This window comes from Trachurus trachurus (genome assembly GCF_905171665.1).
Source record: "Trachurus trachurus genome assembly, chromosome: 12".
NCBI lineage: Eukaryota > Metazoa > Chordata > Actinopteri > Carangiformes > Carangidae > Trachurus > Trachurus trachurus.
Window position 1 is genome coordinate 14037125 of NC_139908.1, and position 144179 is coordinate 14181303.

General features: G+C 42.3%; 1 protein-coding gene across 4 annotated transcripts; it reads left to right on the forward strand.

Annotated features, from left to right (window-relative positions):
* Positions 1 to 1855: 1855 nt before the first annotated feature.
* Positions 1856 to 80035, forward strand: LOC310994755 (mediator of RNA polymerase II transcription subunit 13-like). 4 transcript variants are annotated; one of them, XM_083983557.1, is made up of 31 exons: positions 1856 to 3569; positions 18869 to 19106; positions 49258 to 49342; positions 52858 to 52941; positions 62839 to 62984; positions 63585 to 63791; positions 64686 to 64850; positions 65279 to 65435; positions 65538 to 65642; positions 66114 to 66764; positions 67171 to 67384; positions 68024 to 68102; positions 68211 to 68332; positions 68592 to 68688; positions 68871 to 69088; positions 70275 to 70453; positions 70756 to 71684; positions 71977 to 72156; positions 72292 to 72521; positions 72647 to 72845; positions 73169 to 73457; positions 73554 to 73806; positions 73910 to 74098; positions 74206 to 74429; positions 74568 to 74710; positions 75199 to 75357; positions 75527 to 75691; positions 76021 to 76178; positions 77238 to 77402; positions 77612 to 77721; positions 78167 to 80035. In XM_083983557.1, the coding sequence occupies exons 1-31, from the start codon at positions 3498 to 3500 to the stop codon at positions 78297 to 78299; spliced, it is 6345 nt and encodes a 2114-aa protein (XP_083839683.1). In that variant the 5' UTR covers positions 1856 to 3497; the 3' UTR covers positions 78300 to 80035. The 4 variants fall into 4 exon arrangements, with proteins under 4 accessions (XP_083839683.1, XP_083839684.1, XP_083839685.1 ...); XM_083983558.1 differs by having other exon boundaries at positions 68874 to 69088; XM_083983559.1 differs by having other exon boundaries at positions 68610 to 68688.
* The last annotated feature ends 64144 nt before the right edge of the window (positions 80036 to 144179 follow it).

Consider the following 144179-nt stretch of genomic DNA (forward strand, 5'->3'; position numbering starts at 1 on the left):
ACCTACAACGCAAATATTACAAATCTGGTGTGCATTACATGTCTGGAAGGTCAGGGGGATGTAACACAAATTTTTACTGGATGATTCAAATTGCAATTGAAATCAATTAAAGTTGTAATAAATTTGCAACAACAGAGTTCACCGAGGTCATACCTCATTATTTTTTATCTGAGAATTTGGGTGGTTTCGCAAACCTTGTGGGAAGTTTATATTCTGCAGTTAATACCTCACACGTAGTTCATTTTAAAAGCTGATTCCAGCACATTTAAATTTCATTACCTATAGGCCAACAATATAATTCAGTATTTCTCCGGCAGAATTTTAAAATGACTGTAATGGTGTATTTTACAGCCTGTAATTTCCTAATAATGTCCTGGAAAAATAACTGAGTCATCTGGTAATAATTACAGGGAAAGTCTGAACAAGGATCTGGGACAGGTGAATTAGACTTGTTAAGTTTTTGATGAGTTTCATTGGAGGAACTGCTCACCTCAAAACCTGCGTTGCTTTATTGTTTTTGGCCACTTGGGGGCAAAAATCTGAGCTAACACCACAACACTAACAGAAAGTCACCTTTAATTAACATTCAGTTAGAATGTAAATCCATCATTCACCATCTTGTTTTGCTCTCCACTGACTCCTGAAGTAAATGTTTGCCTCTTAAGCTGCTAAGTGCAACAACATGTTCAACAGACAGCGTCTGTCTGTTATGCACCCTGCAGTTTGGTGCTGTATCGGTGTAGTGAACATTTCTCAGAGGTTTATCAGAACTCAGGGCTGATCAGAACTCTGGGTGTGAACCTAAACAATAAAGCTGTGGACCACACAAACAAAATAAATAGGTGGAAAATGTGCCATAGAGCTGTAAAGTGGATTTTTCACCACAAATAAGGCCTTTAATTTGAAGCATATTTTAACTTTTTTTTTTATTATCAAAATATTTATTTGTGTACCTTTAAATACAACTTTCACAAAACTGGAAATACAACTTGTATCTAAAAAAAAAAAATCTATATAAAAAGACATCCAAGACCTTTGGTTGGTTAGGGGTTGACCTTAGTATCTCTAAATTCCTGACTTTCGATAACTGCTGGTATTTTTTAAATTAAGTTCAAACTGAATCACTAAATATATAAACTATCTTACAATAAAGACCACCAACAGTTTTGATGTGCTATATTTGAGTGTAAGACTAACCCACATAACCCTCTCTTATGAAACAGTATGAGCCCAGTAAGTCATTCTGACCTCTAGTCTGTCACATCCTCTGTTGTGAGAACACAGTTACATTATGTAACCAATGCATCACAGAATGACACCCCGCAGTGATAAAACACACACACACACACACACACACACACACACACACACACACACACACACACACACACACACACACACACACACACACACACACACACACACACACACACACACACACACACACACACACATCATATAATCTTTCTTCAAGCACTCAAACAGGCAGATGACCACAGACTGAGAGAGAGAGAGGGAGCACTCAGGTCGCATTTCACTACAACAACAAAAAAAGAGCGCAACAACAATAAAGAAATCCCTACGAGTGCCAAGCGCGCGCGACTGGCACGTCGTCTCTCCAGCGTCGCATCTCCTCTCATATCAAAGACACTAAACAGTACTGTAATCCCAGACTTTGATCACGTGAGGGCAAACTTGGCCAAATGGGAAGGCGAGTCTCGGTAGTACGCTTCCGACCGCCATTACATTACAATACGCGGTGGGCTGGACGATCGTGCGCGAAAGGAGGAGGCAAAAAAAAAAAAAAAAAAAAAAAAAAAAAATCGCTACAGCGGTGCTTCGCGTAAAGCAAACAGACACAAGAGGGTGAGAATGACACAGGCAGGCTACGGCGCACCGCACTTCCACTTATTTACCAATATAATTCCGCCGCTGCGAGGGAGATAAACAATGAGGAAGGAGTCGCCGGCTGAGGACAACGCGCACACATTGACGGATTTAATTCAATAATCAAAGCATTTCTCGAGGAAGAGGAGAAGGAGGAGGAGAGGTGGTGGAAGAAGAAGAGAAGGAGGAGGAGGAGGACATGCTTTTAAATGTCGAGCTGGTTTATGAAGAAAGATTCTGCGGCATGCAACACAGTCTTTATGTCAAACATCGGCGCCAGACGAGGACTGTCACTTCTGCTTGAATTGTGCATTTGAGAAAAATCACATGAGATCTCTCTCTCTCTCGCTCTCTCCCTCGCTGTGTGTGTGTGTGTATGTGTGTGTGTGTGTTTTTGTGCAAGATTGAGGCTGTTGTGGCCGCGAGAGGACGTTTCGTAATGGTATAAAACTGAAAGGAAGGAAGGATTTTTTCAAACCTCCGTCTACAGAAGCCTGCTTGTCGTTTTTCCTTGCTGGTGGAGTGTAAGAATAGTTTTTCTTGTCTGAACGCTTTGACTCATGATTCGGGCTTTTTTTTTTCTTCTGTACTGGGGAACCCGCTCGACTTCGTCCGCCCTGCCACGGAGCAGGGAGCCACTGGAGGGGGTTTTCTTTTCTTTTCTTTTCTTTCCTTTCTTTTTCTTTCTTTCTATTTTTTAAAGAAAGAGATCCCTCTCGTCTGCGGTCCGTTTAATTCAAGAGCAACAGAGGGATTAAACATTCCTGCTCGCAGCGCCTGTTTGTGTGAGGCGGTACACGGGGCTACATTGTGAGAGAGGAACGGTTGTGGTAAGAAAGAAGGGCTATAAATAGCTCATGCAATTCTCGAAAACTATCACAAGTGGTGCATCAGCTTGTGGAGCAGACGGAATCAGATATCCTGCGCGTAATGTCTCGGCTCTAACTTAATTGTTTTGCAGGCAACGGACGCCTATTAGAGATCACCCCCCTTCCCCTTCCTCCCCCACAAAAAAAAAAACATAAATAAGAAGAAGTTTGGACTCTGATTCCTTATTTCTCCTTCTGGGGGCCGCCCCCTGTGCGCGGAACAGAGGAGTCATTTTCTCATGGATTATGTTCATTTAGTGATGAAACTACCAGCGGAAGGACTGATATGGAAACGGGCTGATCTTCCCCTCCTGTGTGTGGATTGAAATGGATACAGTGCAATTCTCCGCCTTTGACAATGATCACATTTGGAGCCGCCTGACCTGGATTGTAACAATGTTTTGATCGGCCGCACACACACGCTTTTGGATTTACAACATCACAACATTATAGATCTGCGAACCGGTCCGGGGGGCGGGGGGGCTTCATGGATGCATTCTGCACTTCTTTTTGAATACGCCCATTCCTCTGCCCACCACCACCCCCCTTTTCCCACCCCCCCACCCCCCTTCTCCCCGACATATCTATTATCTGGGGCTCTTGTGAGGTTAGAAGCCTGATTGTTTTGGCAGACTCGTAAAAAAAAAAAGGGAAACCGATTTGTCAGCTCCCTGCTCGGTGTTGGATACCGATGTAGGATTTCGACATGCCCAGCACTGACGACCCCAACGGCGGACGATTATGACTACAACAGCGAATTGGGTGGCTAACGGGGCAAGCCTTGAGGACTGCCACTCCAACATCTTCTCTCTGGTACAGTATCTATAATAAATCACGCTCCAATCACAGTCACGCCAGCCAGTTGTGATCGACAAGTCATAAGACCGTGGGAGGCACGCTTAAATGTGTCTGCTGTACAAAGGTGAACCAATTGCTGGTGTTGTTATTAGGCAATCATTAACACGGGTTAGTGATCTGGAGAAGAAGAAAAAAAAGCACCACATTTCCACCACTAAGCCTGTAATAATAAAATATCTCAACCCAGAGGCTTGATTCCACTAGAATAACAACACTTTATTATCTGATTTCAACCCAAAACATCTCCCATAATGATTGAAATACAAGGATCAAATGCTCCCAAAGCAAAGTGGCCCATTATTTTGGCATGTGTTTGCAGTTTTGGCACTGGTTTAGCTGATAAACAATAGGTAAACATTATTTTTTTCCCCCATTCTGGCCATTATCCCCCTCCCTTTTAAAATAATAATTTCACTGGAAATCTAGCTGGAACTCTGTTGCATTGCCAAGCAACTAACTTGGAGAGAAGGCGTACTGCTGCCTCTGTCAAATATTTCTGCAGCCAGAGAATAGAGAAAGAGATTTTCTGATCTCCAGCAAACAGTAGTGTGATGTGTTGAGCTAATTACTCATGAGGTTCTGAATTACAAGAGTGGAGGGGAGATAGATGTTTGTGTGAGTGTGTGAGCCGAGGAACATTTTCCTTTTCGGCAATAAAAAATTGATAATATGATTGTTTCACACAGAGAAAAAGCAGGTTAATAAGATTCTGACAGACGGCAACATGTATCAAGAACACAGCGGAAACAGCACTTTCACACTCAGTTTATCTGAAAAAGGTGTTTTTTGACTCCACGGGCAGTGTCGTTTTTTTTTTTTTTTTTGCAGAAGTCACTGCTTTTTGAGGGTGGAAAAGATTGAGCAGAGTGTTTTCACAGTTCTCATCCTGCAATCAGTGAGTTAACTGTCCTACTACAACAGGCAGCCAAGTGGAAAGGCATGCAGTACACTGAAGTCAGGCATAGGCTGCTGAGAACCACAACAACGGAGGAATCCTGAGGGCTGTTTTTAGTTTTTTAAGGTGATCATGCAGGTTGTCCATCAGCAGCAGCAGGAGCAGCAGCAGCAACAGCCAGATAGTTTTACACTACACACTGAAGCTAAATAAACAAGTGTCACATGGTGAGGATTCATGAGCTTGCAGAAATCTTTAAAAATTCCCAATAAAACAACTCACAGTTCTCAGGAATCTCAGTGATTTTGTGACTGCAAAGGGAGTGAGGAAATTAAAATAGTATAGGCCTATCTAGAGCCACTCAAAAGTGACACCAATATAAGCAGCGCTCCACTATTAGACGTCTGAAATTCTCTCAGTGTGTCACCTCGCAGCTGAAAACTGAGATTACGTCTCAGTCGAGGTTATTCCCTCGTGGAGTGAAAAAGAGAGAGAGAGAGAGAGAGAGAGGGGGAAAGGAAAGCTTTCACTTACTGGCCGTGGCGTTGTTGGCCGCCGTGCTGGCCCTGTGAACATCCCTTTTCAAAGGGAGGGAGAAAGAGACCATCCATCAGTTGGCTTGTTGAGAATATTTATGACTGGCTGGTGCCACAGCGGTTACTCACTGGCAGGGCTCCGGCACAGAAATCCAAGACAGAGCGAAACGCTAATGACACGCCGAGTGTCCTGGTTAGAGGGTACGACTGAGACAAAGAGACAAGATGAGACGGATGCGGAGATGCAGATTGCATCCTGATGCCGAGAATGAGACAGATGTGTGCCGCGAGCTTAACAAGCGGAGGCTGAAGCACTTTTATTGTGAAGGAATCAAAAGGAATTTAAAAATATGATGTAATTTCCTGCATTTAACCACTTTTTTACTTTGTTTAGAGCTTAAACAGTTCATTATTTGATTTAGAGAACATGATTTAACAGATTTGATGTTATATCAATAACTGTAGCTAGATTTCTGACAGCATTCACCCGCTGTAATTGTTAATGAATTACCTTACAGTTGTAGCAATAAGAAGATGCCAGCTTTGTTTAATAGTGTAATGTTTATACCAGAGTAAACATTGTCATTATTTTATTGACTAAAAAATATGACAGTGATAATACTCATTACTCTAACCTGGTGATTTAGAGTCTCAGCGGTGAAAGGAGCAGCCCCTAAGGTGGGATATTTCTTGGCCTTGTCCTTCAGGTCATATCGGCTCTGTGCTTACATAAAGGTCTTGTGGGTAAACTAGTGAGCGCTCTGGTCTGACAGCCTGTTAAACAGCATTCCAACATGCACTAACCTCGTTGCTTGCACTGATTTACTGGCTGTTATTGCAACCTGCATCAATAGAAAGTACCTTAGAAGGCATAAGTGCTCATACTGTGGCGCTTTATGGGGGCGCAGCAGATTACTGCCATGCCTTCTGTGAGGCCCGGTGTCAGATACTTGAGATCGTCGCGATCACACAGCCCACAAAACAACTGTCTCGTGTGCTGGTGATCATCCATCTGTGACAGAAAGCAAACGAGACCCCTTGTAAGTGGGAGACGAGACCCGAGCGGGTGAGTTTAAGTTGAAGTAGCGATGGAGGAGGAGGAGGAGGAGGAGGAGGAGGAGAAGGGCGGAGGACTGGAGGAGAAACAGAGGAATGTTTTCAGCTGAAGGGGTGAGTTAGAGTTAGAGAGAGAGAGAGAGTGGCTGAAGGACTGCAGCGGAATCTGTTTTCATTTTAGGAAAGTATTATGACTGATGTGCATTTCCTGACTGCTAGCCTCAGCCTGTTTGAGAGAGCAAGAGCGAAAGAGTGAGACAGAGCAAGAGAGAAAATTAAAGAGAGAGGAACGCAATCAAGAGTAAGGAAGAGAAAGAGAAAGAGAAAGAAAGAGAGCGAGAGAACAGTCATCTTTCTGTGGACTGGGCAGGTTCTTATAACAATGAGTCCCAGCCTGATTATGAAATGCAAGGAGGAGACAGTTAAGAGCCTCACGACACAGGAAGCCTCTGAGCATGTGTGTGTGTGTGTGTCCTGTGCACATTGTAAACCATCCAGACTCAAGAGACAAACTTCAAACACCCGTCATATTATGCACACGAATACACACACACAGACAAACACACACAGGTGCATTCACAAACACAAGCATCGACGTGGAGACAGGAAAAAAAACCAATAACACCAAAAAAAGAAAACACCCACATACCCACACAAGCATATGTATCACAAATACAACACACATGCACACACTAAATCTGCCACCCACACTCACTCATGTGCACGTGCACACACACACACACAGGCACCACATGCTTTATCGCCTTCATAAGGGCTGCAAATACAACCTATATCCTGAGGATGCAGAGCAGTACAAACACAGGTAGATTGCAGAGGCCTTAATTAAAGGACTTCTCCCGTCCCCTCCACAGTGGCGCGTGGCGTGCAACAATGGTAATTAAGTGTCCTCAAGTGAAGGTCTAATGTGATCAACTAAGAGGTGCTCATTAGCCAAACTGTATTCCAATAGAGATCTTGCATGTATAATAATGATGCCACTGTCTGGCACGGAAATAAAGTGCTAAGAGATGTGGCTGAGGGAATACCATTAACGGCAGTGTCTTGATTTATGGCAGGTGAGTGGCCGAGGCTTGTAAGAAGAAGCAGGTAATCAGGAATGGTGCCTTTTTAATATAGGCTGTTTGCATTTCCTCATTATTAATGGTAGTGGATATTGCAAGGGTGCTTAGGGATGAAAAAGAGGCAGTGGTTGGATGAAGTGTGTCGTGAGCTGCTGAGCTGAAGAATTGGTGGAGTCGGAGTTTAATAGGGCTGTGTATCGCTTGATTTTTTTTTCTTCAGTGTTCAGTGTTCATATGATACCCGAGTGTCAATAGTGATAACAAAAACACCACTATTATTCTTACCTGACTTTGAGCAATAAACATTTCCCACACAAAGCCAGGTCTTACCTGACGATCTCAAATCTTAAATTTTGCTCTGAGCCTGACTAGCAACCTGAAGCTAAGCTAATACTAGCTGATAAATATATATTATTGTGTATTGATGAGTCGATAAACAACAAAAAACATGTGATTAGATGTATGAGTTACCATCAGGGTTTTCAAGATAGATGCATCTGATGCTGATATTGATCTGTTTATGTTGTTTCTTAGATAGGGTTGTGTTGAGAATTGTGGTGATGTTGGTATCATGAATTGGTTGATGTCGGTCCTATATACAACCACTAATATAGGCCTACACTTGTAGCCTTCAGTCTCATCTATGTATCGTATGGTATTGTATCGTTATTGATTGTTTTTATTGGCAACAATTATTGTAAAAAGACTGGTGATGAAAAATGTATAATTAAAAAAAGGGTAGGCTAAATCATTTTGTTTCTTTTCAAAATGGTACTGAATTGAGAATTTATCTTAGAGTATTTTCATGTGTTGATTTATAAACACAGTGTTGACATAATAAATGATAGCGCCTGTGTTCACTGTAATTTAGTAGTTCACAATCTATATAGCACAGAGGGATATCAGGTTTTAGCTGAACACACAGTTCTTGTTTGATGGATCGATTTATCGTTGGTTTTTGTATTTTTGTAGTGTTTGTTGACAAAAAAAAAACATAGATCATGCCCAGACACATCCTTAAAGTCAGAAACAATAATGAAAGAATGAGTGAGGAAGCCTACATGGATGCGTGGATGTTTGATGTCAGCAGCTTGTAGCTATACCTTCACAGCCTCTTAACTCAGTGCAAAGCAATGAAAGTGCAGTTTATATAGAGAGATGTAAGGATGACATTGAAGCCACAGCAGTGTCCTCTCACACAAGGAGAGGATCAGTCCAGGTTTCCAAGGCAGCAGCCCCAGTCTTCTGCTGCGTGCCCTATGCAGCAGCTCCATCTGGTTCCTTCTCACTAAACAGTCCACCCCCTACGCCCAACCTGTGCTTTTGGCTCCGCTTGCCCGGCAATTTTGACAGCTCGCACCGGCTTCACCTTGAGTCTGTGTGCGGCGCCTCCCACTAATCTGCCCCTGTCACTGCCGTGGGAATCCCTTGTCACCGCGGTGTGTAGGACTCGACCAGGCAGCGGCCCACCTGTGTGAACATGGCACTCTGTATGTAAGTGACACACACAGGTTTGTCAGATACTTCTCTCTCTGCCATAACACAATGACTTGTGAATAAGCACGGGTTAGCCGCTGACAGAAATAGGGCGGTGAATGGGCCGGGAACAGGAAGACGGGGGGCTCTCTCCTCGCTCATGCTTCTGTTATTTTACGACACATCTCTTTTCTGGTAAATTCTCCCGAGTGTAGTCATGTATCTTATCTGAACAGTAGGCTTGTCAGGGCCCTGCCACAGAGGTGAAGAACAGTTCAAAGACGGACAGGGAGGGAGGAGTGACTGAGGGGAGGGAGGGAGGGAAGGAGGGAACCACCGCTGGTCCTGGAGCTGGAAATGGGATGGGATGGGCAGGAGTATTTTGGAGCACGGTGGCTTGAGTGTGAAATATGTAAGCCCTGCAGTGCCAGCTGTGTTCTATTCTTAGCGCCCGCTGGTGTTCCTGCATGTGTGCAGGGCGACAGAAGGCTGAGTGGGACCGGAGGATTGGCAGGAATGGGTAGTAGCTGGTACCATCAAGTGCTGGATACTTAGCTATCAGCTGGCATATGGACCAATAGACAGATAAATAGATAGACTCATTGTGCAGAATGGACTCGTTATTGAGCAGTGTGACACATTGTTTTCCTGTAAGCATGCAGCATTTTAATGTTTTCATCTAGTTATCTACTTCACACAAATAGTTGAGTAATGAGTCTGAGATTCATCTCAACAGGATACATGCTTATTATTAATTTGCTTTTATTAGTTACTGAGTCCTAAAAGTCTTTTTTAAGATCATTATTCAATCATGTTTCAATAGAAATACACTTTGGTTAGAAATTTGTGAGACTCTGAAATGAAAGGAGAATAGTAGAGAGAAAGAAACAAGTTTCATTCAACGAGGCAGACACTTTTGCAGTGTGGAGACTTAATATAGCTGTTAGATGAATGTAGAAAGTACAGTATTTTCCTCTGAAATGTGGCTAAATAGAAGTTAAAATGCTCAAGCAGAGTTGGTGCTCAGTTCACCACTCGAGTGAATGTGCTGAATTGAGTTGTTTTGTTGTTATTCTTGTTATCTCCAACACACTCCACCTGGCTCAGACACGTTTTTCCCTACAGATTAACACCACTTTCCTACAAACTATTAGATTTTGGATGTGTGTTACAACAGATCCTGCGGTTCAGACTAAAGATTCTGAGGCCTTGTTGTCTGATTGGAAGATAAAGCCCTGAAACAGATAAATGTAATGCTGCGGGTCCCCGTGCCATCACACGGGAGTCCCTGGCTTAGTCTCGCAGGTGGAGGAGGAGGAGGAGGAGGAGGAAGCGGAGGAGGGGGGTTCTGTTTGCGGTCTTTTCACCTGATTGCAGACGCATTGACAAAGAGAATTTCTTTAAAGGGAGATATTGCCCAGCTTGTAACTGGGCAAATATTTTCTGCAAGCCAGACAGCTTTGCCAATATCATGGTTGGCTGGGATTCAATTGCAGTTAGAGCACACTTAGGTTAAAGGGTGCCTTTTAGAGCTGCAAAACAAGGGGAGAGAGGGAAAACATTAATGTTGTCTGCTGTGCTGTTGCAAATTCTAATTATCATGTGTTCATGTTCCATTGAGAGATTATCTGTGACCAATCAGACGGATACTTGATGAGAACAAACACATTATGCGCAGACTGTTGATTCACAGCCGGTTGTGGTGCATTGATTCTCCCTGCGCTGCCAAACGGCGCTCTCTCTCATCTTGAATTAGGCAGACACTCATGATTTTTCAGATGCTAATGAAAATTTGTACAGCTCAATTTCAGTCCTGGCTTGCTTCACGGAATAAATGGCCTCTGCTGTATAACAGCGAGATACAAAAGGTTTGATAGAGTGTTTACCAGACATGACTGAGTGAGCGAGTGTTTAGGCAGGGTGGTGTTAAGAAAGATATGAACATGCCATGGTGCCATTGTGTCTGTTGAAAAGAGAGTGAAAGGACAGGAGAGGAGGACTTGGACTTGAGAGGGATTACATAAGACTATGCGTATACTGTGCACGCGCGCACGCAAATGTGTGTTTGTAAAACGTGTTAGCAGAGGCGCAGAAGACTTGTAGTGTTAAAGCTCTGATTGGCTGCCACTCCCACTTAGTAGGCAAATAACAGATTAGAGACAGCAGCCAGGTGAGTTACAGGTTGAAACCTGTCCAGGTGTGACACACAATCACTAATTGTCCGGCCCTGCCTGCATCTTGTATTCACGCGCGGATATGCACAAATTCACATGCACAAACACAAAGGCATCGCTGCTTTCCAGTTTTTCTCCTTTTTTTTTATTCTTGTTTATTTTATTTTTTTTCGCTGCGTGACGAAACAAGGAAAAGACATGCTGACTTATGCAGGCCTGTCATTTTATCTGAAATAGCATCCCTGTGGGAACAAAAAAAAAAAATCAATGCAGGAAATTACAAGCCAAATGAGATATTTTTCATACCGCTTATGCTCCATTTGCCCAATTTCAGGAACAATCAGACTATTAACTACTTGTAGGCATTTCACAAGCCTCCATGCAGTGCTAATTGTACAATTACTGTGCTGAATAATTTAAAAATAAAATTCAAATCATTCTCTCAGTAAAGAAACTCACTGGGTAATCCTATACTAGACTGTTAATGTCTTGCTTCTGGTAATCCCCAGACTTCTGCGATGCATGTATGACATGCTCGATAATATCTTAAGCCAAATTTGAGCTCATGAGTTCCAGCTGCGAGGGGACACACAGAGACATAGAGTTACACTCCTTTGTGATTTTTAGAGTAAAGTAAGGGACACGGAGGTGCTTGAAATGTTATATTTCCACTGTAACCCTGGAGACAGAAATCTCAAAAATTGAATACCTCGCTGAATTCCTACAGATGTTGTATGTTGCCTAGCAACTGTTTTTACTTCTCTCTCTCTGTCTGTTTTCTGTGTTTTCCTTCTTTGTGAGTCTCAGTTTTTCTGTCTTTGTCTGTGTCTTTCTCATTTTTCCCACCCTGTGGCCTGTCACAGTTTAATTAAGCTACACTAGAGACAGCAGTAAAGCACAGACTGGTTTATTTATTTGCATGTTAATAATTTAGGCTGAGCTTTAGCCTGTCCCATAACATTTTAAAAGCAGCCTGATGCTGCAGCTTTGTGTTGTCGTCTTTGCCACAAGCCAGGCGATCTTGTCAGCCCTTTTAGATGCGGCAGTGTGACTCCATACACTATGTCTCAATGTCCTTACTGGTCTTCCACTGCTGTCGCCTCCTGCCTCCTGCTTCCTGCCTCCTGCCTCTCTTTGTGTCAGGTGAGAAGTCATGGCTTGATGGAGGCTTTCCGCGGTGTGATTGGCAGGTCTATCCGTCACTCAGCCCTGGGGACTCTCACTGCTCTAATTAGGTCGCTTGGCTCGCTCACCTCCCAGGGCCGGATGCTACAGCACAACACAGATCAAATGACGGTCCCCTTGTTTTGTAGGGACTTGTAAAGGTGGCGGCAGAAGGCAGAGGAAAAGCATCTGTTTAGTGTCTGCAGCCCCAGAGGCCTTCTCTCTACACCTGTTTGGTGCTTTTGTGTCGCGCTTGCTTCCTCACAAGTGCAGTAATGTGCATCGCTCTTCATTTGTGGTGTAAAATGCCAGAGGGGAGCGCGACTCCTTGTGGGTTAATTTGATTTCAGTGGGTTAATTGATGAAGGGGGAGTCGTTGCCTGTTCTGATTTCTGCCACTGGCTCTTCTAACTGGTGACTTCTTACTGCTGACTTAGTAGCACAGCCACTTAATCTACGTTGTCTTTGTCCATATTTATTTCCTCACGCTCCCAAGATTTTTTGTCAAGCTGCTTCGACGCTGCAGCTCTGATGCATTCGAGAAAAATCTCATTAAAGTTAATTTTTCAGTCCTGGTTCATTTGATGATACTGTGGTTACTGCGGTAACATCAAGTGTGGTTTTTACAGTGCAACAAACACTTGCTGAGCAGGTATTTGTCAGAAATACAACATAAGAGTATGTCTGTTAACAGCGCAGCCAAACAAACTAATGCTGTTTAAATAACCAACTCAGTCAGTATTTCGTTTTTTTTTTTTTTTTTTTTACCATAATGCCATGAACAGTAGCATGCACCATGATTTCATGTGGCGTGCAGCGCGAGTGGTTTTCCTCACAAAAGCAGAGTGCGGTAAAAGGTGTTAATTGGTTTAAAACCCATCCGCTGCCAAAAAAACAACAACTCAAAATGACTGTTTTCTTGCTTTGTAGAGGCATTTCTGCGGAACGATCAGCTCTAACCATGGTGACAAATGCATTTAATTTTCTGTGACTGCTTCATGATCAAAGCCACCCTGTGCTTTGCCAGTTGAATGCTTTTAATGTGAACTGGCTCTGATACGTCAGTGAGAGAGTGAGCTGTAAACAGTCAGGCTGATATCAATGAGATGGTATTACAAAAATGCTTGATTACATTCTGCACATGTATTGTTTCCAGTGCGTACATATGCAGCTCGAGTTAAGTGCAGGAATGGGGGAATGAAAATGACTATACATATAATGTCAATATATTTAATGTCAATTGGTGAAAACTGATGATGACAAATAGAATAAATATATACCGTATACGGTTTGATTTCATTAGAATATAAGGGATTATAGCTCACATGAAGAGCGTTTCTGCTGATACTTCAAATAAGTCGTACTTCACAGTGTCTGTTGGAAATAATTAAATTTACCCCCGTTCTTTGACATTGAATCAAAGAGAGATAGATAGTGTTGCAAGTGTCTGATAAAGACGAGCCTTATCTAAAGACTCACAGGCATCACAAGCTTTCTGAACACACCCCAAATATTGGCAGCTTGTCAAGTGTCTAAACAGATTTGACGTTGATGAGAAAGCCATGCCACTCTAACAGAATAAGTGTCTCACTCGTGCCAGAGTAGGTAAAACTGCTGATACAAGCTGTCTCTCAATTGCCTAAAGTGCCTCCTTTGTCAGACGATCAGACTGCCGAGGCTCTTATGTTGTTGTGAGATTCCTAAAGAAGTGGCATCTCTCTTAGATGACGCTCCTCATACGCTCTCTGTCAGCTTTGATAGAGCACCAGCCACCTATCCACTTAGGTGCCAGCTCAAATGTGAACATCAGCTGCAATTCTGATGGAAAGGCATCCTTAGTAAAGCTCAAACATCTTAACATATAACCAGACTGAATATATGTATTTTCCTATGTACATTTTTTAAATAGCTGCACATTTTTCATGAAAGTGAGAGGAAATGCTTTGCGAGTTTTGTTTGAATGTGATGTTAATACACACATTTCTCTGTTCCTGGCAGTAGTAAAAAAAAGAAAAAGAAAAAAAGTTTGTTCTGACTTTCTGAAAAAAAGCATGTAGAAGTGTGTGTGTGCGTGTATGACACTGTGAACACACAAACACACATTCAGCTGCATGTTGGGAAGTTCAAGAGGTCTGTTCAAAAAATGGTCCCACAAGTTTTTGAGAAAGAACAGGAGGAGCAAAATATTTTCAGTTTGCAGATGCATTCCTACGACGTGCATGTCAAGTGTGTTTTTCCTCTCGGTTCTGCTATTTAAGTGACTGCGGCTTCCTATGCATTGTAAAGCCCTGGAGCTTTTAACAATATACATCATATGCTGTTCATGCATCTGTCTGTGAGACCTGCAGCATGATAAACCTTTTTAAAATCCAGGAAATGGGATCCTCTTTTCTGTGTTAGTCACATGGTTCAGACTTTATCCAGCACTTTCAGTTTTGAGCACTGTATGCTAAAGATTAAAGTTCTGACTTCCATATTTCCTTTTGATTACAAGCACATGTCTGGTGCGCCGGGGTTGACCTTTGGTTGGGATACAGATTGTGTTTTCAAAGCCTGCGCTCACTTCACCTTATAGTCAGGAAATGATTTTAACTCCCTGCTTTTCAAGTTAAGGTCTCTCTTTAAAAATCAATTTTTAAAAAATAGCGAAGCATGTTAAAAATAAATAAATAATAATAACGAATCAATCCCAGTGGAAGAAACACAGATTTTCACGCCAGCTGAGAGGAGGTATTTTAATGTAATACTAGAAATAGAGCGCAATCTCCCACCTCCACTGTGCCGACACAGTACTATTCTGGAAACATATGGTTAGCTGTTATCTTTGCTCTGTTTACTAGACAAAAAGACATAAAGAGAGGAATAAAAAAAAAAGTAAGGGAGAGCGTGAGATAGTCCTGGGTGTATTCAATAGGCATCCGTGACAGTGAGAGAGTGCTGAGAGATGAGAGGGAGAGTGGAGACAAGAAAGATAATAGAGGTGAGAGTAAGGTCAAAGCTTTAGTCCGTCTTAGCAACGAAAGGAAAAACTCTTGTTTTTGGTCCTGTGCTCCATCAGAAATTGAACCGGCCAACCTGGAGAACAAGGGGCTCGGCTGAGTGCAGGTTTTATTGACAGTGAAACAAAATCCGCCATCTTTTCCCTGACCCCCCTCGCCTTTTTAGCCCCTGTGGTAGTTTTTAAAAGAGACGGAGATAGCTACCTGGAATAACTGTTGCTTTGCTCTAAGGTTGTCGAAGAATTTGCTGCTTCAGAAACATCGCTGCTCTGCTCTTTACCTGTTATCTTGACAGATAGACATACTGTAAGCCCAACCAAATGCACCATCATCAGCAACTATATCTACTGCCTAAAATCGATCGTTTACAGCCAGTGCGTGATATAATTTATCCTCTGGTTGTTTGATAGCTCAACACAAATCTATTCTATCTCTGTAATGCAAGTTTAAAGCCAAATATATTAAGACTATAGCCACGATGCAATTAAGTTTTTATGGTGGGTGTAAGGTTTGGATGGTGGGAAGCTCTTATGATTTTATTCACAGCACTGATTTGTCACCAACGTTGCATCTGCTCGACGTGCTTGACAGCTTTTCTCTGCTTCCTCTTCCCTGTTACAAGCGATAACTTATTCATACAAAGATGAGAGCTGCCTGTTTGTTAGCACCGGTATTACTCCGACCTCTGTGGGCTGATAGTGAAGGTGAAGTGCGTTGAGAAATTGAAGCAATCCAGAGCACAATCAGTAAGAGTGCAGCCCTAATATACAAGCAGACACTAAAGCACACATACATGGATGCATGTGCACATACAGAGCAGAAACAATCGCTAAAATACACAGCGAGCGAGACAGGCAGATCTAAGTCTGTCATCGCTGAAAAATAACTGGACATCAGCCTGAAAATATGTCGGCCTCCTGATGCATGTCAGTGTTTTAGAGCACGTCTGCTCTGCACATCATCACAACTGCCATGTGTGATGTGTGTGTGCAGGCATGTGTTTGGAACTGCCTGCGAGCATGTGACTGTGGCCCTGTTCCTCTTCCTGCAACTGTGCCACAGCTAATCCTCCACAGGAGTTCAGCAGGGTGTTTGGCTTGTGCTTTTCACATGGTCCAAAAAAAAAAAAAAATGCTGCACCTGTGTTTGGGCTCAGGGGGAAGACACAGTGCAGCCTTTGGCCATTAAGTGAAAGAGTTCATTAGGAAATACAACTCGTTATCAGTCATGTGAGTGTCCCCATTTTGCCTGCAGAATGATGTGGCATAACATTCATCTGCTCAAGGTTTAATTCCCCTGTTCTCACCTTGAATATTATTTTATTTCTACATAGATTTTCAGTTTTTCAATGAATATATATTTGTATATTTGTAAAGATTGTTTAGCCACTCTAACAGCATGGATCTATAGATATAATTATCAATCAATCAGTCATACAATCCACAGCCTTTATAGTTCCCATAGGATACACACCGTCTTTAGCAAGTACTTACTGTAAATATGTGATTAAATACCTGCATAACTAATGAGATAAATATTTGCATGCTAACCTTCTTAAATATTAATATGAACATGCGAAACAATAGCATGTTGACATTAGCATTTAGCCTCAGTGCAGCCTCACAAAACTACAGATACAGCTTCAAACTTGTGAAGTGGTTAATTTATTTATCCATTTACTTTGTGCAAAAAATCATATTGCACAAGCTATTTTTAAAATATCCTAAAACATGTCTGTGTGGGGAATCTTGTGTTTGTCGAATAAGACAAACAACTGGTGTGCTTCTATTGTGAATACACTTCCTGACATTTCACTTCTCCTCATCTCCTCCTCTCCGCTCCTGATTCAGTAGCAGCAGACAGCTGTGTCAAACAGTGAAGGAACTTTTGACATTGACTGGGAGTGACGAGGCAGTGCAAGCAGATGTCTTCCTCTTTGCTTTGGGAGAAACAGCATCCTTGACCTTGTCATGGCTAATTTTAGGGCTTGGCTTATCACAGCGCCAATGTTTATATCTCCCATTACACACACTGTCATTACAGGAGGGACATGCTTGTAATTATGGGTGCGTTCTGAAGTCGTGGATGTTCCTGGGGGTCACGTTCATACCTCAGTGCATGCGTTCACTGGCAAGATGCTGCAGCGTATGTGCTGATCATGTCTTTTGTAGTGCACAAGCGGGATCCCTGAGATGCATGAATTTGGCTTGATTTCGGCTCCCGACACGGACACATGCCTGCTGCACTTCCACACACCTGCTGAAAACACACACAAGCACCATCAGCTCCTCTCTCCACCATCATCAAAGCTGTGGAGCCTCCTTTTCTTTGTCCACTCAAAGACACTGCAGGCTTTAATTTGCTGCGAGCAGCTCCTCTCTTACCTGTCTCTCTCTGTGTTATAATGGATCAGTATTTTTTTCCTCCCCTCTCAGCTGGTCTTGGATGGCTTGGTGCCTGGGCCGATGTGCCAAACATGATCCTCACAGCTGGGTGAACACAGGAGAGAAGGGTAGCAGAGACTGGCTGAGAGAATCTCCGTCCTGTTAAGCGGCGTCTTTGTGAACGCCTCTCATTCATTCATGCACCAAACAAACGTTGAATTTTTGTATTCGTCTGGCTCAGCACTAACTGTAAATGCATCATGGCACGGAGCCTCCACGCGCAAGTGTGTGATAGGCAACATAAACACGTATCATCCCATTAGATTAAATGGAGAAGATGTCAGTTGCTGGGCTGGGCTCCAACCACTGACCCCGACACTATTTCCTCTTCTCATGTCTCTCTCGCTCTTATAGCTTCCTCTATATTTCAATGCTGTCTCTCCCGTAGTAGTTCATTCCCCGTATTTCACTCAAGGCCATCCTTTATGTCTCGCTGTCATTCTCCACTTCTTCTCTCTGCAGTAGCTACACACACACATGCAGGCACACACACACTCTTTATCGTATCTTTACAGCCGTAGTGAGTGGAGGTATAAGTTAAATACAGTTGTAACGACACAACGGGGAGGCATTAAATGTACTCAAACGTTAACACGGGAATCAAAGCAGCGTAAACAGGAAGCTGCTGAAAATATAACAAAATTGGACACCGTCTGTCTAGTTATTGATCGAATCAGCATTCGTCTGATGGTCTTTTATGGGAAACACAATACCTACTGTATGTATATACACTGCAGTGCAGTTTTTCGTGGTTAACACTGCACTATGCATCAGTTTTATGCTAAACAGTTGCTCAATGTCACCTTTAAATAGATGTAGATATTTATTTAACTCCATGTCTTTCATATATGAAGATATAGGGCATGCAATTAAACAAGTGATGTTCTCAAATACAACTACAAATGCCTCATAAGCTCCTTGAGTAACAATTATTAAGAAATATACAATGATAAATGATTTCATGGTTGTATCTGGTGATTATTTTCATTTACAAATTAATCTGCTGATTATTTTCTTGACTAAAGGATTATTTGTTTGGTCTATAAATGTCCCAGATAATGATTTCAGAGATCAAAACCCAAACAAAAACCAAAGATGCTAAATTTACATTGATGATGAAGAGAGAAAAAACAAACAAACAAAAAAAAACGCTGCAAATCCTCAAATTAGGGAAGTGAGAACTGAAAAGATATTCAGTGTTTTTATCTTGAAAAATGAATGCAGATTAATGAATTGGCTTGAATCAGTGAATCAGCTAAGTGTTTAAAGCATTTACGTTAGATTTAGTCATGTTTGAACTGAAGACAGAGGGAATTGACTTTATTAGTCAGTGCACAAAGCTGTGTTACTAATTTTGAGCTTGTTTAATGGGCTGCTTACTGCCGCAATCTTCTCATCATCACTCTCTCTCTCTCTCTCCTCTCCTAGGCGGAGTTGACGGGCATTAAATGGCGCTGCTACAGCTTCCGCGGCGGTGGGGAGTACGGTCCGGTGATCTCGGCCCCGGCCCAGGACGACCCGGTCCTGCGCAGCTTCATGCGCTGCGTGCAGGCCAACCTGCTGTGCGTGTGGCGGCGCAAGATCAAGCCCGACGCCAAGGAGCTGTGGATCTTCTGGTGGGGCGAAGAGCCCAACCTCTCCGACGTCATCCATCATGAGCTGGAAGGTGAGAGGGGGAGAAAGACAACAAAAAGACATGAAGGATGAGTGTGGCTTCGCTGTTCTATCAATCTCAATTATTTTTCCACTTCACCTTAGCCTGTGTTTATGCTCTGAAAGTTCAGGTTAGAAGAAGCTCCCACAGACTCCATCGTTTTTATTTTTATAGCTGCTGCACTGGATTATACAGAGGAGTAACAACAGTTACAACTCTCATTGTTTCAGCAGATTTTATGTTATGAAATGTGTTGCAACTATACAGCATGACTTGGAGTTGTACAAGTTGCAGATAAATGTGAATTGTGTAGTAAAGCAGCGCCCTGTGTGTGTTGTACATGAGGTGTATTGTCTATCCTAGTGCAGAGTTCAGTATTATGTAAATTCAAGCTGCAGATTGAAGCCGTGTGCTGTTTGTCGAAGACGTTGTAGGGTACATTGATCTGTTTGGTGTGGAGCAGCCTCATATGTGAGCCTCATATAGAACATATCTGGAGTGTGTTTGCCCACGTATTTATATGCTGCTTCAGGACTATCACTGTGATGAAGCGCACGGCAATAGGGTAGATTTTTCTCGCCAGTATTTACTCTCCGTGCGCGTGTGTGTGAAAATTACACTGAGATATCTCACTTTAGAGAGTGCTTCTGTCAGCACTATTGTCCCTATTTATAGAAACATTTGCATTATCTCGCTGCGCACGTGTGTAGAAGTCTAACATATCGACTAAGCCTCGGGAAGACGGCGAGAGGAGGAAACAGTAGAGGGATTATATCAGGTTTGGTTTAGCAGAACAACAGTCAGGAGGAAGAAAAAAAGCAGGGGAATTGGATGGAGAGGTTGAAGCGATAGAGGGAAATTCAGTCTTCAGTTACCTGTTAAAGCTGACTTGATGTGAAAAGGCCTTTCAGGCACTGCGGTAGATATTTGACAGATGTTCTTCCTGCTGTTGGAAGGGGGGGGAGTCCTTTACTCAGACTGCTCAAGCATTTGTAATGGAGAAAAATACACTGTACACTTCAATTGAGTTATGTTTGCATCATAAACGTCGGCTGAGGTAACTCTTCTTTTTTCACTGCATCTCCTCAGCATTTTTCTACTTTATATATTTTCACATCCCTCCGTGTGTTCAGGTGATAATTTACATGAATATATGAGACTGTCCTCTTTTAAAAAAGAGTCCATAGGTTGTTTGTGCAGCGGGGTTATTATGACCTACAGTTATGTCGTGTTGTTGAGTGGCCACAGTTTCATTATGACAGGAGCAGAGGCAGAAGTGTGGTCACGTAGTATTAAGAGAGATGAAACCAGCAGTTTTAATTTGCTTTTTATCCTCGGGCCTTCACCGGTTTCGAGTTAACTATGTTGTTATTACAGTAACCATGACAACGCAGATCATCTAAATGTTGAGGAAGTTGCCTATTTATTTTAGCTCATGATCACGATCTCTTCCAAAACCCGACCATGTTGTTTTTAGTGTGGTTCGCCACTCTCTATGTGTTTATTATGGCAACCATGACAACTGCGGTACAGCTTGTGTCAGAGGACTGAAAAAAATAATATAAAAAACACCTTTACAATTACTCATATTGGAGGACTTGGTGGGTTTATATACTGTCTTTACATGATTCATGTGACAAGGTCGTTTTGATGTGGTTCAATAGTGTAGAGCTCACGGTCAGTGTGGCGGTGGCATTCAGCCATAGAACAACATGTAACAGTGTGACATATTAACATTACCTCACCATTAGCCAGCAAGTGGCTAATCATGAGCTAAACTATCAATTACGACTCCATTCGTGTAGTACAATGAGCTCTAATTAAGTTAATAATAATCTTAGCCTATTTAATTACATTTTATAGCCAGAGTATTGATTAGGCAGCATTGCTTGTGGTGTGAAAGACCATTCATCCACAGTGAGCGCTAACGAGATATTTGTCTTCAAGACTCGATTTTAGAAATGCAGAGTGGGAAATTGTCTTTGTCAAGTCAGCGTCTTTGAGTAATAAAGTTCAACAGAAACCAGTAAAACCATCACGATTCAATGCCGCAGCTGTTGATTATTGTCATTATCAAAGTTATTATCTTCACAATTAAGTCATCAATTGTCAGACGGATGGTCCGAAGCCCAAAAATATTCAGTTCCCATCACATGAAGAGCAGTGTGCTCTTGTGTCGCAGAAGCTGCCAGCATAATTGACATTTTTGCTCAAACAAATAAGTGATACCTCAGGCGTTGACTAATCATTTACAACTGTCTGGCTCACTCACAGTAAAAGATAAAGAGCATTATTTAAAAATCAAACAGCTACTTGTTGTACGTCTTTTTCCCATCAGTATTATTACTACTTTGACATTATAGCTACTCGTTAGGCTCTGTAGGAGAAATAGTAGTCTGCACCTCCTCAGCACACACACACACACACACACTCGCCTGCTGCATATGATTATGATAATAAGACTTCTTTACTTCTACAAGATCTCACATGTCTCCCTGTCGACTGCTATTCAGCACCGAAAATAGCACTTGATAATTGATAATTAAAGTGAAGCTGGATTTTCTCCAAATTAGAATCAGTTGTAACACGGGGAATATCGGTGTTTCGCTAAGTGTTAAAGGAGCTGCTCACCTGAGTTTCTGTTCACTGTGGGGATGTTTCATGTGTTAGACTTCTCTCCTCTGTAGTTCTCCCCCTCATGTTGCCTTGACCTTCTCTTTCGTCTCTCACCTGTGTCAGGCTGTTCCTCAGGAGATTTGTCCCTCCTTTCCTCTCGATTTGTCCGATCCTTGTTGGGCTTGTTCTTTGACTGACCTGGTCATTACTAAAAGAAAAAAAAAGGAAAAAGGAAAAAAAGAAAATCTATTGGTGTACTGGATTGTTTTCTGAACACATCAGGATCCACTTTAACCTGAGATACAATATAAAATCAAATACTGTGGCTAAATCTACCTAAGTGGTTTCATGTGGAATAAATAAACTTTGAATTTGGCTCTTATGGTTCTGAACTACCGGTATTTGTGAAAATAAATAAAGAGAAGAGGTAAATTCATTTCACATCAACTTTGGCTAAAAATTGTTCAAATTTTTAAACATTTACATAGAAAAATCCCCTAAATACGGAAGAACAGTAGACTGATGCTGTTTTTCCGGCAAAGTGACAGTCTTGTGGTAAAAGACAGTAGCCTATATGACGAGCAGTTGCTTTTCATTGTTGTCAGTTCATCACATCAGGAGGTTTGTGGGTTTGATATACTAAGAAGCCAGTACTTGCCAGCGCCATGTAACAAAAGAAAAACCAACATGTTTTTATTCTGACAATGGAGACACTCATCCGTACAGAAATGCTGATTTACACACATTTGACAGAACAGCTAAAGCTGTCAGCTTGTCAGGCATATTTAGTGTGAATAATCAGCAGGTTAATTATGTTTCGAGTCATATTGAAAATATTACAGCAGTGCGTGTGGATTGGCGTGTGTTAAATTATCTGCCTAGGTGGCTCCGAGTGTCGTCTGCCAGCTGAGCAGTGAATGGATGAGTATTCTGAACCTACGTTTGCTACGTACGTAATAGTTACGAAGAGGAAGTTGCTTAACATCCCTTACACAACAATAGGTTAAGGCGTCAGCATACAATTTTACAGTAAAATGCTTTAATCACAGTTTCTGATCATTGTAAACAAAGTACATCGTGAGGTTGAACTACTGTAGAACCAGGATGGCAATTTGCACCACACAAATACACAGGCTCAGGAAACAACCTCATTAAACAGTTATTTATGTTTTTTTTTAAAGTGAAATAATGTAGAAAAATTGAGCTTAATTATATTTAGACTCCATTTATTATTTTCCAGGATACCTGCTGGTAGCTATTAGAAAGATATAAACAATAAAAAGTGTTGTGACCTGTGAAACTGTGGGGAGTCTTGTGTTTACCCACAGAGCCTGAACGCCAACAGGTGGGAAAAGTTCATCTAGGACCTGAGTAAAGATTATTGTAAAGAAATGATATATTAGAATAACATTATAATGATTTAATGACATAACTGTTTGTCATTTGCCCAGCGTGTGACTTTGACAGACTTGACATATTGTAATAGTTAATCCAGGTCAAAAACCAAACTCAGCTCAGTTCATATAGTGACAGTCTTTTCCCCTTTATTGCTGCTGCTCTGTAAAAGCGACAGGTTATGGTTTTATGGGAGGTTATGTGCCAAGCAGACGTCTAATTTGACTTCTAGGAAATGAAAGTATTTCCCAGAATGTTAAGCTGCCCATTTAAATCATTCAGAAGTTATCCAACATTTCCCTTTTCTCACTTATGTAGAACTCCTAAATTGCCACTGCGGTATTTTCCCAAGAACGGTGATAAAGGGCGCTGACAGATGTTTTTTTTTGTTCCCTCAGCGTTACACAAAAAAAAGCTGCTAAGAAATTACCCAGAACTGCACAGGTCCCTGACTGTGCCAGTCAAACAAAGTGCTGGGCAACCACCTTTTAACAACTTCCTCATTGGAGTTTCATTAAAATTTAAAGATATGATTTAAATGAGCTGCTCTCAGGTTACACATGACGACTAACTGTATGCACAGCGTGGCAGCACTGCAACGCTGCAGTGACCATCAGTGGTGCTAGAGAATGAAAACATCAGATGCACTAACATATTTGGTTGGTTATTATTATTCATGCAAACAGATTAACATGTTTACACAGTCAGACAAGAGGGGAAGATAAGTGTTTGACCAAACTGCATTTGGCCGGCTGCTGGCCACTAATATGAGCTCATCCTGTTATAGAGACAAACGCCTCTCCTGCTCCCACTGTCCCGCTAACTGCTCACTTTTCAGTGCCACTAAGCGGACCATTTGATCTAAGGTGATGGGGGGAGCTTTGGCCGACTTTTCTAAGGGCATTTGTTTTTGTATAATGATCACACGCTTTTGCAAGTAAAGAACACACAGACACACACAAAAAGAAAAAAAATGCATGCGGTGGCGATTCTGATGAAGCTGTGAATCCTACAGGGTGACTGCAGTGTTGAATGTGAACGTCTTGATATTGTTTGAAGGTGATGAATCTTTGCACCACAGGTTTAGTCTAAATAAATCATGCCTTTGAGATAGTGCCAGCAGTGTGAGCAGCTATGATCTAGTGTTACCTCTCTGCTGCTGCTCTCTCATTGTACTGCAGCTCTCTCTGATATTGTCTTTGGTTCAGTGACAAGTGTTTAAACATCATGTACAACACATGGTAGTGAGCTTTCTTAAAATTAAATGGCATTGGTCTGTAATATATACAGCATATTAAACCAGATTCAGGGCTGAGGAAACAGGATTAATGTGTTGAATGGGCTGAATCATCAGCATGTTGCCAGCACTGCCAGAGAGAAAGTGACATATTTTGGACATGACTCATAAATACGAACACACACACCCACACATGCACACACGCGCACATGCACTTATGCAGGCTGTCATGTAGAGACATGTAAACACACATGTACATAATGAACACACGTGCATACACATGCTGTGACTCACATATACACAGACATACAAAGACTGTATAGTCATCCACTGCAGTGTCATCACAATGCACACACACGCAGCATCAATTATTTGAGTATCTAAACAGCACAATGAGCTAATTATAAAAGCACCATTATTACAATATTAGCACTCATTGAAGAAGATACAAACCACTGAGTACAGTTGATGGGTGTGTGTGTGTGTTGTGTGTGTACACATTCTGTAATTCATATAAGTATGGATAGACCAGTACATATAAGTACTCAGTGTCACTGGACCTACTACTAAAATACAGTAGTTTACAGTTTATCTACTTAAGTCCAACTGTGATTCTGTCACATTGGTTTTTAATAGTATTGTACAGTTGTACAATATAGTAATATTATTATTATTTTGTTTTTTACTATTTTACTTATTTACTTTCTGTTTCCAAGCTGAGTTTTGAGCAGTTGTTACAAAGCCAATATCCCTGCAGTGATGATTGCCTTTCAGAATATAATGTAATTAGTTACAGTACTGGCTATACTGGACCCACAGCATTTTACACGACGTGCTATTCATTCATTGCTTTGACGCTGTGACAACTGTGGTATAAAGAACAATTTATTGCCTTGTTGAAGTAGGTGTGTAGGTCTTTTCACGGCAGATAGTTCTGACTTGTCATAGCAGGAAAAGCACAGGTGTCAGCAGTAACGTTAATGACTGCTTTGTTCCAATGAAACAACCCAGCGAGTCTTTTATGTCACTGCTCTGGCTCTGCAGCTATTATTAAAGTTATTATATCTGCACATGTGTGTTTGTGTGTGTGTGTGTGTGTGTGTGTGTGTGTGTGAGGATGATGCAGCAGGAACCTGTGAAAGGCTGATGCAGAGGGCACTGCTGGTCAAACTTAAGGTGTTTCTGTTCTGGGAGACGAATGACTAAAAAATGTGTCTGAGTCGTGTCCGCTGTAAACAAGGCTTTAGTCACAGCCGGCTGCGTACAGACACACAGTCAGCAACCACATCATAGCAACCAGAGAGGCTGGCACATGAGGCCAAATGATAATAGTCCACTGAGCCTTCAAAGTAAAAATATATTTTATCCAGGTTGAAAATAAAAACAGTGGAGCGTAGGCAGAGAGAAGGTTTGGCTCTGTTTACAATTCGTCCTAAACCTATTACGCCAAATGGAAATTTGATGGCACAGTGTTAACATTACTGCCAACAGATCACATTGGACAGTGCAGAGTGTCTGAAATGAGGAGTGGAGCCTCATTCTCGGAAAGTACCCAAAACACCTCAGTGTGCATTTGCTTTTGTACATGGCTTCATCACATGAAGGTGATGCGGTTTACAGTCAGTTTTAAAATCAGTTTTGGCCCCTTTAGACAAACATAAGCAGTGTATGTTGAAATATATGGACAATTCACTGTTGGATAAAGCTGTAGGACAAAACAATAATTTTCTATAATGCCTCCTGTCTTTGTTCTGTTTTTACTTAGGTGTTGATTTCTAAATTATTGATGAGAACCTAATTGACTGCAAGAGAGGTCCTCCATTTTTACTGTATACTTTCTCCAGTGGGATTCCCCAGGGTTTACTACCTGGGCTTCCCCTCTTCTCGTCTAGACTTTATATTGGACCTGTCTTCACACAACTACAGTTTCTTTTTTCTTCTGCCCTGAGACTAGCAACCCTCTGCCTTTTACACTCTGCTCTCTGACAGCTGGGAATATGACACATGGGCTCTGATAAAGTTTCATCCTCAGCCGAGTGGTTTTCATCTGTTCTTGCCTCCCTGACATCTCCAGTCGAATGCTTGTCCACCACCTTAAGCTCAACCTTGACAAGGCAGTGCTGCTGTGTTTCTTTGGGCAAGCCCAGTGAAAGACCTCCCCAGCCCCCCCCCCCCATCAATACTGACAACACTGCAGTGACTTTGATAACAAACTGCTGTGGGAACCCCACCTCACAGCAGTAATCTGAACCCACCGCATCTCCCAAATCAGACCATAGCTGCACACAGTACCACCAGCTTCTGAAGCTGCCACCAGAATAGTTCTAAGTGTCCCCAAATTTCTGCTGCAAAATTGCTCCTACACTGTGCACACGGCGGTACACACACAGACACACACAGACTATAAAAACAAAAGTCCTACTTTCATGTCATGACCTAGACTCCTGTCCATGCTCTTTTTCTTCTGGTACAATTGTCCAATTATTTACCCCTTTCCCTGCACTGGCCTTGCAGTCTCCTTTCTTCCCTGTGGAGGAATGACTTTCCCACCTGAGGTAGATGAGCCATTATTTCTCCTCCATAACAACTTCAAAAAACATACATCTGAGTCATACCTCTGTCTCTATCTATCTCCTTTTTTTCTTCTTCTTCTTTTTTTTTTTTTAATAGATAAACCTCTTAACTTTCCTCTCCCTTCATCCCAGCCTTTATTCCAGGATTTCAGGAGATTCATAAATTATCAAAACCTATTCAGCCTCAAAGAAAATGAGATATGCAGGTGTAATGGTTAGTTGCCCAGTAGAGTTAAAATGTTTCTTTCTCTCAGTGTGTTATTCTTTTCAAGGAGTTTGGTTATTGAAGCACCTTTTTTAATTTAATGTGCTCTTTTTGTATTGTTTCCTGTCCCAATAGTTGAAAAAATGTGTTAGAATCTCAAATGTGGGCTTCATTAAATTTGCAGATGCCCTTTGTCAAATATGAGGACTGAGTAATAAGTGTTACAGTACATGCACCGTGTGGTCACTCAACCTTGCAGCCTTTACCGTGGGTTGGTGATTTATGAATCTGAAGTTATTCATCATAAATTACCCCCCAAACAAAACCATGATCTGGATCACCAAAATGGAAATGTCAGTTTGTTTTGTCAGCCCACAAACACGCTCAATTTACGATGACACAAGAGGACCATAATAGGGCAGATTCTTTTTTTTGGATTCGCTGATGAGCGTGTGGGTGTAGCGCTATCTAGTCAGAGGGAGTTTGTACAGCAGAAAACTGAGGGCTGATGACTTTGATAACACCATAGGCGGTGCTCCTGTGCGCCACCAAAACAGCATGTGGTCAAGGTGAAAGCAGGAGCAGGAGGAAGAGTTAGAGGGCCTTCCACTTAACGACATGTAGCAGCATTTATCTATGCTGGAAGATCAGAATAATTTCATGCAAGGGTGCTGAAATATTCATCGTGTGCAGCCCAATCAGATTCGTGCCAGATAAATATTCTTTTCAAAACATTTAAGATATTTGCATTCCCCTTATATTACAGTAAGACCTCCATTTGAAATAAATACACAAAGTACATACGTCCTTTGCACCAAGAGAGAGCCTTCCACCACCCTCAGTTTTCTTCTCCTTTCTTGAAACTGTAGTAAAACTGAGAGGAATACAAAGTAGGGGAAATCCAGCAGAAAAAAAAACTGACTGGAATCAATCCTAGCTGGGGGTGAATGTTGTTCCAGAGATGGGAGTCTTAACCACACTGTCTCTGAGAAATTATGTGCATATTTAATTCAAAACAATGATCTTAAAGACTGCAAACTAAATAGCACGGTAGATACAAGGCAGTGGAGAGATGGGTAAACACCGCATTGTGAATGCATGGCTTTACATTCCCAGAGAAAAAATTCACCTGCAAAGCTTTTTTTTTTTTTTTAGTCATTATCTTACTTTGAAATGATTTTCCATCATCCAGTGTATTTGTGCTGCCATCACAGTTACCAGTGGATGTAAGAGCAAAGCGAGATAGGAGTGAATTAAAAACCTGGGTTGTGCATATCCATTATCAGCTCAATGGTTGGCTGCTGCAACAAAGATATGTGACCAACAAGTGGATTAGAGCAGCAATGCTTATGAGAAAATAATCAGAGATAATGGAATTAACAGAACAGAGAGAGAGAGAGATTGCGGGAGAGAGAGAGAGCGAATTGGACATGACTTCAGGCGCTGGGTTTAAACAAGGCAAAAAAAACAACAACAACAAAAAACAGCAACAACAACAAAAAAAACAATCTCTGCCAAATGTGTGGGGAGAGTCTCGGTTTGTCTGTCTTCTGTGCATGTTGGAAAGCTGCAGCTGGGTGCAGTGCCCTTCAGAAACAGAGCTGGTTGCCATATTTTGTGGAACTGGAGGGGCTGTGGAGTGTGTACGCATTCACGCCATGACAGGTTTGTGTGTGTGTGTGTGTGTGTGTGGCTCTGCTGCGACTGTTATCATTTCTTGTGTGTGTCCGTAATTGGCCAAGAATGTGTGTGAGTGTGTGTGAGTGTGTGTGAGAGAGAGAGGGACAGAGAGAGAGAGTGAGAGCGTTGGCAGAGGTCGCAAGGTAATTGTCCTGTGAAAAAATGGTTGCCAAATGTGTGTGTGTGTGTGCGCGTAACAGAGCGTAGGAGGGAGGGCTAACCTCTGCCTCCATCTGTCCACGTCTGGCTGTGAACTCATAATCTGGCCTGTGGAGACAAACCCTCTTCACCACTTGCCACCTGCTTCAGAAATACAGGTTAGATTGAGGTTATCGCCGTTATGGATCTGCTGGCGAGAGGATGCACAGATATTAATATGCTCTACTGTTTATTTTAGGAACATATCTCTGTGACTCTTAACTATTCAAAACAGGATCAAAACCCGGTCTTATTTCACATTTGCATTTTTACACTCGGAGCATGTTGGTGGTGTCATCGAGGGTACTTTCCCCACTGTGTGCAAGTGCAGTGTGAATTCCTGACATGAGGAGTGTTTCATGTACCTCATTGAGAAAGTGCGATGCCTGCATCAGATAAGTGCTTGTGCTTGATTTGTTCAAATTATGTGCTGCTTCCACGTTTCAAAGAGGCTGGACTGTGACTGCCACTGAGCCTGCACGCAGAGGACGGCAGCAGCTAAAAATGTTTCTGCTTGTTACTCCACTGTGTCACAAAAGAACAAAGCAAACTGAGTAAAATGTTATCAGCTTGTTTCTTAGTCACAATGACAAATAAACAAGTCGGGCCTTTATGAAGGGTGTTTATTTGATTATCAAAAAACATCATTATTATAGGCTACAGCTAGTATGTTTTAATGCTTTTCCATTCTGTATGCTAAGCAAAGCTAATCTGCTGCTAGCTTAACCGCATAAGTAAGAAACAATGAGGGATATCAATCTTTATCATTTCACCCTAAACAGCAAAGCAAATAACTGTATAGCCCAAATAGTCAAATTATTATTTGTATAATGTCTTTTTTTCTTAAACTGTCATTTTTCTAGTGCAGACTTTTTAGTGTAGGTGTGCAGCTTATAGCAGCCGGCCCATACAATGACAGATATTTACACCTATCCACCTAATAGCGTTATCATCCCTGGTGCAGTGCAGCCACACTTCTCTACTTATGGCCCTCCATGAATCAGTGACGGATTAAGTGTTTTTGCTGAAGTGCATCTCAGCAGCAGTTGTTAAGTGAATGGACACCGGTGTCCATTTCACCTCTGTGATTATCGCAGCCTGGATTCTAACTGGTGATCCTAAAGTGGCTGGCTCTTCATGATTTACTGTGAGCCCGTAACCACCTGATCATTTTGATGATGAGAGCGAGCAGCTATACTAAATATACTTGTGCTGTGAAATCCATCCTTTGAGGTTTTATTCTTCCCATCTCCGCGACAATATGAAAATGATTTAAGATCTGAGGGTGTGTTTTATAATCTGTCTTCCCCCTCCCCTTTACTTCTCTTTCTCTTATTTTTTTTCACCCCATTCTTCGTCTGTCTCTCCCCCACCTACCCAAGCCATTGTTACCAGCATCATCATAATGATACCGTACAGTGGCAAATTAACAAGTGAAGAGGAGAACTTGTCACAGGCTATGTTACAGGAGCTTACAGCATTGCTCCCCCGTGCTCAGCTCCGTGCCAATACGATCTCTGCATGCACAGCAAAAGTGTTGAGGGGTGTGCAAACACGTCGAACCGATCCTCCCAGGATGCATGTCGAATGCTGCCGCCGCCGCCGCGAACAGGTGCCAGCGCGCAGACAGGAAAAGTGTGTTTCTGACCTGATAATGTGGGTGAAAGCGGCGATTCTCTTTCCACACGGGTTTCATTAGGAAGCCTCTTAAGGTTATGAGTTGTAGTCATAAATTGGAGAATAGAAACTGGATGAAAGGCATTAAAGATTAACAAGACAAGGGCCACACGGGTCAATTAGGGTAAAAAATAAAGCAGGCAGGAAGTGAGTAAAAGAGACTCCATGAAAGAGAAAGTGGCCTATCTCTGTGAATGTAAAGAGACATTTTTCATAAGAGAAAAATTAATCATTACCAACACAACCTGAGAGTATTATTTTCATATAGTGTTAAGATCATATTCTTCATTACTGGCCTTCTCTACAGATTCCTTAATATCATTGTGTCGTGTTTTGCATCAAGATGTGTCCCTTTTCTTTTGAGAGGGGAATTAGAAGTGTAAAGACAAAGCCTACAGTGAGGTGAGGTGAGCAACGATGACATTTAATTCTAACTAAAATGTTAGATGAGCTTTTTTTTTCTTTATTAATCTGGTTTTACTGTAATAAGGAAAAAAAAAGTGTAGCCCTGATCTAAAATGACTCTCGAGCCCCTTTTCTGTGTCAACAAGTTTTACTTGGCACTCATTCTTTCCTCTGACGCTCGCCTCTTCCAGCCCTCTCTCTCCAACCCCCCCACCTCCCCCCTCCTCCTGCTACTCCTCCTCTTTTCAGGCTTTGTTGTGCTTTATTTATTTCTTTTCTTCTTTCCTCCCTTGTTTTTGGGGTGGCTCTCTGTGATGTTCGGGTGGCGAATGCCTGCGAGCACGCTCAGTTCCTTGGCAAATAAAAGGTGGGGAAGGAGGGGGGGAAGATGGGGGTGGGGGTGGGGTGTGCAGTTGCCAATCAAGGCCTACTCCTTCTCTTTATTCCTCCAGGGTTTGTCTTAGGAACAGCTCTCCGAAGCAAAACTCAAACAGAGGGAATGAATAATTAGCCTCCCAATTTTTGCTTGAATCGGGGAACTAGGTCGCCGGCTGACACACGTCTCAATAGGGAACAACCTCGCTGAAAGGGGGGGACCTATGGAGGTTATAAGAGCCCCCTGAAGGAATGCTGCTTCACCTACTGAGAGGGACAACACAGAGTCAGAGGGAGAGAGAGAGAGAGAGAGAGAGAAGAGAGAGGGAGAGAGAGAGTGAAGACACAAGCATTTGACTTTTTTTCCTGTCTGGCTTTGGCTGGTGAAAAAGTGAGTCACATGTGGAAAGCGGCGATTCCATGATAGCAAAAAAAAAAAAAAAGAAAACATGAAGGGGAGGAGGGGCGGGAAGAGTGGGAAGAAGAAGAGGGAGGGGAAGGACAAGGGAGAGATACATGTAGTGAGAGAGGGAGAAGGGGAGGGGTGTGTGTGTGTCTGTGTGTGTGTGTGTGTGTGTGTGTGATGGGAATTCATGCCTCAGAAAGAAGAAAAGAAGTGGTTTGTTTGGAGAGAGAGACGAACATCTGCGATTTCTCTTTGGGCACTTGGATGTGCAGTTGGTGCGGTGTTCTGCACATGTTTCTTTTATTTTCTTATTTGCCTTCCTGCCAGAAAAAACAACACTTATTTAGAAAAACTGGTCACTTCACACCTCCTGTTCACATCTTTCTCATCTCATTCCTCTCAGCCTGTTCTCGGGGCTATACGTCTGTTTGACGGGGGATGGACAAACGTAGAGGGAGCCGTTACATATTCACTTTCAAATTCACAGTGCAAGAGATGAAAGAAACAAAAATCTTCAGAGTTTGGTGAGGGGGGGAAACCTTTTTCCTCTGACTTTGCCTAGACAGACTGAGGCAGAAACCCATGGAGGGAGAGGGGGAGGAAAAGTGAGCGAGGAAACGAGGAATGGAGGAAGCAGACTGAGAAGTGAGGAAAAAATTGCCTCAGTCATGTTTACTTGTCTGTAAATTTGTGGGGAAGGACGGAGAATCTCTGATTACCTTCCCTCCTCCTCCTTCTCTCCACCCCTTGTGGGCTGTCAGGGCGTGGCCTGTGACCTCCTGACCCTTCACCGTGTTTGTGTGTATGTGTGTGTGTGTGTGTGCGTGTGTTAAAGAGAGAGAGATGAGATGGTAGGGGTGAAGTTTCCCAGCTGCACGGAGAAGGGGTGGGGGTGTACGTTTTTCCTTCGCAAGCTTTCAGTTTTGAAAGAAAAGCCACAAACTGAAAGAATGAGAGCTTTGTGTGTGTGTGTGTGTGTGTGTGTGTGTGTGTGTGTGTTTGTGTGTGTGTTTTAGAGAGAGAACTGGATGGGGAGACAAAATGAGCGACAGAGAGAGGGATGCATAGGATAGACAAGAGAAGATGAAGAAGAGAGTGCTGTGAGGGAATGAATCTAAGTGAAAATGTGGGAAACATAGTGAAGGGGTGGGGCAAACTGTGAGATGGAGGGTGGAGGGAAGAATGAGGAAGGGAAAGGAAACGAAAGAAAAAAGTGTGACCCTTCTGTTTTGCCTCGGAGAACATGAACAATCTTGTGCTTATGTTGAACATAGGTTTATAGAAAAACCTCTAAATACAAATAGACTCTGTTTATGTATTTTTCTTGTGTATTTTACCGCTGCGGCTCCATACAGAGGCGGCTTTGTTCAGCTGCTGTGTTTCGTGTTAAGTAAGCAAAAAATAAATAAATAAATGAAAAAAGAGGAGAACTATAACAGCTCTTTATGGGATGATTTGGAAGCACAATAAACAGAAATGTGTTTGTGCTTATACAGGAATCACTCACTTGTCTGTGGTGCGTCTGCGATGCATAACGGATCGACATTACACACGCACTGTACAGGTGATCGTGAGCCGATATTAACGCTGCCCGTGGCTGACAGCCACAGTGCACTTCCATTTTTACATTTCCAGTGCGAGAGCAAGTGCATTTTAGTTATTTATCTGACACCGTCGCCCACAATAACCTATGTGCGATGAAAATTTAAAAGCATGGGAGTGCAGGGAGTGCAGAGCACCAAAGCAACCTGACTCTTCGCTGTGATCAGAGTATAAGAAAAATAGTAACTTACACTGTATACGCAGGCAAATATTTATTTTATTCACTTTCCTCTCCTTATTTGGCTTCCCTTGTCTGAGCACAGGAGGTATCATGCCGAGACTGTGGAGCCCTTTGAGGCAGTTTTTTTGATTTTGAGCTACATACATAAAATTGACTTGGCTTGACTATATGCCATCATGTGATAGTATCCAGTAGATCCAGTATTAGTTATGTATGCAGCACTTTTTGAACGTAGCTTTCAGCAGTTAAAAGTGCATGTCAAAAAAAAAATAAAAAAGACGAAACAAAACATCAAAGACAAAAGAACACTTTGAGCTTAAAAGCAAGAACAAACAAACAACAAAAAAACGTGTTGGCTCTAAATAAAAATAGCCTTCTCTCTTATTTCTTATTTCTTATTCCAGCCTGACTTTAAGATTGGGTTTATTTTGCTCCAGGACATGAGAATTATGATGCGCAGACTAAAGCCAAATTTGTTTAACATCAAAAAAATGAAGCTATATATACATATATTTTTAAATAAATGATGGAGGATTAAACGGGATGAATGCTGTTGTTGTCTCCTTCCATCCTCCGTTTTGAAGACGGGCCAGTTGCCTTTGATATCTGCAGTTTGTGAGGCCTCACAGCCTGCATCAAGTGACTACAACGGCCAAATTGATTTTTTCCCCTGGCGTTTTTTATCACCAGCATAGAAATGCTGATTTTGTTGCAGTAACCACACAATCAATGTGTCCACAATAGCCAGCTATTCTCCTACGGGGGCTACAGCTGTTTGTTGAAACAATTAGCAATTATGAAAATTACATTTTTGGATACTGAAAGACTCCAACACGTTGACATGTCGCCTCCATCAGGAATGTGTTCAGTCACATTTTTTTCACTCAACAGGCTGAACTTAAACACAGGCCAGAGCACTGAATACACTTTTAGTAGTTTGTCTCATTCTGTGAAGCTTTTTTTTTTCTCTTCCTTCTTTTTTTAATGTTGTCTTTTGCATTGCTGTCTGCTGTTGTAACCGGCTGGGATTAAAATCACAGCCTGGTGATGCCAGTGAAACCTAAATTCCCACACTCTTTCCTTTTTCCTTTAACAATGAGTGGTACTTTCATCATCTGTGTCTTTTTATCTTTAATCTTCCGTAACCACAGTTCTGGCTCGAATGGCAGAGGTCCGAAGAATTTTGTCATAAAAACTGGGATAATGAGACGCTGTATAGCCAAAAGCAGAAATGATCATTTCTGAGAGATTCCCACACATTACACTGGTGTGTTTTTCTGCTTGGATTGGACACATTTTCATTTAAATCTGAGCTATAATGGCAAGTAAATTTAAATCATACAAACTCAATTATGTAAATATAGACAATCAAAGTCTGTATACAAACTGGTTCAGTATACAACTATTGGTGCGGTTAGATAATGAAGAAAACATGACTAAAACACTGAATAATGACTAACTTATTTATCTGACGTGCTCATTACAATAGATTGGTGGCTTGAACATTTTGTTCCTGCAGCAGTAAACAAACAAGCGGTATGTCCAGACTCCTCTGTGGTGTGAATTTGGCTGACGGTTTAAAGTGTGACCACAACACGCAGCACCACTGCTGTACATAGCTTAGTTGTCTTCACTCTGTTGCTCTCTCAAGTTGAAAAGTTAAAATTTTTCACATAAACAGCAGTGACATGATTTGAGGAAGTTAGGCATGTCAATAAGTGTAATACAAATATGACACGTAGTATAAAAGTGTATGAGAAATATGTATCTGTATGCTATTATGTATTAATTAGTGTGCTATGAGTTCCTATTAAGTGTACAACTGTAAATGTAAATATATGGACGGAACGTGTTTGTCTATCAGGTGTTTTTCAGGTCATTTATCTGTTTAATGCTCATTTAGTTTCTCCTGCTCAGTACTGATAACAAGCCATGGTCCAGGTGACATTTGGGATAGTGTTTGTGTAAAACGTCCTGAGTTCAGGTAGAGCCAGAAGCCGACTGTCCGTCTGGTTTGATCCTTTGCCTTTTCAACTCTCAGGGAGAAGTGTTTGCCATGAGACCACAAGGCCAACTTCTCTCCCATGTAGCACCGCTTCTTGTTGTTGCTAATCAGGCCGTGCCATCGATAAACCAAACCGGTCACGCGGTTGCTGGTTATACAGGTACTGCAGCGGTGAAGGTGATCGAGGAGGATGTTGGGTTTCCTTCTCTAGTTTGCTTTGTCAGCACCACACCGAAGGAAGATGGAAGAGTTCAGCCCCAGGTCGCCGTGTTCCGAGGTAACAACAGTGTTAAAGGCAAAGATGTAACTGAGAAAGACCAGGATTTTGGAGCAAGGATAACATTAGAAAGTTGTCAGACAGGTAGGGGTTGTGTTTTTTTTGTGTGTGGGAGAGGTTGAACGCTTGGTGAGAACTGGCACAAGCTGGTTGCCACATGATTTTAGGACATGCCCTGGGATGCCCTTGTGGGCTGTATGCCGTTCTGGATTCACTCAACAGCCTCCTCACGTCATGCTCGGTGCTGGTGAGCATGCATGCCCTCTGTAGCAGGATCACCATTCCTGCTGTTTTGGGGGGCTGGCGGTGGTTGGGATTAGCCTCCAAATGAGCATAAAATGCATTTAGCTTGCCCGCCGCAGAGACGTCGGCGTCTGCTGTGGGGAGGGGTTTCCCCTTGTAATCCGTAACAGTCTGCATACTCCACCACAGACGTCTGGTGTCGGACTGCTCACACCGGGCTTCCATCTTCCCTTTGTGCTTCCTCTTGGCTTCCTCCTCGGCATTACGTATGTTTTGCAGGAAGCCGCCTATAACGCTCCATGTCTCCGGTTGTCAGCCCCGTGTTGTGGGAAGCAGTGTGCGCTGTAACAGCCAGGCGGGTGGAGCGATCCGCCCACAGCTTCTGGTTGGGAACAGCTCTCACTGTGGTGGTGGGTACAGTCTGAGCATAGAGCTTCCATGCACAGATTGATGTCAGCATCACGCCATCATCTTTCAGGGCGGCCTGCAGCGTGGCCTCTGATTGGACAGTTCAATACCTCACCAACTCTTCTGGTTCTTCCATCCTCAACCTTTGTTTATAGGTTGTGCTGGTGTGGAAAAGGCTTTATATGAGTCTTTGCAGCTGTGATTCAAGGTCCCTTTTCCCCCCCCGGTGCAACAAGTGATGTGTTGGAAAAAGTCTGGTTAAATTTTTTTTACATTTTTTTTTTAGGTTTGCTTTGTTAGAGTCCCCCGTGATGATCAGCGCAGCTTTTGGATTAGCTGCCTGAAACGAGCAGATGTCCTTGTAGAGAACTGTGAGGGCTGTATCGGTGTTGGCCTGTGGTAGGAAGATAAACATTGACAAATATAGCGGAGGTGAATTCCCTCGGAAGATAAAAGGACCAATCCTTTAGAGCCAGGTATTCATTTGAAACACATGTGGCTGCTCCGAGAGATTAAATTCAACAGGTGCTCATACTCATGCGAGACATCTCTGTTGATTGGCTGTTTTTTCTTTTCTTTTTCCCCGTCGCTTCGAACTATTGATCTCTGCGGTGCTGTGCACGACTTGACTGAAAAATGTGTCCTCGTACTACGGGTACTCTGAGGACCAGATTAGGGACCAACACAGACACGCCAGGCACTGCCATGAATGAAATGCTGCTCGGTCAGCCTGGAAAGAGAGAGAGAGAGAGAGAGAGAGAGAGAGAGAGAGAGAGAGAGAGAGAGAGAGAGAGAGGAGAACTCTCCATCTCTCCCTCATCCTTGAGAGAGGGAGCCTTGCTGTCAATCTCTCTCTCTCCCTCTCTCTCCTCTCCCCCTCTAGTGGCAGTTAGGAAGCCCTGTGGAGTCCCGCTAAGCCTCTCAATAGCTGCCCTGCCTCCCACCTCGAGGCCCATTCACTTCTAATGAGGTGCTCAAGTGTCTGTGGCTTAACATGAGGGTCAACACCACAGAAATGGGCCCTTTTTTTTTTTTTTTTTTTACAGCGCTAGCTCCAGCCACTCTGGAAAATGCTAAAGTGATTAATGATATTATGCTCTTATATTTTAATTTAATCTGTTAGTGTTTCATTTTAATGTGCATCAGTTAAAATGCTTGTCAGACAAAGTCGTCATGAATATTCACAATCTTTTCCTGGGCCTTGCCTTCATAGTTACAGCATGATTCAGAATATTTCCATATATTAAACTTTCTGGTGGCTCTCTAAAATCAACAACCATTTCCTTTTTATTTTTTATTTTATTTTACCATGGCACTGTAATAAGTTCCGTGCATGTTTCAGTGCCACTAGCTGCTTGACACTTGACACGTTATTTTGACAGCTGCAGACACACAGAATGAGTGGGCATCAAAGGAAGCATCACTTGACTCCACCTGAGCAACACTCAAAATATCAAGGTCCCAAACAGAGGTCTCACGCACTCGAGACGGCGTTGAAGACAACAAACAAAAAGCCACTTTAGCCGCTGTTCTCTCCCACTTTACAAATGCTTCTTCTTCTGGAATGATGAGTCAAAGATGTTTTGTTTTTTTCTCTTCTTGTTTTTGATGGACTGTCAGCGACCTCCCCTGATGTGGTGCGAACTGAATACAGGTGTGGTTACGTTGGCTATACACTGCCAGAGAAAATAATGGGAGTCCACCTTCCTTTAATTACATGGATACATTATGAACAGGCACGGGCAGAGTTCAGTGTCAAGTTGATGTCATGGCTGGTGAGAGGGAGAAGAAACAACTCACGAAAAGGTAGAAGTGAGAAGAAAAGTGGAGGAGGTGTGTTTGTATGTGGAGAAGTGAAGGTTTAAGGTCGCTTTTCGCTTTTGATGTTATTTAATCATTTCCAGCTGTATGGTTTTTGATTCAGCGCCACTGTTTTTGCTCCGGTAATTGTGTGTTCATTCATCCCTATGTTTAACTCCACAGCTATCTTTGACACTTAGTTTAGTCCTCCTCTCCTCTCCTCTCCTCTCCTCTCCTCTCCTCTCCTCTCCTCTCCTCTCCTCTCCTCTCCTCTCCCTTCTCTCCTCTCCTCCATTTAATCCCCTTATGGCCCATTTACAGTATCCGACAATAACATCCATCCAGGGTCACATGATTATATTACAGATGAAGCACAAAAGCATAAAATCCAGGTATTATAGGACCCAACATGCATGGGTGATGCAGTCATGGAAAGCACCACTGGAGTCACTTAGAAACATCTGGTGACATAAATAGCAAACTATAAATACAAGTCGTTCTCACCACATTCAGCAATGTAAACAGAAATAAACAGCTGCTGCTAATTCCTGTGTATTTAGACAAACAATATCCACTCTGATAGAGAGCAGTTGATGGTGACTTCTAAAGAAAAATTCAGGAAAAGAGTTTTATAGTTTATTCAGCCTGAAGTCTGAGACCAATGCAACTCGGAATGTGAAGGGAATACACTTTACTATAATGATGCAACAGAACAGACTCCTGGTGTCTTTGAATACACAATTCTCTTAGAGAGTCACTATAAGTCATTCTTTATGATATCCAATTCATGCAAAAGACATAATGTAAAAAAGGCAAAAACAAACAGTAATACCAACTGCAATGTAATATATCTTATAAAATCTGCTTCTTGCTTTCAGCAAAATGACTAATGCAAGATGCAAGGTTGAAGTCAACACCAGAATATAAATATAAATATTTCAGTGTTTTGCTAAGCAAGCATATTTTCTGCCTTGGTTTGTATCAATTTAATATTGTTCAGCAGAGAAATGGATGCTCACAGAGTTTACTCTGATTTAATCTTTTTTTTGTTTTGTTATGTTTTGATTTTTCTTTTTACTTTTAATTCTGTGCTGAAATCCAAGAAGCTAATTGTGATTATATGAGACCGCAGAGACAAAGTGTGTTTTCATGACAATGTGTGTAAAACAGTTCAGACACCACGTCCCATTCATTTATTTATTTCCCACTGACTTATGGGAAAACACTTGGCACTTAGCACTTAGCATCCATCCATCCGCAGCATGCCAAACATCAAAAGATTTGTGTGTTGCATGTGTGTGTGAGTGTATGTGTATGTGTGTTGGGTTGAATGAGCTAAGTGACTGTCAAATTACGTAAGGGTGTGGGATAATTCTGTTGGCTTTTCTCTGCACAGTTGGCTCTTTTTTGATTGTCAGCATTGGCACAGGGCCAAAAAAACAACACACACACACACACATCCTCCTTTTACTTTCACCGTCATACAGAACCCGTTTTTATCTCCTATCTGTCATGACTTCCCTGCTATCTTTATTCCTCACTGTCCCTTTATATCCTTCTCTCTTTTCTCTCTCTCATACCAACTATTCCCTCTTGCTGCTCTCTTTATGACTGCCCCTCTACACGCGCACACAACCCAAACCTCTAAACACACATTCACACACATTATAGCAGGTTATATTAGAGAATAATCTCATTCTGCTCTTCATGTTGGTATAATAGCTCCAGCTAGATCCTCTCCAGTCACTCTAATTACACCATTGACTCTGTATTAATACTGTAAACATCCTGTAAATTATAAATTACACTGTCAGCATGCCCTTACTAATGACAATCTCTGGAATCACGCACGGTATCACTTCGCATCGGCACAGGGCTGAGTGGCTGATCTGCTAAATAAAGCAGCTTATGTGTCATTTCTGTTTACTGAATTAAAAATAAATGAAAAATAGTTTGTAGAAATTCAGAGGGAAAAAAATGTGTTTAATCTCGAACAAGTGTAACACTACAAATTAAATTTCAACATAGGCCGCCCTAGAGTGATGTGTGCTGCCTTGCTTGTTGACTTGATGAGAATTTTTTTTTAGCTGTAAGCGACTGGTGTTTTCTAGTGTTAACATGGTGGTGCAACATTGTGGATGGAGTGATTCCACTTGTGTTGTTCAATCATTTATTTTTCCTTCCTATTTCCTGCATGGCCATGACAACCACCCCACACACCCCCTGCCTTAAGGGAGTGTGTTAAATGTGCAGCTTTGTCTGTGAAATAGATCCCTGTTTGCACATGGAGAGTCTGACCCCGCAGAGAATTACACCTACTGGTCACTTTATACCTCTATCTTTGTGCCTCTTTTCTTCTCTATCTCCTCTTAATCTTGTTGTTTAACACAAACTGACACATATACAGTAACACTCACGCTTTATGTTTTCACTTCTTGTTTGCACCTCTGCGTCCTTGCCTCCTCCTCCTCCTCTTCAGTATTCCTCGTGCATGCCAGCAGAGGTGCTCCAGGCTCCGAATATTCACACCAGGTCATCGCTGGAGGCAGTGCGACATGCTGTGAAGCAATAATAGCAGAGCCCATGTGAATAAACCACAATCTGTGGTACTTAAATTTGTAACATGTTACATTCTGTGCATATGTCTGCAAATTTCGATTTGTTCTGCAAACCTCAGCTGCGTGCACAGCCAGTTTTCTACGACATGTGCTCTCTCACAGTTCCTGTTTGTGCTTAATTCATACTTTTTTTTTTCTCCTTTTTAAATTCAAATTCCCCTATCGTCAGAGCCAGCGATAGAAAACAAAAGTGCTGTGAATTCTGTGTGCGAAGCAGTAATGAGGGGAAGTTGTGTAAGGGAATATTGAGAGCTGCTGTGTTGACATGGCCTGGGTCGGTGCCAGCCACCCATTCTTACCCTCCACTTTGACCTCAGCTCGGGAGAGAGGTGGGGCTTTTCTGGCTGCAACTCGACTCCTCTGGTCCAAGTAGTGCTGTCGGGGTGTGGGGTGGGTGGGGGTGCGGGAGATGAACAAAAACATGTAGGTAGACAGAATATGCACAAGGACAGTTACTTAACAAATACTTACTATAACCGGGGTATAATAACGTAGTTGCTTTTGTGTGCTCGTGTTTATATTAACACATACACTCGTGGCACAACACTCACACCCTGCTCTTGCTTTTCTGCCTGACTCACTCCCACAACTATGCAAGCAACTCCATCTCAGTCACCTAATTGATTCCAGATTTCTCCCTCATCCCTTCAGTTTTTCTCTGAACCTCCTCCTCCTCCTCCTTCACCTCCTTTCCGCTGTCACTGCTGCCCCTTGTTCTGTCCATCTGTCTGTCCTCCTCAGGTCTCAATGCCTGCCATGTGTGCGTTGAGCTTGTTCGCCATTACATAGCCACATGTACTCAAGAAAGTGTGCAATGCATATTAACAGGTTCCTTTTTTGGTTATTTCCTCATCCTAATTCCTTTCAGATAATAAACCTGGTTCAGTCTTGATCATCTTTTTTCTCACCATCATCTGTCGTTATCGAAATATAGCACTGGTGAGATGATTAGATTTGAGAGCAAGTTAACATTAGGGTGCCTGCAGTGTTTATAGCTGAGGGAGGACGAGAGGGATTTGATAAGCACACAGCCAGCATTCATGACGTTGACCAGAAGTTGTAAATCTAACCTGTTTTGAGATGAAATAAAAGCAATAGGCGACACTGTGCTTCCAGTTTAGAGGTTATACAAATTTGTAATCTGTTAAATTCAAAAGCCCACAGAGCTTCCTGTTTACTGCCCTGTGAGTTTTTTTTTTCTTTTTACAGAGCATCGCTGGTGTATTTAGAGGCATGGTGGGCGCTCCGTTGTGTTGAGCTGAGAGGTGTCACTGAAAAAAATTTTAGGAAATGGTGTCACTAGAGCATGAGAACGTGTGGGCGACTGTCACACGGACAGGGGCAGATGGTGCAGGGTGTTCGCTGCTTAATGATCTGAAGAGCAGATAAGAAAAAGGTTAGAAAAGTCAGCGCTCTATTGTAAACCCCAAGAATTTCACGCACCGTGTTCCAACAACTATATTACCCCTGTGTGTTTAAAGCACACAGTAAAGGCTTTGAATAGTGCAATGGTTGAACTGAATTTTACAAGCGCACACATTGGTATTCACAACGTAAACTGTACGACCAATAGCCTAGGGTTGTTTAAATGCACAGTATTTACATACGGGTGGATAAAAGGCTCAGTCAGATGCCGTGTCCTTACACTGCCAGTGTCAGATGTTTAATTGACCTTGCCTGATCTTGTAAGTTGTTCTTGTGTGTGGAGGCAATATCTCATGTCAGCAGGTTTGATGCCCATGTGACTGAAATGGGTAATAGCAAACCACCTTGGCCCTGCAGAGTAAATCTTTTCCATGATGTGCCATGGCGTTTTTCTTTCTACTTAAACTCCACAGTATTTTCTACAGCCATAGTGGGCTTCAGCAAAGAATTAAGTGCTGTTCCAGAGCACAAAACTCACACTGTTATGTAAGACTGTCATGCTGCTTCAAATTGATGCTCAAGAGAAATTGAACAAATGGGGTAGCTATACGTAAAAGCCACTTTGATCTCTTAATCGTTCAAGAATTAGCAAGGCCGGGGATATAGACGGGAGTGTGTAATAGCTTCCATGGAAATGCATGTCTGATGACAAACAAGCTTATTTTTCAGCACAGATGTGGGAAGCATCCATATTCAGTTATGGTAGCAATTACTGAGTAATGAAGCCTTGCTTCACCCCAGTAGATAATAATCAGAGTACAGTTTGGATTTAATCAGGAATTGAAGTTGAGACTGTTGCTAACATGGGAAAAGTACATAAACTGGTCAACCATGGTATGATGTGAGTAATCAGCTGCATGGAGCACAGGTCAGGGAGCTCTCTCTGCCCAGCCCTCAAACTAGCTCAAATTAGCTGCATTTAGGAAAGGTGATGCTAAAGGTGTTAGCATTTCAGTCTCTCTGTAACACTGCATGCATGCGTGTTTAAAGCCTCATTAGCACTTGATGTGAATCCAGTTCCATTGTAGGAATTGGATTAGCTTTGTATATTTTAATAAGGAGCATTCAGATGGAAAAGTATTACAATGTTTATTAGTTAAAGCAGCAGAGATGAGGCTCCACTAACATGACGGAGCTTTATTAGGTGCGTGGGGATAGGGATTCCTCCAGTGTATAGACGGATGTGTTGGGGGAGTACAGTGTAAAAGTAGGTTAAACTAGCTCTAACAGATGGACTGACAGGTTGACATTGATATACTGTATAAAGAGCAGATTCCCATAGTCAGCTGGCTGAAGGCGTGCAGACGGAGCATTGTGGGCCACATGTGGTGACGTAAGAATCAGTGAAAGACAGGAAATGTAGTGAGATCGCTCTCTCTCTCTCTCTCTCTCTCTCTCTCGTTGACAAATGAAAGCTCTTTTGACGAGAAAGATTCAATAAAAGCCGGACTTAAAAGTTTATGAACTACAAAGTTCAGGAACTGCAAAAGATTCGTCATGCTCATGTTTACCCACCACACCTCAAACTAAAGCTACGGCCAAATTGGAAGCAGGAATGGATGTGAAGTTCCTGACTAATAAGCTTCTTAGAAAAGTTTTCCTAACATCCTGATTTGAAAAACTTCCCTGAAACTTCCTACATGCTTAAATGGTTTTTGTTCCCTTTCTCTCCATGAATGAACTTCAGATAAACAGTACTACCTGTTTTCTGGCCAAGCTGCATTAACTCTGGCTCAGTGCCAGGGCAACACAGTATATTATTGCCGTATTAACAGCCAACACAAAGACAGTGGAGTGCTGTTATTATATATGTAAAGGCCATAAGTAGCCCCCTTTATTGGCTCCTTGTGTCTCCCTCCGCACTTGTCTTTTTGTTATTCTAATGTTCGTGTGAGCGTTAAATGAGAAACTGGCCTTGTTAGAAGTTTGCCTGGTGTAGCCAACCTGACCGCTCCACATCACACTGTTCATGGTGGGATTTTCCGTCTTTATATTTAGAGAATGCAACTGAGTCATGAGATACAAAAAGTCAAAATTATCCACAGCTGAGGGAGTAAAACTCGGCTACAGTGTCCCAGACTGCTGCCTAAATGTGCAGATCAATAAATGAATATAAAAACAATACTAAACCTTTTCTTTAAGGCCTGGCGAGTAAAATGTATAATGCACTGCAGCATTAAATCAAAAATAACATAAATGCAGGGTTTGATAGCATCAGTGATCAATATCAATGACTCAACAGTTACTTTTCTTTGTGCTGATCTAAACCCCACTGCTCGGCCTGTTCTCTGTTTTTAAATCAGTCAGCGTTCATTTTCTTGTGGGGCATCTTTAGACCTCAATTCAGCATTTTAGGCTGCTCATAAACCACCAACACACTCGTATAGAAATGCAGCAGGAGTTTTACACAATACCATAATTACAGGTGTGTGTTTGTCAAGTGTCCACACCCCAGTATAATTTTTTTTTTTTTTATTATTATCGTCATGTTTCAGAAACTGTCTCATAGAGTGATTGTTAATTGTTATTAACAGTTATTGTTAGTCATCTAATGAATCTGAGACTCAAAATGTAACATTTTGAAATCAAGATGATGCTCTCATGGTTATCTATATATTAATTTTGCCCTTAACTCCCACTTCTATGGACACACAAACACAATGGGGGACACATCGTCATCATCCATGTCTGTGTCTCTCTTTAGTTCTTTTTTGTCCATCTGTGCAGCCTTGTAATAATTCTCCTGCTCTCTCTTATTAGACAAACACACATGCAGCAAACAGAGACCAACCTCTGTTCAGACATGCAGCAGGGCAGCTAATTAGTAAAGTGGCACTGGGGTTTTGTGTGAAGCCACACACACACACACACACACACACACACACACACACACACACACACACACACACACACACACACACACACACACACACACACACACACACACACACATAGACACACACACACATAGACACAGACAATGTTACATGAACACACTCACTGTCCAGTGAGAGCTCATAGCCAGCACGCTGCAAAGACACCACTGGACACCAAGTCTGCTGGTGCTATTGATCCAGGACAAATGAACAAATGAGAGAGAGAGAGACAGGGAGAGAGAGGTAGAAGAACAAGAAGAAGAGGAGGAGGAGGAGGAGGAAGGAAATGTGTTGAGAGGTGTCACTGTGTGCGAGACAGAGTGTTGTCACACCTCAACTCCCGCCTTTCTCTCCCTCTCAGATCAATACCATCTTTGTGTTTGTTAGCACAGCAGCACTGTATAGCGGAGAGCGGGTCACTCCCCCTAGTGGTGTGAGACCGACCGGCACAGTGAGGGGAGGGAAGAGAGGAGGGAGGAAGAGTTGAAAGATGGATGAGAAAATGAGAGAGAGAGGGAGAGAGCGAGAGGGAGACACGAGAGAGGGAAGCAGAGATGGAGGGACAGGGGTTAGACGCAGAGCACGGGAGGGAGAGGTGGAAACACACAGAGTGATAGTGGCGACCCAGTTCCATCACTGCTTGTTTGTGTTTGGGGCGGCGCAGCAGTTAAGAGCATTGTGGCACGGGGGTGAGGTGGGGAGGAGCGGGGGGATGCGTGGAATAAACATGCATTTGTAAGACCATTACCTCACTGTAGACACTTCATGCAGAGTCAGGCACAGGGTTTGCATGTGCACCAAGGCACTTTGGGGGAAACTGCTGCTTACACACACACACACACACACACACACACACACACACACACACACACACACACACACACACACACACACACACACACACACACACACACACACACACACACACACACACACACACTGCAACACGGGTCGTCATGTTTTTGGTTGTTTTGAGAGCGGCTGATGTTCTTCTCACGCTGACATGTTGATGGCATCCAACACGCTGCATTCAGGCACATCTCTACGACTACACTGTGGTATTGGACCAAAAACACACATAAGCTGAGGAGGACATATTTGTCTGTGATATTTCACATTTTTTTTGTTTTCAGATTTTATGCCTGAATGAAATATCAAATCAAATCTGCTTGTCAAATGAGAGCATTTGCTTTGACAGATATGACAGTAAATTGAATATCTTCATGTTCTGAGCTGCTGGTCAGACAAAACAAGCAAACTGGGGACGTCAGACTAAAAGATGAGACAAGTGATTAATTAATAATGAAAACAGTCATTAGATGCAACCCTAAAACAAAATGTTTTTTATACTTATCCAGAGGGAGTCTGGTGTTTTATCACTCAGTCCATTTTACATTCTTTTACTGGAATCAAACATAATATTTTGGTCGACATTGGGCAGAAGATCTTGGTGAAAATAAATTTTAAATGCATCCGTCTCTCTCTCTCTCTCTCTCTTTTTGTTTAATCTTGCAGTTTATCAGTGAAACCTAAAATGATGAGCCTTCAGTTTAATCTAATTGAGACTGAGGTTGATTACATCCAGTTCCTTTAAAATCTTTCAGGCATGATGCAGTTCCCTGTAGCTCAGGCTGTGATGAATGATGGATCATGATGCTTTAAAGCCCTATTGCACTTAGCTGTGCATTTAGTGTCTCCAGCACGCTTCTCCCTTGGGCCATCTGTGTTCTTCCTCTGATTAACTGGCAGTAAAAACTCAAATCGCGGTGGTTACTGACTGACTGTTGGTGAAATGACAGTTTCATGGTGTTTCCTCCAAGTGTATGCCTCTCACATCCCCACAGGGTATCGCTGCTTTAATACATCAGATCATTGTTTTATTTCGCACTCCTTTTTCTATATTTATAACGTTTGTGTGTTGCTATGTGTGTGTGTGTGTGTGTGTCTGCGCGCACTGTGTGTGTGTGTGTGTGTGGATGCCTGACCTTGTTTGCTTGCAAGAGTGATTTGTCACACCTTGTGTTGATATGGTGCAGTGAGCTGGCTCTTTGACAACTACAATATAAACAGGAGCATCTAACGCGCAGTGCATGTTTCCAGGCGTCTTAAGCGTGTGCTGTTCCCACTGTAGGGGCTTTGTAAAACACGTTGTACCTGCTACAGAATCATTAGGAGAGCAAAATGTGGTGGAGAAGATTCCTTCACGTCTGCTCAGGGGCGTGCATGCGGGTGTGTTTTCGTCAACTTTTGGATGGGAGTGTCGGGAGGATGTTGAGGTTGAGGAGTGGGTGACACAGTTTTGGAGTAATAAGGGGTCAGGAGCTGACGGTGGAGCTGGTCATGAGGAGAGTAAATGAAGACGGGTTTGTGGAGGATTGGCAAAATTGGTGTGTGGGGACGGGGATGGGGGGCGGGGGTGTTGGGGAATTTTTAAGAGTGAGAAAGAAAGAGAAAGATATATAGAGACAGTGAGAGCTAATGAGCTGGATTTGCTGGAGACTTGGCATTCTGCTCATGGTGCTCGCTCTATCTCTCTCCTCTGTTGAAGAGCTGGCTAGAGCGAGCTTCCTGTCTGAGCCCTGAAGCAGGAGTAAATGAGGAGGGGGTGGGGGGGGGGACTGGGTGGGTGAGGGAGGAGGAAGGGGCGGCGGTGGTGGTGGTGGTGGTGGAGGGGGGGTGTTGGAAGCAACAGAACAGAGGAAGGAGGAAAAGGAGGAGGAGGGTGAGGGGCGGGAGGGACCAGTGTTGAAATTGAATGCCAGGGCGCCATGTTCTCACCGCCAGCGTTTCCATGGTTACAGGGTAATTCTGGCGAGTAAGGAAATTTCATTCACTGTGGTATGAAGAAGAAGAACATACACATGTACACACACACGCACACACACACACATGCACACACAGGAGGGAATATCAACAAAGCAACCAAGGAGGAGAAAGAAATAAACGCACCCCCCCCCCCCCCCCAAAAAAAAAAAAAAAAAAAAAATCAGGAAAAGAGAGAAACAAGAGAAGGAGGAGAAAGAAGAGGAAGAGAAAACCTCTATTGGGGTTTGTGCCACCCATCCCCCAGGCGATCTGCCTCTGCCTCTGTCTCTCATTCTTTTTTTTTTTTCTTGTGTATTTCTGTGATGCTTGGTTTGTTTGCCACCACCCTATAAGCAAACACAACACCCACCCACAATCCTCCAGTTCTTCCAGCAGCCCTGCAGGTATATGGCAAAGAACAAAGAGAAACACTGTTAACTGGCCACTGTATGTGTGTGTGTGTATGCGTCTCTCTTTTTGGGAGCGGGGCAGTGGGGGTTGGTGACGGGGTGCAGGGGTCAAGGGGTTAAAGAAATCAGGAGGGTGCAGAGTTGTTTCACAACACGTTGGACACACATGTGAAGCGGCCGCTGACATGTCAGCGGCTCGAGCAAAGTGCAGCTGATTTCTTAGATTTCAAGGAGGAGGGAAAAAAAGAAAAAAAAGAAAAGAGTGTCGAGGTATAAAACTCTGCATGCGTGTACAAACCTGAGCGCACAAGCATGTGTGTCAGCCCGCGCAGATACGGGCGCACTTTCGCTCTCCAGCTAACTGGGCTTGACAACTGCATGGGGTTTGACTGGGCTGTCGCTGCAGCCAACCTGACAGCTGTACAGCCAAGCGTCCTCTGCACACACACGCAGACACACACACTCCCACACACACATACGCACATATACGCACTTGCACACATGGCTTCGAGTGTAATTTCTGGTATGATGTGCAGGTTTTCTCATCAGCACATGCAGCATGTTTTGACAGAGTGAGCCATAAACACATGACACTGAATCATGTGTTGTTGTTTAGTGTCTTCGAGCTGGTGTGCGTGTGCAGATGTTTTGCTGTCACCGAAAATCATTCAAACCTCCGTCATTAAGAAGATGAAATATTAAGATTCATAATGTGACGGTCTTGTTTTTGTCTTCCTGTCTTGCAGTGGCTGAGGAGGGACTCTGGGAGTGCGGACTGTCCTACGAGTGCAGGACGCTCCTGTTCAAGGCCATACACAACCTCCTGGAGAGGTAAAAAACCACCGTCGCTCTGCAGACACAAGCTGCACAGAGAGGGTTGCAGTCAGGATGTGAATGACATACATAGAATATGAAAACATGTTACATAACAGGCATAGTTACATCGTGATGTAATGTACAATGTGATACATATTTGATGAAGAATAGAACTCATGATGTCGTGACATTTTGGAGTTTTTTGCACTGAAGTGGAGGTGAAATGTAACAAAATACAATTAATTAAGAAACAAGTGTGAGTGCTTTTCATCTTTGACCACTTTATACGTCAACTTCTCTACACAGAGGGAAATAATTTGTTTTTTCCTTTGCTGCATTTGTGTCAGATTTAATTACTCTACATAAACATGGCAAGTTCATGAACTATAGGGCAGCTGTGAGATATAAAGTAAGTGAAAATCCACATTTAATTACCCCTTCCATGATGTATTAATATAATAACACTGATGGGGACTTTCTGCTCAAGGAGTGCTTTTACTTTTTCTTCTTGAAAAAAAGCACAGATTTTAAGTGCATTTAGTTAATACTTATTAATATTTACTTAATTAATAGTCCAATGTAAGTTGAGTGCAGGCCCTCTACTTGTGCTGGAGTGGTTTTTAGTGCAATATTTATACTTTGGGCTGAGTAAACTATTTGATTATGTTTATAATGTGATTCTCCCCGCCGCTGCTCAAAAGCGATCCATCGAAATGCTCTTGCATACCTTGACCAGAAAGGTTACTATATTGAATTTATATTCTACCTTTCTGTCTATAAATTATCCTTAATCTTAATATATTTGATATATTGACAGTCATTTAAAATTACACTTTAAATGTAATTTCTCTCTTCTGAACAAATGGGACTAAAGTTTTTTGGGGGGGATTTTCCACAAAAACCCCCAAACAAAAGGACCGGAGGCCTAATTGATAGATGGCTTTAGTTTTCGTCCAGGAGCTTCACCTTAATGAAATTATAACCTGAGTGCGGAATCACTTGCTCAAGTACCCAAAGCTCTCCTATCTGAGTCAGAGCCATCTGTTAAATGAAGCAGCACATATTTGCTCTCTATTAAGTTAAGCATCAGTGATCATCATAGGGGGCAGGCTGAATTAACCTTCCTATTACCTTGAAGCTAACTCCTTTTATAGCTCACTGTTTCAGCGAAGGAGGGATCACTTCCCCTCTCTCTTTTTAGATTGTGCAGGTGAACTGACCCTTGTCACCGGCTGTTTTTATTATTGTTGCCAGCATTTAGAATAACCACTGGTTTGATTGGCCAATAAATAAAGTTATTAAAACTTCAGTTATGCAAAAAAACTCTTGTCAAGAATAAATTACAAAATATCACTTTATGTATAAACCATGTGGATTTTATGGGATGTTGCTGAGTTTGTAATGGTCAGGAGAGCACTGTTCATTATTTTGAATTTTTCAGCATAAGGCAGGAATAACAGAGAGGAAGTGGGGGCTTTGTGGTTGGTTGAAGTCTCAGAGTAATCAGTTGGACAGACTGATGTTTGTTTAGATAAGTAAGTCAGACATCTGCCGCTGGTGCTGAGGTTAGATTTATAGAAGCCCGCTGCAGCAGGCTTCCATATGGAGGGATTTCATTTCATTATTTATCAATGGAGTTAAATTATCTTCAGGACTCAGTCAACTCAGGAGCTGGCATATGACAGCGTAATGTAATGCCTGGTTTCACCGTGGACAAAACAATAGATATATACAATGTTTAAGAAAATATACACATTAGTCAATTGACCCTGAATAATATACATTTCCAGCACAATGCACAAGGCCGTGCTATAGGATATAATTAGAAGGAGGAAAAACATGGGCACTACTCTACTGATGGGTTGACTGGTTTATATCAGTGTGGGTTGAAGGCTGGTGTTCGTTTGCAGAGCTCTGTGCAACTTTCTACAGTTTCTGTGGGCAACAGTTGACATTTTGATAACAAGGTGGTGTCAGGATGCAGCTGAGGTGGGACCAGCAGGACACAAACACAAACAAAAACACAGTTAAATGTGAAAATATAAGACACCTGTCACTCAAGCAAATATGTTTTTGAACATATTTTTCTTTACTTCAAATATATACTGTTTTTCAGTGTGGTTCAGTCAGAAATAAGCAATAATATGTCTGTGTTTACAACTTGTTTAAATGCCATTATGTAGTTAAAAAAAATCAATGCATCAATTCATGTGCCTTAATATTCTTTTGATGTATGAGTTTTACATTTTCCAATTTTCCAACATGACCTGTGTTAGAATAAACAAGATTAACCACTAAAAACTGCTCATAAGCATAAGGTTGTAAAGGGACTGAATCTGCAGCACTGGCTTTGAGCATTTCCACCCACTGTGCTTGCTCCACTGATATAATGCTCCATTAACACTATTACAGTGTGATCTGATATGATGGATTCATACAGGGATCAATACTGACCTTATAATGTGGTTTTTGCATGTGCTGTGCTGTGACCTCATATTCCACATTATTACAACTTGTTTGTTAATGTTGTTATAAAATGAATTGTTTCAGAGACAAAGAGCGAGAGAGAGAGAGAGACATGGTTAGAAAAAGAAAATGATGGTGGATGAGGTAGAGGCTGAAAGCTACGGATAGCTGGCTGGAGTGTGAGTGGAGAAGAGTCTATAAAATCATGGTGTAATTCCTTGACCCGGGTCAGAGGATCTAGCAGGAAATTCTCTGGCACCTGCACACAGAGACGAGTCAAACTTCTGAGGGCGCTGAGTTTTGTCTGCGAAAGGAGGCTGAAATGTGGTGAAGGAGGTGCGCAGATGGGCGGACCAGCCTAATAGGGAGCACGACGATGACTGAACTGTTTGATGTGATCGGAGTTTGATCTGATGAAAAGAGCCAGGTTTTGAAAAAGCGCTGCTTTGGTGGAGGAGGAGGGGGGAAGAAGGCAGATTAGCAGAAGATTAGCTTTACTTTTCCTGCGCGCACGTCATAAACTCCACATTTCACACTGTGCTCAGCCGCAGCCGAGGGACTGTCCCCGCTGCAGTTAGTGTGGAGTGAATAAAGTCACAAAGCTGCTGTAACAGTCAGAGGAGCCGGAGTTAGAGTCAATATTATTGTTTGCATTTCTCGCTGCTCAATTTGGCTCTTGATAGAAAGGATACAAAAGAAAGTGATTCAATTTTTACAAGGTCAACTAAATATAAAAAAACACATCAAACTGTTTCTGCTCATAGAAGCTTTGAAATTCACATCAAGGGCAGAAAATGATGTTATAGGGGCTGTTGTTGAGAGACAATCTGCAGTGTAATGAAATACAACACTTACCACAAGCTGAATCAAAACCTCTCGCAGCTTCACAAGAATTACTGTGTGTTGTTTGACTCCTGTTTAGGTGGTGTTGTTAATCAGCATCCTCCTGTTTGTAATGAAAGAGAGGAGGAAAAAAGATGTCAAACCATTTTCCGTCTCTTGCTCTTCTTAGTTCAGTGAATGATTTCTCTTTCTCTCTTTCTTACTTCTCTTCACTGCTGCAGATGCCTGATGGATAAAGGGTTTGTGCGGCTCGGGAAGTGGTTCTTAAAGCCACACGAACTGGAAGAAAAGTCTTTGGGCAACAGGTAAGTGAGCGTTCAACACACACACACACACACACACACACACACACACACACACACACACACACACACACACACACACACACACACACACACACACACACACACACACACACACACACACACACACACACACACACACACACACACACACACACCACTGAGATATTGTCACTTGGCTTTAACACATTAAGCGTCTCTGTGCCCGTGAGGTTTCATGTATGTTGTGCTGTGAGAAAACATTAACACCAGTTACCTGTATTAATCTTGCGGTTGATCTTTGTGTACACTACAGTATGTGTGTGACCCTCTGTGTGTGTGTGTGTGTGTGTGTGTGCCACAGCTGCGCAGTGTGAATGGCTTTCATGTGATTCAGTATTTTGCTGTGTGTCTCCTCCCCTCGGTGTTGCAGCGACTGGCTCATGGTGTGAGACTATTAAAAACCAGGACGGTGAATGAATGGTGGTGAGAGGTGAGAGCTGAGCTGGGTCGAGCTCTCACAGCTCTCTCTCTCCTTCTGGGTGAGGGGAGGGTAGTGTGTGTGTGTATGTGTGTCGGTGTCACACTGTGTAACTGTGTAGGCAATGTGGGAGACAGACAGAGAGACTGAAACCGAATAAGAAGAGGGGTGGGTGTGATGACAGTAGCTCAACTTGTTGCTTCAGCCATTATAGTTCCCTCTCACAGCTCAGTGTGCCCACTTCATCTTCTCCTGCTGCCGAGGATGCAGCATTCCTCACATCACTAACATAGCACAGCTCAAATGCTAAGTGTTCTGGTAAATGGCTCCGAGGAAACCACTTAGCTGTCAAATGGCTCATTTTAAGAAATCTGTTTGAATTTAGCTTAGAGGCAGCAAATGTAACAAAAAAAAAGGAAAGAAAAAGAAATCATCCACATATTTACATTTACTTTGTAGTTTTTGAAGTGGAAAGCTGTAAATTGTGTTGTCATTCAAATGTGGTGTAAATTAGGGTGACGCACACAGGAAATCCTCGCTGGGGAAAGTTGCTGACACAAGTGCACTTTGCTGTGATGTGCGGTAGCAAATTCAGGTTTAGCTGTTCAGAGCAGGTGGTTCAGAGAAGTCCCTCAGCGAGGCACGCTGTGTGACATCTCGAGAGTGTGTGTCGCCTGTATTGCATACTTATAGAGCTCTGAGTAGCACTGTGAGGAGGCTTGATTTTTTGTGTGTGTATATAAAAGCAGTCTAATGTGAAATACACGGTGCATACAGGTGACAGATGAAAGGAAAAATCTGAATAAACTAGAAGGGCACTCAGAGTGCAGACCTCTGCCAAAGCCAATGTCAAAAAACATACACCAGGTTCAGAGAGACAGGGAGAGAGAGAGAGAATAAAATTCATAGTAAATGATTTGGATCTGACCCAGAATGTAATGGGCCCCTCCCTGGCCTGTGACCCGTTCCTCCACCAAGTTCAGCACAAACCATACAGTACCTACTGGCTACTTTGCATAATCCTGCTGACAAACAAACAAACAAACAAACAGGGGTAAAAATGTAATGAGTGGTGAACCATAATGCATGCAGATCTTACAGCATGCACTGAATGTTTTAATGATGGTGAAAAGGATGCGAATCACATGTTAACACTCACTAGATCTCAACCCAAATCAACATCTACTTACTTACTTATGCCTGACACCCCCTCCAGAGCACTCGACTCGGTCACTGGCTTTCTTTCCGATAACGTCTACTGTACAGTAGACTATAGGATATTTTGGACTAAAGTAATAAACAGGGTTTTCTACCTCCATCATACAAACACCAAAGGAGGGAAGATATTTTAGCAGGAACTTGTTCTTCCCTCCATTAGATTTCAATTGACTTTTAGAATCAATAACAAGGAGTTCAGACAAATGTTGTGCTTTCTTGGGGAGGTTCAAAACCTAACCACAGGCAATATAATAACCTGTATATTGACTTACAGTAATTAAAGGTGAGCTTATACACGGTAATGTATGGCAACTTTGACTATTTTTTCCCCCTCTTTGTCTTTTATTTTAGAGGTTGTGACATCGTTTTACAGATTTTCTGTGTCTCTGTGTGCATTTATCGGACACATTATCCTGCTCCAGGTATAAGGTTGCTCATTAATTAGCCCATTAGAAAGGCTATGACTTTGCTTTTATGAGATTAAAGTAAAGAAAAAAAGAAAAGGAAAAAAAAGAAAGCATTTGCAAATATGACCAACGCTGTTAAATAAACGGGTGAGTCACTGGCAGAGAAAGAGCTACGGAGAATGATTCAAACAAAGTAGTAGAGAATAATAACGTTTGGGTCGGTGCAGGAACGTGTGAAGACATCAGTCCCTCATTGTGTGTGCGCACATACTGTATGCATAGAGACAAATGTTGGGTATTGAGCTTCTGCATCTGAAATTACCCCCAGTGTCTGAGCGTGTGCAGTGATTTGCATGTGTGCGCCCCTTTCGTACATCATGTAATTCCTTATCACTTTGACTGCGCCGTATGAATATGTTGCCAGCTGGAACGCCCCCTGCTGAGCCAATCCTGACTTGTACTGTCTGTGAATTATTGAACATCCTGGAAGGAAAGGCAAGAGAGAAGGAGAAAAAAAAGAAAGAAAAAAGAAACAGAGAGAAATATTCTTCAACACGCAGACGCTAATAAACGCAAATCTTGTGTAGACGGCTGCACCGTGGTATTGTTTTAGTGGAGCTCTGCAGCTGTTGCATGTGTCACAGCGTGTGCAATTGAAGCATGGCAGGTTTTTCTTTTCACATATCTCCACTGTTTGGTTCCAGCACACATGCAAACACGCATGCAATCCTAAATACCCACACACATTTACACACATACACATACCACCCCTTGTGCTCAGAATAGCAGTGTTGCCCTTACAATTGACAGTGTGAGACCTAAGAACTCCTGCAGATGATGATCCCTGGCCATCAGTGTTTTCGTGCCATGAGGGAACATTGCTCAGTTAGGCATACACTGACCTCCTGCCTCAGCTGTAACCAGTTCCTTTGTCTCTTCTTCACTCCCACACTGTGCCTTTCATCCCCAACAGGGGGCGCTTCAGTGCTAATAACCATGCCATGCCCCCTCACTCGTGCCAATTCCTGCTCCTTGGCGCTGCTGCCTTTGTCAGGCTTATCTGGTGTTTATCTTGTATGTGTCCCCGGGCATGGCGAGGATTGGCACATCCAGGGAGAAGATTCCCAACCCCCCCACCCCGCCTCCTCCCTCCCTCCCTCCCTCCCTCCCTCCCATCACCACCACCACCACCCACACCCCCTTCTCCCCAACCCAGCACTCCCGCATCTCTTTGTGTCTGAATGGGAGGAAAGCACTCTGGGTTGGTAACGGATTGCATCAGACGCTGAGGGGAGCATGAGAGAGAAAGAGAGCTAGAGAGTTGCAGGGATACAGAGAGAGTGTGAGAGAAGAGGCATGAGAGAGAGAGGGAGAGGGAGAGGGAGAGAGAGGGAGGACGAGCAGGGAGGAGGCTCAGTGTGTGTGGTAGGGAGGTGGGGATCAGAGAAGGTGGGGGGTCATAAATTAATCATTACGATAGACGGATGAATGGAGGTATTAGAGCCTGTCTCTCTCATTAGTTCAGTCAGTTCTATGCATGCCAAGTACAGTACACAGTATATTTGTTAATCTAGGTGCTCGCATTTGCATTCATGGCCATATGCATGAATAATGTTCACATTTTACAGCGTAACAGAGATGTCCTCTGGTGCTTGACCATGAAACAAAAACAACTTGCACTGCTCGTTTAAACTACTTCAAAATCTCAGAAATCCTTACTTGACCTGACAGAATAGGTTTTCTAACACACTCCTCTTCCTTTCCTCCTCCTCCATCCCTCTCCTCTCCTCTCCTCTCCTCTCCTCTCCTCTCCTCTCCTCTCCTCTCCTCTCCTCTCCTCTCCTCTCCTCTCCTCTCCTCTCCTCTCCTCTCTTCTCCTCTCCTCAGGGACCAGTGACATTGAGATATTAGCCATCTCCTAGGCAACACACATTTGGTGTTAGGCCAGATGAACAAGGTCACAGAATCTCCAGAAATAAAAACAACAAAAAAATATGAAAGGCATTCCCATTTTCCCGTTCCTCTGTCCTCTGCATCGGACCTGTGTGATAAATCTACCGATGTCAAGATTTTCTGTATATTTTTACTTTTCCCAAAGTAAATGAATCTGTGCAGGGGGAGGTGGGGAAGTAGATGGTTATAAACAATATTTAGTTCAACCATGTTACTAAATCATCACCACTAGACACAAAATCATTTCAAACAAGAAAAACAGCCAAATATAAAAAGTGTAATTAAAAAAATGCCCACAGAGCTAATTTTTTTTCATATTGGTTTGTTTAGTTAAATATTTTCCCCAGGGCTTTCAAGACCTTGAAAAACTGCAGCTCTCAGTTGTAATGAGTGAAGGAAAGTCACGTGCTTCTTTGTTCCTCATCTTCATTCAGAACTGTTGTGCAAAACATGATGATAGAGCTGATGTGACGAGTTTAATGGAAGAAAACTAAAACGTTTTTCAATCTTTCACAGTATATATACATTTAGAGTGAAATCTGTATTTTTTTATGTGGATATGAAAAATTGTTTCTTTATTAGTTTTCAAATTACACGAAAACTTTTGCATGGAAAATTTACTGAAATATGTTTAACATTTTTTAGTTTGGCTTAATTCGTTAATTGCTGTTTTTATTTTGTCTTTTCGGCACTTCTGTCCTGACCACCATTGATGAGACATTAGACATAAGACTCAGTTATTTCTACATACTTCTATCATGGAAGTCAGTGGACTCAAAACCAACTTGTGGTTGAGTAATTTGCGTGGTTGACCATGCTACTGCAGTTTCTGATATTTGCTGCCTCATTCCAGGAGTCCAGTTTAAAAACCACTGCTACAGAAATGAAATGAAAATGTACATTAATAATCACAATACCATTTTTGAATCTTGATATTCTAGTTATTTGTGCTTCAGTTTGTCAGTAGTAAAACAGCCTTAATAGAGATCATTGGATTACATGTACATTAAGAGGATCCCAGGAGGCAACCCTCTCACTCCCAAGTACTTTGTTAAATACTGTATTTGGTTTAGTGAAATATTTGCATTTTCCTTTGAAAGGTGTTGCTCTACATGTGTATTGAGCCTCCCTCGAGACACAAAGCAGATTTCTAATATTACCTGGTAAAAACATTGAGAGCAAGCAGAAGAGAGAAAAAACACACACAGATCAATAGAGAGGACGGTGATACATCACAGCAACAGCCTACCAACAGATCTTTTTCCTCGTTTTTAATTAGAACCACAGACATGAAGGTAAAAGCCTGTGGTAGCACAAAGTGATGCTCTCACTCAGGTTAGCGACTTCGGCTTTTTCCTCCAACAATGACAATAAAACTAATGTCAGCTGCAGAAGGCTGATATTTTTCTGTGCTTCCTTTTCCTTTGTCAGTCATAGAAAGGGCAGTGAGTGTGCACATATCTTGGAGCATGGCACTTTTCCATTGTGAATCCATATAAATAGTTGGAGCAGTGTTTGAGCACACAAACATTGTGATAGCAACACTGGCGAAAGCCAGCCACTGGGGGCCACTGAATAATACATCAAGCTGACTGACTTCCCCTTATGCCTGAGTTAATAGTGGTGTGTGACTGCATGCATGCAGAAGCGTATGCATGCACCTGCAAACACCTGAATAAGCCTGAGTGTGTTTGTTAGGATTTGTTTGTATGGAATAAAGTTATTGTGCCAATGCACTAGAAGGACTTTGGGAGCTTGTGTATACATAATGCTCACAAGAGCTTACAAGAGGATAAACATCCTCTGCATCAGTCCACATACACCAGAGCTGTGTCTACAGGCTTGTGTCTCCAAGAGGTGTGCTCAGATTGTGTAGGACGGGTTCGGCAGCTAGAAGGATGAAGATAACTCGTAATAGTGCTGCTGTGGTGGAAGACTGAGAATTTAAGTTGCAAATTAAGCAGATTAATCCTCCAGATCTGAGGGAATCTTTAGAAAAATGCTATCATGCCTGCTTAGTGCATACGACTGTAGTTAATGATTTCTAAATACAGTTATCAGATCTTGAGCTTTAGATGCCTGTAACAGTGGAAACAGAGGATCTGTGCGTCTGTCTTGCACACAGCTGTTTTTACTGTTTATTCCTTTCCATCTCCTTTAATCTCATCTTTCTTTATCTTTTTTCCCACTGGGTTAGGCACCAGAGCTGCAACGACAGCCGAGATAACCATTGTTTTTTAGTGTGTGACACATGCGCGTGTGTCAAGTCCATGGTGTATGTCAGACATTAACCAGCTCCCCTGCTGCCTGGCTGGTGGCATTGTGACTGGGTGAAAAGACACACGTTGTCACATGAACTCAACACTCAGTCCATTCTCACATTTTACAGTGACATTCAGATGTGCATACAGTATGATGAACTCTATTTATGTGTTCATCCTCAGTGGGTTTATTTGCGTACATTGTATCCTCTGCATGCATATACGCACATATTGTAACATTTACTGAATTTATGCTGCATAAAAGTGCAGGAACATATCGACGTATGAAGCCAAATGAAATAGATACAGTCATCCCCCCCCCCCCCCCTTCTCTCGCCCTCACACACACACACACACACATTAGGATAGCATGTGATGTGTCTGTGTGTTCTCTGGCTCTACATCCCCTGATTGATTTCGCCATAAAATTGTGCTCAGTAGCCACCCATTAAAACTCTGATCTCATCGATATGTGTGCAGCAATTGCAGTGCGTGGCACTGAATTATTCACCTCCTCCTCTTTCTCTCACTCCTTTTGCTCTCACTCCTCATTTTTATACTGTATCTTTCTTTCCTTGTCCTCTTAATTTCCTCTCCATCCTTCTATTTTCCTCCTCTGTCTCAGTCTTATTCCAGCATTTCCTTAATTTTTCTACCTCTAGTGTTCACTCTGTCTCCATCTCTGTCTTTTTTCTACTCTGCTCGTCCTCTTTTTTCCTCCTCTCACTCTCACTCACTCTCACTTCTTTTTCTCAACCACCCTCCCCTCCCACTCTCCCCTTCCTTCTCTCCTCTCCTTTCCTCTCCTCTCCTCTCTCTATCTCTCAACAGGACTGTCAGCCCTGAGGCGAGTCTCAGCCATCACTCCTCTTCATTTATTAATACCTGTACTCATACAGCCCAGCACACACAGCTGCCTCACATCTCTGTCCGCTGTTCTCTCACACACACACACACACACACACACACACACACACAGACGCACACACACACACACACACACACACACACACACACACGCTTGCCGACTGCACAAATGTCCCGGAGGATGCAAGAAGCCCAGTGTGTCCACACACTCACACCCGCTTACTGTGCAGGAAAATGCCCTTTGTAAAAGGACAGGGAGCATCAATCTCCCAGCTGCGTCAGCCTACAGTTTGATGCTCTTTTTGTAGTTCTGCTTTTCCCTGACTCACATTTAATTGCACTTTATTGCAGTCATAATAGATCTTAGCTCATAATTATTGCACATTAATTAGTAGTTAGATTGATTGCTTGTATAGTTTATCAAATGTAATTGTTTACCCAGCAAAACTTTCCGCTTTGCCGCAACATAAACTGAATCATTTACAATCCGTAGCCTCCGTCTCTGCATTCCCGTAACATATATGTATAAAGTAAAATCAATAAGGAGCACTGACGCGAACAGCTCTACAGTATATTAGCATGCAGTCATTTCAGCTGAAATACTGAGGGGTCCTGGGAATTCTGCTGGATCGCAGCCTGATTTTTAAAACAGAGAAAGATGAGATGAAGACACAAAGAGAGCAGTGTGGATATCCAACAGTGATTCCCTGCTATTTGGCCAGGGCGGTTTTATGAGGGGTCTGGGGGGTATAGTGTTTTTGTAGACACATCAGCCCCATTCAGTACGCACACATCTCATAAAAAATATATAATAACAATATAAACATGAGTTATCAACACGAGAGGGAAATAAATACTAATGGATGCTTCATTTCACAGCCTTGTGTAATCTGTGCAGGGTTGTTAGGCTGTAAGTAGGAGCAGAACAGGAAGTCTAATATAGCGATGTGCAGAAAATCAATCTGCCAAGCAAACAGCTATTCTGCCAGCCAATGCAAAACAGTAATAAAAATAATACTAACAAAAACACTTACTAACTTACATATGTTAAGTACCCCGTAGTTGTTTCTATCCATGTAGGCTCACGACTTAATACTCAGAGGATAATTAGAGCATTTTGCGATTAAGACCCGAAAAATTCCTTGAATGTAAATTGTGGTTGTGTGCTGATAATGTGCATGGCAGTTAGTTGGACTGGTACTCTTGACTTGCAGCTGTTCCCCAGAGCTTCCCTATGCAGCTATATATAGCTCTTCTTATGGTGTAATGATGCACTGAGGACAAGGATGGAGGGCGGTGACATTGAAAGCATTTTGACTCATGTTTTGAAGAGATGCAAACTGCTGAGATGATGGACCAGTGCCATGTATGGGTGTACATGTGTGTGTGTGTGTGTGTGTGTGTGTGTGTGTGTGTGTGTGTGTGTGTGTGTGTGTGTGTGTGTGTGTGTGTGTGTGTGTGTGTGTGTGTGTGTGTGTGTGTGTGTGTGTGTGTGCAAGTGCCTGTAGGTGTGAAAGCGACGTGCACTCTCGTCCCTGTTTTCTTGCAGGCTCGTGCATGCATATGTATGCGCTTTAGCTCTGCTCTTCCTCCTGTGATTGTGCAGACCTGTGTTCAAACCACCTGCTGTTATGAGGGTATGTTTTTTCTCTGGGAGCATCAGGAATGTTTATGAGGCAGAGAAATTGGCCCTGTGTCTCTTTGGGTGCACTCAGCGCCACCTGGAGGCCGTCACGGTTAACACTGCATGATATTTGGCTCCCTCATGGCTGTGTTCAGTTCTGCCCATGAGTGACTGTGGAACTGGCCATTTTATTGAATTTGATGATCCATTACGGCTCAAATGGAGGTCCAGCTCCCTCAGGGCAAAGGAGATATTGCATAGGCAGCAGGGTAATCACAAGGCGATTACAGTACCTGCTGACTTTATTGTCAGTCTGATATATATAAACCAAGGTGGTAAGGAGCTTTATAGATTAAAAATATACATCAGAGAAGCCGATGATAGTTAATGATGTCCAGCCCGCCCACTGGTATATAGATTGTAATAAGGCCCAGACAATTACTCCTCCGTGATTAAAAAAAGAGCAATGCATGATGAACTGTGCCGGCGCCCTGTAATAAAGAGAGCACTGCATATGTAAACATGTAGTCACTACAATCAGTCATAAGCAAATGAGGATTTATACCTGCAATAAGGAGCGTATGTGGGAAATGATGAAGATGATCAATGTAGGTAGAGATCTGCGAGGCTTTTACAAAGACACATTCTGAGTCTGCTCTCTAAATTGCTATTTGGAGAAAAGCACTCATCATTTGTCACGCTGCTGCCTGAAAGACTGGCATATTCACGGTGCGCATTTGTTTTTCAATAGATTTGATTCGAGGGTTTTATTTAATCTGAAGTTGAACATAATTAAATGTAATTTCAATTCAATTTAAATCTCAGTTCAATTATGTTTATAGTTGTGTTGGTTAATTCACACGCAATTAAAATGGACAAAGAGAGTTTGTCTGTCTGACAGTGCAAACTCATATTGCCATTTAATTTGTTTTTATGTCGTGCACAAGCTGGTGCTCTGAGGGATCCGTTCACGTCTCTCTCTGCAACTGCTCACAGCACACACAACAGGACACACGCACACACACACACACCTCCACCACATCCCTGTACTGTCTGTGTCTGTCTATCTGTGGTCTCATGATCTGAACCTTTGCCGTCTTCTGTCCCCAGCGAGCACCTATCATGTTCCTTCTCCTTCTTCCTCCACGGGGAGAGCAACGTGTGCACAAGCGTGGAGATCGCCCAGCACCAGCCTGCATACCACATCACAGAAAACCACATCCGTCTCGCGCAGACCTCCATCACACCAGTGCAAGGTAATACCACAAACCCATTGTTTTTGTTGATGGTTTATGTACACAGGACAAAATAAGAGTGATGATCACTGCAAATGCACCGCAGCAAAGTACAGCCAGAAATGTATTACACTACTGTTGGACATCTATAATACAAATGTGCTGTATTGTACAGAACACAACATGCAAATTACTGTAATAGTGGGGGAAGCTGCAGTGCAGTCACATCATTTACTTCAGTAAAAGTAGCATTACCACAATATACTGTATAAATACTACATAACACATAAAAGGCTTTCATTGAAAATATTGTATTTTACTTTCCTTTAAATATATACTGTTAACCTCTTTTATATAATTTCCATTTTGGATGTCAAATCTTTTTTAACAAAACTAGTTGTTAGAAAATATGACGTGTGATGTAAAAAATACAATATTTCCTTCTGAAGTGAAGTTAAGCAGAAATATACCTCAACATTGTTATAAATTGTCATAAATTGATTTTGTACCTGTATTGTAACTACCTTTATTTACCTATAAGCCCTTCTATGTGTGTCTTTGCTGTGTGTCTTTACAATAAACACACTTTCTCTCTTTCTTATCTGTTTTCTCTGTCTGCAGTGATCCTGAGTCCGTACGGTCTGAGCGGCACCCTCACGGGTCAGGCCTACAAGATGAGCGAGCCAGCGGTACGGAAGCTAATGGAGGACTGGAGCTACTTTTACCCTATGGTGCTCCCGCAAAAAGAGGGAAGTGGAGAGAAGGAAAAAGAGGAAGCAAGTCAGGCCTATGATCGCAACTGTCACGTGGCGGTGGAGGTCATCGTAGGTATGGAAAAAGTTTCGTGGCTTTACGTTAACTTTGTGGAAGGTGAAAAATGTATATCCAGTAGCAGGATTTACTTTAACAGTATTAAAACATGTAATATTTTATAATAACACAGTGACACATAATAATAGATCTTTTCTGCAGGAGATGAGCAACAAAAACATGTTAGACCAGGGTCATGTTGCTCTGGTAAAGCAAACATGGATCATTGACTAACCTTGATCTCCATGTACAGTGTATTCCCAGGAGTATAGAGCTGGGGTATTAGTGGTTGGGAGTGCTATTGAATTGTACCTTCACTGCAATGATCCTCGCGGTCTTCGGAAAAAAGGGGAAATAACTAGAAAAGTGGAGAGGAGAGAGACAGGGAGGAAAGATAGTGGAGTCGTGGTAAAAAGCCGCAGGGAGTTACTCTAACAGCTTTGTCTAATCAGTCTGATCCCAGAGCATTGGTTTGACCTGATTAAAATCAAAACTCCCATGGATACCAGTGGCTTTTAAATCTAAAGAGGAAAGCCTGTCTAGTGTTTGCTGCCTGAAATTAAAGTCAAGACGTGAGTGTAAAGGGATTTAAGATGATGTTTTATATGAGCAGTGAGAGAAAATGTACGATCACATCAGTATATATAGAGCAAGTGCATCTCTTATACTTCATAGCCGCTGTACTTGCCAGCAATTATTGGAGATGACTGCTGAATCTATAATTTTTCCTTAGAAAATATGTTATGATGTTATCTTTAACAACAATAATTCATCTATGGGCGATGCATCATAAAAAATAACTACCGCTCCTTTTCACTGACTCCCACCGTCTTTTGACAGTTAAGAGTGAGCAGCACGCACACCCTCTAGTTTCGTTACCGTAAATAACGTCCTCCTTTTTCATCTTCCCAGGTGGAGTGAGGATGACCTACCCAGCTGCTTTTGTGCTGATCGCCCAGGGGGACCTACCAGTGGAGCAGCCTCCACCTGTTCCTGTAGCTCTGGGCCTCAACAGGGAGCCCAACCACTGCAGCGTGCCGCTCACACCGCCGACGTCCCCAGAGCAGCCCTGCTCAGGTAGCAACACAGACACACACACACACACACACACACATCACATCACATCACATCATACATACCTGTTGACATGTTGAAAAATTATCTGAAATGCATTAAAAAAAAGAAGTAATAAAAGTAATTTATCAATAAACTTTTTACTGCACAATAATTTATTTGGAGCAATTGTTTGACAGATAATTGCTGCTTAAGTGGCCTTAGATTTGGGAAATACTATTTATTGACTAATAAAAATACAAATAAATATGCAATGAATGAGTCATATTCATTCCTGAACTTGCATTTGAATGTAAAATTGTGTCTATGCAGAAAGACTTTTCCGTTAATATCAACAACATGAAGATGGTTTTTTGGTGTTTGGAGGAAACTGAAAATCAAACAGTCAGTTCTGTATCCTAACATCGACTCTCGACAACTCTTTTTCTCAGCGGACAGTGGCTTTGTGACCTCCGTCTCCAGTGTCCCCACACCAGACAGCAGCATGGGGGTTGCTAGCATCAGCCCAAAGCATTCTGGGAAGAAGCTTACCTGTCAGGTGGTCCATCAGGCCTGGAGGGAGTGTTATCTCAACCAGCCTCAGCACGTGTAAGTTAAAGCAAGTTTGTTTCCCCTGTTTGGTGTGATTACCATTGAAGTGCAATGATGCAGTTGAGCTGCCGCCCTCATGGACCCCTTTATTTTCTGCAGCCCGAATCCGCCATCTGACGTGACGCCCAAGAAGGAAGTGCCAAATGGAGTTACCACATGGGACTTCAACGATCTGGGAGCGAGAGCACCCTGCAGCTGCTCCAGGTACCACAGAGCTCCAGCCAAGCTGTTCAACAACAGTGTTACACAGTGTACTTACAGTTTATGTACAGTATACAGTAAGCGTGTTTATCATCAGCTTCCACGTAAGACTTTGTTAAGAGATTTTTTTTCACCTATATAGAATAATTAGATATGGAGTGAGGGGCAGGCAATATAAGATGTATCTTCTCCCTGCTCCCTTCCAACCGAGGAATAAGAAAATGTTGTGATTTGCTATGATATTGTCAAATTGTGAAATTGCCTTGGCTGGAATAAATAAAAAGAAAGAAAGAAAGAAAAATGGATGACTTGGCAGCTCAAGGACTTCCATTTTTATGATATTAAAGTAACGCCTAAGTCATGACTGAATTAGAAAATATTTTGCCTCTGTGGATCAGCTGAGGAACAGCCTAACTGTATTTTAATCTAGGATATACTGTGTCTTAACTCTGTTTTTGCTTGACTGTGTTACAGGTTGCGGCAGCAAAAGCTGAATCAGACCACCACATCCACTGCCAACGTCCAGACTAGTGCCAACCCCTCTCAGTCCTCTGGCCCATCATTGTACCCTCCCTCAGTGCCCAAACACAAGACCAGTGACAAGGCAGAAAAGGCTGATAAACAGTCCAAGAGGCCAGCCATGATCCCCTTCCACCACCGTCTGTCTGTCACACAGGAAACCCCTTTGGAACAGGACTCGCCAGGAGGACCCCAGCTCGGGGGACTTGTGGCACTGGAGCCACCATTGGAGCCCCTGGCTGCTCTGCCAAGTTGCAAATATCCCAAACCGCTCTCCAGGAAAACCCCGGAGTCCCTTCTCCATTCGCCGATGTCGCCACTTCCTCCCACGCTCAGTCCACACCCCCGGGTGCAGGACCCAGAGGTTCTGGAGGGGCCTGTGGATATGCCTGTCTGTCCAGACGGAGCTTCAGGGCTGGGAGTGATTACCAGCGAGACAGCTGTGTATACAGCTCTGCTGAAGCAGAGGGAGACTGGGGCTGGCTGGTGGAGAGGCTTCAGGACTCCCAGAACTGATAAGACTGACTACAGCCCCCCTGAACTCCCCTCTGATAAATTAGAGGATGTGAAGACAGAGGCAGTCAGTGAAGCAGCTCCACTAAAGAGGTAGGGGAGACACACAGTGACAGTGTTTTGCAAAATGTTCGTTACATGTGGAGAGGAAGAGCAAGGAATGTAGTAATGAAGAATATAGATTTTCTTTTTGAAACACTGGGCAGTGCTGTCAGAGCCATAATCATACTACACACAAAATACTGTATGTATTTTAAAGTATATATGAAACATGTATGATAAAAATGTATATATAGTATAAAAAGAATGTGATTTATGGGGATTTAGATGGGTTTTTTCAGGTACTACTCAAGCTACTATGTTTGATACATTCAATAAAAGCAACTAACTTAATCTGGAAATGTGAGATTAGATATGAAATATGAGCAGCACAGGGAGAATGAACCGCTACTGCTATCACAGATTCATTGATCGCAATTTGTCTCCTCGTCTCCTCCAGACTGTACACACAGACTCTCAAGAGATTTAAAATCTCTGAGGAGAGGGTGAGGGACCACATCCACACTTTGGGCCTGTTCCAGCAGCCAGGCGTGGAGGCACTGCGCGAGCCGGGGGATGATCCCTACGACTTTAAGGAAGGAGACATCGAGTACACTTTCTCCACCTCCAAGAGATTAAAGGGCCAAGGGCGAGAACCCAGCAAGAAGGCCAAGGTAAGGCAACACACATAGTTTAAAAAAATGAAAACAGTCAAAGAGCCTGTGATCAAAATTCCTGTATTATAGTAATATGGGCCACACGACTTAATTAAGATGGAGTTATAGAAATGAACTCACAGCAAAAAAGATCTACTTTAGAGTGAGTTTCATGTCTTTGACCTGAAACTGACCTGAACTGAAACGCTGTTTTGATTTATTCTGATCACATGTCAGTTTCATTTCCACTTGCAGCAGGAAGCTTTTTCTTTGGATACAAGATTTAATATAGCTGCAGACCAAATGCATAATGAATTCATTTTCATGTTGCCGCATGTATAAACTGGCAGCTGTTTGCTAACATATTAACCTTATCAACCTTAAAAGTGATCATTTGTCTAAGTGTTGTCTTTGCAGCTGACTTCTGCTGCCCCCAAGTGGTTAAAAAAAATCACATATCCCAGACTGAACTACAGTACAAATGCTCTCATACCTTTTAAATGCACATACTTTATACTTTTATCTTTCTTACTTCAAACTTCACAATTTGGGGATGTGGAATCTCATTGACACGGTAGCTGCTAAAAAGGGGGCTCTATGTTTTTCATTTTAAAGATTTACACTGGAACTGAACTGATCATATTCTTATTCCACCAGGGAGAAGAAATCACCAGCAATGGAGCACTGCCTGATGGGAAAGATGCTATGTCCATTTTTAACTCAACACCAAAATCAGGTGTGACACTGCCACTGCCATCAACATCATATTCAAACATATAACAAACTGAAGTGTGTCATGAGTATACTTGAGCATTTGGGTAAAAAATTGTTTGTGTTGTTTTAGATGAATCAGGTCAAGATGACGGAGCTGCCAAAGCCAATCCTTCCCTGACCAGAGAAAAAGATCTGGTGGTCAACATCTCTGACCTAGACAACATATTTGATGAAGATGAGGATGAGCTGGGGGTGAGACATCATGGTTTACGTGCTATATACACTATGCGTGTGAGCATCTTTTATATGAAATTACTTTTCCACAGCGGCTTTGGCACACATTAAATTAGCATGAGAGAAAAATAAACGCATTTCCAGTTTCCAGGCATTGCTATTAGATCTAAGTATAATTTTCTCATCATCCTGTGTGTTTTATGTTTCAATATTCTGAAGCACAGAATATTGCATTGAATAAAACTGATCCTCCAATCTTATGTGTAATAATTTGTAGACTGTTTACCCCAACCAGCACTCAGCAAAGCTGCCGGTGTCGACAGAAGATCGGCCTCTTGGGAAGGACGGAAGAGTTGCAGTACCTTATCCATCAAGTGAGTCTCTTTGATGCTTATTTAGCACTTGTAAAATCTTAATGCAATATGTTTCAGAGGAATCTGACTGGAGCTTTGTTTTTTGGGGGGAATTGCGATGATAATTCTTGAATCCTATTATAAATGGTAAATCACAACTTTGTGTCTCTGCCTTCTCTCTCTCCATTTCTGTCTGCTTTCAGCAGTAGCAGAACTCCAGCGGATGTTTCCCACCCCGCCCTCTCTAGAGCAGCATCCGGCCTTCTCTCCCATCATGACATATCGCGACACGCCGAGCCAAGAGCCACCTGCACCCAGCGGAGCAGCCGACCACCCGCTGCCTTTAGCCTCCACGCAACTTACAGAAAACAGGATGGAGATGGATGAGAGCATGGCCAGTCCCAGGCAGGACGACATCAAGGTGAGGAATCAGTGCCGAAGCAGCAGCACATCTTGCACATTTAAATATAAAAGCATAACTTTCCGGTTAATTAATTTCACAAATTGCTTAAATCCACATAAATCCGATCATCAAGGGGAAGTCGCTGCAAATCCGTGCTGACTAACTTGCAGCTCGCGACTAAGCAGCTGCTCAAGTTCACATATCATGCTGGAATCGTTTCACTAATACCTGTAGCTCGCTAATTAACTATCTCCATGTTGTGAGTCAGACATCTGTACTGACTGCAGGCTCTGTGAGCTGGGTAATGCTAATTATAGCAGAATGCACCTATGGCTACTATTAGGTGCATCTGCTCATTTACACAAAACAACAAGCTCCTCCAAACAACAGGCCTTTTTTTTGTGTGCAACTCATTGTAAAACATGCAAACAGAAACATTAGAATTAATTGTATCCAGGTATCTTATTGGCATTGGAGGCTACAGGCTACACAAAAAGATTTTTATTGTGTTTTACTGCTGCCTTTAACATTTATAGATTCTGTAAATAAGAGTCATGATTTGGGGAATATCCATATCGCCAGTGCCAGCTCATGAACACCAACTCTGGACACATTAACACACTATAAGTCTTTTTTTGTGGATTTTTGTTTCTTATGTGACATTTCTTTGGCAGTTAAAACATAGCATACAGTACGATGTTCAAACCTGTGGATAATGTGAGTGACACATATTGAGCTTCATAATTTCATCAGCACATAATTTGAACACAGGATGCCTAAGCACTGTGGCAAGTAAAAACAAAACCAACAATTACTGTAAAACTATTGGCATGAGCAGCTTATTGCTCTGTGCCATAGAGCTCCATTGCATCACTGCGCCACACTGTTGCTCAGGGTGATGTGAGCCCTCATTACAGTGAGCTTGGGCACTGCAGTTTGCTTTAGTGTCGTCTATTGCAGAGTGTAATTCCACATAAACCTCCCATAATCATCAGAGCACTAATGTGCATTAATCTGCTAATTTGTTGACGATAAAAAACAAGAAAAATATAAGATATCATTATCATCTAGTAGCAAGACACTGACACTAGTTAAATTAAATATTCTGTATTGTATTTAGTGGCTGTGTTTTTTGTAACAATACTCTGTGCGGCTTGTTGTTACTGCTGTAAATTACAAATTTACATTTTTCTTCCCAATCCAGCCGCAAATAGGTTCCTCCATGTTTGCTCCACTGTCCTGCCTACCCAGCCAGAGTCTACCACCACTCAAGATCCCTGAGCAGTGTTACTACCGTCCATCGTGGGCCCTCCTACCCAAAATGGAGCATTTCCCCACAGTCATGCATCCCCAGAATACCGCTTTCATCAGGGACGGCTACACGTGAGTAGTCAAATTTGAAAAGCGTAAAATACATTTTTACTCAGGCTTTTAAAAGGGGTCTGCTGGCGTATGTGGTCTCTGAAGGAGTAATACTGTATACAAAGTTAAGTTTTTAGCCTCAGTGCAAAGAGTGTAGTGCTCTAAGTATGGTAATGTCAGCCAGTTCAAAGGATTTCACTCTGTCTGGGTTTATGGAGAAGCATGACCTCCAAGATCTGCTCCACAGAGAGTTCCAATCATCTTGTTTGTCTATCTGACCATGTGTTTTTCTGTTTTTGTTTCCCTCCATGTGGTTTTTCCAGAAACATCCCCAGTGTCAACACTCTCACAGATCAGGAGTATGGCCAGATGAGTGCCACCACTGCGTCTGTGAGCACCACCGTTGGTATCCTCCCGTCCCCTGCCACTCCCCGCTTCTCCGTGCCAACTCCAAGAACCCCTCGTACACCAAGGGGCATTAATGCTGCGAGCTCCGGGCAGGGTTCGGTGAAGCAGGACGGTACGGAGCTGAGCTCACCAGCCTCTACTCCCTCCACCAGCCTGCCTCTCAGCTCTGTGGACCCCCTAGCTCGGCCAGGACCCTCCCTGCCCGAGGCCCACAGCCTGTACTCTATCCTCCTCCTCTCAGACTCTGTCCTCAACGTTTTCAAGGATCGCAACTTTGACAGCTGCTGTATCTGTGCCTGCAATATGAATGTCAAAGGAGCAGATGTGGGGGTGTATATCCCCGATTCCACTTGCGAAGATCAGTACCGCTGTATGTGTGGCTTCAGTGCCATTGTAAACCGGCGGCTGGCCCACGGCACGGGCCTCTTCCTGGAGGATGAGTTGGATATTTACGGTAGGACTTCGGAGGTAGGCCAGGCAGCTGAGAGGAGGCTGGCTCTCTGCCGACGAGACCCAACCATGGGCGACCCCAGGGCCAAGCGGCCTCAGGACGCAGCCCCTGCCTCTCCGTCTGTCATGATCCTCCTGCGGGAACAGTGCTCCCAGCCCATTTCCTCCCTCACGTCACTGCACCTCCCCCTCAGCTGTTCTTGCCATGGCCGCAAAGGGGCGCTGCTGCAAAGCTGGATGTCGGAAAAGCAGTGGGCAGACGGGAGCGATGCCTGTGTGGAGTGTTACAATGCCTTGGAACAGGGGCTGCAGTATGTGGACAACCCCACAGGAGGGAAAGTAGATCCAGCTGTTGTCAGAAGTACAGCCCTTCACTCCTGGCCTCACACTAACGGTAAGAATGGATCTGACTGATATATTCCGTCAACTCCCATAAATTGAGTGTTATTTTACACAATGTAAAATCTATGATGGGAATATTATTTTTTTTATGTTTTAACTGCTTTTATGTTATCTAAACTATGTATTAATGTGTTTTGTGTGTTTATTTGTTTCTTTTTGTGTATAGGATCTCGTTAACATGTGTTCACCTGTTTATGTTTCCCTTTGTGTGTGTGTGTGTACTTGTGTGTGTGTGTGTGTGTGTGTGTGTGTGTGTGTGTGTGTCTCTCTGCCAACCTCCACAGTGGTCGACATGAGCATGTTGTCATCCCAGGATATGGTTCGTATGCTGCTGTCTCTGCAGCCTTTCCTGCAGGATGCCATCCAGAAGAAGAGAACAGGACGGACCTGGGAAAACATCCAACACGTTCAGGGTCCGCTCACCTGGCAGCAGTTCCATAAGATGGCAGGGAGAGGCTCCTACGGTGAGTCAACACAACCTTTACATAAATGAATCTGTTACCGGCACTCCTGTACCTCTCTGAAGTGATAATATTGAGCCCACGGGGATGTCACTGTCGGATTGTTGCAAACTAAAAATGTCACTATATTTATATAAGGTTCGGAGGAGTCACCAGAGCCGTTGCCCATACCTCCAGTGTTACTGGGTTATGACCGGGAGAGGGACTTCTTGGCGTTGTCTCCTTTGGCGTTACCTTTCTGGGAAAAGCTGCTGCTGGAGCCTTACGGAGGGCAGAGGGATGTGGCCTACGTGGTGCTGTGCCCCAATAGCCCGTCTCTGCTGACGGCAGCTCGGGCCTTCTTCCAGGAGCTCAGCGCTGTTTATGAGGTAGGATATCGGATTATGATTCAAGAGTAGGGTTAAAACATATTCACATCATGATGAAGAGTATTCAATTGAATGATAAATGTCGGTAATTAGAAACTAAAAGGTGTCCCTGACTCTATTTCCAGACCTGCCGCCTTGGGAAACATCGTCCTCTGGCCAAGGTGTCCAGGGATGGCCTTGTGCGTGTGGGTGAAGAGGTGGAGCCAGAAAAGCTTGAAGAGCTGGATGTGGACCAGTGGATGACTGGACCCTGGGCGGGACAGCAGCACACCGACAACCTCAGCAAACTTAAACTCTACGCTTATGCCTGCAAGCAGCAGCTAGGTGAGAATATCTATTCTATTCTTTTTCGTGGTTATTATGCTTGTTTTGTCTACTTTATGGTAAGACTATTGCTCAGTGACAGATTACTAGAATAATTAGATATTGAGTGAGGGGCAGGCAATATAATATAATATATATGTATCTTCTCCCTGCTCCCTTCCAACCAAGGAATAAGAAAATGTTGTGATTTGCTATGATATTGTCAAATTGACTTGGCTGGAATAAATAAAAAGAAAGAAAGAAAAAAGGAAAGAAAGAAAGAAAGAAAGAATATATGGACCCTAACATGAATTCATGAAAGACACTTCTTTTCCTCCCTTCAGGTCCACAGCTGGCAGACCTGCCTCTGGACAGCAGTCTTCTGCTGCCTCCCAAACCCCAGCCTCCTGTAAACAACGCGTCCTCAGCTCAGCCTGCCCCCTCCGGGCAGACTCAAACTTGGGCTCCTGATGGAGAACAAGCTCAAGGTACTGTCAGTTCAGCGAACGATCCAACCCCGACCGGAGCGACCTCGGGCCAGTCAGGGGAGACGACTCAAGGAGGAGCCGGCGAATCTAAGGGAACCTCTAGTGCTACGCCACCAGCTAACACACCAGCAGAAAACCCCGAACTGTAAGACCTGATTTACTGCTTAGAAATCACCTGTTAGCATTTTGTCCCACACAATTGAACTAGTCCAACTCCTTTTCTTCTCGCGCTCTCTTTCAGGACTGCAGAGCAGGCTAGAATTGGCATCCCCACTGTGGCTGACTCCATGGACAGCCACACCAACCCACCAGCTATTGTCATTTACATAGTGGATGCTTTTCTCAGCTCAAGTGCAGCGAGAAGTGAAGGGGGAGAGGAAGAAGAGACGGATGAGGTAGAGGCAGGTAGCATTTGGCTACTGGGGCTTCTCCGCTGCTACACAGAGATGCTACAGACTTTGCCTGAGACGATGAGACCTGCACTGGTGCTACAGGTACAGAGATACTTCATTCCTCACAAGGATTAAAGATAATTCACTCTTTCTCTTGTGATCATCACCATCTGTTATTTCCTTCTTTTGTTTTTTTCTTACCCAGGTGGTGTCATGCCAGTATCTTCTCCAACCAGCCAGTGGTGAGAGCCACTTGTACCTACAGCACCTGCGCTCCATGGCTTTCTCCTGCTACTCCCAGTGCAGACGTCTGCTGCCCCAGCAAACACACATCAAGTCCCTGACTGGTTTTGGACCAGTGTCCACTGTCACTTGTGTATTAAAGGGTCCAGAGGTGAGAATAGCAAAACAAACTTATTGTGTAATTGTAGCCTGTGAATTATTTTTTAGTACTCATGTCATTGTTAATTTATATTTAACTTTTGAAATTCCCTCCTCCAGCATCCAAGCCCACTGCAGATGTATTGTCCTCCATTCATCCTTGGTCCAACTCGTCCCAAGCAGCCAGAACAAGGAGAGGTATGGGCAGAGGTTCCTCCCAAGTACAATGTGCTCTATGTGGGATACTGCCTATCACATGACCAGCGCTGGATCCTGGTATCCTGCACAGACCAACAGGGGGAGCTCCTGGAGACGTGTATTATCAACATTGATGTCCCTAACAGGTGAGAAACTGATGTTTATGACCTGATTCCTGTGCAGTGTTTTTGACTTTTCTGTTTTTGTGACATTACATACTAAATCTCAGCTCTCTTCAACTATTTCATTGTTTGTTTTCTGTTTTGTTTTTTTTTTTACTTCAGGGCGCGACGTCCCAAAGTTTCAGCCAGGAAGATGGGCCTACAGAAGCTGTGGGAGTGGTGCATTGGCATCATTCAGATGACCTCACTGCCATGGAGGATTGTGATTGGTCGTTTAGGCAGACTGGGACATGGCGAGCTAAAAGGTGAGCCACTTCAGTTCAGGAGAAACCAGGGTTGTGCTGATTTTTGCTTGTTTGTATTACTTCATAATCACTTTATTTCTCTAAGTGCTACACTGGGGAGTAAAAGTAACTCTTGTGGATTTTGTGTCCTTTAACCCAGTTCCCTCAGTATTCATTTAGACGCATCTGCACATACAGTGTGTGATACTATGTTTGCCTTTTGTATAAGTCAGTCCACCCCTCAAAAGATTCCTGTAATTCATTTCAAGTTTTGTAGGCTCAGTATCCTTATTTCCTAAGATGTTATTTCTGGCTTTAAGCGTCATTTTTCCATTCTCATTTTATGTTTTTGAGTTTAATTCAAGAGTTTTAACAACAGATAAAATGAACTGGGGAGTGTTTACATTAAAAAGCTTTTTAATGTCTCATCCCTTCTCTCTCTAAATGTCTCTACTTTTATCTTGTTTCCCTGTCTGTCTCGTGCACCTCCCACCATCTGACTCTACCAGACTGGAGCTCGCTCCTCGGGGAGCATTCCCTCCATTCATTAGGGCGCCAGCTGAGGGAGGCTTGTCGTATGTGTGGGATCTCAGCTACGGACTCTCCTACGATCCTCAGTGCCTGCCTGGTAGCCATGGAGCCACAGGGATCTTTTGTGATCATGCCTGGTTAGTCGGCCAATCCACTCTCTCTGTCATAAATGATGTTCATGCCAGTGCTGGTGTTTATGGTTAAAATTATGATGATAACAGTATTGGATGTCATGTCACAATATAGCAGAATTGTGTAAATAGACTCCTCACCTGTGCTGCTGTGTATCTGTGTGTGTGTGTCCAGATGCAGTGACCATGGGCTCGGTGTTTGGACGCAGCACTGCTCTGAATCTGCAGACCTCGCAGCTGAACACCCCTCAGGATGCTTCCTGTACACACATCTTAGTCTTCCCTACTTCGGCCACTACACAGCTGGCACCCAGCTCCTACCCTACGGAGGACAATAATGGTAACACACAGCAGGATAATAACAATGGTTATAAAATTGCTTGAAATCCTTTTTTCAAAAATGGTGTAGATATATTATTTTTTTGCCAGCAGGGGGCATCTTTGTGCCAAAAAACCATCTCACCAATATCACAGTCACATCATATCACAAATAGCTTGTGCAAAGAATGATGAAGTTTCAGACCTGGACTACATCTGTGAATGAAAGATGGGAATATCAATTGAAGAACCATCATTTCAGTCAATGTTTAAAATGACTGGACAGGTGTCATTGTTCATTTAACAGGTTAGACTAACCGCATCTGTGCTCACACTCTATTTGTTCCTCAGATGACATGTTTGATCTGCCCTTCCCTGACGAACTGGAGAACGACATTGGCCAGGACATGATGCTGATCAACCTTCACCCCTCCCCCAACACCTCTCCCGTGCCCTCACCTGGCTCTCCGTCCGGGATGGGAATGGGTTCACATTTCCAGCACACCAGGGTGAGTCAGGGGGAAAAAAAAAAAACATCCAACGGTTGCAGCTAATGACACCCTGTAACAAAGAAACAAAATAGCATGCCTCCCCAAACTACATGGGAAAAAAGCATACTACTATATTTACACTGTACCATTTAATCATTGCTTTTAAAGAAGATCCAGTTCTGCTGATTTGTCTAAACAGAAACAAGGAGGTTACAGGATTTAATTAGACCTGGCTATCATAGAGATTGTTTGATCTATCTAATTAATCTGAGTCAGAATTCATGTTAGAACTTATCATATGCCTAATTTGGTGGAAAGTAAACACTTTCCTTTTTAGGGTCAGGTAGGACTTTGTGCTTTGAAGTATGCGAACCACCGCTCCCCTGCAGTCTTCAGTGACACTCTGCACTTGATATTATCAGGCGTGAATCAGAATTTGCCATTTGCCAAGTGAAATGGATGCAAAGGAATTTGTCTTGGAGGCAAATAAGAAGAGTGTTGACAACCTATATTAAACCACTTTACAGTACATACAGTACTGACAAACTCTGGGAACAGCCAAATGCACATGTTGTCCTTTTGCACAATGTTCTTGGCATGCATCTTGACTTAATGAAAAAAACAAATAAAAAAAAACATCACCTCATAAAAGTAGACGTTTGCTGTGGCGATACTTTAAAACATACTGTAACATATTGATCTCCAATGCTTGCATACTGTAACCTAGAAATATTTGACTTGACATCTTGGTTTAAGCAGAACTCAAAATGTAGGTAATGAATTAATATCTGCTGTGGTAATCACTGAATTTCACTAAAGCCACAGATGATCTGTCATTGTGACACACATATGCACTGTTAATGATTATAACCACTTTGAGCAGCACTCTTTTCATTCTTTCATGTGTTACCATGAGCACATTTTGTTGTTGAAGGAAAACAACCCACTCGTGCTTGTGCAGATGCTCAGAACTGAAAGATGCTTGAATGAATAAGTGACATGGGCCATGACCCAGGATTTGTGAGGATCACAGCAAAGGTTGTAATTAATTTCTGGCGACCTCTCCTGTGTGTACAGAGCCAAGGAGAGCGCTTGTTGTCCAGGGACAATCCACCAGAGGAGCTGAAGCAGCAGCCGCTGGCTCTGGGTTACTATGTCTCCACCGCACAAGCAAATGGACTTCCTCACTGGTTCTGGGCCTCGTGCCCGCAGGCCGAGAGCCAGTGTCCACTATTCCTCAAGGTACTGAAAACACTGTGTGTGTGTAAGTGCGTGGGCGAGTGACTTTAAAGCTCATTTGATCTGAGAGCAAAATATACAGAGATGAAAAGATCAAGAATTCATGCAGAAATGCTGTAATTATGTGATTAAATAGTAAGGAAGCAACTCACTCAAGCTACAGTAAGCAGCCTTCATCATTTGACTTTGTGCTCTTTTCTCCTTCACCTCAGGCGTCTCTCCACCACCACATCTCCATAGCCCAGTCAGATGAGCTGGTGACAGACAAGACTAAGAGAACCCCTCACCCCTTAGACTCTAAAACCACCTCTGATGTGCTCAGGTAAACACTTACCACATGTCGTCCTCTTAGATTTCCTTCATCACCTGCTGTGCAGAAGAAGTACAATTTCACAAGTATGTGGTTTATTCAAGTAGCTACGGAGTAAATGCAGGTCATAATTTAAAATCTCTGTTCTTAAAGACTAAATGATGAATTTACATCAAATAGCATTAATTTTCTCAAAATGAGTCTAGTGTACAATATCTGGTACGGTGAAAAACTCAATGAATGAATTAAAAATGAATGTAATAACTTTAAAAATGTCAATTAGCATATTATCAAAATAACAGAATATTTACAAGTGCCGTTATTTGCTTTAAAATTGTCATCAGTTGCAAACTCTTCATAGACCTTTAGATCATAAATCATTTAAGTATTTGTCAAAGAGTTTGGAGCAATTTTGTGCAAATAGCTCATGATAAAATGGTGTATTTTTCAAACACAGGTTTGTATTGGAGCAGTATAACGCCCTCTCCTGGCTGACGTGTACCCCTGCCACCCAAGATCGTCAATCCTGCCTGCCTGTCCACCTGGCCGTACTGATCCAAATGTACAATGCCATCCTGAACATGCTTTAGCTGCATGAGACTTCAAGGACAACTCTAGGGGGCTGATGGTCACCTTCATTTCCTGTGTGCCTACGCTTCCTCCTTCTGGGCACCAGAGAGCACCAGAACTCTTCCATTGTTTTGGATACACGTGGATTTAACGGCCAAATAAAGGACGGGGGCAAGTCGGACTCTACTGGGCCTGGAATGTAACGAATGAGAAGAGAGAAACGCTCTGAACAAATAACTTGAGATAACTTGCGACACCGTGCAAATCCAGTTTGTACCTTCAAAACTGGCTCTTTTGCCCGTTATGGTGCTTTCCGAGGGAGAAACAGATGGATCTATACAACTATGCCCATTTTACTGACATATCACAATGTTGACTCTATCCTCCTGATCAAAGCAGCATTATGTCCCACGTGGGCCACACTTGTCAGTGGCATTTGAAGCATCTGTGGATGACAGAAGCTCTCTACGAATCTCACATCACATCCTCACCTGTGAAAAGGGACATCTGTGCAGGGCCTCATAACTCCATACTGTACAACCAGCAAAATGGCATGACAACACAAACCCATGGCTTTGTTACATCGATTAATGTGTTAATGGTGTTTTTACATGTTTTGTACAGAACAGCACTGTTGAGCTTCTTGGGACTTGCAGTTGGTTGATGAAACTTTTACCTTTACTCTGAAAGGGGCAAACGTCCTAATTTACTCCAAAGAGGGAGCATTTGATAATGGCACTTTTTCCTCACCTTCCAAAGTGTTTAGATAAGAACACAATGGGAAATATTTGACCAATTAAGACAGACATGTTGTTTATAATGTAAGACATACATTTGCAAAGAATTGAGACTTATTTTTAATATTTAAAACAAAAAAATGAGAAACTTAAACAAGGCCTTTTTTCCCAATTGACTGTTAATTGTCTTGGGATCTGAAATAAAATTTGTCATTTTAATGCAATTGTAAAGATGCCATATTTATACAAATTATATCATGTCATAGAATTTGATATATATGTATATACATAAATATATATTACCTCTTCCAAGCAGGCACTTAATGATAAGGGTGATGGATTCAACCATCTCTTCACAAATGGACACAGTATGAACATTTATCAAAGAAAATGCATTTGAGTTCTGTTCTGTTTTTTTTTCTACAGATACTGAACATTTTAGCTTTTTATTTAAATGTTTAAATTAAAACTAATTGATGCAGGAGATACAGTATACTGTATATTTATAAAGTGTTCCTCTTCTGCTAAAAAACTTGAAATAGGCAATAGAAGACCATGGTATTTGAACATTGCAAGGTAATTAAATATTTAAGAATGATGCTTTATTTCATTGGCTCTCCTAAATGATGTCAAGCAAACCATTAGAAAGGCCTGTTTCTTCAGCTTCACTCAGTCTGCTCTTTGTTAGATTCCTAGCATGTTTGTATATACACTTTTCAGCTGTGTTTTTTGGAATTTTCTTAAAGCTGTACATTTCATGCTGGTTGGTTTACTTTCAAGTGATTCATATCAAAGTATTTTTTTGCTGTGAGCTTTTTTGATATATAGTATATGGCGCAAAACTCATTTAATTACAGTCAAGAGGTGAAATTGCCAAGTAAGTGTACACAAATGTACAGACAAGGGCAAGTTTGCAAAAAAATTGTTACATCTCTCATCACTTTGAATATCAAACAGATCCACTTTAGTGGCAGAGATCTGTTACTTTTACACTCTTTTTTTAGTAAATTATTAAAACTCTTGAAAATGATGTTGTGTTTGGTTTCCTCTCTTCGTCCAACCTCAGCCTGTATATGTATATTTTCAGTTTTTCACTGTGGTCACCACTTATTTGGTAAATACAATACATATAATTAGTGGTGGGTCTAAACAAAATATTATTTACTCTTGAGTAATGCTATTAAATACATTTTTGAGGTACTTGTGGCTGATGATACAGTGTGTCATACTTAAGAGGCAAATATATATTTTACTATACTACATATATTAGTTAAAATTCATCTAAAAGATTTCATCAAAATAATGACAATCTTATATTAAATGTGCTCTATTGCTAACAATATTTCTGTTTTCTTTACTATTTTAATACAAAGTCTTTACTGTATTATGATGTTGCAACCTGGACCCAGCTTAAATAGTCAGAAAATAACAGAGGGAAAATATTCCCTCAGTTACCAAGGAGTTGAGTGATCCGTCCTTTGTCTTCCTAATGTAATTAAAAATAATGATATATGGATTTTGTAGTGAGAAACTACATGGTGGATGTTGTAAACTTCCAGACATGAAATGTGGTGAGTTCAGGGTGGAGGAAGAACAAACATAGTTTAACAGTGCCATATGTGTGAAGAGAAAGATAAGACTTTTACTACACTGCATTGTCAAAATGTGTGAATGACACCTGCCTCCCATTTTATAACACCCACAGAGATTACATCTGAGGCTTGGCCACAACAATAAACATTACATCCACCCTCGTGAGCAAGACCGAATGTGACGATATCCTGCTCTTTGACTAAGAACAACATTTACTGACTAGTTCATTGAAGCAAATGAAAATAATCATCTGTGCTCTCGAGTGAGTGTCACCCAGCTGTTGCTCTTCCTGTTCAACAAGCTAGTCCAGCTTTTAAACATGTGTTCAGCTCACCAGTGTGAACAAAGAGCTGATTTAATTCCTTTAGAAAGAATAGAAACAAAATGGAAAAAAAATAAATTAACTTTTACCACATTAAAAAGTTGGCTCGGGTCAGTGTTAAAAATCCTAGCTGGCACAGAGCCATGGCAGGAGTGCCCCATCAGTCAAGTCAAGTCAATTTTTATTTGTAGAGCGCGAAATCCAAACATAAATTATCTTTAGGCACTTTTCAAATAGAGCGTCTGTTTATCGTTTCATAAAGTCAATTATTGTAACCTGACCTTATTGTAACTCACATTAGGAATGAAGGCTGTTGGAAGCCCTGGGTCACACCAGCACAAACTCCTAGTACTGTTTCTCTTAAGGGGTGTGTGTGTGTGTGTGTGTGTGTGTGTGTGTGTGTGTGTGTGTGTGTGTGTGTGTGTGTGTGTGTGTGTGTGTGTGTGTGTGTGTGTGTGTGTGTGTGTGTGTGTGTGTGTGTGTGTGTGTTGGGGATTCTGAAGGACTAGATATGAAAAATAGTAAATGCATTAGTCAAACAAATGTTAAGGACTTTTAAATTAGTTCTTTGTGTGTATGTAATGATTCTAGAGGATGTCCTCTTGAGCCGAGGTAAGAGCTGTGTTCCTTTTGTGTGATCTAGGGGAGAATATGTGAGGACATGAGAGGTAGTAAAGGAGGTTCTGTTTGACCATCAGGGTCACATAAAATCCTCGGAAAAACAGCGTTTCTATAGAACCTAAAAAAAAAAGCCTAGTGGACAACAAAACTAGACAAAAAGTCAGTCTTTGAGGGACTGGGCAGCTCGAGGACACCGTGAATGAAAAGGAACGGGCAGCTGAAGAGTAAAAGCCACTGAAGAGTCACTTGTCGTGGTAGGGCTGTCTAATGGCCATCACAACTGGAGGAAGTGGACTCTTAATTGACTGCAATGTCTTTTCCACAGATGGCCTATTAGACCATGGCCATTCACCTGTTATCTGGCTTGCCAAGTGCTTCACTGCAGCCAAATGGCCTACAGACTGGACAAAGGAGACCAGGGCTGGCTTGACATAGCATTAGCGCAAACACAATTAGAAGTCAGTGACATTTTATGTAGCTTTCCTGCCTGCGGTGCACCACATGCAATGACAAGGTTGTTCAAAAAAGCCCTCTGAGGAGAGCAAATGGGTCGACTTAACACTAGAAATATGGTTTATTGTTGTCATGGAACAGAATGTGGAAAAAAATGCTTCCTTTGACCGCTGAATGCTGTCACGTAATGAAAATGTATTTTAGAGTCATATTTAGAATCAACAGATTCAACCCTCCATTCACAACATGATGTCCACAACTTTAATTCACCATAACTAACTCGCAATAATAATAGTAGATCTATTTTATCAGCAGATAAAAGAGACGTGCAAAAAGGCACAGCCTTAATTCGAAGTAACATAATGGAAGTAAGAGTCCAAACAAGCCAAATTGCTGCCTGGTCTACAATTGAGAAATGCTGCTAAATTATGTCATACAGAGAGGTCAAATGGTTACACTTCAAAGATCACATCAGTGAGTGTGCTTTACTTCACAAAACACAGTTAGCATGTTTGGTGTGATTGAAGTGCTGCAGTGAACAAATTATTTTACAGAACTGACCATCCCGTCTGCTGGGCCTCAGAAACCAGAGCAGAGGGCAGCAGCCATTCTGTCACTCCAGATGACCCGTGAGAGTGCTCCACTTGCAGGCGTGACTTTGGCAGGGCAGAGCCATGTGCTGTTTTGACATGCCCTCTCCCTCTGAAGTGGAGGCAGCTGGGGGCTGTAGCTTCACACTGCTTTGTAGATGGTGGTAACGCTGCTGCCTTCTGCGAACTTTAAAGGGAGAGTAAAAGGGACATGCAGAAACACACATACGCACACACAAGTCATGTCTCTCCCTCACTTCAGAGAACATTAAATGGACATATATTCATTTGTGGGTGACTTACCCTAACCTCAACCCCAACCCTAAACCATATCTGCTACTTGCCTACACTAACCCTGTTCTTCACCTAACCTAAACTTAGCCTTACCCTACTTTTACAACATGTCAACGCCATAGGATATAAAGATCTACATGTACATTTCACTATTGCTACATACTGGAGCCAGCGTTAGCAGTGACAGCTGTTTTCCTAGATGACTTATGAAGAGCTATAGCCATAGTTTCGTCGTTCACGTGACAAGAGGTTGTTATAAGCAGTGTCTGAGCAGCAGACTGGGGCTAACTGGTTGCCATGCTACTGTAACTTCAGTACAAGAGCAGAGGTGATAGAAATACAAGCTAAAGCTTTGCACTTCTGGAACAAATCTTGGTGAGTAAAGTTGCTGAACTTTCTAGTCCCCATAAGGAAGACAAGACCCCATGTAGCTGTGTAGACAGAATTATGTCCACACAACATGAGCACACACACACAGACACACACACTTATTCTATGGACACCTTGCTGTTTGTCTGGTGTCTGTCATGGCAGCCCTCTGCCAGTGCTTATGTGGGGGTGGTCAATGTGGTAGGTCCTATCTCATCCCAGACCCCTGGTATGTCAGTCAGGTCATCGAGGGTTCAGGGCTCTGTGAAGGTTGTGGGTGGTGGAGGTCAGGGTCATCGCCAACCAGTCTGGGAGCCATGATCTAGAAAAAGAGATACTGGTAGGTTATAGGACAAATGGTATCTGCTTTAATTTGATGTAAACTCTTGACTGGTTTACAAATGGCTTTGTCAGCAACATGTGTAACCGGTGTGGAAACCTCTGCGTTGTGTTGTGAAGGAAAGGAAAACGACCGTGCTGCTGTCTCAAGCGTTTTTATTATCTGACGAAGATGACACAAAACAATAAAACAATATAACCTCCCGGACACCACCCAAAACATTAAATGAAGGCCAAATAAAATGTAAAAGAACCCGGAGCAAAAGAAAACGCTCAACTCTCCCACAAAGTAAGAAGAAAGAGGAAGAGTTTAGTTTTATATGAAGATATGGGGTTCCCCTCGAAGGAATGCAGGGGCACACGGGCAAACAAAAGCTCCACCCGAGGAGGAGTATCTCACAAATCACCGTCAGGTAAATCAAATCAAAACCATTTTGTGTGATTATATCAGATCATATGCACAACCCCTGTAACACATGAGCAGGTCATGAAAGCACATGGAGCAATAGATTCTTCCAGTCAGTGTGACAGCCATGTGGAAACTGGTTTGAGGTGTGGGCTTGTGTGACGTGACTTGGATGCCAGTCAGAAGTTCGACTGCACCACATCATTATTCCACGTAGAATAGATTCATTCAATAGACGTGTTTGCAGCCCGTGCCAGCAACAGCCTGCACACACATGTTTCTTTATAGAACATTTATAATTTATGTTAATTTGATTGGACATGGAAAGGAAGTGTGGTGGTTCTGACATGATTAATTGACCATGCAAGCCTGCGCACATACAATTTGACTCCAACAGATCCATAGCAGAAAACATTCTTCCCCACTCACTCACACCTGTAAGTCTTCATTCGGTGAGACATTTGACTTAGTAAGGTTGTGAGATCTCCTTTGTTTGTAGACCACATTGAGCCACCAGTTCAATATAATGAAACTCCATCCATTAACTACACGTCTCATTGATGATCACAGGGACAGGTGAGCCAATCCCAGCTGACACTGCATAAGAGGCAGGACAGGGCCTGGACAATTAACAAGTAACCAAGCACATTCACACCAAACAGCAATTCAGAGTCACACACACTTAGGCACGTGGACAGCACACATGCACCACACAGAGCCCCACCCAGCTGGCAGGTTTGAACCCATAGCCTATTGTTAGACAACAGGTCTTACTGTTGCACTTGTATGCCACCCATAATGAAAGAATAAAAGAAAGTCATATTTATTTATTTTAATACAGAGAGCAATAGACATTTACATATTAAAAACTCAACAGGATTTTTAAAGAATTGTTTCTTTGGATTCTCATATTCTAATATTAAAATTGGTCTAATACTGTTGCTCCTCACTTGCATTTCGATAATGGGAGGAAATGGGCAAATATCAGCATCTCTTCCCCTCACATTAATAAACTAGATTAGTTGCTTTCCCAGTGTTCCTGTTTTATATAGACCAGCTCCAGCCAAGCAAACCCTCAGCCATCTTCCAGATGGCTCCAAGGAAATGCAGCTCTTGGTGCAGCTTACACTCAACGCAAAGAGCCATCAACAGCTTTTGTCCCCGCTGAAGCGACAGAACATCTGCCAACTCAGCATGGCAGCCTGTTTGAAAACATCTGATTTTGTCTGGGAGTGCTTTTCCGTCTCCAGCCTTCGCATTTGCATAAATAGTTTTTGTTAGAAGGGGGCCCGCAAAAAGGGGCACACAGAGTTTGCAATTTCCCTTCCTGTAAATCTCTCATTGCGGGGTATTACATCCTTCAAGCCAAACGAGAACTCCACTTAACACTTTAGCCAATGTAAATAGAGGAAGATAAAAGCTCTGCGGACTTCAAAGCAGTCCCTGTGCGCCCCTCTCTTGCACACATCAAAACGCCACAGAGAAAACAATCTGTCATTTATGTCGGATATAAAAGTTTGAAGGACATTAATCCCCTTGATGACTGTATGCCACAAGCAATCCAGGAAGGCTGAGTGGGGAACGAAGACCAATAAAAAACCAAGATTGAGGAATGGAATTTTGCACTAATTTTGTGAATCAGGTCTGTATTTCTCAACACGACCTAATGTGTCCTTTACGAACTGGAATCTCTGACATGCAATCAGTGACTGGGGTATAATAATATCAGTTGGACACATTTGCTAAGTTTTATTGTCTTGTATAAAATGTCTTTTTTTTCTGGAAAACAACATCTGTCAGTTCTTAAATTCTTCCCTTACAAATTAAACATTTACCTTTATTATTCTACCCACTATGACTGAATATAACTTCTTGGTGAAGCTGAATGAAACTTGGGTGTGGTTACATTTTTGAAGAAAAAAGAGCATCATCTTCAGACATTACTCTCATTGATTGAATGCATTGTTATTTTTTCAATCATAGTCTATATCAGTGTATCCAGTGGATAAACTGATACAAGTGGGATGGAAAACAATTGAAGACTTTGACATTTTTCACAAATGTTTGTTAAAAGTTGACAATCATCAACTCATAGCTGCAAGGTTGTAACAGCTGATCATCGATGCTCACAGTGGTGATGTACTGTATCAAAGCACTGCTGTTGCTTTGGTCACATAAATATTAGCCTACCATGCTGGAACAAAATAACTACATAGTGGATTGTTATCTAAGAAATACAAGAATAAGAAATATTAGTTTGTGATAATAGTTTTTTTTTTTTTTTTAATGTTCCAACTGATTCTAACAAACCAAAAAGCAATTGGACACTTCACCCTCTGCTTGGCATCATGATGAGGCCTATCAACGCCTCTGAGATGTAAAACACGTCCTCTCTGCACTTATTGTTTCATTATTTCATTAATTATCTGACCTAATAATTAAGAGGGGATCCCGGTCTGCAGCTGTGATTGGCTGAGACATGTTTCAAGCAGCTGTGAATCACCCAACAAGGGCACACCTGTGACTAAATCACAGTGAATTTAAATGTTACATATGCTGATGGAAAACTGCCAATCACACTGGTAATTATACACTCCTGTTTGTGTCACCTAGCAACCGCAATGTTTTGTTTAGCAATGGGCTATTGTTTAGACATAATAAGTGTGGGTGCAGCTTATTATTGTATCTCATCATTATTTGATCAAATACAGAAGTGCACAGATATAATTTTCACTGCTCTTAATGCACAGAATTATCATTCTTCACACAGCTACTTTTCCACTCAGAGTAATCAACGCCTGCAATTAAAAGTTACAGTGAGAAGTAGGCCTATCTTGTTATATTTTTGCATTCGTAAACACATATCGACATATTCTTTTTGATTTATTACGTTTGATTAAAATTTAATGTGAATTTGCAACACAGTAGCCTACTTGATGTTTATTATTTATGCCGAGATGAGTTACACTAAACATTAAAGGTTGGTTTAAAACTTGAAACAGCAGTTATAACGTGTGAAGCAGTGAACAGGGAAAAGCTGCAATATAAACCTTTTGTGAGAGAAAGAACCATCATGATGCGACACAGCATCACAAGGCAAAGGTAACTGATTTCCCAACTTTCATTTTAATTACTCATGTAATGTCCCCTGTGCCCACAAGGGAGAGTTGTTAGTCAACAGATGGACTATGTATATTTACATTAAAGAATTGTTTGGAAAAAAGGTAACACATATAACTCTGAGTTCAACACAGCGTTTACTGCTACTACTTTCTCTTCATTCAGTCAACTTGTGACCCGTGAAATGAACTGCTGGAATGAATGAAACATTCAGGGTCACACACAAGTGATACACATTGAGGTAAACAAGCACGCACAATATGAATAGGTTGTAAAGGTTCATGGTTAAGAACGGGATATTTATAGAAACACAGAATAAAGACATTAAAGTGTAATTGAAACTAGAGTGTTTATTGAACATACACAGAATGAAATTCCTGAAATCATTGTGTCTTTTGGGGCAAACACTAATGGTAATAGCAGCAACATTTAACCCAGCTCAGTGTCCTTGCATGAACACTGTGATACGGAAAAAATAAAAATCTCTCTTCAGACAGAGGGTTGTTTGTCAACTTTATATACTCGTGTTAGTTGTTTTTTTCCACCACTAAATGTCGTTTTATTTGCATGAACAATTTCCAGGAAAACTAAAGTCTCCACGCACAGTGAGAATTTATGTCTCTCTGCTGTACAGATCCTAATCACATTTCAACGTCATTTAAAAACAGAAAAGGAGTTCTGTCTTATATTTTCAATGATTTGTGATGGTGTTTTGGGCAACAAAATGAACATATTCAGAAAACACCAGCATAAAAAAAATCCCCTAACTAAATATAAACTTTGTTTTCCTAGAGGATCATTTAAGTGCAAACTGCTTTTGCTATTAATATTTGCTTTGACCTGCAACTTATAGTGATTTCCACCCCATAAAGCCCAATCAATAACAGTTAGAAAAAGTCTCTTTCTTCCCCTCTCCTGCTTTTTGTCTCCCAAAGGGAAGAGAGGGAGAGATAGAGAAAGTCAAGTGCCATAAAAAATAAAAAGGTCTTGCCAGAGCCACTTACTCTGCAATCTCCTGGAAATTGTGTCTTAGCTCAGCTAGTCCACTCAAGTCACATTGGAGAATGGGCTCCAAATCAAAGCCACAATCGCAAAGCCCCTGCAGTCATTAGGAAGATAGGCGAGTGAAGAACACATAATAATGATCCATTAGCTTTCTCTCCTTGCATATTCTCCAGATCGGCCTCTCATGGTAAGATAAATCAGCTTACTAGCATGACTGAAACCGAGAACATAAGCACACGTTCCCCTTCCCCTGCTTTTCAGCTTCCTTTTGTTATTCACCTGGAGGATTCACAATTGCATGTGAATCAACACTATTATGGCGGAGAAATCTGATGAAACATCCTCAGACCCGATGTTGTGCCTGTCCGCCTCGATGATCATAACCACCGACATGCTATCAAGGAACAGAGTGCTTCCTCGTGCCATGAGCTCTGTATATGGCGATTATCGTTACAATAACAATGACAACATTCATCTTTCCGAGACAAAGGTTTATTGGCTGTCTGTAATAAATACTAGAAAAGGTAGCAGGCAGAAGTGATCCTCGCTTGGCTGCTCGGCCACTTTCTGCTCTCTCTCTCTCTCCTGCTTTGCATCCTCTGGTTCTAATTTAGTCGTCCTAATCATAAAAGCATCAGCGAGCTGCCGTTGCAGAGTAAACCAAGAGGTGAAACGTGCCCCTAAAAATTCCATTTTCACTCAAGTGGACCAACACAACAAGGAACATGCAGCAGACAGAGACAGACTTCTCAGCTGCCGGATCAAATGGCACAGAGGTTGATTATTAGAGGCAGACAACAAACAACCCCGCTGATAGGTGTTTTGTTGTGGTCGTCCCTGTAAGCACGCAAGGTGAGGTACACTTTGTGGATGTGTGGAATCGCCTCAGGTGAACATACTTATCTTTTGAACCTCTTCCTAACACCCTGAGGTGCCAGAATGTGTGTTTTTTACCAGCGTACATGAAAGACAGTGGGTTAGATTTAGCATGTTTCGAGTCCATACCTTCTGGGGCACAGGGCCGAACGGATGTAGTCTATCCATATTCTCTGCCATTACATTCCCCATCTAAGCTGGCAGGCCCTCTGACTGCATATAATTTGAGTCATCAGTCTCTATTTCTACGCAGCAGATGTTTCCCCATGTCAGCAGGCCCCCTGACAAAGCAAGATGGAGAACCCTCCTCTTTTAAAGTGTTGCACATGAATCTCCCTTCTCTCCTTTCCTTCCCTCTGCCCACACCAACCTTTGGGATCCCCCTGGGACACTGTCCCGTGTCCAATCCTGATGGTGGGAAAACACGTTTTAATCGATGCCCGGGTTCGTGCGCTGAACCCAAATGAGAAGGCAGGCTGGAGTCACACACAAGAACAAAAGGCAGTTAGTTATTGTATTTTTGCGGTTGGCTTGATGACTCATTTATCCTGAAACATGGACTGGGATCCTGGAACCCGTCTGAGAGCCCAGCAAAAAGACACTAATGGAAGGTGATTAATAGGCAACTGGGGTAAATGACTGCTATGATACTGGTATCATCACTGATGTAATGTGATTGACTCCTCTTATATCGTTTTGTGTGAGGGTGAAAAGAAGTGCAAAATACTGCTGAAACTCTGATTGTATCTAGTTATTTATTTTGGACGTATACAGATAAAACTGGGATTTGCACAGAAATGATGTGTTTTGTGAAAAGTGAATTGATTGTAAATCTGCCAGAAACAAGTTGTCAATAGAAATGAGTAGCTTCATTAGAGATTAGAAGAATTTTAATCAGAGCTCCTTCTGATCAATGACAATATATTGTAATTAAGCATGATTTGAGAAAAAAAGAAAGAAAGGGAAAATGAAAGTGACGCTGCTGTAGTTTCTCTCGTCTCTCAAATGATCCGCGAGAAAATGTTTCACTCCTTCATTTAGTCACATTTTTTCTACCGCGCTGCGATCATGATAAATTGCGTCCAATATTTTATGTAACGTGTTTCAAAATAGTCAAAATAATAATTCTATAATAGGCTCAATTTAGAGAGCACATTTGATCATTTATATTATAAGGTTTCAAAAGATAGGTATAACTTTTGTTAAAGTATTTACAATAAAATATCATAAATATAGCATATATATGTTTTATGAAAACAACGGTTTAATGTATATAGTAATGTATGTAAATGTGTACATGTTGTATTTCTAAACGAAGGATTGTGCGATTTAAAAACGATTTGTATCGGATTTATTCGGAATCCACCAGCCTGCCCTCGTGTGTGATGTCTGATGCGCTAATTGTGTCCGACATGTTTTCAAACTCCCCTCAGGAGCGACTGGAGAAACTGTTTCAAAGAAAAACCATCTCCTCAAATGGTCCCATGTAATATTTCCTCCCCTCGTCGGCAAATGAGTCCGGGTGGAGGAAAATTGCAGGGGTCATTAGACCACCAAAAAAAAAAAAAGTGTCACAGTTTTCTTTGGGCATTCTTTGAACCAAGCGAGGGGATGTTATTGTATCAATTTTACTTGATAGAGCCAATTAGGCTGTTAGGCTTTCTTCTCCTGAAACGGATTTTGTGCTAAAAAGCTTTTGATATTTGACATCAAAGTTGACTCCAAGAAAAAAAATTATTTTGGCTTTGACAAAATATTTCCAGACTCACTTTAAAGTCACAGGATAATCGCTTATTTATTGTGCGCAGCATTTAAAGAATTGTTTAACAATCAAATCAACAACAAGAAAACTTAAAAGATAAGAAAAAAAAAACATGAAATAGAATCAGATGGGTGAATATTTTTCAATGGACTTTAAGTGGGGGAAAAATTGTCCAGTTTAGGAAAAAAAAAAAGAGGATCTGACGAAGTGGCACATACACGCACGGTGAGGATAAATCACTCCTGGTCAGTTTGCAGACCGACATGAAACCACGCTGACAATATTTCCCGCCACTGCATGGCGCTAGGGAACTGTAGGAAACACAGCATGTCCACTCACATTTAGGCTGCACACTTTAATAATAATAATAATAATAATAATGATGACGATGATGATAATAATAATAATAATCACATGTATTTTTTAATAATGATGATGAATTAAAATGGTAAGTGTCGACAAGTGGGTAAATATGAAATAACGCCTTTATTCTATGCTTTTAACTTTTAACTTTTTGAATTTGACAGGATAGCTACTGATAATGATTATAGTCAGACATGTTCTTCCATTCCATGCAACAATTTGATAAATAATTGAAGTAAAATTAGAGTACACAGAGTGACATTCTGTAGGGGATTAACTTGTCTTACTCCAAAATAAAAGACTTTAATTACGCAGGTATTAAGCCACCTGTGTAGCTGTGCCTGCGGTCAAATGTACCCGCACGTTTACTGAATTTATGAATACGTGTAAAGCTTTAACATTTAAGGAATGACGATCCAAATAAGAAAAAGGGAAAAAAAAAGCGTTTCTTTACGCTCACATGCAGCAAATTACAGAGGGATATTCATGAAAGTTAAAAAAAATATATAAAGTTATAAAACAGTCTATATTATTATTTTTTGATAAGATTAAAAAAAAAAAAAAAAAAGTGAAATAAATAAATAAATACATGCCTGTTGTCTTTTTTTTTTTAGAAGGGTTAGTTCAAATGCTCTTACTCTACCGGGCTCAGGCCTGCTGTCTCTGCTCTGCTCCACGGACTCTGTGTGCTTGCTGCTGCCTACCTGGCGCGGCTGCAGGATGCAGCATGATACTGTACACTGTACGGCTGGCATGCTCCCACATACACACACACACACACACACACACACACACACACACACACACACACACACACACACACACACACACACACACACACACACACACACACACACACACACACACAGAACAAAATATACGACATCAAAGTGCTACTACAACTTCAGGCTGAAAGACAGAGAGACTCATCCCAACACACTGACGTCCCTTACTGTAAATACACCCGCTGTTTTCCACATTACAGTAGCCTGGAAGCCCCCCCACCCCTCCTTACCGCTGCTGCTCTCTCAGTCAGAGCTGAATAGTATGGATCAGCGAGAGTCACACAAACAGCTGGCCCGTTGACATCATGCGAAAGCCCCCTCTCCTCACTTTGACATTGTCACCGTGTGTGGACAGTGTGTTTGCATTATCGCATGCATTTTTTAGACGGCGCGTGCTCCTCTCCAGCGTCGAAAATAACAGAGGGCCAATCACGAAATAACAACAGTGCAATCACCACGCAGCGACATGTTACTGAGGATTAAACGAGGTTTAGCAGCTTTACTCCAACTCCCAGCTAAAGGAGTGAAAGTTCCAGGAAAACAGTTACAGTAAAAGATAGTGAAAGTGGATTTATAAAAAGGTAGGCTGTTTCAGTTTGGAGTCAGCAGATGTTTTGCTGTGGTTTTCGTGTTTCGGAGCAAGAATCTGACAGATAATGCTGAGATGCAAAAAACGTTAATCAAGAATATAATTCAAATTCATATTATGATGAATTTGAAAAAATATAAATATGCAGAGTTTAAAATATGTGCTGCTGAGCTGTAAAATATATGTTAGACATGAATAGAAAAGTTTATGATAGCCTGCATCAGGTAAATAGCAGTTTTATGATTTTAAAGGAACAGTAGTTTTGTAGATTTATTTGGAAAACGGGGTTTTTCATGGGTTTGTGTATTTGTTCTCATTGTTGCTGTTGTGACATCATGGATCTTGTTGTTGTTGATGAAGATGAACATCTGTAAACAGGCATATTAGAGCCAATACTCACATGTGGTAGAACGGAAAATCTATTGTATGGGACTTTTAAGTAGAACAATGTAATGGATATAACCTCAAGTTTTACAGCTTCAAAAAAATTCAGTGTAAACCTATTTGTTTCTTTTTTTAAAATAGGTAACTGTAAAATATATTTGCAGGTTTTGGCAGAAATTGCAGGAAAATCTGTACAATTTTATAGGTTATTTATCCACTCATAAAATTCTTCCTGCACTGTACTGATTTGAAGAGTATTATGACTACTGTAACAAACTCTCCTGTCTAAACATGCTCGACCTATGATGGATGAATCATGTCTTAAACTATTACATTCTCCATTCAGGGAGGAATCTCACGTTTCATTAAGTCTTTACTGATAAACCCATGTCATTGTAAAATGTATGCAAACAGTCAGCGGCCGACCAAGTGATGGCAAGTGTGTGATAAGTCGTGCCGAGTTGTGTGCAAATGTAACGACAGCCGAGGTGTCTCATGTTCGGCTTGACAGAGAAGCGGCTATGTTGCTGTTGTTTGCAGGCTTCTCTGTCTGCGTCTGTGTTAACTGATGAACAAGGAGATGAAATACCTGTGACAGGCAACACAGACACACACATTTGTCACCATGGACAACCATAAACAGAGAAAAGCTGAAGCACATATGTGTTTTCAGCCACACACACGCACACACACAAGCACTGCTGTGCAATTGAGGTCAAATAAAAGTCCTACTGTAGGAATTTAAATATATAAAACACATATTCAATTGGCCCCGTGTACAAAAAACAAATAAACACACAAGCACATGACTAATTCATCTGTCAACTTCACAATTTCTCCACTCTTATCTAACCCGCAAATCAACCAACGCATCTTCAGTCCTCCACAAAGAACTTCATTTTTCCCCCGTCTGTGTATTTTTGTCCGAGCTGCTGGGATCCCGTCTGGGGACGAGACCCTGTGCTTCCCCCCTCTCACCCTCCCCGCCCCCCCCAGCACAACAGGCTTATTTAGGACTGTCTGTCAGTCAGGAAAAAGCACCCCTTGTTCTGTCCATTCTGCTCATATCATCACCCAGCATTCCCACTCCCCTCCCCAAAGAACTTCCATTCCCATCTCCCAAAAAAAAAAAAAAAAAAAAAAAAAAAAAGTCTCCAAATCTGATTATTCTTGTGTTTCATCAGGTTGAGAGATTTGGCCGATGGCATATTGGCATTTGACTTCTGATTTATCCTCTCTCCCTCTCAGCTGCAAATGGAGCTCTGCAGCTGGCAGCACTTGCACGAGTAGTATCAGTTTCATTAAATCCTATATGGAGAGTATATTGAAGTTTTTCCTTCCTTGCCAATTTGTTTACGTGCCGCCCATAAATTTCACCACTCTTTGGGTGCTGGTGTCAGTCTGTCAGAAATGGGTTCATTGAATTGTTTGTTTTACAGGAGCAAACTACATTATCTTTCATACCTCTGCATTTTCACTATATAACGCTGACATAAAAGGAGAAAACCTTGTCAGAGAAGAACTATGCAGCTCACTGGTATTTAATTCATCAATGTCAGTCTTCCGTGACCTACATGGCTGCAGTGATCCTAATTTAAAGACATAATTTTTCTCTTTCTTTGCCCCAACCTCCCTTTTCTTGCCTGTGACGGTGAAAGCCATCACTTGGAGAGTATTCCTCCATGTTGACACTATGGCCATCCTGCCTATATGCCATCTTAGTGCCACACCTCTGCACCACTTCCATTAGCTGCCAAGAGGAGTCGATATGTTCTTAGAAGATTGGAAACAGATCTAATGTGACAGCCAAATGGAACGTCTTAGACACACTTAAAGAGATGGGCCACAACAGAAGAAAAGGAAGAAAAACAGCGAAATAAAAAAAAAATATATATCTTTCACTTCCAACTGTGTATTTCCACTCCTTGTGGAGTTTAAAAATATAATTTCTTTCAAAGTGAAGTGGAAAAGGGATCTTATTGCAGCCCTGTGTCTCAAAAATGACGTTCATATACTAATGATTTGTTATGTTTCAGAAGAAATGCTGCTGCTTGGATTACAGTTTGATATTAATCTTTATACTGGATCTGCAAAAGGCTAATGTATTTCAACATATTTCATTTGGGCTTTTATTTATAGTTTGTGTTTTCAGAGAATGGAGACGTGTTGTGGTCTCAGTGAAAACAGGAAGAAATTGTGTGACAATCAGTGGCTCAACAAAACAATGGACTCTGCCATGCGAGACAGCTGGAGTTGTTCTAGGTAAAACTAGCAAATTTTCCTATCACTAACCAAATTATTTTCATGCTTAAATCCTAACAAACCTAAGACCATAGCTTCGCCAGATCAGGAAGCACCGGCACTGATAAAAAATGATGACAATCGAGGTCTTCAGATCTGCAATGCAACTTTCACCATTCAAAGTCAAAGTCCTGACCTCTGTTAAATCCTCCTATGACCTCCTACGTCTACTGTGCACTGTAGGAATGCTTTTCTAACTGCATTGGCAAAAATGTGAAGGTAATCAAGGCAGCAATTACGTTTCCTACAAAGCATATCTCTGGACCTGAATAGAGAGATCAGGTTTCTTATTCAGTGGATCACCGGGATTTCCTAATACATTGTATCCGGGGTTGGAAGGGAACATGTGACAGTGTGAGACAGCGTCCGTGCCCATTCACATTTGCTTATGCTTTGCCTGAAAAGATTCACCACCCTCTCATTACTTCACACTTCAGCGTACACTTCCTCCACTCTGCTCTCCCAACAAAGCAACAGGCTTTTATTGTGACACACTGTCTGCCTTCTCCCCTCATCTCTTTATGAAAACACACTCTGACCCTCAGCTCCCTCCATCAGCAGCCCCACTGATCAAAGACACTGACATTACAACTAAATTTAGAACAAGCACCTGCCACCACTGGGGCCCAAAGTGTATGCATTATGTTTGTTGCTTGATTTATGCAAGTGCAAGTGTATGCGGGTGTGTTTGCTGTGTGTGTGAGTGTGTGTGTGTGAGTGTTTGTGCTTATTACTTCACCTACACACAGGCATTCATTTTCTGTTTGTTTTTTCTATGTGGCCCAAATTGCATCCTGCCATTGGTCATTGTTGCAGCAACCAAAGCCATGGCACACAGCATCAGAGCTGGTTACTGCTCAAACACGTATTCGTCACATATGTCTTCGTATTTGTGAAACCACGTTTTTTATACTAAGATATTTATGAAGTAGGGGATGATGTGGTGGTGCTTTTTGCCATTATCTTCGATGCAGAACCAATAAAGAACCTCAAAAGTGGCTGTTTGTGTAGGTGTCACTTAAACCTGGACACTATTCATGGTAAAGGTCCTATGAACTTGGCCTCTACAACATATTAATGCTATTGCTCAGTTCCTGGGTTGCCGGGGCAGCCAACTAAAAGCAATTCACCAACATTTTTTTTTTCAAGAATGACCATTGTGCATTCACAAAGCGTGCAGGCAATTGAATGTCCTTTCACATTTTGCGCTGAATTGGCTGTACTCCTCATTTCCGTGGGTTTTATTTGGCTGCTCCACTTCAGTGGACGGAGTCTTCCTTTTGCGCTAACTGTTTGGCTGCTTTCTGATGACTCTGGAGAACCTCCAAACATCTGAGCCCAGCAGAGACAAGTCTGATGAGGACAGGTAGCAGGAAGGTAGGTTGTTTTGTTGTCCAGAGAAAAATTGGGGTATACTTGTAAGTAATCATCAGTCTTGGCGGGGTATGACTGCTATTGGTTTTCCTTTAGAATCTGTGTGTAGGTTTGTCTTCGTGGCAAAATTTGGTCTGGGATGGGAGCCATAAGACAGGTTTCTGGTATGAACTTCCATGTATGCACTAATTTGTAATATCTACACACTACAAAGCTACAAGAAACACAGCAGTTTAAAGGGAAGCAGTGTGAGAAGGTCCAGCACTACCCTTCAGCTCTATAATTCATTCTTTTATGTTTAAGCACAGTGAAGCAGACAGCAGCTCTTCTTTGTCTTGCTTGGATGTTGCCATTTTGATTTGAACTGTGTATTTATGGGACATGTCCTCCAACTGGAGTTTAAATGGAAACAACTGAGTCTGTGGGGTCTGCAGATATCCATGTGTGTGTCCGCAAGCGAGTGCAACTCGTGCAAGATCAAAAACAAAGGCAGAGTTCGAAGACGGGTGAGGTCCAACTAGTCATTACCGAGTACTCATGTAAAATGTCCTAATGACTGCTAAGTCCTCAACATGTCAACATTGTGAACATCAACATGCCGAGAGACGTCGTGCTGGTGTGATTCCATCGCAAAATTGTCTCTAGTGGTAGAACAATTGCATCTTTTATTGGGGTAAATTGTCAGATTTGATTTTTACTGAATTTGATAGCCCGATCCAGAACACTGTCTGTGCTCAGTGGTTACTCTTACAGCAAAACTGTCCTGGGCTCAACCCAAAACCTTCTTACTTTTGCATGGAAAAAATGGTGTGGTTGAAGTTAGGGAAAGATTGTAGTAACATGGCAAATAAATCATGATTCATGTGTGGTTAAATTAGGCAATGAATAGATTGGGTAACAGATAGGGCAAACTAATAGTTAATAAAATAATGAATGTTTATAGTAGCTCTCAGGAGGTACAGGAACCCTGGTCTCCTGCATGAAAGTCAACTGTGCCACTAGCCAACCCACCAGTCTGACCTCCACACACTTACTTTTTCCGCCTCACTACACATAGGAAACATGGATTTAACTTGTAAATTGTGGCATCCATGTTTCAATGCCTTTTCTCAAACGCATGCTGGAATAATCTCTGTTCAAATTTCCAATCACTGCACTTGTCCTGTTCCCTATTTTACTTTACAGTTTAAAAGTGCTACAACTTCTGTAGGCTACTATTGAGAAATGTATACATTTGACTTTTGCTTCCATCTCTGCAAAAATAACTGGTGGGGCAAATTTCCATCGCTACCACTCATCTGCTATTGCTGTGACTGTATCTTGATCTTTCTTGCTCCGCCCACTAAGTGGGAGAGAAAGTGGCGCAGGAGGAAATGAGAGTGAAGAAGAGTAGAGTAAAAGTGGGCACACAGGAGGCTAAAAGCATGTTTTTCCTTTTTTCTCCCACCCCTTGTCTTCCTACTTCAGGCCTTGTGGAGATAATGAGGGCCTTGGCTTTGTAAACATTATTTCTGGCATATTGCAGCTGCCATCAGCTTATTTATGGCCTGAATTTTAATAATCTGGGAGCTAATACGCTTCAGAAAGAACGAAAACACACAGTAAAGCCTGAGCACAGCCAAACATTGCTTTCCTACCCTCAGCAAGGAGGCCACTCAACAGGAACATCAAACGCTCGCTCTCTCGTGCCTGGCCCACGTTAATTGTACATCCATTGTTCCCACATAGGTCCCTGGGAAACCAAAGAAGGAGAAAATGGACAGAGAAGGGAGAGAGAGCGAGTGAGAGCGTAATGAGTCTGAAGCTGAATAAATATGTTTTAAAACAATATCAATGTCAGACAAAGGTTTTGATGCCTTCCCCTGGGCTCTCTATAGCATATATCCCCATCACTCACCTTAATGACAAAATAGGTTGTTGTTCCATGTACATTTGGTATACATGGTCACATTATTACACTACAGCCTGTGCACTGCTGGGAAATGAACATGAAACCTGGCTTTTTAATTTTCCATTGATCTGTTCTATTCATGTGGAGACTATAATTTCCTCTCTGCATTTTTTAATACATTGCTTATTAATTTGATGACTTATAAAATTGTTTTTTCTTTTTTGATGTGTACCATAAAATATCTTCAACTGGACCACCAGTGATTTATATGTTTAAAGGTTTTTGGGAGTACTTCTACAGTACAAAGGTGTAAAAAAAAAAGTTTTGTAAACCCTGTTCTGGCTCAAAAGGGAGCTTGTCAAAATGAAATAAATGGACTTAGTCTTTGTTGTTTTAGTGTGAGGTGTGTAGTAAGTAAACCTATACCAGACCTCTGTAGCCCGCTCCTCATTTACAGTAGTCACCACTAGCATAACACGAGAGGCCACGAGAGGGCAGTAAATTACAAGATGGATGCAAACGGGCAATAGCAGATGTTTTATGGGACAGAACGCTGTTCTGAGATTTATGGAGAAATTTGGTATTGTTATGATTGATGTTTGGTTTGAGCTTTAAGTGGTCGAGCACTTCTTGCCTTGTTTCTGTTGCTGACACAGCAGCTAAATACGTTTTTCGTTTAGGTTTTAAAAACATCAAGGTTCGGGCTAAATCTGCTTCATTAGGTGTTAATTAGTACTGGTAGTAGTTATAAGACCATTATGGTTACAATCATAACCAATAATGCGCTTTAATGGTATGGTCTGCACAAGAATATCACCAATGGAATAAGAGGATAGTGACTTAACAATGAGCAAAAGTATTCAAAAATGGAGCTTAGGTCTAAGAGAGGATTTTTCTTTTTGCTCCCTTACAACCCGATTAGTACAAGTAAAAGAAGTAGACGTGCAGACATGAGACATAATGCACAGTTAAAGGGCACAAGCTGCTAGAAAAACATTACCCAGCGAAATGACAGTAAGCCAGTAAATACACAGCTGCCTGTCTCCGACTCTGCCACGCAGGCTGAGAGCGAACAACCTAACAGGCAGTCAGCAGCAGGACCAAGGTGACTGCAAGTTTAAAGGGCAGGGTTCAGAAAAGTAACCGACCCCGTCCTGCCTCACACACTCCCTAGCTGTCCATATTTACGAGGTGTAATTTTTATGTGAGCGCCAGGCAACAACAGGTTTAAGAGGGCCAGTGTAACCTTCCTGGGGCCCGGGGTGACCTGCACCCCGGCTACAATAGTTTCCCTGGGCCACAATTAGGACCAGGGCTTCACTGAGTCACCCCACCGTCATGCTTCCATGGAGCCTCAGTCTGGCCCCATCTCTCCCCCTCCTCAGCCTACTAGCTGGCTTTGTCACATCGCTCCCCTCTCACCAGCAGAGTGAAGAGTTCATACTTAAATAAATCAACCAGCTTCAGACAGCTAGTTTGACAGCTACATAATGTAAGAAGAAAAACTTGATAGATAAAACAAATTATTTCAAGTTTAGCTGAAAAACTAAAAAAGTGAGAAAAGATTTTGCATGAACCTCGCTTTGCTCTCCAGTTATTTTCCTTCACCCCCCTCCCCGCCCCCCCATCTTTCTCTTTTCCCTCAATCCTGCTTTCTCTATTTCTATCTCTCCGGCATGGTGAGCTGTGACAGTTGCAGCGATGCCCAGCGACACAGTGAATATGCAGCAGGGGCTCGCTGGGTCTGGCCACACAGACTTGTCACCACCATTCAGCATCAAACCCCAAACTACCAATTAACTCCTGAGCCCACCCCCACCTGCCTGAAGGCACAGTGACCTGCCCCCCCCCCCCACCTCCCCTCAGTCTGCTCTATTCCACACAACACTGACCCCCACCGCCTCGCAACCCCTCGCTCCATACTCTCTAAACATGCCCCATGAGATGCCCCGTGACTCCATGACATACAGATGCTTGGAGATATTCTTCCCCATCTGTGTGTGTCTGTCCGTCTGTCAGACCCCTGAACTTTACATAAGAGGATAAAGTCAATTTGCTTGTGCTTCTTCCAGGCAGAGCCCAGTGTGGCTGTTACAACTTTATCATTTAAGGGTAACGGGAAAAGACTCGCTGGCTTTGGCACCGATGCTCAAGAAATTGAGAGCTGTGTAAAAAAAAAGTGTTTTTTGTCTCCCTTTTTACTGGTGTAGTGAAGAAAGAGAGATGAATTCCTGGGAGCACTGGCTCTCTGTCTATTCACGTGTGTCTGAATGTGATTTGTAAAAAAAATGAATGAATTAAAATCAGTCAGTTTCTCACAGTTTACAGTATGTCTGGTGAAAAAAAAGTGTTTCATTACACCTATAAAACACTACATTAGTGTGAGCAGTTCAGGTGCTTATTAAACTCATGGAAGAGGCAAACAAGCCAAACAAACAGTCGCGTTTATTTTACAAAATCTTGTTTAGGCTTCTATTACGCAGTTGTGTTGTTTTACTGGAATACAGCTAACATTTAAACATTATAGCTACCTGATAATTGTATTTCATATTCTTCAGCTTCTTATCTTCAGGCGCAGGAGCAGCTACAGTAGAAGGCTAAATTTGGTTAAAATGTATCTGTCACCTGTCAGTTACAGTTACCTGTTCCTTCTGTTTCCCCGGGCTCCTGCTTTCTCTGTTTCTGATCTCGGCCATTCCTTTATCTCTTCTCTCCCTTATCTAGAAATTCGGAAAACTGCAAGAAACAAATTGGACAAGAGTAGAAACTAAAATTGCAAATACAAATTAGTGACAAAATTGTAACCACATTGATGTTGTTAGAAAGTTTTTACTGTAATATGAAATAAAAAAATTGAAACATAATTTCTGTTTTCCAGTAAACCAGCTATTGCTATTTTCACTCCTCTTACTTTGTGTCTGTTCAGATAAGCAGCAAGGACAGAGATATAGAAGCTGCTTTACATTCTCATCATGTTTCAGATACAGCACTAATAATATGAGTCAATTATTTTCACTGTGTAATATACAGTCGTCCTACTTTTAATATCTATTAGCCGAGAGTAAGCTGTGGCTCTCTACACAGCTTCTGTGAAATCATCAGCCTCGACTGCTGGGAGGAGAATGTTTGACCTACAGTATCATGAGCAAACAGCTCATTCTGTAGCTCTGCAGGGCTCAGCCTCTTCCCCGTCCCACGGGGGACACTCTGCATTAACATGGACACGTCACATGGTGGAAGATGACACACTCCCATGGCTGCAGTACTGGCCGCAGCTCCTATATCCCTCCACCACCCCCCTCCTGCTTTAACCCAAGAGGTCATCCCCTGAGCAATCAGCAATCCCTTTCACCTTCTGTGTGGCCCTAATTACAGGATCACAGGGCTGGAAGAAATGCTTCCTCGCTGGGTCATGTTGGAACCTCTCAGTCCTCCTCATATTCTGATAGTTGTTTATCACAGAATCAGAAAGCATGACCGCTTTGCTGTTCGCCGTGCAGACCACATCTGTGAGCACATGGGTACAGACTGAGTGGGTGTGTGTGAAGCATGTTTGCAGAGTCTTGTAATTTTAAGTGTGTGCATCCACAGTTTCCATTTATTGGCAGGCAGCTGTTGGCGGATAAAGCCTGGTGAAACTAGTGTAAACAGGTATTGATGAGTCCTTGGTGGAGTGGAGCTCTCTTCATATAAGCTTACAGTGTCCTCACCTGTTTATACTCACTCACCCAAAAAAAAAAAAAAAATGATGAAAGAGTGTGCTATATAAAACTAAGACTCTTTTTCTCATTAAGACAAAGAAATACATAATTTTCTGCCTCAAATAGTTCAGGTTTTAGAATATTTCCTTTTTTAAAATCACTTTCTAATTCACTAAGCTGACCCACAGCTGCAGCATAATACAGTGCATTCTATATTTCATATTAAGCGTACATGTAAACACTTATTGGATTGTTTTGGTGCCTGTTTTTTTAAAAGTGTTTAAATAAAATGCATTTTTTCTGGTGGCCCCATGCACAACAACACATAACTCTGCTAGTCTGTTGGTGCTGCCAGTCAGCTTTACAAACTGGGAGTAGGCTGATTGGATTCTACTGCAGGTTATATACCAACTATGCATACCTTACACAAACCCACATTAAAAAACAAAACAAAATGATCCCTTTAAAGGTTCAGGTTTCAGACAGGATTCACTAGTTTAGTGCAGATGCATGGTGAGAGTGCTGAAGCAAATACTCAGTTTGTTTAAAACCTGTTATTATTACATGTAGGAATGATGGTCGAAACTATATAAATGTGATCAGAGATGTAATACATGATCTTTTACATATAAGTATGTTTCTTCATGCTGACCTTAACGGTGACTTTTCTCGGCCCGATTATTTACTACCTTTTATCTTTCCTGCATATGTGTCCATGTGATTCATAGGAGGCATGTGTTGGGTCAGTTGTTCACAGTACAATGGTGAGATGAGATATGTTTAGCTTTGTGACATAAGGGTCTTCCCAGTCTGCTACACTGTACAGCTTCCTGTGACACATCAGTTACATCAGTCATCTAAAGTGTAAGTGCAGCTGGCTTTAACCTTTCGATGTGACGGGGCTAAGATTATCAGAACACACTCGAGAGCACACACTCCTCCATTTTTCCTCTGAAAAGACTTATTTTAAGAAGACCAAGGTCACTGTAATCTCAGCTGCTCAGCTCTTGCCATTTACCATCTGTGGGAGCTGAACCGGAGAAAGGTGACGAGGCGTTTTATCAAATTTGGACACCTCTGCTGACAGTACAACAATGGAATCCAGATTTCTCCTCCCATCTGTGGACACATGATATCAAGAGCGTGAGCTTTCACTTCATGCATATCCTCTCATCTCCACCTAGCTCCACAAATCACCTGCCAGCTCTCCAGCAATCACCAAATGGGTCAAAGGGCATCTCCTCATGCTTGTCACTCACAGCAGTGTCCAATTTGAAATCCTCGGCTGCCCTGAGTACTTTGGTCCAGGTTGAGAGAGTGAGAAAAAACAACACACAGTGGCTAAAAAGGGAAACAGGAAGTTAGATACAATAGAGGGGACCTTTGATCCATGATGAGGGGGAAGACTTCCCCTCTGGGTGCAAACTATTAATGTGAAAGTGACTCTGCCCATTGCACATTTGTTACAGCAAATAATGGGTCTAAAATTAGCACACAATGGCAGGCAGACGGGCGACACTTGCACCCAGCCATGTGCAGGAAGGGAGCGGGAGGTAATTGTATAAAAATGAGTGATTTGTTGGGGTCGGGGCTGGTTAGGAGCGCCGGCCGGTCGGCTTCTAAGGGCAGAGGAGGAGAGTGAAGACAGAGTTTGGGATGACAGACTTTGATGATCTGGCTCCTCCAGCACTGCCTGTGTGTTAGTGTAGCAGTGTAAGACCAGGAGGTGTGTAAATCTGTTGCTGCTTCAAGTAGGCATTTGTGAATCCCTCCTTTGTGTTGTTATGTTCAAGTATCCATAGAAACCAAAGAGAAGGTCAGTGGCCTCAGTTTGGGGTCACTCACAGCAACGTTATGAGAATATTGGGCTGGGATATTATAGTGCCTGTCTTGTTGCATGCTGGAGTAGATGAGTCCCTGTTTTTGAAGAAAGATCCAGTGATAGCATAAATAATGAGAAGTGAGCGACAACAAGTTTCAGTTTAGCAAAAGCTGAACAATGAGCTGTCAGGGGAACGTGACACTATAATATTACAGGTCATCTACTCAAGAATAATCAGGAGACCTGAAGACCTCCATTATATCTGGCATAAATTTGGACCCAGTCTGCCCTCCACAATAAAACACACAACGGCAGATAACAAGAACCAAGCAGCAGCAGAGATCCTGTCTCGTTGAAAGACAAGCTCTAAAAGGCCTCAGAACCACTGTTCCTCTAACAAAAACAACAATTACAAAACCCTGATGGAAAGCGGATTTGATTTGCGAAGGTTTTACAAGGCCAAGTGGAGAAAGAGAGGGTGCGAGCGAGAAAGTGGTCTGTTGTGCATTAACTTTTTTGGACAGCAAAGACTTTTTCCCAGGTGCTGAGGGATTCCAGAGATACTTATGTGTTACTTTGTGCTTGTGTTTGTTTGTTCACACACACATGCACACACACACACACATGCTATTTTGTCATTTATCAATATAGCCCAAAGAACAGTGTATAAAGCTAGGTCATATGTGTATGCACAAACATAATACACACAATGTGCACGATGCAAGAACCACTAAACATCCAACCTCGCCTTTGATACCACTTGTTCCTCCTTTTAGTTTTAAGAGACTAGCCAGCAGCTAGTCTAGGGATTATAAGATCTAATTTCCAGTGAGCGCGGGTTACTGAAAATGTCTATATAAGGATGCACACAAGTGTGCATGCTACACAAACACACCAACTCAATTACTAGTGCGGAGATAGGTGAGGCTGTAAGTTCTTTGTTGATGTTGGTGGATGTAAAACTGCTAACCGTTGAAGTGGCAGCGCATGAAGCCAAGAAGCTGCGGTGCCATGTTAAGCTCCAGTCTCCTCCAGCTGAGAAAAAGCCCCGAGGTAGACGAACCCCTACTGAGGACACTTTCCGTGACCTCCTGTAATGAGAGCGGCAAAGTATGTGGCGCAGTTTGGTTGTAGAGGCAGACAATAGAGTCTGCTGGGGATCATAAAATACCTGTACCAGACTGATTAGGAAGAAAGCAAATTTTCATTGTTACTCGCTCATGGGTGTATCGCTATTAACTCACTACTATTTACTGGCAACAATATAAAAAGGGGTGTTTGTTTTCCCCGAGTTTCACCATCACCTGACCTTTTGTGTTTGGATAAGTGTTATATATTAAAACTTAAGCAACTCTTTGATGCTCTTGATTGATAGATAGATAGATAGATAGATAGATAGATAGATAGATAGATAGATAGATAGATAGATAGATAGATAGATAGATAGATAGATAGATAGATAGATAGATAGATAGATAGATAGATAGATAGATAGATAGATAGATAGATAGATAGATAGATGGAAAGTGCACTGAGAGAATATCCTGAATGTTGAAACAGAAAGCAGAGAGAGAGAGAGGGAGAGAGAGGTGGAGGAAAACAGTGTCCCCAGCTGGTTTTGGCTATCTAATAAACATGTAAACACTGCGTTCTCTACCTCATTAGGTGATTGCAGAGGCCGCTTGCTCTCCATAAATCAGGGCCCAGGTTATCAAGGCCTCTGATCTTAACTGTAGTGGGCGCCCAGCTGTCTACAGCCGCACTGACAAGGAACAGCAGGCTCGGAGGAATCCAATTCCCCACCTCTCCCACCTTTCTCATTTTGCAAATAAAAGAGGAGATATGCTCGTAAGTGCACAAGTACACATGTTAACTGGACATCCAGCTCAAGGTATGTTGTTTGTTGAGTGGGATACTGACAGTATAACGCCTCTTGTATAAATGTCAGGTGAGCTTAATTGCCAGAGCAGTGTTGCTTTTTTTAAATTATTTTTTCTTATTTCCAGAACATCCCAGAGGTGTTACTGCAGCATCAACAAACAATTTTTTTTCATCGCTGTATTGTGAGAAAAGCGCAATCTCCAGAGAGCAGGCTTGAGTGAAAGATGAAACAAAAGTTTAAAGAATGAAAAACGGCTGTGTGAGTTTTACTTCAACCGCCTCTCATGCCACCATAAAGGTTACTACATACCAGGTTCAAGCACAGTATCACTCTCTGATTCGCTAATGTAAAACACACTTGTGTGCTGTGTGCTAGTCAGCCTACTAAATGTTTAAGTGCTAACTTTCCATAGGCTCAAGGCATCTCCAAGACCGTCGGGAGCTTGAGTTTCCTCAGTTCTTTCCTTGTGGTTGACTGATTTCTTCCTTGTTTAGATATAAAAAAATGTGTTAATTTAAAACAATAGTGACAACGAAAGAAATAAGAATCGAATCACATTTCAAGTGCAGAACTCGCACTGTGATCACTAATGAAGCTAAACTAATTAGATTTAAATTATGGTCTGAAAATAATTCCAAGATGGTTTCGCAAATTGCCTGTAATTAAGAGCTGTAAAGTCTTTATTGCCACGATGTGAAAGGGTGTCGCATTGTCACGTTGCTTTCTCTACAAATCTAATTGCTGACTGAAATATCGAAGCAGATGGAAACAAAAACATTGAAGAAAACACCATGTGCAAAAGATAAAGGATCTAATAAAAACACTGATTATGGACTGATTAAAGCAGATGTCATTATCAGGTCCAATGGAAAGGACAAGTGTGATAAACGTTCTCCTCCTTTTCGTGTGTTTGTGCAATTCTTTCCTGCAGCCGCCTATTGAGCAGATGGAGCCACTGAGTGCAGGAGAAGTCAGTGGGAGTGTTGAGGGTTGGGGAAGACATCTCAGAGCTTGAAATCCATCTAAGAGCTGTAGATCCTTTCAGGTTTGCCTCGGGTTGAAAGCTTCCCTCTGTGGACTTAAAATCCTGGGCTCAGGTTTCTGGGCAAAGGGTGCAGAAGGAACCTTTCTCTAAGTCGAGCCCATGAGACCTTGTCATTAGCTGATTCAGTAACAGGTGGATGGGAATGTTAACTGCCCGCAATGATGGAGCCATTCCACTAGATGGTTAGTTTGGTGGGACAAGCGATCTTATAGTTTATGAAGTGTGCACGGTTGGAGCTGCAGTCAGGGGCACGCTGCTGTTTATCCACTTTAGTTTGATGTAGAATTGAAATGTGATCCAGAATCCCAGTAATATTTTTTTAAACCATACTGAAACAACAGCAAAGCAAAAGGGCTTCCAGAAGGAATTAACTGTGTCAGCATGATCTAGAAGTGCATTTAGTCCCCAGACTACGGTCCATCAGATTTATATTAAAACCTGGGTGGAGTTTCCATTTGAAATCAGAGCACAGTAACTAAGCCACCATAACGTTAGAGGGATAAAGTCAGCATAAACTTGGGAAAAAAGAAATAAAGCTGCAAATTAATAGAATATTATAATACAAAACAGATTTAGGATTGAGTTGTGGCAAACGTTGCACCAGATGTGATATCACTCAGTGGATATTTTCTTTCTACTTAGTGATGCATACCGGTTATTACAGTAGCAATCCAGGTAAGTCAAGATAATACCACTGCCAGAAAGAATATATTAGTTCTGAAAATTATTACATTTAGTCATTTATCTAGAGAGGGACAACACTAAAGTTTCAGTGCAGCAGGAGACCTTTGCATTAGAGATTACAGAAGTACATGCTGTTTGCATTTATTCAGTTGTAGGTATTCACACATGGGATAATAAAGGGAGGCCGCACCTAAGATGGTGTCGTTGCTGCAGGTGTTCTGTTAGCACCACAGTGAAAAGAGTGCAGAAACCCATTTAAATTACAAGTGGCATTTTTCAGCTGACAATCAAGCAGCAGTGTGGTTGTAAAACTCATATGATGCACTCAAATTTCATTGTTTTTACAGCATGCTAGCTTTGGGTAATGCAGCAGCTAAAAGGAGGAGCACCTTTTCTATTTGGATTCTGTTGTAACAAGTCGCACGAAGAACGGCTTTCATTGGCTTTTATTATTTACAGAGTTGCTGGTATCTAGACAATACGGCAGCTGGGTTTTGTTTAGATAAGGAATATCATTGACTTCACTTGCCACAACTGTATTTTCTGTGCAATAATAATATTATTCATACCGCACAAGCCCCTCTGGTCAAACGTGTGGATCTGTTTGCTCTTGTATCTTCCACAATACAAAGCTAAGAGCAAACGCGTAAGCTAAGAAAGCATTACAGGGTAAAAAAAATATGATATGATTGAGTCCAAACTGCAGCACTGGATGGATAAACAGAACATGTTTGTATTGCAGTAACACATGAAAACCTTACATACAGTACTTTAACTTAAAATCTTAGTTAAAACTGACTCTTTCAGCACTGTCAAAAGAGGCCTGTTTAAGAAATCACTATGCTTTGTAATGTAATCACATCTAATACATTACATGCAAAAAAAAAAAGAATCTTACATGCAAAAGAAAGTTTTCAAAGTTTGTACTTGATTTTAACAATTGCTATGACAAGAACTACCCTCGTGATGGCAATGCTGATATTGGCCTGAATTGTTCCAGCAACATTGCTTCATTATGCGCTTGATGGCTGAGCACAGATGTCGGCCTGGCAGAAAATGAAGAGTATGATTGTAATCTGGGCTTCTCTCATTACTCACTTAACGCGGTAAAAGTGTTGCGGCACAGAGGTGGAACAAGAAGAGAAGAGAAGAGAAGAGAAGAGAAGAGAAGAGAAGAGAAGAGAAGAGAAGAGAAGAGAAGAGAAGAGAAGAGAAGAGAAGAGAAGAGAAGAGAAGAGAAGAGAAGAACAGTTGAGCAGGGAGCAGACCAGATGAGCCACTCTTGGTGTGATTAGTGGGGCTGGTGGAGGTGAAGTTAACAGCTATTGACAGGCCAGGCGGGCCACGGCTACTCTTCACCTCTAATCAGCCTTAGCCTTTAATCAAGTCCGAGGCCGGGACACAATCTCCCAACTACTGATGAACGGCACTATTGGATTACCTCATGACCTGGATATGGGCTAAACTTATGTACAACTAACAAAATGCAAAAGCACTTGCAACAGATTCACTCAAGCTGAAGCCAGTTACACATGATTTTAACCATCAACGAAAAAGCATTTACATGCATCCACTTCCACGTTTGTGCCAGCTCCTGATGTTTTTTAAGTACTGAATGGAGTCTGCTGGCGCGGCTGGCAACATGTAATGTGTGTAATTTGATGGGAAGCTGCAGAACAAGGAAGCAGGGAATATGCTGGCCACATCTTTAACCTATTGAGGCAGGATGATGTCATGATTAGAAGAGGAAATTGGGATCCCTCCAGAACCTAAACACCCCAAGGCTGTCGGGCCAGCCATCCAGACGGCTGGAGGGAGGGAGACAGAGCCAGAGAGAGAGAGACAGAGAGAGACAGAGAGAAGAAAAAAAGAAAGAGATGGGGGCTTGGGTTGACCCACAGTGTCAAGATCAAAGCGGAGCACCACTTGGCTGACAAGGAGGGGAACACTCCAGGGATAAGTGTGTGTATATGTGTTTGTGCATGTGGGCAATATGTCTGCCATGGATCTCATCCAGCGTACCCAGCTCCTCACCCGGGGACCTCGTGTCAAATATGCCGCGCTATTAAATCTATCTAGTCTTATCTGACTTCTCCTCTCCACTTTGAATGATTCATTGTCTCCCACGTATGCACATACACACGCAAACGAACACACACCTCATATTCGAACTCGCTCCGTTAAGCAAATCAGGCTGCGATGCTCTTCGTGGCTTCCCTCCCTCGCAGTGGTGAGACACTGAGAGGTGATGAGGTGAAGGAGACAGAGAACAGAGACGGGAGGGGGAGGGGGAGCGGTGCCAGAGAGAGAGAGAGCGAGCAACAGAGAGAGGAATTGTACTTCTTTGCACACACACTCAGGAAAGCGTCTCTCACACCAGACCACTTGCACATATAGTGTATAATCACATGTGTGAAATCCCTGAATGATCCCACCACAATGCTCTCAGTTAGAGCCTATAAGAAGAACAACTGACAGACTGTAATGATCAGGGGGTGTTTTGACATTTGTTGGTTCCTAACAACACTAAATCTCTCTCATACCATGATCACTGGAGCAATTATCTCCTCCTTGTCCAGGAACTCAGCTGAGTTGAACTGGAGCGGGGCCAAGATGGGCACAAGGGATTCTGCATGAACACACACCACAGTCACAACACTATAGTCATTTATTCACCCTGGATATTTGTTTTTTTCAATTTGCTTTTCAAACAGTCCAGCAGACCAGAAGGCAGGAAAAGCCCCAGATGTGCTTTCCCAGATGTGTGGAGTTTTTTTTTTTCTCTCTCTCTCTCTCTCTGGATGGTGATAGTGGTGGTTTATCACTCAAAAGGTCCCGTCCCAAATATGAACTCTGTATCAGGAGAAGAAGACAGAGAACTATTCAGAAGCAGACTCTTGGTTGGTAAAGAGCATCCTGCTGGCAACTGACATGTGTAGACGTGACCTGCAGACTGGGTGCAGGGCTCATATCCTGACAGCATGATGAGGCCGCAGCAGGTGACTGCGAGATACCGAAAGAGAGATAGAGGCTCCTTGCTTATGGTTTGTGACCGCGTGCTTCCCGCGACAACCTCTTGCAAATCACTTCCCTGTCGATGTATCGCCCCGGGCCCTTTTCTGTTCGGGTGTGTTGAAACAAGTCTAGCCGCGCCCCGAGGCCAAGACAGTGAGGGAATCACTTGAAGAGCTTTAAGGGCTCATATTTCCTCCCTTTGCCACATAGAATTTGACTTGCCTTATGACCTTCAACACTGTGAAATGTGTTCCCGCCTCCAACTAAAACAAACAAAACATAATTCTTCATCAGCATCTTCTTCAACAGGCTGAACAAGGAGGAGTGAGGGAGAGACAGCAAAGTGGTTTGCAGGGGGGAGCGACCCTTGTTTGCAGTTGTGGGTCTGTAAGTGTGTGTGTGTGTATGTGAGGAAGGAGGGAGGGGGGTGTGGGGGGGGGGTCATCGCAGGTGTTAGCTGTATGTCAGTCACAGAGCTGATTTAGAGGCTCACATACACCTTAAAAAGAAGTTCATTCACTCTTTCTATAAACATGCCATTCTTCCGTGACAAGGAGGAAGATCTGGAAGTGATGATTTAGGGAATAACACGTAGCTGGGTCAAGTCGGGGGTTGCTTACAGGCACTCAGTGGGGACTGTGTGTTTTTCCCAGAGTAATGAAAAAGACAAGAACTTTGACACTTCAAGAGATGGGAAAGCAAAGTCTTAGTTGTCAATCACGATCCTCCTGCCACTGTCTTACTGTACAAATTCACTGAGAGTTCAGTAGCTTGCATTTCAAAGGAGAGCTGGCCGTGTGTCGAAAGATGATTTATGATGATCTCACAGTGTCAGTTCACATGGCATCGTAGCAACGTTGACTTCATCACTTACTGACAGAAAAACACATTTCTAAGTCAATTTACATTTTTTTCCATGGATATTAATCACACAAAACTGATGCAATATTTCCCTCAGAGTCTTGGCTTCACTGCGTGATTATCTGGGCAATGTGGATGCACTTGTGGAGGATATCCAAGACTTTAACTAGCTCTCATCAGAAGTCACCTGATCCCTTGCGGATGCGGGTTTTAAGACCCACACTCCCTTGGCATCCTGAGTTTGCTTAGGCCAGAACCCTAACTTCCTCCTCTGTAAATTTAAATACATATGATAGCATTAACGCTTATGTGACTGCACTTACGCTGTCAAAATCTCAGTGAATGCTTGGGTGATTGCTCTGATGTGTGTGTATTTTTGAGCCTGCGGTTGTAAAATGTGTTAGCCCCAGGATGACCCTCGTCTTTTTTTTCCCAGTTTGGCCAATTTCACCTGAGCCTGAGCGGGTTCTGGGTGGGAAATAATAGGCCTGGCACAGCTCTGGAAGCTATTTGCCATCAGCGTGGATTGATTGGAGCCGCAGTCTGGCCCCTGTCAGACCGGCGTAGGGGTAGTGGAGAGAGGTTGCTGGTGAGGTAGAAATTAGTGAGGGGTAGTGAGGGGCATATGGGGCCTCTGGTCTGGTGTCAGGCCTGATTAGGAGGATCCTGGGCCCCTGACACGCTGCAAACAGCATGCAACCAAAAACTTACACATGTGCATGAACGGTCATGTGGATACTCATACGTACACAGGACATGATGCCAAGGCCCTCACTGAGACACAAACTCATTGCTTTGAAGAGAGTATCAGCCATTTTACTGGAGGGGATTGAGTCAAAGCGAAAGGAGACGGAGGAAGATGATGCCTGGACAGGACGAAGGAAAGCAAATTAACAAATTCTCATTGATTTACCATAGATCCCCATTTCAGATCAATGCAGCTTGTGTCTGAGGATTTCCTCAGCCGAAGCCTGTGAAGACTCCCCTCTCTGGCAGAGGAGGGGAAAGGAAATGGATGTAAATGTCGTCAGGATCTCTAGAGCACCTTTTTGTCAGCAAATCAGAGAAAAGCTTTTACGAAAAACGTGACAAGGCTGCCAAATGTAATATCCCTCCTGACATGTGAGTGGAGAGCACTTCAACAGTTAGCCCATCAAAACCCGCTTGATCTCACACTTGTCGCGATTACATGACACATTAAAGCCATTTCAGCGCCAACGCTGCCCCCCACCCTCCACCCTCCTCCTTTTCCCTTCCGTCATCACAGACCTTTTTCACCTGTAGGAATGTCTCCTTTTAATAATATACAGGTGCAGTTTGCTGTTTTGGTAAGACCAGGAATAGAGACGGATCCAGCCAATGCAGCTACGCAATATTAGAATAAGTCAACAAGAATGAAACTGTCCAACAAAATGTTGGACAATAAAATGGTTAGACTTAGTTTGGACTCTGGTGACAAATAGTAAAATAAAGGAAGTGATTCTGGATATGTGGCCTGATTGTGAACAGCCATAATCCAACCCCATTCATCAAAGCCTCTTATAGTTTTTGTTAACACAACTCAACCATTTCCCTGGTTTTAATTCTGTACTGCACTTACAGGCATCTGAGAATATAGAGATTTTCATATCACTCCCAATAAAGAAATCAATGAAGGAAAGAGAGGCTGAGAGGGGATGAAAGCATTTACTCCAAAAAATATTGGTCAAAACACCTTCACATAACCTCAGATAACATCTGTAAACAATATCTCATGCCTCCTTGTCTATGTTTATTCACAGTATACACACACAAGATTATCTAAATAAGCCTCCTCCTTCATAAAATCTATCCAAATAAATACATTCTAGTATATTCTCAACATAACATAATACATAAAAACAATATAATGGATGATTATAGGGAAACCCTTTGAAAAAACTGAGCTTTTTCCCTTTGTCTGACAGAGACGTAGCGAAACAAAGAAAAATTGATCTAAATGTCAGTGGAATCCAAAGAGCTTTTTTCTTTTGGAAATCAAAGAAAGGCTTGTAAAAAAAATGTGACACAGCTGCCAAATACAATATCACTCTTGACACACAAGTGGAGTGCGCGTCCAGCCGTTAGCCCATCAAAAGCCCGCCTGATTACACTCGTCGCGATTACAGGAGACATTACTGCCATTTCTGCTCAGACGTGAATCAAATATGAATGGGTTTTCTCTCTGAAGGGCGCCGAGGTAACGGATGTCTCTGGAAGGAATTTGGAGGTGAAAAGTTATTTTGAGTTGATTTTAGTGGAGGATGGTTTGACTGAAAGATGAGAGTCGATGGAGAGATGGAGATGACCCAGTAAAGGGCAGAGCGGGGGGAAATGAGGGAGAGTGGTGACAAGGTGGAATGGCGGCTGAAAGAAGAGGAGAACACATACTTCTCCGCTGACTATAGACCAATCATATAGTAATATTCAACAGTATAACATAGACTCTAAATCACACACTCCACCTGTTGTCATAGTTTCAAATTCAGTCATCACATTTCAAGACGAAAACTGCTGCAACCTAGCACGTCATAAAATAAGGTGAAATCATTCTGCAGCTGTGCACAGGTGAGCGTGGCTATTGAAGGAGAGCAGGTAAACCACAGATCATATAAACGGCTCTCAAATAAAGCTGTGCAATCACTGACATGATGCAATCGCTGTATAAATCTGACATCAGTGCACAGGAAACCGGCCAGTATGGTAGTGATGAGTTTTTGGCAGATAGCTGGATTTCTTCAGAGACTGTTTTCTCTGAATGGACTGAACATTTTTCATTCAGTGCAACATTCTTTGTAGCTTTTTTGTATTCTCGACATCACTACGCAAATATCCAATAATGTGTCCATGAGTTTCACCCATAGAAACAAAATAGAGGGTTCTGGCACAACATTACCAAAGTCTAAAGAGGCCAAAAGTCCAGAAATATATATATGTATGTATAAAATAACTTTATTATTAGACGACACGCTTGGCTTTTGGCCATGTAATCCTGTTGAAGGCCATGATGACGCGATGAGCGGTCACTTGGCCTGGTCCACTATTTTGGTCTGGAATATTTCAACAACTATTGGATGGACTGCCATGAAAGTTTGCACAGACATTCATGGTCCCCACAGAGTGAACAGTATCCTAATGGTTTTCTCAACTTGTGGCTCAAATTTATCATTTGGAGTAAATTCATGTAATTCAGATGAACTAATCACATGGATTATAACCCCTGTAATTTCTAATCCAACCAAAAAAAAAAAAAAAACTTCTGAGTCCATATGTTAAAATAAACATGGTATAAATTCATCTTTACTGAACAGGAAATCCTATAGCCTGCTTTCAATCTAATGACCCATTATGTCTGTTTATTTATTAATTATACTTAGAAGTAATGTGTCTGTTCTTTCACTGCATCACTATGTCCGTCTGTGCATGAACATGATCTGTATGTCTGTGTTACTGTTTGGGTTTCCATTGTTACATTCCTCCTCGTGTACAGTATGTGTGGCAGCTCCAGTGTCTGAGGGTGCTGTAAAGGATGTGGAGGACCTCAGTACCAGAATGAGACTGTCATTCAGTCAGACAGGCAGGCAGTCAGTCTGTTTCAGTCATGAAATATTCAGCAGTAGGTGCAGATCTCTTGACTTCACCACAGATGAAGGTAGCAGCATTAAACCCATAGTCTATCATTTAATCCTCTCCGTTTGTCTTTCTCCACCGTGTGTTGACGGTTCCTCTCTTCTCCTACTGTCCATGTCCATGTTGCACTAACAAACTCCCACCACGTTTTACAGCTGCAGGGCATGGCCTCACGGATTTATGTGTAATGTGTGTGTGTGTGTGTGTGTGTGTGTGTGTGTGTGTGTGTGTGTGTGTGTGTGTGTGGGTGTGTGTGTGTGTGTGTGTGTGTTTTCAGTAATATCAGTAGCAGCCCATTGTGTTCATGTAGCTAAAACAACAGCCTCAGGTTGGCAAAGGAAACAAAGCCTGCTGTTTGCTGCACACATCACCCTGCAGAAACAACCATTCACTTTTCCTTTGTTTCTCTTTAACGCCTTCTCTTAACAATATTTCCTGTCGCCCTTTACTGCCACTTTCTTTTCCCCTTGTCCACCTCCTTCCCCTCAACAGGTACCTCACTCCCCACTCTTATCACACCATCCCTTTCACTCCTCTGTACCCAGCAGCCATATCTTTGACTGACGGGGATTACACGGAGGTGCTAATGCGGGCTACTCTACTCTAGATAAGCTCCATTTGTCAACACGCTGCAATTTACATACCAGACACTGACAAATGTTTGAAAGAGTCATTTACTCCTACAGTAAAATCTAATTAAGGTATGGTAATGGTGGTTAAGTGAAGTTTTGGCTAAAGTGACCTGGTAATTGGACCTTATTTGAGGAGCAAGCACATATCTTTCAACTACATCTGTCAGTAAACATACACTAAATAGGGAAATTAATCATCCACAGTGAAAGTAAATTATGGTTTCTTTGGCAGGACTACACACATACCTCATCACACGACTAATGAAACCCATGATTTCTATGGCTCAGTTAAACTTCTTTTTTTTGTGATTGTCCTTCCCACCAGAGGTTATTTGTTTGTTTAAGTAGAATAGTGATTGATTTTTTTTAAATTACAAGAAATGTGTTGGACTGACCTTCCGATGGTCTGTTGTAATGGGACTATTGAGTTGGTATATGGTAAGCACTGAGTCCTCAAATCCAGTAGGGTCTGTGGATGGCGCCACTAGTAGCCAGCCAGTCTCTCCCCCACCTCCGCTCTCCTCCCACCTCCCCAGTGAGGAGCACTCAGAGCCAAGGTCCAGGAATTAGCCCCAGCACCCGGCCAGACAACAGATCAATGGGCCCGGTCCTGTATTGATAGGGCCACTTGGGCTCCAGAAGTGCCTGCTAATCCCTGCAGTTTATCAGCCACACTGGCTGCCTGGATCTGTTGTCTGGTACAGTTCTCTGTCGAGCAGACAGGCTTATGCTTGTGGACACACACTCTCACTCTCACATGCACACTAACACTTTCCTGTACGCACCACACTGCTTTGCACTAAACCACTATTCACACACAAACACCCACACACACACACACCTCCCTACCTCTCTCATCATCCTCCCCTATCCCCTCGAACGTGGCGTCAATTGCATTACCTCGGGTGTTAGGGCCGCAGCTATAGAGTTGCCTTGTTTGAGTTAGCCGCGGCTGGGTGGCTGTAACTATATCCAGTGTCCTGCTGAAGGGGCAGGAGGCTGGCTGGCTGGTAGACAGAAAGTCTGACCGGAGTGTGGCCCATTGATTCTAATGGGCTTTTTAGGGGGCCTAATGATGGGAATCTGTTCACGCCTCGCTTGTCACGCCTAATTAAGCCAATGCAACAATGAGTCCATTCACACTGGCTCAAGTTACCTCTCTCACCCCTCCCTTTGGAGCCGGTTTTGCTCAGTTTAGCCAGGGCAAAGTGACTGGCTCCTGGACAGATTTGGAGGCTGGAAGTTTCAGATCCATTTTGCCAACTGTGAGGAATCCAAAACTTCCTCCAGACTCACACCGCCTTTCATGCAGTCTTTTTTCCAAATGCATAGCCAGCTGTCACCATTTTAATTTCCCCAATCAGTTTGACAACATTTATCATTTTCAGTACTAGTAACATCCTTTAACCTTTTGACCGTGTCTTATGCTTTCGTGCAACATTCATGGTGGGCTGCAGCCAAGAACTCCTTCACTTAACCACGCTGTTCCAACACTGAGCACTAACATGGGAACTGCAGTGATCCAACGGACTTGGGATTGAGTTATAGCGAGGGCTGAAATACACACACTTGTGTCAGTGACACCAATTTGTCTCCAAATGCTCAGAGACACCACACACCAGCATTTAAGGATGTCGCTTGGTTGGGGGTTGGTGGTGGTGGTGGTGGAAATGAGACACAGTTATCAAACAATTAAGCTGTGCAGAAGCCAGCAGCACTCATACTGACTAAAAAGATGTTGTTGGTTCCAACAAAGCAACACATTTTGGTCAGTGGCGACCACATGGAAATTATAACAATCACACCAGCTGCCTGTTATTATCCACAATTGCTATCTTAACACATGTTACCCATATTTGTTTTTGCATGTACGTGTGTAACTATGATGACATATGACTCATTACTTTTTTAGTCCACTCCTGCCGTGCGGTCGGTCAGAGTGAGTAGTTTCCTGTCAGGCTTGGTGATAGCTGTATATCAGGTATGTGATGGAGACGGCAGATAAACGGCATGCACCACCTTGCTCTCTGGCTCTGTTTGTGTACACATGCTTTTAGCCAGCCACTTAACTGCCTGGATTAGTTCTGTAAGGAGATAATTGCAGGGTGAATGTAGACAGTGGTTGCCGTGTGTGACACAGAAGATCCATAGACACCTTTTGTCAACCTTTACCTGCGCTTTTGTCTCAGGGCGGAGTGTCTCTGTATGGATGGGGAGGAAGAGGAGGGGGGGTTAAGAGGTAAGAGAAAGGGTGTATACCTTCTGTCTGTGTCTGTGAGAGTGTGTAGTGCAGTGTGTGGGCTGGACATTACCTTTGCAGTGAGGACTGTTTGTTCGTTCTGACATGAATGCTGATGTCTAAAGCAGGGGAGTGTCTGTAAATATTGATCTCCTGTCTGTTACTGCATGAAGCATTCTGCCGCAGACTAATTCACTCTCCGGCTTTTCTCTGTTCAGCTCCCATTCTATTCTTCAGCTTGTTTGACATAGATACAACAGTTCAAATATAACATGATGAGACATACAGTGCGTGGAGCCCTTTGTAGATCTCAAAGTCATTTTAATAAGAAGAAACCGTTGCTCCCATAGGCCTGTATATATAGAAATAATATTTAAGTGCGTCACCAGTGTAAATCTCCAAATCTTTTTTTAAATAACTCTTTCTTTTACAGTGTTTATACTCACAGCCTGCATGCATACTCTATTAATCAATGAAGTCATGTAGACAGTTTTGTGGATGAACTTGCTTAACTGGTGTTTGTGTTGAGATTTGGACACAAGAAGCTGTCAGTAAGGAGATAAATGTGAAATCTGATAGGGTGATGCACATGACAGGATGCTGTACCACTTAAATATGAGTAGCCTATGTAGAGCACAGTGCTAGTGTGTGTGTGTTGCACTGCTGGCACTGAGCACTGTCATGCTTCTGCTGTATATCATCTGACCTTACACCAGCACTTCTCAAAAGCAGGTCTTGTGATTGGTGGAAAGACAGGAACGACAGCCCCATTTAGAGGCCCTGACCGGTACTTCAACCCTTATCCTTCAGAGACAGGATGAGGAAAATTTGAGGAGAGAAATGAATGGCTGCAAATAGCAGATACTAATGCATAAGTCCCTGCAGCTATCATTAAACTTTTCAGTCAACAGCAGGCTGTGATTTAACAAGGGATGGGTTTTTAGGTAAACACTAATGCAGGGCATGAAAGGAAAGGGTTGGGAAAAGGTGGGGTTTTGCCTGTTTGTGAAAATCGCCTCCGTTTGTTCCTTAATCTCAGCATGTATGGTTGTTTCTGCATGCTTTTTTTCTGTGCCTTTTATCTATTCAGCATTAATTGTGTGAGGCTTTTGCCAGTGCGTGCCTGAAAGCATCACAGAAACATGTCTAGAATAGGGTGCCCTCGCCGCTAAGTTCAAGCTGCGCCTTAAACGAGGCCTGAAGGTGATCAGCCGGAGGCCTTGATGACTTTACTTCTGCTACGTCTGGAGTATGTCCAACAGATGGCCCCGATAACACCATTTGTCTTTCACCAAGAATTGGAGACGGATCACGCCTTACATGACTTTTTGACACTGTAAAGGGGCAAATTGATCCTCAGTGGGCTCATGAATCATTTATTGCTGCACAGTGAAGACAGGAGCAATGACAAACATATCATTTTAGGCTATGAGAGTGGATTTCATAAGAAAAATTCTAACATAAATTTAATTCTATACATTGTTTGTTTATTATTTCACAATTTTCTAGCTTTGAATTAGACCTGAAAGGAAATGTATAATTGTATTCTTTGTTGGTGTAATTATAAGATTGATTATTTAATGATCACACAAAATTTAATAAAAAAAAATAAAAAAAACAATAACTAAAAAACATCAGAAGTAACGTAAACTGGACAATTTTATCATTATATTGCAATAAGCAAATAATTTTAACAGCTTGACAATTTTAGATAATTATCTAATTTTGACACTATTTTTCCAAGACGATAAATAACCAGTTTGTCAATTCTGCAAAGCAATTTTGTTGCTACTGTGAAACAACTTGTACCGTATGTTTAAGATAATGACTGGATAATAATAATCTGAATACACTTACAAATACATAACAACATATCTTAAATTCATCACTTGCTTGTCACTCCAACTGCAGCTGGGATCCACCCGTCCCAGGTCATAATCTTCACACAATAACAGACAGAGAGCAGCATCAATTTGCTTTTCCCCCGCCATGCTCACATAAAATCATTTGTACCATGACAGCGCTTTTGGTAAGCCCCTGGGGATGTCGGAGAGAAACTCTCTGAATGCTGCCTTTGAACGGCAACTCACAAAACAAAGGCATCTTTTTCAATTTCTCAACATCATGAGAATCCTTTATAAGAAACACATTGCACAACCCTGCTGAATTTCTGCAGTTTCACAATTGTCGTTTTATTCCCAACAGCTTGGCTGCATAATGTGCTAAAAACCATGGAGAGGAGTTTACCACCAAATCCACAGGGTTAGGACAGTTGGTTCCTCGGGCATCCTCAAGGACAGATGATAGAATAAACTGAGCTCTAAGATAAACACTCGCTTCACCTATGTTATGAATGAACTGATGGCCAGTAATGTGATTTGTCATAACCTAAGGATTTAGCATCCATCTGGGTAGAACAGCAAAGCCACTGTCTCACAGGAAAGTTGCAAAACTCAAGGCTCATAAAATCTGTTTTTCTGTCCGAGTAAATTTCAGATCAGCTGCTTTCCGCGAAAGGATATTAAACACATCGAGTGTGTGTATACACACATACGGAGACTCCTCATCCTTCAGGATGAAATACACAACACGCACACACCCACACCCACATCATCAGCGCCATGCAGAGACCATATTCACAGCTGTCTCAGTCAAGCAAAATCAAAGATGGTGGCGCCCGGTTGACATGGCGAACATGACATCTTGTCCTTGCGTTTTCCTCTTGACAGCCCCTGGTTCTTGTCACCCCAACGCCATCCTGCCTGCCTTCATAACCTGTTGGACAGCGCTGCATGTCACAGGCCGGGCCTCTTGGCGTGTCACGGGGCTGATCAACCCTGTGTGGCAGCTACCTGACGCCCTGTCTGGCAGCTCACCTCCATCACTGTCACGCTCTCACATTCCAGTTTCTCGAGGCCCCATCACGAGTATGATTAATAGCTCGGAAAATGGTGAAGGCTGGGGCCGTGCTTTCAGAACTTCGGCTTCACCTTTTACTCGTTCTCTTCACAGGCATCTTCATACAGCGTTGAAGCATACCAGCAGTAATGGCTTTCCTGAAATTATCACAATTTCCCCAACTAAGCGTGTGTGTTTGTAATGTGGTGTAAAATCACTCTCTCTGGCTCTTCGGCTATGTGGTAATTGTTGAGAATGGCGGTCTGACCATCCAGCCCGAGGGTTAGAGAGCTTCTAAAACATCTTTGTATTTTGTTGTATTTGACAATCGGGGTCATCTTGATGGCCGACCTCTCTGTTGTTCAGGCCACGCTTGAGCAGCAAATATGTGTATTGAGGTGCAGCGTTCCAAACCACCCGCAGACACTGAACAGGCTAGTGGTGACAGATAAGTAGCGAGACGAGCCCTGACAGGTCACAGCTTCTAACACGACGTGACACCTAATAAGTGGTGTTTTTCTCCCAGAAACACACACACACACACACACACACACACACACACACACACACACACACACACACACACACACACACACACACACACACACACACACACACACACACACACACACACACACACACACACACACACACACACACACACACACACGTATATACAGACACATGAGTGTGGGGCCTGAAGGCTCTCAAAATAATAAAAGTTAGGAGAGTTTTTGGTGGCAAGAGATGAAAAGGGAGTGGGAAGGAGGAGTTAGTGAAAGCCCCTCAGAAAGTTTCGTTCCCCCAGACTTCCATATTGTAATGTTTTGAGTAGCATGGAAAGAGTTTGGCTTTTCTCATTTTGTTTGCCTGATCTTTTAAACAGTGAGCAGCACTGACAGATAATTCCTATTTTGTCTGATCTCACTCTTTGATTTTGTGTTTATGTGTCCTCAACAAGTCTCACAAATTAAAGGAAAGAATTGGAAATATCAACAATTCTGTGAGTATCGTGTTAAAAAGCCCCAGATTATGGTTTTGTTTGTTTACGCTGGGCTTTATTCATTTACATTGTTTTCCCGAGGCACATTCGAGTCTACAGAAATGAGGTTAGCAGCTGGTCACGTCTCTGCAATACTTCACATGATTTAGCCAGTGTGAATGGCACCGTTTGTTGGGAAATGGGTAAGGAATGGGCTCTTTGTCAAATCTGGGGGATTTTTGGAGAAGAGGGCACAAACACACAAATGTTCCACCGTATTTTTTTTTTTTTTACAACTTTGTGAGGCGGGCTTGTGGTAATGGTTGGTGAAGATGTTTTCTTAAAAGTGAATAACAAGTCTTTTTAGTATTTAGTTTGATTGTCTTTGCAAGTGTAAGAATTAGTTCAGTATTTTTGGGGCATAAAAAGGTTCTTCCTAAATAAAATTTTTGTGATCTTTCAACATATTCACTTGCTGTTTTATACATTTTATTCTAAGTACAGTACGCCTCCAAAATTTAATTTCTTTTGTTCTATACCCTGTGTGGATGGTGGGAATTATTGCAAAAATAATCTTATCAGATGAGAAATAAAAATGTCTATCCTCAGGCTTTTAAAATCTACAGCAGGACCTGTAGGGCAAACCTGATAACATTTTTATCAGGTTTGCCCTTTCATTGTTATAATTCAGCATTTTATTATTCACCACAGACCTTTCTGAAAGCCCTTCCACATTCTTTCACTTCCCCTTGTCAGAAACATTTAAATTCTATGTCTTCAGACAGCACAGTTACAATTCCCCCGTGGCGGCACTGATCAATGATTTCAGTTTTACTCGGTAACCTAAGACTTGTTTTGCAGTCAGCAACATTACCTGCTTCCTCGCCAGCCCTTTCAGTCCAGCTGGCACTTAGTCCACCTGACACAAGGGAGATGAATATGAAATGCCTCTTGCTTTGTTTCCCTTCGCAGCGATTGTTGCTTCTGTGATTAGATTTTAGATTGAAGTGCCCCGTAAGCCGATCTGTAGGTGGAGTGTAAGGCTGCCACCCTTCAGAAAATACCTTGGCATGGTGCACGGTTGATAGGTGTTGCAGCGGAGTGAACAGCTCCTGGTATGTGCTGTCTGTGGATCAAGTTAGTGTTTAGACTGACTGGACCATTTTAGCAAAAAAAGAGAAAAAAGAGGTGGCTAAATCTTGAATAAATTAAAGATCACAACTTAAATGTGTAATAAATGTGTAAATATGACAATTCTCTAACAAAGTTTTATTTTTAGTTCAGCATATGATAACATTTCTTAAATGCCAGTATCTTTGCCCACATCCTCCTAGGTCATGAGCTTACAGATTCCCAGCTGGAAGCGTTCCCCTTTGCTGACACTATATTGTCCATGAGGTCACAAGTCATAATATTCATGAGCTCGATCGCAGTGGACAGGGTCTGTCCAGCAGCTACAGTTAGCAGCTAGCTACCCTCAATCAACTCTCGCTACCCCCCCCCCCCCCCCTAACCTATGCCACTGCAACCATACCAACTCTCTTTAGCTTATCTGCCCCCAAAAGAGGCTGTTTCACTGGATGGGAACTGCATCCGTTAAAGCATGTAGCTGTCAGAGCAACTTAGCCACCAGCCTCTCAGACGTAGCCCAGGGGGAGCTGTCCTTTCTGGGCCAATGAAGCCCGATGTTGTTTTGGGGCCTCAGCAATGGTAGCATGTCCGCAGCTGGATGGAGTGATGGGTTGTATCGGTGTAAAAAGAGTCATTTCATCTACTTTCAGCACAGACGTGAGTTCTAACACAAGAGTAGGCAGCTGTGTCCTGTGAAATCTGATGGTGCCTAGATCTACAGATTGGCTTAAGGGCTGCCACCGTTGGTAGTGCTGATACTGGTGCCAGTGGTGTGTGTGTGTGTGTGTGTGTGTGTGTGTGTGTGTGTGTGTGTGTGTGTGTAGGGGGAGTGGGGTTTCTGTGGTTTGGTTGTGTTGACCATTTTGTGGTTCCCTAACTCCATGTTTTAAAGACACACAGGGGCCTTGGATTTCCAAGTGTTTTCAGCAGGAAATTTAACACTCGGAGCTCCGTCCCTACCTCAGTGGCAGCAGCGAACTGCGATTAGATCTTTTACCTCAGCAAAGAGACTGGTGTTTTAAGAGAAAATTACAATGTTGTCGCTCAAATGTAGATTTCCGTTTCATTTCTGTGTGCATAATTTGTGTACAAGCTACTTTACCGCACGCATTTGAAGTGTGTTTGTTTAAAGGCTAGGCTCCTTTCCAGTGTTTTCCAGGATATGGGTTACAAAGATTTATTTTAAGAGTGAGGGAGAAAGTGGCAAACTGACAGACAAAAGACTGACAGATGTGTAAACAGACTGACAGACAAAAACACACAAGTCCAACTTGACCTATACACAGATTGACAGAAATGACACAAAAGCGTTTCCTCTTTTTTCCCCCCCTTAAATGTTGATACATGCTATTTTATACAGTAAGTCTCTCTTTTTCTCTTATGCGTCTCTCTGCTCTGTGCTCCCTCAGGAACAGGTGTTAGCCAGCAGATATGATGCGTGGATTAGCACAAGTTTGTGAAGGATTGTCAGTGAGGGCTGAGATTTTGAGATTACACATATGGGCAGGGGCAGTAATAACACAGGAAATTCACACTTTAATCTGCATGTAGAGGATCTGCCAGGGGATATAAGAGCGGATATAGTCATATTTTCAAGACATTTCTGTTTGTGCTGGTGTGTCGGCGAATAATGCCACCTAAGCTGTCAAATCCACTTGATCTTTGTGACTAAAAAAAAACAGCTTTTCACAATACACCAGGAATAGATTTATACTGGTGTACATGTAGAATAAGTTGTGAAACTATTTTACTTAAACGACAATATCCATCTGTTTGTTATGGTTTTACACTGTGTTTGTATGATACAATGCTCCTTATGTGGCCCGCTAATTGCAGCTATATGATTACAGTAGTTAATATAATAATGTCTGTTTAATTTATCCAATTGGCTGGCTTGTCTCTATATTAACTGATGCCTCCAGCTCCTGCACCCTCTGCAGTGTGTCTTCTAAGAGCCTGCAGTCGAAGAGGGTCAATATCAACATATTACTGAGCTCTGACAGAGCCGCAGACAGTCACAATGAGACAGGATCAGCAAGTCAGCAGCACCTGCCGCTCTCTGCATGAGGCCCCCTGACACACACACACACACACACACACACACACACACACACACACACACACACACACACACACACACACACACACACACACACACACACACACACACACACACACACACACACGGAAAGAGATCCAAGGATGCACAAGCAATACACTGACAGGCACAAACACAGATGAATAAACACACAAAGACACTTGCACATACACACAAACAGAGCTCAGCCTTGGCTTAATCTAATCAAGTGCGATGGCTAGCTCGATTAATAAAGCCAGCTATTGACTTCTAATTGGCGCCGCTCTGCTCTGCTAATTTCCTGGGACGAAATTACACTAATGCGGTTTGCCTGATGGAGTACTTATAGTTGGCTCCCAAGAGAGACAAGCCTTCGAGACGGATAGATAGCAAGGTTGGAGAGGGAGAGAGGGGGAGAGAGAGTGAGAGAGAGAGAGAGAGAGAGAGAGAGAGAGAGAGAGAGAGAGAGAGAGAGAGACAGGGAGAGAGAGAGAGAGGAGGGATGTTAAACTTTGATAAAGATCGGAGGCTGTTGTTTCAGTGCAGACCATTTTCTAATCAGTGGCCTGCTGTCTTTGGAAATGTCATCCAGAGCGGTGTAGCTTTACTGCTCACACAGAGAGAGACAGAGACACAGACAGACAGACATAGACACAGAGAGAGAGAGAGAGAGAGAGAGAATAAGAGAGGAGTGCAGGACAGCTCGGGCTTCTGACTTTCACTAGTGTAGTGTAACATTAGCCACCTGTCTACACGCTAATGAATTCTCTCCAAACCACTCACTTCTGAGTCTACTACTGCACACACACTTACACACACACTCAGTCCAACACACTCTCTATGCTCTGATCACATTAGTTTTGGCATGAAAACCTCAGCTATCTAGTCACAGTCTAAAGAATGTGTGAAACACACACACACACTTCAGAGCCAAGATTTATATTTGCTGTATAAAGAATTGTGGACTATGGGTTAAACTATATGTTTTTCCGATTTATATTAAGAGATTAATTTAATTGAAAAAGAAAATGAATGACAGCATTTAGGTCCAACCCATTGAACCTAGTATAAATGCTGTCATTGTTTTGATTATGTTATTTTTATGTAATAACAGACACTTAATTTAAGAACTGCAACTAAGTGCAGACTGTTCTGCAATAATCCCAGCCTCTAGTCACACACACACAAACACACACACGCACACATGTGAGAAAATGTCCTCATGCGCGCACACACACACAGCACACATCCTTAAATACATCTTAATTCTGTTTTCACATGAGGAATATTTTCATCAAGCCATGCTGACAGATTATCTGGTGAATTTAGCACTATCTGCGTCTTATTCTGCTCCTAATCCATATTTGTAATCTCAGTTCCTATGACAGTAATTCTTGAGTTGCGTTCACAATCCCTCAGTGACACATGCTGTAATCCCCGGTTGACACTGATCTTGGGGGCAACAGCACCTGTTCCATCTCAAGACGAGAGGAGACACACTGCACTTTCTTTTGATGGTTTTTCCATGTTATTCATCCGAAATTGAAGATTAAAGATTCATACTGTAAACACGCTGCTGGAAATAAATGTGGATTATGTGATCTGTCCAGTACAATGAACCTTTAAATAAGATGATGAAATTCATCACAATATACATATGGCATTTTCATCAGTGGTATTGTTATGGTGAATTATTATTTCTTCTTTCTACAAATCTTAAAACAATAGAAAATGAATAGCTGCTGTTTACCCCATTCTGCAGTGGTTATTAATTGTAACTCAAACCGATACTAGATGATTCTATCTGAGTTGATTCTAAGAAATAAGAAAAAGAAAGAATAAGAAATTTGAATATTCAATAAAAAAAAACACATCAAATGAATGAGTGAAAGTCCTTCCTTTGCTTAATCTTTCTTATCCGTGCTTGCGACCTGGATTGTGGCAAGTTGTCTTGATCCAGTGTTAAGATCCCATATTAGGAAAAGGATTGGTGTGTCTTTGATGCCCCAGATTACCAGTAATCTTATCTCCTCAGATTAGGAAATATTAGGAGAGTGCAAAAAGTCAGGTACTTATCGAGCCAATAGGGAATTACTTCCGAGAGATAGAATAATAAACATTTCTTGTCAAACGGGGCTGTTTGTATACACCAAGTGCAGCTATAATAACATTTCATTTCCTGTGCTGTATTTTCATTTTATCTGTATTGTAGATACAAAAAGATGATAATGCTCTTTAAAACCCAGTGAGCTGAAAACAAAATATTTTGGGTGACTTGTTTTTTTGTTTTTGGATATTCAACAATCGGTTTAATGTTCATGAACTCATCTTCTCTCACTTGTCCAGATTTTTTTTTTTTTTTAAATAACACTTGGATTTAAATATGGTCGTCTTTGTTTGTGTTGATCTAATCTGTCTGAAAGACAGATTAGGAGACAGTGGTGAAAGGAGGGTGGGGGCTATGGGTTCAGGGGGAATTTCTTCAAGTGCAGTAAAATGACTAAATTACCTTGGTCTGAGTCAGTGTGAATAAATAAAATGCACAGGATTGAGGGTGAGAGAAATATTAGAGAGGTCATACACATACACACACACACATTGAGCCAGTATCCTGCACATAGACTTACACACACACAGACGCAACCTTGGAAAAAAAAAGCACCCACACACAACACAGCATGCACACACACGCACATACATTACCACTCCCGCCCACACACACAACTAAGAGCTGCTAGTTCCTCTTGAACCAGGTCCAAACACACATTCTCTCAATTAGCCGGGGCCGCCAAGGCGACGTCAACGCGAACTTCCAAACAATAGGCACAGGGGATTCATAAAGCACGGGGAGGAAACATGAGCTAATACCACTATTCCAATTAAAGAAACATTTGTTGCCTCTGACACCTAAATGTGATTCTCCACAGCTGTGGCGTGCTCCAGTACAATAGTAGCTCTGCGAGGGCAGGGTTTGTTGTATTGTTGGCCGTCGATTGTGTGAAAGGTTGAGTCAGGCCCAGGCCCGGTCTCTTGAGAGGTATGCTTCATCACAGCAGAGGAGACCTTTTGTTTTCCCTTTTCAAAGGACTTCCAGCCCCCCATGCTCCAATCACAGCCCCTATTCATAAAAAAAACCCAGAAAGCTCAAGTGGACGGTGATGGAACATATAAAAGTACTTCTCTGGCTGTGATGTTTACTGATGATCGTGGCCTGTAGTGAAGGCTATTGGGAGAACAACCCACATGTAGTGTGTTCCTTGTGAAATACTAGACAATGATTCAGCTAATGCACACAGTTTCACAGGATTAATACTGCAACTTTGTGTGTTAGAGATGATAAACTGCAATGCTGTTTATCTTTAATTCAATACATTATTTCTCTGGTATTTATGTGTCTAGTTATGGTGTCATCCTCTGCCCACATAGTACTCATCCAGTGTGCATTTTCTGCAACAGTAGGGGTCACTCTTCTCTCCTCCCTAGTGAAGCATGTAGATCAGAGTCCTGACTAACACACACACATGCAGGAGAAAGCAAAGATTCAATCATACACACATGCAGCATTGCATGCACATACTGTAGGCTATGTGCACGCGCATGCACACAGCCACCAGCATGAATCCAAACACGCACTGACTGTTCTCCTCTGTCCCACGGAAAGCGATGCATGCGTCGTATCACAGTAACATAGCCTCCGACAGCAACAGCAGTATTGCCTGTCTTGTGGTAGCTGTGGTTAGTGTCATACAAGAGCAGCTACTGAGACGCCCATAGACTCTGAGAAGCTTCCTGCCAGGGGCCTGTCACTGACTAACCCAGGCCTGGCGTGTCAGCTTTCCCTGGGCCCAAAGGGAAGGCCTTTCACTCTGAGGAGCCATGGCTCCAGCAGCACCACCACACGTCAGCCCCAGCCCAAATCACTAACCTGGCCACAGGAACCACAAAGCCCTGTATCCATTTTAAATTGACAGGATAAGAAAACACAGATCATCCAAGTCCAATGAAATATTCAACATCAGAGGAACCCTAAACATAATATACTGTACATAAACTATATGCGTGTGTAGTAGTGTAAATATGCTTTAATAGCTGCACGGGCTGCCATCTGGATGCTTTTCTTGCATGTTTAAAACCATCAGAAAAAAATGAGTGTTTTGGATTTTTACACAGAAAACAAAGGAAAACCAATCCACTGTATTCAGGAAGAATTTTTAAAACACCTCTAAGGAAATCAAAGGATACAAAGTGCACTGGAGATAAAGGTGACTGGGAATTTCTGTTGAATTCTGCCATCTGTCCTTCATACCTTCTGGTATAGCAGTGAGGCATTGATGAAATCCAGAGGTAAAATAGCTTTGGTGGGTGTTTTCCTTTTCAAATCTCTCATCTCGACCAGGCTAACCTGATCCCATGCAGCCAGACTCTGAGCCGGAGATCTCTGCACTTCCTGGTGTCCCAGTAATGATTGTTAATGATGTCATCTGATCAGGAGAAGAGGATGTGTGTGTGTGTGGGTATGTGTGTTTGTGAGTTCAGAATGCAGTCTCTCTCGATGTGTATGTGTGTGTGACAGAGAGAGAGAGAGTGTGTGTGCATGTGTGTATATTCATGGGTGAAGATACCTCACCAGATTGAGTAGGGGGTCATTTTATGTTTGAGAGGAGAAGAGGGAGGGGGCGCAGGAAGCGGGAGGACAATGAACTCCAGTGTCTGTTCATACAAACATAACTGTCTTCATCTTCTGTCTGAGCGAGAGGCCTCCCCTCCCTTATTCTTAATCCCCACCCCTCACCCATTACTTGTAAACCCCACCTCCCCACCTCCCCCATCAGCCAGAGCAGGGGGTCAGATGGTAATTACTGTGCAGCCTTCCCCTTTAAAACCTATTTGGCTCCTTCAGGACGTGAACAGGACCTGATTGCAGACCACAGGGTTCGTCCACCGAGCATTAAGTACTGATAGGCTTTCTGGCTACAGGTAGCTCACTTAAACAGTGACACACTGTGATTCTCTATTTGTTATCTTCTTCTAAAGGTCAGACTAGGCCTGGGACGATAATAAATTTTGCTGGACGATATATTGTCCCACAAATTATTGACGATAAACGATATTATTGACACATTTTTTTGAGAACAAATTAACCACTAATATAATAATAATATTTCATAATAATGCAAGTAGACCCTTTTAAATGCGATAAACTTTTATTTCTCATTAGTATTTTTTTTTTTAACCATTGTAATTGGAATGACAAGAACATATAGCTACTATCCTAAATAAATAAAATAAATAAACAGTGCAGTGCAGCTCTTCCGTTCAATAACGTTACACACCTGAAGCTCCACTTTTCATTCAAACAAACTAATGTGACTTCCACAGATGTAAGATTTCATCAATGAGACTAGCATTTATCTCCTATAAAGTATTAAACCAGCCGGCGGTAAACCTCTAAAAACCTGCTGATAAGTTTTCTTAGTCGTTTTCTCCCCCAATGACGGAGGTTGACCGGCCCGTGAGCTGCTGCAGACGGCTGCAGACTGTGGGAAGCCCCGCTCCTCCTGCTCGCTGCTACCACATTAGCTCCAAAAACGGCGGAGGAAATCTCCTAACAGGCGATGTGGATAAACTGACCACAGACTGGGGGTCTAAACTGTGACTTTCTGGCATGAAAAAATATTAAAACTTTAAAAAGTGACGTGTTAACAGCGCTGCAGCGAGAACAGATGTTAGCTGCGTAGCTTTAGCTCTACCGCTAGCGCTGCCGGTTGCTGCCAAATGCATTCTGGGAAACAAAGATCCTGGATGACTGAGAAGAGGGTTCACTCCTTTCATTCTGCAAAACAAACGGCCCAGGTGCTGAGACCGATGCACAGAGTGAAGCCTCTTATCATCCAGCCTGGTTGGAGGAAAACAAATGTGTGCATGTACATGGCGATTTATCGAGGCCGGAAAAACTATCGAATTCATTTTCATTTATCGTGCGATTAATTGATTTATTGATTATCGTCCCAGGCCTAGGTCAGACCTTCCATGATCTTGTTGCATAAAAATATCATATACTGATTAACTTGCATAGATTTGACAGGATAGCAAATTCTACGTAAAGGACTTTGAAAAAACACATGGCCAACAAAAAAAGTTATCACAAAATTACCTTAAGAGCAAATATTTAACTGTTAAATAATAATAATAAAAAAGAGGCGCTGGACTAGTTTCTTCTGTGCAAAAAGACACAGGCTTCCTTGATTTTGGTTTCTCTGCTGCCTCAGATTAAGCTTGTTTAAACCTGGTGCAGACGATTGTGTCAAAACCAGCTGCTTGTTGAAAATTGGCCTCCAGTAGCCCTGAGAACTCAGTGCACAGGAACTTAAGAGTAAACATGCAAATAAACCAAGCAAATCCTCAATTTGACTGCTGCACCACAATGAGTTATGCTGCAAACACCAGACAACAACAACAACATTACATTATTAACTTGTGTACCAAAATCCAGAAACCCAGTCAAGCCGACCCACTGCCAATGACAATATGAATTTATATCAGTTTAACATCCCTTTTGCTTCCATCAGACATTATTGCAGAAATCAGCAATGTACCTAGTGTATAGCAAATATTTATATTGTACATGCTAATAAAGTCAGTATTTCACTAAGTCATGGAGTAAGTAACGTGATGATTTCAATGTGCTGCACACTAATGGAAATTGTCATTTCCTGGTTTAAACAGACTTTACACCATCAAGCTGCTACCAAGAGCTCTGACACATTCTTCTTAGAAACAACCATTATATCATCTGAAAGGCAAATGCAGATGTAATCATCCTCTATTGGGAACCAGAGTTCACAGAACCCAGTGATGGACCACCTGACCTGCACATCTCTGGTCCGCGTTATGCTGAGCAAAGCCATAGAAACATACAGACACCAGAAATTAGCATTCGCTTTGAAACTTTTTTTTCTGCCGTTACAAGTGGAAATCAAAACAGTTTCCATATCTCCGCCTACCAGGACCCAGGAGAACATGGCCGAGCTGTTAGATAGCCTAAAAGCCGCATCCGTCTGACACAAACAATGTTTAATGATTTCCTCATACAAACATAAAGATGTAGGCAGACAAGGCATTATAAAAGCCTTGTAGATAGTGCTAATGGAGCCGTGGTTGTTAATGGGCCAGCAGCACTCTCAGTGATAAATGATGCTTATCATACTCAAAGCACCGAGGATTTGTTACACTTCTCCCTCTGCCCATTCTTTGATGCAGCCACTGATAACACCCTAATGATCTGTGGCACGGTTGTGGCTTACCATACATGGTGTAACATGGTGTCATATCAGGAAATTGGTGCTTTTCTATCTCTTAAACTACCTTTTAGTTGATGTTCAAGAGTGGATGTTAATTTGTATGTGTGGGCCTTTAAATTATTTTTCGGACAATGATGAAAGTCGATCAATAAAATCACATCTACATAACAAAAACAAAACAAAACAACGTACTGCTGTCTCTACTGTCTGCTCCTGGTCTCCCAGTAGTCTCAGAGGTCTGCGGCTGACAAAGGTAGGTCACGTCCCTTGTCTGAGTGGTCTCGTCTGTAGAGACAGGCACAGAAGAGGACAGACCACTTGCAGGTCCTATGATTAGTCTCTACCCAAATGGGTGTAATTACATCGTGTTTGGCTCCTAAACTCTTTGGTGGGGTGGAGGTGAGGGGGCATGACCCTGCACTTCCAGAACATGACCTGGGAATGTAGACATGAGGCTTGAGTCTGCTTGTGACAATGGGTAGTGGGGTGACCTGGCTAACGGGCCACAGCTGATGTCCTCCAGCACCCATCTGCTCCTTTCACCTCCACCAGTCCCATGTGGAGAAAATGTTTGGATGGAGCAGCAAGGTCAGAGTGCAGGCACTGTGTGATAGTCTAAATACTGTATTATATAGTCACAGTCTTAACCCCAAGTCTGTATGTTCTTTACGTATAAAAGGCTTTTTATATTAAAAGTAAAATCACAATGGAAAGCAAATTAGCATTTGGATGATTTGATGAATTAAGCAAATTTTAAATACTATACAAATATGGAAAGCAGTGAAGCACACGTGTGTCTGGAGTGATATAAAAGTCCATTGCTTGTATGATTTTCTCCAAAATATCATGAACTAACAAAGAGCACAAATGCACTCATTCATCAGAATTATATTTTACTATATCTGCTCTAATATAGAAAACATATATCCTCATTAGTCATGAACTGACCCAGGAAATTTATATCATCCTGGCTAATACAGTTGTCTTTTGATCCTAGTCATTAATGCGCCATTAGGAATATATTTTATGTACTGTGTTATGCAGCACTCACTACCTTAGACCTTATTATGAGCAAAATGATCAATATCCAGATATATGTGGTTCTGGAAGGAGAGATTGTTTTTTAGTTAGAGAGTAAATTGGGCCCAAACTTTTCTGTCAAAGAAGCAAAAGACATCTCGAAAATTTGTGGCAAATCAGAGGCAGATGTGTATGTTTATAAAGATAAATTGAATTAAAGGCTAGTGCGTGCTTTGTTGCCCAGACTCTGGGTCCTCAGTGGCCTTCTAATCATGCTGTCGGTGATTTAACTGGCTTCAACAGGTAATGCTATTTAAGGGGAACTAAGGCAGGCACCAGGAAATGAAACACGGTCGCCTTAACATGGATTGTTGAAGTAGTAGCTTGACTCTCCCCCTCCATACCCCATTCCCCCTTTTCCCTCTTTAGGCCTACTCAGAACCAAGGCTAACTAGAAGAAAAAACAATTAAGTCTCAGAGTAAAATGTCCTCTATGGAATGTATCTGGCTGTATCTGTTACTGTGAGACCTGAACACATGACTATGTACATTGAGAACTGCACTAACATTCACATGGACAACTACTCAAACACACATGCTTATGCACACACAGACAAATACAGCGATGACAGCACATACATATTCTCTAATTGGGCAACCCTGTCCACAAGGCCCCAATGCCCCTTGACCGTCAGGTTTTACCACATCATTTGGTGCCATTTTACAATAACAGTTTCTATTCACTGTGCAGTACATCTACAAGCTGTTCAATAACTCAGGACATGCTTTGTATATTGCATATTAGCAGTGATGTGAATATGTCGGTCCCTAGATTATTGGTGCACTTTCACAATTAACGTGATGCCAAAAACCCACCATTTAAATCTTTAAAAACATAGTCTTCAAAAATTATGGGCAGACATTAACTGCACTGTCATGGACCTTCAAGCTAAAAGGCCACACATTTTTAAATCTGCTGAAAGTGCTCAACATAATTTGTATATAAAAAAAGCATTCATTTTGTGTAGTGAAGAATGTTTTCATGCATTTCTAAATTGAGAGATTCATCATCCACCATCTCTAAACACACTATTACATTATTAAGCCATGTCGGCCATATAAATATACAGTATAAATCTTTAGCATGTTCATGGTGGGAGCCTCATCCATGATGCTGCTGTCAACATTACGGTGAGCTGATGGACTCAACATAAGTTCATGCAAGCAAACAGGGACGAGTTGCAAAACGGTTATCCTGGGTTAAGAATGTGGAAAATAACAGTGTCTCACAGACTGTGATTTGTTCAATTAATGCTCATATTCATTTTCAGCATTTTTTGGGTGGAACAGAAAAAAAAAGATTTCCTTTTAGATGAATATGTGCAGACAACTCAGACTGTCATGTGATAGTGAAAAGCATAATCTTTGGTTATGCCAGTTCTAATGTGTGGAAGAAGAAAAAAATTTGGCCCCTTCCCAAATCATAGGTTCCTGTCACGAGTCCAGGCAGCGTGGCAGTGTAAGCTACTCTGTAGGTTCAATTCAGTTCAGATAACTGATGTCTCTATGGTAAATATGAAGCTACTGCTAGCAGCCAGCTATAGTATCTTAGCTTAGCAATGGAAAATGTGTAAACAGCTTAATCAACAAGTAAATCCACCTACCTGCACTTCTACAGCTTGATGATTGATATAACTTTTTAATGGGACATATTGTTTACTGTAATAAAGTGAAATGCAAAAAAATAATAATTTCTAGAGTCTCAGCTCAGCACATAGCCCCCATGAAACATTGATTTGTTATTTATAGAGCTATCAGCCATCTCATCTATGTTAAGGAAGCCAACAGGAATATTTTCCAAAACGTCAGAAATTTGCAACTGGAAAATAAATGGAACCACATTTGTCCAGTTATGTAGAGCTGTGGTATAAAATGTTTGTCTGTGACAAATATGTTTTATTCAATCATTTTGCTGAATAAATAGAATTATTTTTAATACATGGACCCATGATGGCAGGTTTGCATCATCCAACACAGGCTGAGTCCTCTGACAGCTTGTCTAGTCCCAAGCCCCCCCCCCATTCCCTCTCTAGCCAAGACGCAGCCCTCACTGAGGGGAGGGTCCTTCATAATTCCCAGTCAGGTCTGCCATTTTTCACCTTTGTCTAAAAATACAATGGCGGAGGAGGTGGAGGGGGGGTCTGAAAGATTGCTCAAGAATTGCCGGAACAAAGGGAACGAACTTGGATGGGCTAAAAATACAGCACAGCGTGTGAATACGATAAAGGACTACATGAGAGGACGCTGACAAAGCTTTGCTGACTTTCAAGTGGGAGAACAATGTGGCAGACACTTTCAGGGCGTTTGGCTACACACTGTGGCGGCTGGACAGGCTGTGAAGCAGGATGTCAACATCAGCCCTCATGGAGAGAACTGAGGCCTGCTACAATGAAGCACATTTAAGCAAGAGTGGAGGAATAACACATTCTAGTCTTGTTAGTAATGGCATATTAAACCTGGATGGACACTTCAACAAGTTGTATACAAACATACTGCATTTATTTGTGAGTCTGTAAAAGGTAGGGAAACAGAGAGAGGGACTGAGAGAGGGTCTAAGAGGGAAATGCAATGTGAGATGTGAGCCTGCGACCCCTCATCTCATCGATTCAGACAGGGAGGGCTGGACTTAATTACCCTCAATTTCCCCCCAGCCATCACTTTTCTTGTTGATCACTTTCCCCTCCAAGTGAATGTGTATGTGTGAGCACTTGGGTGAATGTGTGGGAGAAAGGAAGAGGTGTATGTTTTCAAGGCCGAAGCGTTTGTGTTGGATGCGGTGCTCTGGAAATTGTGGGCTCCCTCGTCTGTAATCTGATTTCAATGGCACTGCCTTTAGAGGTTGAGTCAATCTGATTTTCTGCCTTGACTGAGTGACTGGGCTGATGTGTGTGTGTGTGTGTGTGTATGTGTGTGTGTGTCTCCACTGCGGGAGGTTAAACACTTACAAGGCACCACTCAGTCAGTCAGTCGCTTTCCTAGTGAGGCATCATGGGAGCGTTTGATTGGGTGAGTTACAGAGAGTGGAGTCAATTAGACAACGTGGAGTCATGTGAGATTTGGGAGTGGGTGGGGGTGGGTGTGGGGGGGGGGGGGGGGGGGGAGGAGAAGGAATCATGCAATCACAGGCCACATCAACAGGTGGCTCACTGCTTTCATCAAACTATTTTAGGTGACATCATCCACAAATCACACACACACACACATACGGATGGAGTGCAGCGTTGAAACTATATCCGTCCTATTCATTCAAGTTACTGGTATACCACAGCCCGTAACACCCACATCCAAATACCAATCACCACGCCGATGATTAAGTGTTCAGAAGAGGAAGTGAGAAAATAGATGAGAGGCCTAAAACCTAAACACCCCCACCCGAGGCGATCAACATGAACAATTAAACACTCCTGATTGCTGCTCTGGGTTGATGTGCGGACCTCCCTTTTCCGTGAATTAAGCCTGTCCAATTTCGCCACTTGCATGCAAACACACATGCAGGCACACGTACTCTGATGTGGCGCTGTTTACTGTAATTAGTATCAGTTCATTTACAGCCCACTGACCCAGGGTGACCTGCTGGATCTGGGTCAACAGGGACAGCCAGCGCCACGGTGACGGAGACGGGTGGGGCGCAAGGTAAGGCGGGCTAAGAGCAGATTGTCGTGTGTGTGTGTGTGTGTGTGTGTGTCTGCAAGGAGCAGAGGAGCAGATGTCTGAGGGAAAATGAATAAGTGTGCAATGTCTGTCTGCATGTGTGTGTATGTGTGTGTTTGTGCAGGTACCTCGTGTCTAGTAGTAATGTCTGTCGGCAGATGACAAAAGCTGCTGTGTGTGTGTGTGCGTTGAGGTGTCTCAGCACACGTGTGCGACTCAGTGACTGTGTATGTGTGTGATCTTATTCCTCATTGTGCTGGACTTCAGAGGCCCAAGCGTCTCCTGCTTCCTCTCGGAGGCAGTGGGTTAAAAATAATGTGGTGTGCAGTGAGCGGCGGGGAGCAAGGCGCAGACAGCTAGGAGCCAGAGCGTCTCACACACACACGCACACACACACACACACACATACTCTCAGCCACTACTATAAGGATTTTTTTTCACTTTTATGTATGTCTCACTCACTGACTTAATATGCCCATAAATGTTTGCGTATACAAACAGAAATAGACGGTCATCCATTTACTAACACTTCATCTGATGCCTTTCTTCCAGAATAGATAAAAAACAGACTGAACATCTGTCCCACCTTTTTCTCTCCACTTACTCTCCACCCTCAGCTCCTATCTTAACCCTTTCACCCTTCTGATATTTCGCTTGGAAACCTGTGACTACCATGATGTTGCATTTGCAGAGCATGCACTGTAAACACAGTTTGAATTCAATGAATTATCTGTTAAAGGAGCAGCCAGTTTCAGCAAATAACATTGTAAAGCAGAGGAGCTCATCCTCGCTGAGTTTCACCTAATATTCAAGGTTATAGTAACACTTCAAAGTTAACCTCAAGTCAGCAAATAAAGAGACATCCTGACAACACAAGGTGGCACTGAGCTCTCGTAGGTAACTGAGCGAAACCTTTGACACCGACATGACATGTGCCAGTTGGCTCGGACTATCTGCAAAACATGAGAAGAAGAGACCGATGACTCACAGGTAATTGGCCTATCGCAACCTCTCCCCCATCTTCCTCCTCTGGCCCTCCCTCCATTGCGTGAGGAAGCCAGGGCGGCTGCAGTCTTTCTCCTCCCCGAGATAAGCCTGTCTCCAACCAGCCTCGCACACCTCCTGTCATCTGTCTGCTCTCCTTATCAGCCCATTGGTGCAGCGTGCTAGTGTTGACGCTCTAATTAAACCCACGCACACGCAGTTACACCCCCCCCCCCCCAATCATTGATGCAAAACTGAAATTACACAAGTTCTGGATAAATGTTTTGTAGTGTACTAGGATGGAAAAAATATTACTGGATGCTTGAGGGGTAACAGGAAATTGCAGTATCACTGTAATTGTATACAATTTCATGAGCTGAACTGTACAAAATGTCAATATAACAATAGACGAGTCTGTGTGAGAGAGCCGCAAGTAAGACGGGCAAACTGTACCCAAGCATAATTTAATTGAAATTGACCGAGATTATGACTGCAATAAAAAGGAGCAGTTGTTTCAAGAGTCCAATTTTGAGAAATGGGAGCAACTGCTATTTTAAGACTCAGTGGTTTGTCCTCCTGAAACGTCCTATCTGTATGTATCCTCAGATAGCCCCTTTGCCCCAAGGTGTGAATGTGTTAATACGTTTGTCAGCAGATCTGTAGCTTTCTGATGGATTGATGATCTGTCCTAAATGTCCCCCTGCTTTCTGTCAAACCTTATTTCAGTCATGAACTAGCAGACGTTCCCTGAGTCATTAATCAGCTGTATTTTAACATTTTGATGAGTGTTTGTTTTTGGCTTGATATGTGCCCATATAAATTTAGTTGTAAAGATTTTTATTGGTGTTTTTTTTTTCTTCTCCTGTCTTGCTTCCAGTATCTCAGGACAATGTTGGGAAGTTGAACATTGTTTTCACTTTTATTTGTTACCCCATGTGACAACATGTGCCTCCTGCCTCTTGACCCTGAAAAGAGACTGAGAAAATAAAAATGAAGACTGAATACAGGTTTAGGACTTGGTTTGGTCATCTAAAAAAGAAAAGTAGACATTGTTTGTCACAGTATGTCAGTCTAACAACTGATTTGTCAAGTGCTTCTGACAGTTGTGGTTAACAGCCGTGATAGTGGGGGAGTCCATGCCACTCAACATTTTTTTTCCTTGCTGTTATCTGATTAAAGTGTTTGCAAAGTGGGAGTGGTGCAAAAACACATCTCTTGGATTATTTTATATTCCTTTTACTAGGAACTAATGCAGGGGTGTTCACACCTTTCTGTGTTCTTATCAGCACCTTTAAACCCCACGACAATTCAATCACCCCAGTAGACAAAATCAATACTCACTGTAGGGACGCCGATCTTAACCAACAGGTTATGTTGGTCCAACAATTCAGGTGAACAAAATAGCCTATTTTGTCTCCATTGACTCTATCTGTGACACCGCGTGCCTGATAAGGAGGCACCGATAGAGTTCAGAAGAGACACTTGAGCAGAGAGTTGCACACAAAAGGTATACTCATAAACCTTTATAGCTCACCATTAAACTTTGCTTAGATGTTGAATGTGTCACTCACTGATAGCGGAGCCTGTCAGCTGATTTATGGTCATCCCTGAAATTGCCTTAGTGACGCCTGGGGAGGATGACTAACCAACTCAGGTAGGGTCAACAAGCTCAGACAGTCAGATAAGAAGGAGCGAGGCAGAGAGAGACACAAAGGGAGAGACAGACCGGGAGAGCCCTTGGGATGGACGAGAAGAATGAGGGTCACTCCACGTAAACGTGGCAGACATCTCTTGATCTGCCCCGAAGACACAAGGCCAGACGCAAACTATTTTATCTGATTGTTCTGTTGTTTGTCTGAGGATTTATATCACTGATCATACAAGTGTGTATTTAACAATTTCAAATAAATTTAACGTTTGTTGTTTTTTCTGTGGTGCTCTATTAGCTTTCTATTTAAAGTGTGTTTCAGTATGTCCTTGCAGGCAACAAAAGCACTAATGTGGCATTTATCCAGCATGATATCATTACCCAGAGTGTGCCCATTTTTTGCTCCCTTTCTCTCTCCCAGTTGAGACATCAAGCCTCAGCACTATTTGTCTCAATCAGCTGCCACTGTTTCCATTTGGCCTGTGTACCCATTCAATATTGAAACCAGCAGCTTCTAGTTCAGACATTAAAACTTGTACACACGGGCAAACACACACCGCCAGCAGCACACCATCATGTCTTGCAGCCACACATCCCACCATAATGCCATTTAGAATAATAGCACTGTGACCAAATAGCAGTTAACTGCGTTAACGTCTGAATCTGGTCCGCCATGCCTATGCGAGCATCTGTCATCTTTATCAATAAGCAGAAGGTCTGACATGAATCCAATTTGCTCCTCTAAACCTTGTGTCCCTATGTCATCTACATTCATACGCAAACACTCGCACTCACTGACAACAGTGTCACAGGTGCTTGTGCTGTCCTCTGACCTCACAAGTGTGTGTATTTGCAGAAATTGACTTCCTCTTCTCCCGATTAGGGCACAGCGAGTCATGTCAGCGTGCCCCCAGCTGAACCCTGGCCATAAAAACAACGCTAATTTTTGGGGGTGGAGGTGTGTTCGATTTTTGGGGGCAGGTTGTAGCTTTTGAGGGTGGAGGAGCCAGGCCTTCCCTCTGACACTGACCTCCTGACCTCCTTGACATGTGGGGCAGCTTGGACAAAGGAAGCCTTTCCCTTTTAATTCTGCCCAGGGAGCGTTATATGGGACCTGACCCTGTGCTCCTCTTAACCTTTTGGACCTCCGGCCTGATGTCCATGATTTAGGACAAATTTCATTACATGCATTCTCCGGATGAGCCTGTTGGCTAAGGGGATGTGGCACTGCAACAACTCAGCCTGATTAAAATGTCAGGTAGAGCAGACAGCTTACATGACGTGTTCAACTCACATGAAAGAAAAGCATGTGTGTAATCTCATTGTTGTTGAGACCTGATTGGCAAACTCTTAATATTATTATGCTCAACGCAAGAAAAGAAGTGTAAGTTCAGTTCAGTGATATTATTCTCAACTGTGCTATAAATAAATACTGTGCAGAATTTCAATTGTTTCAAATGGATTTAACAATACTGGAGATTCAATTGCAACTGCCAAATACTCATTCTTCTTGCGGGAGATATATGTAATATGAGCTCTTGCCATTCACACACTCAGAGTGATAGCCATCGTACTCTCTGCAAACAACCCGGCTGCGGGACTTGTGAAGCTGTAACAAGCAGAACAGAATGCCAACACCATGGGGGACAAAAGATGAGTGAGGAGCGTCAGAAAGGGAAGACTCTTGAGAAGGGCTGCCATCATAGGCGCCTGGGCCTGTGTGCTGTCTACCTGTCTCTCTTCCTAACTGCCATGTTCTTGTCAGTGTTGACACCCTGTCAGCCCCACCTAGCTGGGGCCCTGTGGGTAGCAGGCAGGCGACTGAGGTGGAGGTACACAAAGCAGGCAGGCTGAATGGGGCTGACTGGGCTGGGCTCTAATGGAGCCAGCCTTCCAGACGCAGACAATAGCAGGGCCCGAGGCCGGGGCCTGAAACCTGAAGCCCCGGCCTGGTATTTTAAGAGGCCTGAGTGGCTCTGGAGCCAGTTGTCAATCAATAGGTGCACACAATCAGGCAAAAACAAGACTTGGAACGGTGGAAAAAAAAAATTGAGACGATGACAGAGGACAGAAAATATTGACAGAAATGTTTTTTCTTTCCCTTTTCTGTGAGGCAATCTTAAGATTCACCTTCAGGACTTTTCACACACCAGAAAAACCACAAACACACAGACACAGACACACTACTACTGCTACTTTCCAGGTCAAGGTTGCTGCTTACAGAGGTGAGTGTCTGAAGAATATATGAATGAATTTGAATGAATGAATGTCATGCAATCATTAAGAATAGTTGTTGTTGGAAACACAACTTGATACAAGATAAATAACAAAACAACAATAATGTGACAAGCAAAAACAACACAATCAACATATGGATAGCAAATAAATAGCTGGCAGCAGCACAGCTATGGCAGCATTCTCATACTACATATTTCAGTTTTGTGGGCATCTTATTCATCTGATAGCCATTTACTTATATGTCCAAGTTCCATGTGAAAAGTGTACTCAACCACAGTTTTATGTGTTCGCATTTAAACTGTATTCTCAGCATCAAACGTTATATGAGCATTTTCATATACAAGAGAAAGAAACAAAGGACCTGGTATATTACCCTGTGGCACCCCACATCCCATGTCTCTTAACTCTGAAGTGGTTATCTTTGAAAGAGCTTCCTCTTTACTTTATATGTGTAATTTATGTGCTATTTCTGCCTACAGCCAGATTGACATGCTTGCTTTAGATTTTAAACTTTTAGCACCTTGAATCATGAAGGTACCATTTCTTTCTTGGCTGTGTTTTACAGTCTAATATTTTCTTACTGAAAAAAAAGTGTGCTTAATCAACTAGTCTGTAGACCTCATTTCTCAAAGTCTTAAACTTTTGAAAACTTGATTGGTCTTGGCTCTGCTTAAACTCTACATAATGAGCAAGTACGGGGTGGAGGAGCTGTGTTTGTACAGGGGGATTCATCAATACACTGTGCTATGCTTTTTCATTCTAAGCCGCTGTTGCTCGAGTCTTATTGTGTGTTTATACGTGTGTACACTTACCCCAGATGTCAACTGCAGCAGAGGTGCGGTCCCTCCTGCTCTCACAAACACATGCATCATTTTGTCAGGTAGGAAAGGGCCTGTCTCTTTCTCTTTCCACTCCTCTGACACCTCACAGACATCTGGGGGATAGCGAAGGGTTTGATGATGCCGCTCTTGAAAGTCAGGACCTGTCCACATGGAATGACAGAGTGTTATAACCCATGCAAAGGGCCTAATACCTCCATGTCACACAGTAGTGGATTAAGTCTTTCATCTGGAGTGCTTTATTTATTTGTTTATGTGCCTGCCTCAACTCAAACTCTCCCAGTGTCTCTCTACCTTTTATCTGATTGCAAATAAAATCTCAGTCTAACTACTCCAGCCTTCTGAGGTCGAGTTAAAAAATGAGGGTCGCCTTCCCAAACCCTGGCACCACTCAGTCCTTGAAAGAGTAAGTAAGCACTAAAGAAGCACTGTAACCTTGAGCTTAATTGTGTTTTTTAAGTAAATATAAAACAAATTTGTTACATCCCTTCAGCAATTACAGTCGTTAGTTTTTGTATAAACTGTATTAACAGTGTCACTCTTTAAATATCACCAGTTTCAGGAACCTTGGACTTCCTATGTGATGATAAAGTAGTAATTACAATATGTGTTGTACTCGGGGCAGAGATGCAAAATCTAAAAATAGTCTAAAAACAGTACAAAATACCGTGTAAGAAGAATCAGTTAAAAGTGTAGGCCCTGCATTCAACTCATAGTATCAAAAGTACAGTTCTTCTAATGCAGAGTGGCTCCTTTCAAAGTGTCACAGGAATATACAGTGTTGACAACATGTTATTACATCATATCAGTTTCAGTGAATAACTTGCTGAAAAGCTGTGTAGTTTTGCTGTCATCATATTAACGCCCACAAAAACATGTGAGCTGGCCGGTTCATTTGCCACAGTTAGAAGCTAAGGCTGTCTTTTGTTTTGCAGGGTTGCTTTTTTCTCAAGGAAAATTACTGCAGCTTTCAAGTGTTTGTAAAAACCCATTGAAAACAGCTGCCAGAGATGCATCAGTGTTGCTTTGAAGAATCCATGAACTGTGTAGCATCTTTTGTTAACAAGGGAAAAGGAACCAAATGTAAGCCATTTGTCATTAACATAAAAAAGGACTAGACTTTTGTAGATCAGACTGTCAGAAATGTATACATTTTAAATTATAACAACACTTAAGCTACAGTATATAAAATGTCATAGTGCCCAAGCACCTCAAACAAACTAAATATGCAAGCTATCAGTGGATTGGTCAAAATATCCCGTCAAGAGCCAAAGTCAGAGGAGTTGGATGTCTGAGTTTACACACACACACACGCACGCACGAGCCCTGACCGGAGTGTTGCAGCTCTGTCTCGAGCGAGATGCAGAT

Bases quoted from the DNA above. Each gene is read 5' to 3' on its own strand.
- LOC310994755 (XM_083983557.1), top strand. From the start codon at position 3,498: ATGACTACAACAGCGAATTGGGTGGCTAACGGGGCAAGCCTTGAGGAC. The intron at 3,570-18,868 runs GTACAGTATCTA...CTCCTCTCCTAG, and splicing joins ACTCCAACATCTTCTCTCTG to GCGGAGTTGACGGGCATTAA. The intron at 65,643-66,113 runs GTACCACAGAGC...ACTGTGTTACAG, and splicing joins GCACCCTGCAGCTGCTCCAG to GTTGCGGCAGCAAAAGCTGA.